General features: G+C 42.2%; 1 protein-coding gene and 1 long non-coding RNA gene across 2 annotated transcripts; one reads left to right on the forward strand and one right to left on the reverse strand.

Annotated features, from left to right (window-relative positions):
* Positions 1-1963: 1963 nt before the first annotated feature.
* LOC110529113 (E3 ubiquitin-protein ligase NEURL1) lies at positions 1964-65681 on the reverse strand. Its single transcript, XM_021611256.3, has 6 exons — positions 65094-65681; positions 49766-50013; positions 48729-49050; positions 13313-14008; positions 8648-8815; positions 1964-7736 (listed from the first exon to the last, which is right to left on the reverse strand). The coding sequence occupies exons 1-6, from the start codon at positions 65206-65208 to the stop codon at positions 7492-7494; spliced, it is 1794 nt and encodes a 597-aa protein (XP_021466931.2). The 5' UTR covers positions 65209-65681; the 3' UTR covers positions 1964-7491.
* Positions 51867-61406, forward strand: LOC149985647 (uncharacterized). Its single transcript, XR_016497145.1, has 2 exons — positions 51867-54173; positions 54627-61406. It is a non-coding gene; the product is annotated as an uncharacterized LOC149985647 (long non-coding RNA).
* Positions 65682-127838: the final 62157 nt, after the last annotated feature.

The following is a 127838-nucleotide window of genomic DNA, read 5'->3' on the forward strand; positions in this document are numbered from 1 at the left end:
ATTTAATATGTCCGTAAACACACCAACCAGCTGGTCTGTGCATGCTCTGAGGATGCGGCTGGGGATGCCGTCTGGGCCTGCAGCCTTGCGAGGGTTAACACGTTTAAATGTTTTACTCACATCGGCTGCAGTGAAGGAGAGTCCGCAGGTTTTGGTAGCGGACCGTGTCAGTGGCACTGTATTGTCCTCAAAGCGAGCAAAGAAGTTATTTAGTCTGTATGGGAGCAAGACGTCCTGGTCCGCGACGGGGCTGGTTTTCTTTTTGTAATCCGTGATTGACTGTAGACCCTGCCTCCTGTGTCTGAGCCGTTGAATTGCGACTCTATACTGACGCTTAGCTTGTTTGATTGCCTTGCGGAGGGAATAGCTACACTTTTTGTATTCGGTCATGTTTCCGGTCACCTTGCCCTGGTTAAAAGCAGTGGTTCGCGCTTTCAGTTCCGCGCTAATGCTGCCATCAATCCACGGTTTCTGGTTTGGGAATGTTTATTTATTTATTTTTTAAAATTTTACGCGCACTGCGCCCGGCCCGCCACAGGAGTCGCTGGTGCGCGATGAGACAAGGACTGCTTCAAAGCAGCCTTGAAGCAGTCTTGAAGCGTGGAATCAGATTGGTCGGACCAGCGTTGAACAGACCTGAGCGCGGGAGCTTCCTGTTTTAGTCTCTGTCTATAGGCTGGGAGGAACAAAATGGAGTCATGGTCATCTTTTCTGAAAGGAGGGCAGGGGAGGGCCTTATATGTGTCGTGGAAGTTAGAATAACAATGATCCAGGGTTTTACCAGCCCTGGTTGCACAATCGATATGCTGATAGAATTTAGGGAGTCTTTCAGATTAGCCCTGTTAAAATCCCCAGCTACAATGAATGCAGCCTCAGGATATGTAGTTTCCAGTTTACATAGAGTCAAATAAAGTTCTTTCAGGGCCATATATGTGTCTGCTTGGGGGGGAATATACGGCTGTGATTATAATCGAAGAGAATTCTCTTGGTAAATAATGCGGTCGACATTTGATTGTGAGGAATTCTAAGTAAGGTGAACAGAAGGACTTGAGTTCCTGTATGTTGTTATGATCACACCACGTCTCGTTAATCATAAGGCATATCCCCCCGCCCATCTTCTTACCAGAAAGATGCTTGTTTCTGTCGGCGCGATGCGTGAAGAAACCAGCTGGCTGTACCGACTCCAATAGCGTGTCTCGAGTGAGCCATGTTTCCGTGAAGCAAAGAACGTTACAGTCTCTGATGTCTCTCTGGAATGCTACCTTTGTTCAGGTTTCTTCAACCATGTTGTCAAGAGACTAGACATTGGCGAGTAGTATGCTAGGGAGTGGTGCGCGATGTGCCCGTCTCCGAAGCCTGACCAGAAGACCACTTTGTTTGCCCCTTTTATGGCGACGTTGTTTAGGTTCGCCGGCTGGGATCCAATCCATTGTCCTGGGTGGAAGGCAAAACACAGGATCCGCTTCGGGAAAGTCGTATTCCTGGTCGTAATGATGGTGAGTTGACATTACTCTTATATTCAGTAGTTCCTCCCGACTGTATGTAATGTAACCTAAGATTACCTGGGGTACCAATGTAAGAAATAACATGTAAAAAAACTAAATACTGCATAGTTTCCTAGGAACGCGAAGCGAGGCGGCCATCTCTGTCGGCGCACAGACTGTATTCCCAGTCATGTGAAATACATAGATTAGGGCCTAGTTAATTTATTTCAATTGAGTAATTTCTTTACATGAACTGTAGCTCAGTAAAATCTTTGAAATTGTTGCATGTTGCATTTATATTTTTGTTCAGTGCAACTTGTCCACTAATGGACTTGCCAACCTCAGCAGGTAATAACCCTGACCAGTAAGTTGACAAACTGACATCGCTAGTTATAACAGGTTATGATGCATATTATTCCATGCATATCTGTGTACAGTGTAGGCAAATTAGAGTTCAGTAAGTTAAGTAGTTCCAGGCATTTAGCTTTTTAACACCATTTAAACTTTATTGAAAGTCATGTCCATCTGACTCACACAGTGAACATGATGTTGCAAGATCATTTGCAAGAAAATGATCTTGATCATTATTGTACACACAGAGGGATGTTTTGACAAAATGATCAATTGAAAGTAGAAAGAACAAACAATGACTTGATTTCTGCTTCAAAAATCAATACTTCTACCCTACGTCTCATATGGCTGTGCCTGGACTGTAAATATTTGGTCCCATTTTACGGTTATAGATATTGAATATAAAATAAAGGGACGAAGAGATTGTGTGAGAGAGTGCATTTTGTCCATGTTTCAGCACAACACATGTTGCAATATAAGATTGAACATTTGGAATATTGGAGAGGACTAAAACTAAACTTTTTTGGCTAAAAAGTCATATTTTGCTAAGGAAAATCATATTTCAACCCACACTGTACAGTAGGTTAACTTTTTTATTTTTTTATTTTTACCTCAGTAGAAATTAAACAATTGACAAGACCTCTACATTTATTTGTTATTTTGACATCCTGTACAATATATAAAACAAACATAATAATTAATGATATGATTGACAAAATAAATAATGATCGTACTGTACAACACAATATCATTATCATACTTTTTCTCTGTTAAAATGTCTCCATGGTTGATCTCTGTATGTACTAACGTGTTCAGAAAACCTGAACCACTAGAAAAATCAAAGCGGACCACTTCTCGAGCCAATATAATTCCAGTATTATGCAATACAATGACAGCGGGGGTCTTGTGTTATTTAGACAGTGTCTATTAACAGCACTGAATAACTTCATACACACATTACTCACACTCAAATGTTGGCTTTTAAACACCAAATTTTGACATAAATAGATGGGATGTGTAATTTACGTAAGTCTTCATTCCCACAAGAATATACTCTTCTATCATATTCAATCTTGATCAGTTTCCGTAACAGAGGGATGAGATGGAACATGTTGACACCATGAACCAACACATTCTTTAAGAAAATGTACATATAATTCAATCTTTTTTTTATGAACCTGAAAAATGGCTTGTTTTTCCTCTATACATGACCATTGTTGTCTTTTAAACATTTTTGATTAAAAACACTGTATTATGAAAACTTAAAGATTAGTTTGTTAAAAGGATTTGCCTAAAATACAGAAAGAACTTCAAGTCTAAAGCTCACACACTGTGCAACAATAATCAGCTAGCTAGATCCATGACTTCCACACATGTGATGACACAGATGTTTACAGTTTCCTGTGTAAACAACAAAAACACAAAGCATGAAAGCATTATATATATCACACAGGGAATTTCTCACTGAAAGAGTGAAAGGGGGATACCTAGTCAGTTGTACAACTGAATGCATTTAACTGAATTATGTCTTCCGCATTTAACCCAACCCCTCTGAATCAGAGGTGTGGGGGGGCTGCCTTAATCGACATCTTTGTCTTCGGTTTCCCGGGGAACAGTGGAGAAATATCCTTTTTCCTTTACTATAATATTGTCCACCAGCCGGCTCTTTTGCAATTATTCTGGGGACGAGGTTACCTTTACCATAACAATATTGATGGACGCATGCAACCTTACAGTAACAGAGAAAGAAGCTCAAGCATGGTTTTGTATTTAAAACAATCATTAGAACAGTAAAGTACAGTACCTTGGATAACAGGGGTGCCAAGGAGTAACTTTGGATAACATAAAACTATTGACAAAGATCAACGGGAAAAAGTTGTGATGGAGTACTTTCCGGAGAACAATCATGCCATGTTGATCAGACAATGAGGAAATCCTTGATTTCGGTAAAAATATGATGACAGTGATGGGGAAAAAAATGGAGCTCAACAGTGTTGTTGTCACGGAAGTTGACCGAGTTTTGAAATCAGTGGAATGCCCGGTGGAAGCAGAGTATGATTGCAAATGCGGAGGGAGTTGAAAAGAGAACACAGAAGGCTGTTGTATAAAACCCCTGTCTCTGGATTACATCTTCAAACTAAGGGAAACCATGAAATCCATGACAGTGAGGGAGAAGCGTTCATCCATGTATAAGGGTAAGAGTCTAGCTACATTTTCAGATATTATACGTTTCTAATTTAGTTAGAAAGTCATTTTAATATTCCTATTTTTGCTCCCGAGTGGCACAGCGGTCTAAGGCACTGCATCTCAGTGCAAGAGGCGTCACTACAGTCCCTGGTTTGTTTCCAAGCTGTATCACATCAGGCCGTGATTGGGAGTCCCATAGGGTGGCGCACAATTGGCCCAGCATCATCCAGGTTTGGCTGGTGTAAGCCTTAATTGTAAATAAGAATTTGTTCTCAACTGACTTTCCTAGTTAAATAAAGGTGGGGAGTATCTCAGAAAGACATTTGCATTGCTAGTTATATTTATTAACTTAGTTGTTTAGCCTTTTAAGATTATAAACTTGGATTAGCTATCACAACGTGCCATTGGAACACAGGAGTGATGGTTGCTGATAATAGGCCTCTGTACGCCTATGTAGATATTCAATTTTTAAAAAATCAGCTGCTTCCAGCTACAATAGTCATTTACAACATTAACAAAGTGTTCGCTGTATTTCTGATCAATTTGATGTTATATTAATGGACAAAAAAATGTGATTTTCTTTCAAATACGAGGACATTTCTAAGTAACCACAAACTTTTGAACGGTTGTGTATATATTCAGAATTCATTACTTTACTTAGATTTGTGTGAATTGAGTATATGTTGTGAAATTGTTAGATATTACTTGTTAGATATTACTGCACTGTCGGAGCTAGAAACACAAGCATTTCGCTACACCCGCAATAACATCTGCTAAACACGTGTATGTGACCAATAACATTTTATTTGATTACTACTTTCTATACTTTTAGTCTTAATCTTTGGTTGTTTACTACACAACCTTACTCACTCTGTTTAGGACAGCCTCACACGTGAATCTTTAAAGAGATGGGTGGGGCTAAGGATTAGGAGTGTGTGAACGATGCTGAATGGGTGTAGACATAGAAGAGCTCTCCAGTAGGTGTACCAAAACATTCTAAGGCTATTTTCTCAAAAGTGGGGTTACAAGTTCATCGACTTTCAAAGCACAATTACTTTCCCATTGTTCCTCAACTGCAGTGTATGATATAAAACATTTTTAGCTCTGAGTCTCTACCAATGTAAAAAAAAAACACAATTTTAAATTTTGCTAGATAGGACCAAATCAAGGTGGTGGGTCACGGTTTTGTGTTCATGAATTTTTACAGTATAGCCCATTTTGACTTTGGAGTTTTCCCATCTAGTGGAAATCGCTCAGTTCTGCCTGAAGAACAAGACTCATCCCAATAAACTTCAACCTGCGATTACTTCCAATACACCCAGGAAATGGCACAATAATTAACCAGAGTTAGTTAGAAGATAGTCAGGAAGATGGCTGTATACAATAGAGTCAGCATTTTACGACCCTTCAGACAGTTAGAGCTTTGATATATGTTGCGTATATATGTTGCGTCTTTGCTAAGGGTTTCTGTGCACTGAACATTGTGCAGACACACACACAGGACCAACGTGCCCCTACACTGTGTAACGAAGTCTATGGTCACGTCTCCCTCACTATACACAGAACATCCTCTATCCCAGGGATGTCAAACATACAGCCCATGGGGGATCCAATCCAGCCCGCAGGTGGTTTAAGTAACAAAACATGTTGGGGGGGGGGGACAGACGGACAGGACAAACTCAATTTAACAAATCAAAACTGTGTATAAATGATAATGAATCTACATTCATACAGTTTTTTGTTTTACTGTGTCCAGTTCGCTAATAATCATCTAAAATTAAAGCTAGACAGTCAAGGAGCATTGAAAATTCCAAAAGACAATTTGTCCATTTTGATGGTAAGGAAATAACACATTTTCAGTGGAGCCATCCGGACCTTGTTGAAAACCGAATGCGGCCCGCGGGGCAAAATGAGTTTGACACCCCTGCTCTATCCACATAGATTTATATCCATCTTGAATCTATAACATTCTATGGTGACCAGCTGACTGTATTCTCACGTTTTTGCCTGCATGTGATCTTCCCTACAGTGTCTTTGAGATTGGGTAGAGAATGCATGTAAGGGATTATTCATGCAACATAGGCACACAGCTAATTACTATATTCCTTACTTTTCACGGGTAAAATACTTCCTCTGATTACACCATCCCTTTTTCATGGCAATATCTTTCACTTTCTTCTCCAATCAAACAAACTAAAAACTGCATGTCCTCTTCATTCATGAGTCACTTGTCCAAAGGGTAACGTTATTATTCAACCAGGCGGAACATTCAGAGCGTCACAGATGGAAATGAATTGTACAGACACTAGGGCTGCCACAATTACTGTATGACTGACAGTTATGTATGAAGACCGTTATGAAAATAAAATAACTGTCATAACGAACTGCAGACTGAAAATGGGACGGAAGGGCATTCATGCGGTTGAGTCCGTTTCGGATGTAACGTGGACTCTTAACAACTTGCTGAAACAAGCAAATTAGTCTTTGGTTGCCTAGGCAACACCCCCCACAATGCAGCAGCAGGACACATAGACATAGAAGGAATATTATGGGCTTGTAACCTTAAACCCTGGCAATTTGACTGGTGAACTCATGGGTACACTACTCGCAATGACTGCCTGGTATTGGGATGCAATAATTTTCATGGTAATGCAGAATGTTCATTTAAATTATGTTAACTGGTGTGGCTCATGTAATGTCAGTTCAGTTGAATCAACAAATCACAGCACATATTTTACTTCCTGCTTTGCTCCTATTGGTACACTCACAATGGCTGCCCGTCCACCTATTATGTCATCACTGACATGAATGGCGAAGCCCGTTCAATTCATTCAATTATGTGAGAGCACATGCAATCATGGGCGGTGGATAAAATGTCAGTCTAAATTTGTCATTATGGTGACCGCGGTCATTTGGCTGGCCAAATACCGTTATCCAAAATTCAATGACTGTCACAGCCCTAACAGACACAATTCTCCATCTTTCATGATATTGAATGTCTGTGCTGTACAATACATTTATAACTGCAACCTTCTGAATGATAGGTCCAGGGTGCTGATAAAACCATAGATAGATAATTCCCCTTGCTGCCTTCAAGGCTCTGGAGAAATTAATGTCTCTGAAACATCCTAGTAGCAATGATATCATCAGTGGAATGAATGATGATTGTTCTGCAGAGAGTGAGCCAGATCCCTCCTGGTTAAGTCCAGCTCCATGGTGGCTGAACCCAATCCAGTATCTGGGCCACAGTGACACACTGGAGGCCAGCATTACCTCTTCCTGTTAATCTTTACAATGTATTCATATCCCAACATGTTTTTCTAATATCTTTGATGGTCCAACTGCATGATGCTGAATCTCATAATGTTGCTGAGCAATATTGAGACAGTCAGGCCAAACGTACATGCTCCAATACGTCTCCATGGTTTCTTTGATGAATGAGCCTTGATGTTACACAGCCAGGCAGATCCTACGTGCTCCGGTAGGTCTTTATAATGTCTTTGATTGTCCTCCTGCAGATTGGGCAGCTGGCATTGGCCATCTTCTTCAGTTTGAGGCCACAGGCGTAGCAGAGACACATGTGACCACAGGCGTACAGCACCGTGTCCACCACGTTCTCATAGCAGATGGTGCACTCGTCACTCCACGAGCCAGAGCATGATGGGAAGGTGGGGGATTCCGAGTGGCTGGAGAATGGCGAGCTGGGGCTCGTACCTGGGAGACAATGGAACAGGTTTTAGAGGTTGGTGGATCATTTGCATACAGTATAACTTGGAAACTGTACTTAGGAATAGTTTTTCAATTTCTGACTATCTATACTGTATCTGCTCTGGAATGTTCTCTTCTATGTTTACACATTACAGGATATTGCGTCAAATAACTTGTTTTCATCCTTTTGAGAGGGGCTTAACCATCATAACAGGTGTGATATTGTGCAATATAAACATCACATTTCATCACATCACATTCCCTATTAAAGTCAAAAGAAACTCTCAACAAATGCTGGTTACGTTTACTGCAACTGACGTTGCCTTTCTTGGTCATGGTATGTTGACTGTTTTGTCACATTCCTGCCATAAACAGAGGTGGAAAATCAGGGAGAGAGAAAGAGAAAGAGAGGGGGGGTGGGGAAGGGGTATATGAGAGAGAGAGAGAGAGAGAGAGAGAGAGAGAGAGAGAGAGAGAGAGAGAGAGAGAGAGAGAGAGAGAGAGAGAGAGAGAGAGAGAGAGAGAGAGAGAGAGAGAGAGAGAGAGAGAGAGAGAGAGAGAGAGAGAGAGAGAGAGAGAGAGAGAGAGAGAGAGAGAGAGAGAGAGAGAGAGAGAGAGATGTAGGATCTTAATTTGAGCCAGTTTGCTACAGCAGGAAAATGATCCTGCATCAACAGGAAATGTAAATTATTATGTTGATTATAATACATTTTTGTAGGCGTTTTCTTTTTAAACCTCGAATACACTACACATTTTACATTTACTGCATTAAAGGAAAGTTCTCCAGCAACACAGTGATCAAATTAAGATCCTACATCCTACAGAGAGAAGAGAGAAAAGAGAGAGAAAAGAGAGTGAAAGACAACACAGGGATAACCTGGTGAGCGAGACAAGGTAGTAATGGAAAGGCGGTTTACCTGTGGAGCTGCTGAAGGCTGGTGGGTTGCTGGCGTTGAGGCTGGTGTTGAGGTTGATGTTCAGGTTGGAGTTGAAGTTGGGCTCGGAGCTGACGCTGCAACGCAGAGTGGGGGTGTTGGGGGAGCTGGGAATTGACAGTCCCCGAGGGTCTGCATTCAGAGACGAGCCTGAGGGCACAGAGAAGCACTGTGTCACATGCAAACTACTCGGAACTCATGTATGTACAAATTCCTCAGAAAGGAAAACGCTGGGTCTAGTTATTTGCAGATCTCCATAGATATGGTGTAATAACACTGTATGTCAGAATAAGACGAAGTTCAACTTTGAGAGTCTGGCTAAAGCTGACTAAAGCACACACAAACACCCATTTGCGTGTGTCTATGAGCGAGTCAGGAGCCCTTGAGGTATTGTAGTCTCGCCCCCCTCCCCATCCCCCACATATACAATCCCTCTGGCCATGGAAGAGAGAGTCTACTGTGTCTGTCCTGTGCCATCTCCATCTATTCTGAACAGCAGCACCGGCAGCCCTATTTGACATCAGCCCTCACATTGACATCTCTCTCCGCAGAGGAGAAACCTCTGACAGTTCCAAATCCACAGACCTAGTAAGCTATGTCGGAATGGCATAAAACATTTTTGTTTACACAACTTGATGTCTGCCATAAAACTGCTCTTGCACTGGTATAGGCATGGCATAATATATATCTTATGTGCCAAACAACACAGTCAGTTTGCAAGCAACAGCAAGCATACGCAACTAACCTACACATCACCCAATTTTTTTCAGGATCCCGTACCCCAAGTCTCCCTGAAATGGCAGAGATCTGTGACTTTACTCCCTAAGATTAAAAACAACTGCAAACAGCTGTGCTTTAGTCGATGTGACCTGAAAAAAACTGAGCAGGGTCTAATGCTATAGAGCCTTGACAATGGGGTGCCCCTATCCGTTCCCCTGAGTTCCCATCTCTCTTGGACCACCCTTACTGCTGTGGTTTCAGTTTCAATCTAAATAAATAAGCCTTGTTAGCTTCTGCAAACAGTGGTTCATATGGTGGCCAGGTTGCTTTTCAAAATGTTGAAACATTAACAGACACACTGTACTGTGGGCTGAGGGAAATGGCAAAGGAGAAGAGAGAGTAAATTCAAAGGCTTGGAGCCTTTAAAAGCCACCCTAGCTTTGTCTTACTAGTGTTTATTGTTGTATTGAACAAGGTTACACTCAACCATGTTTGGTTTCTTGCATGGTTATTACCAGGGGCGCAACATTCACTGGGGACATGTCCCCCCCACATTCTGAAATCGCATTTTTGTCCCGCCCAGTTTTATCATTGGAATGTGATACAAAACAGGACAATGGTGTGCTTTAGGACCATGCAGGTGCCTCCGAGCCGTAGGGAGGCTGTTTGGAGTGTAAAGAAATAACTTCTAAAACCAAAGTTGGTTATTACACTAGTGACAAATGGATCAATGTACCACTTGCAGATACACAGTATCATCTTTAAAACGTGTCAACCAAATACATCCCCAGCATTACTAGCAACAAGGACAGGGACATCGTGGTAGACTACTATAGTTACATAGGTTTGCTTGCAAACTTTCTCATGATCGTTAACCTGACCTGTTTGACTGACCGGCTGCACAGCTGTCTGGTAACATCCTGGTCACATCTAATAGGAGACCAGACAGAAAGACAGACAGATACCCTTCATGTCTATTCATAAACCCTTTCATCCAGGATTAGGTTCAGATCCTGCCATCGTATGAATGCACTCCTGGCCCCTCTATCTGGAATGGACGACATCTGAGGGCATTTGAGTATGTAGGGAAGCCTGGGAGGTCTGCATGGTTCCCCAGATAAATCCACTGTGGTTATTTAGTGCATTATATCACCTTCTTATCGTTGGCAGTGATCTTTGCCACACCGCCATGGTTGCTTTTTTTTTATGTGACAGATTTACTGCATCAAAACACATAAACTTTCTCATTAAGACATACTTTTAAATGCCTGACCTTACAATAAATACTAGGATTACATTTGAGGTCTCATTTGCTGTCCTCTATAGCTCAGTTGGAAGAGCATGGGTCTTGCAACACCAGGCTAGTGGGTTAGATTCCCGGGACCACTCATACAGTGAATATAAAATGTATAAGTCCTTTTGGATAATAGCGTGTACTAAATGGCATATATTATCATATACGGCCTTGTTCAGTTTGCTACTCCATTGGTGCTGTAGGGACATCAGCCACTGTACTTACATAATATGAACATATGTTTCAAACCATGTTTATATTATCACGCTTAAGCCCCATCTAGAATGTATGTGTGGAGTTGCAATGGGAATTCAGACAAACAAGTATGTTTATGAAGCTTATACAACCAAACTAAGATATTCACACAGACTCCATGACCATGTAAAAGTGATGAACTCCCATCTGCTTCATTTCACAGCTCTAACGACACCCGACCACAGACAAGTGCCACTTTCAGAGGTGGCGGTACGTTTCCATGGCAATGCGTGGCATGTGGCGCCAGTGTGTGGGCGGAGAGAAACGTCAGAGCTGCCCTCCCCACAGCTGGAGGGGGTAATGGGAAGCGCTGTCAGAGTCATAAGAGGGGAGAGAGACAGAGAGGGGGGTGGAGGTAGAGTGAGAGAGAGGAGGTAGAGAAAGAGAGAGAGAGAGGAGGCCACTGCTAGGATAGTAAGGTATGAGGGAAAACGCTGGCGCCTGAATGCGAGACGCAATTACATTTTAATAATGCATATGGAAGGCATCATAAACAGTTAGTACAGCAGCTAGCAGAGCCCCTCCCCTAATGGACAGGGGGCTCTGCTAGCTGTCTGATGCTGCTGGGCCCACATAGGACAGAAATAACCTCCTCAACCCAGGAGAGGAGAGGAGAAGAGGAGAGGGGGTATGACAGTGGAAAAGATAGGACACACAAACTACCTTGTAATATCAAAGTAGCTCATGATCAGTTCCATCACATTTTTTTAAAAGTCGTCTTTAAAGACATTGCAATATTGCTCTCAAACTAGCAGTCAGTTTGGAGAATAATCAAACGAATTGAGACACGATCACTCTTATTAACAAGTTGGCCAGAAAACAAAGCCTAGCAGGGGGAACGGGGTGTTCAGGGCCTGATGACAAATATCCTTGTCTCAGCGGAGCTTGTTAACAACCTAGAGAGCACACACATCTGTGCTTACAAGCTGCATTCTGCCTTACAGCCAGAATCAAAGTTATGAACATCTAGTAATGAACTTGCTTGCAAACCAGAAAAATATATGATCCTGTATTATTATAATGTATGCCTACATCTTCAGTGAGTTATGATTTGTTTCAACCTGTAAACACAGTCTTTCTTCAAATCAGTATTTCCTCATCTCTCTGTGTACCACATTGTAGGTCTGCTAAAGGGACACTGCGAGATTTTGTCAATTCAGTTTTTCTACTTACCCAGAGTCAAATTAACTTGTGGATAGTTTTTTTGTTGTTGATGTCTCTGCGTACAGTATGAAGGAAGTTAGAGATAGTTTCCCGAGCCAATGCTGGCTAGCGTTAATGCAATGACTGTAAGTCTAAAGGTACGCTAGCATTATGCTAGGGGCTTAATTGCCAAAATCTTGCAGGATCCCTTTAAATTCCAGCCCTAGAATCCACTTACAAACAGGAGAATCACTGCAAAGCCAAGTGAAATTAAATACGACCACAAACCTCCACATGCATTTCGCCATTAATTCCCCATTTCCAACAGCACCCTTTCCTGTCAGCCATTATTTATAACATGTTATTCTACTGTTCATTTATCATGGGCTGGTCCTAAAACCAGCCTTTTACTGAATTCAATCAAGACAGGGTTTCCCCCCTTAGGCCTCCTCATCCGGACAAGCTTGTCATGGTATGTACTGATTGGGCATGATGTGTTAGTCTGCACCTGAGATGACTTACAGCTAGGGAATTAGAGTGTTCTTATGGTCATACAGTAAGTGTGTGTGTGTGTCTGTGAGCGTGCGTGTGGAGAGTAACAGCTTTTTAATGTGACCAACTACTATGCAAATACATTATTGCACCATGTTCTAATTGGCCTTTACAGTTGCCTAGAGTCAAAACTGAATGGATTCAGTCGACTAGGCTAGGCTAGGATTAATTTCCCAATCAGCAAGTGAGCTGCGGTAAACTTCCATCTGTTGGAGCCACTTCCGATAACAAGTGAGTTCATAGAAATGGAGTAGAACTGAAGATGAAACGCTCGCCTAAATTTACAAACTGTGGGAGGAGAAGCTAAATGCCAAGTGAGATATACGAGTTGATAAAAAGTCAGAGTGCAACAAGGAACAGAGGAAGAGGAAAACTAGTTCATGACTTGGCTATGTAAGAATCCATCCTCCACAGGTCATTCAAGGATCAGACACTGAAATAGTTTCTTAATGGGAAAAAAAGACTGAAAAGTCTCACGATTTTCAGATAAACTTGAACAAAGATGAATATGATGTCTTTGAGTCAATGAGAATGACTATATAGCAACATATTAGCATGTATTAACCCAGTTTATACTGTAATCTCACTTTAAGCACGTAATGACAATGACATGAATGTCAAACAGAATTATGTATCGTATTATTACATTATAACTGTTTTACAAAACTGTTCAGTGAACTCACCTAGGATCTTGAGTTGTGTGACGGCTCCATGCAGACCGAAGAACATCCACAGAGGTCTGGAGTTGTCCACACACACCTGCATCCCTGCGTTGATTCCATTGTGGCTCAGAAACACCTCCCCCTCCACGTTCACCACGAAACCCAGGATGTCACCACTCTGCAGGGGTGCCCCCACCCGACACACCGCCCAGAATTCCTTGCGGTCGACCAGGGACTCCGGGCTGTATGGTAGGTCGCTTGGACGAAGCCAAGCCGGGTCGCACGACGTCACGCCATAGGAGAGTGAACCGAGACGTGTGGCACCCGTCTTAGTCACTTTCACGAACACGCTCTCTCCGCAACGCAGGGGCCGGCTGGTGAACACCAAGGTCCTCTCATCACCGCTGCGATGCTCCACGCCCCGGGACACCGTGTGCTCATCGAGGGCCTTGATGTGGGCACCTCGGAGCGGGTGGAAGTGGAGATCGCTGTCGAGGAGCGAGGGGAGCAGGGAGCACTGCTGGGAGTTGAGGGAGTTCTGGGGGATAGAACAAGAGGTGGTGGGGTGAAGGCGCTCCTCTTCCTCCTGCTCCTGCTGCTGGAGGCTGAGGTCACACAGGCTAATAGAAAGGTCGCCTGGGTCCCGCCGTAGCGATGCTCGGTGGGCGGTGGTGAAGGAGCGAGGACGTAGGCATTCTAGAGGCACCATCTCACTGTCTGTAGGAGAGAAACAAACACAGAGTGATCAATCATCACTTTTCTTATAATGTGCCGCAAAGGGTCAAAGCTTTGTAAAGAACTTGCTATGTTAGTACAATCCTCCCATTTGTACACTGAAGTGCAGTTTTTTGGAATACTGGTATTATGAGCTGTTTACTAAACGCTTTTTGGTTTTCTTTCTTTCACATTCAAGATCCACTCAATGTTATGAAACATACTATCACATAAATGCACAAATAAAACAATTTTGTATTTTTTTTTTATGTCACACACAGCGGAAAGGTGCAGTGAAAAGTGCTGTTTTGCAAGGTCAGATATAGTAGTACGTCACCCCTGGAGCAAATTAGGGTTAAGTGCCTTGCTCAAGGGCGCAGACAGATTTTTCACCTTGTCGGCTCGGGTATTTGAACCAACTACCTTTTAGTTACTGGCCCAACACTCTAACTGCTAGGCTACTTGCCTCCTGCAAATACCTAAATGTGCATTTTTCTGTGTTTAGAAATAAAAGTGTTAAAGTATTTATCCTTTCATCAGCCTCAAACAATCCTCATGGAATGTGAGTGTACACACAATGTATTGGAACTTAATGCTTTAATGTGGAAGTATTCGGGTTGGTGAAGTATCTTCTACGAGTAAAACACATGTATGCATAAACATGTTTCAAAAAGCTATATGACAACTTTACATAACACACAATCACAGTGACTCTATGTACAGTATGTCCACTGTATGTGTTTGGGTGTTAAAGAGATGGCCAATACTGCAACTGAGAGGGACAGACATTGAAGAGCCAACAGTATCACCTTTCCTTTGGCTGTGCTCAACACTAATAAATAGCCTCCCTTGAACTAAATTGGCAAACCGTTGAGTGAGAGTCACATGGCCGTTCATAGACCGCCTTAGCAGAGAAAATAAACCTCTGGTTGGTACAAACGGATCTGCATCATAGCACGCTTAGGGACAGGGGACAGGCAGCAGCCAAAATTAACCTGCCCCTCTAAACCTGGGCTAAAATTAGCCAGATTGGACATGTGAGAAGAGTGGAAAGGGGTTGACTGACCTAAGAGGCAGGGTCCACTCACTGTACAAAAGAGAGAGCGCAAAGGATAGCGTGCGAAGGGAAGTGTGAGAGAGACAGTGAGAGGGTGTGTGTGACGGAGAGAAATATAGAGAAAGGAAGACAGGGAGTAAAAAAACGAGGGAGAAATAGAGAAGAAGAGCCAGAGGAGACTTGCTACCTCACACTCCCTCTTTCTCACACGGAGGCAGCAAATCTCCGGTAGGTTGGACCCAGATGATAAACTCCTTTGTCGTAATTACTTCCTGTGTGAACGGTGTCCACTAACAACAGCCACAGTCTTAAACTTAGCACCACTATTTCTGTCCATGTCGTGATGGGGCCCCAAAATAATTGTGCCACTGTACTACAGTTCACATACACATTCAGTCTCCCCAACAGTGAATACGGTTCAAATACACTACATATTAGTATCATTTACACCTATAAATCATCTGAATCCTCTCAATTTAGATTACAAAGGAGATTGGGCTAGAATGACATGAGTAGGGGTGCAAAATTCCGGTAACTTTTAAAATTCCCAGGTTTTCCAGAAATCCCGGTTGGAACATTCCTGGAATAAGGCAAAAATAAGCAGAAAATCCAGGAATCCTAGAACTGGAATTTCTGGAAAACCTGGGGATTTTGTGAAAGTTAGCGTATTTTTGCAACTATAGACATGAGACACGAGGGGAAGACCAAGGCCTGAAGTCACACAATGAGATCTTCACCAAACTAACTTAATGGTCAATTTGGGCTCACACCAGGTATAGGACATGATTGTACACAAGAGAGAAACATATACAGTATTTTCACAACAAAGTTCCCTAGCAACAGCACCCAGACCCAGGGTACAGCCTCTCTCATCTCCCTCTTCGATTTTGCAACTCTTCACGAAAAGCATTCATACTATTTGATGTATGACTTTACATTATTTCAATGGCACATACACCATATCACTGGCCAATGTTTTTCTTTTAATAGAGCTGATCCTAAGCCAAGTGTGATTACCCTCATAGTTGGGGGTTTAGAGCTTGGTTCCTCTCAGACTCAGTGCCTTGGTGTTTCACAACCTCACTCATTAAAACATCAATCACACACAGACAGGTGCAGACTTGCATCTTTTGTCCTCTGGATCCCGTTTGAAGCCATTGTGCCAGAAAATTAGGCAAAGGCATTCAGACATTCACTGTCGCCTAACGAGTGCCACTTTGGCGTTCCCATTTTTACTGGTTCATTTGGATACGCTCCGATGGTTTTATAATAGGGCGTATGAGGTCTAATGGTGATTATCCATCCACTATTTAAAAACGTTTCACAAAAAAACAGCAAAGTTCAAGTCTTTGAAGTTTCTGAATAGCAAAAGAAAATTGTGATCACATTTTGAGTAAATTAGAAAATAGACGTGATTAAGTGACTACAACTCCACTCAAATCAGGTGAACAACACATTATACACTAATGTTATTAACAGTGGTCGGTGCAGTGGTTGACCTCATGAATGTGGCCATTTAAAACCATAGATTTTAATCCTTGGGGCAAACTTCAAAAAGTAAACGTTTGTAGTTCTCATATTTGTGGCCATTGAAAACCACAGCCTGTCAATCATCGAACCGCAAACATGAAACAAAAAGGTAAAGGAGTAATTTCTTGTTTTATTGTGTTACTTTTTTACTTTCGTTTATTTTGTAAATATGATTTTAACTCTATGTTCTTAAAACAGCATTGTTGGTTTAGGGCTTGTAAAGAAAGCATTTCTGTTGGATTTGGCGCATGTGTCAAATACAATTTGATTTGATTTGAGAGGTGACTTTGGAAAGCAGCTTAGTTATAATCCACGTAAGACCCTTCCCAAAACTGACTCCAAATATAAAAAGAGGAACAAACAGAAACTGAGGGACTAACTGACTGAGCGCAACCTAGTAAAACCAGTTGGTAAGGATTAGAATGTGACATTTTGGGGAGGTAGAAACTCCAGGATACGGCAGGGAAAAAAATGAAATCAGCCAATAAACACATTACCATTATATTGTACCCAATAAGGGTTATTTAACCTCATGGAAGAAGATACATAAACGGCCCATCAAGCATTGGTCTCTGGTGCTGTTAGTCCAGTCTGGTCTGGGCTGTGTGCTGGGCTGGAGGGTGAAAGGGAGGAGGATGATAGTTTAGCCTATACTAATGCAGGAATGTAGGTCTGGACCACTGATTACTATTTCCCACTCATTAAACACAGAGAGCACCTGCTAACATAGAAACACATGATTAGTCTGATGCTGCCCAGATTCTAAATGTTCTCCTATATTCCCCAGCCAATTTAAACAACCTTTCCAACTTGGAAAGCGGAAAACGTCCTATAACTAAATTACATTTCATTCACACTGGCATATTTTCAGAAGGACCCAAATGCAATAGCAGGAAAGATAGAGCACAGTCCAGTCTAAAGGCAATTAAAGCTAAATCATTCACAGTAATTCAGGAATCCTATACCTTTTATAGACTTTTAAAACATCAGTTGAGACAGTGGTGTGCAGCTGTGAGTTGCCTGAGAGCGTTTGATTCATTCCTTGGCGTAGTGGAACTGGATTAGGGGGCTCACTGGGCTTTACTGAGAGCACGGCTGTAACCTCTACAAGGTCAGTGCTCCCAAGTGGCCTGTGTGTGTGTCTTTGTGTGTGTGTGTGGTGGGGGGATTTGCAGTAAGTATGCATGACTCAAGGGCCTATGATCTGTCCAGATTGAGTAAGTGAGGTCATATATCATGAAACAGAGGGGCTGCCTGGGGGAGAGAGAGAGGGGGAGAGGGGCAGCTTTGTCTGTCCCAAAAAGGAGAGAGAGGGGCTTTCGTTTATCAGGGGAAGAAAGGGTGAGGGCTCTGGGGAGAATACACATCAATGAGCTTTTAAGGAGTGTTATCCCAGCTGAGATAGTGGCGCATAGGTGTATGTGTGTACAGTATGTGTATAGTGGGATGGGGGGTTGGGCACTGTATTGGTGTGTAGCAGAGGAGGTTGGTGGGAGGAGCTATCGGAGGACGGTTTCATTGTATTGGCTGTAATGGAATAAATGGAACAGAGTCAAACATGTGGTTTCCATTTGTTTGATACCGTTCCATTTATTCCATTCCAGCCATTATAACGAGCCCGTCGTCCTATAGCTCCTCTGGTGTGTAGTGGGAGGCTATATGTTTCAATGAACTCTCAGCCTCGGAGATGGCAAATGTAAGATGAGCTGTGCACGTAGCATTTTGGAACACCAAGTTGGATTCTCTGGCCCAAAGCCAGATGTTTCTGATTCTTTGACCTCCTTCCATTGTGGAAAGAAGATGGAACTCCCTGAGGTGACAAATATCTACAAAGGCAGGCAGGGTCAGCACTTTGTGCCACTGTACTACAGTTCACATACACAGTTCACATACACATTGTGCCCTAAGAAGCACTTTGTGCTGCTAAGGGCACAATGTACCCTGGGTCAGCGGAGAAGCTTGCCTGCCTACCCAAACTGCTTGCTCCAGCCAAACGCTACGCCACGCCCACGGACATTTGAACAACTTTAATGATAGCAGTCTCAGACTGAAGTATGTAGCGAACATCGAGCAGCGGAAGAATTCAGTCTGTCGTCAGGCATTTGAGAACCCCTTCTGTAGACATTATGCTTCAGGTGACTGCTAAACTATTGACACACACCTTCTGCGAATCATGTCATTACCAAGGAGGACAAAAAAACAACAACTATGTTTTAGACACTTGAAATATCTTAAGGTTCTTTGATGACTCCAACATTAATCATACCTCAAAGTTGTATTGTGTCAGCAAAAAGTTAAGTATTTATGTCACTGCACTTCTACGGCTGAAATGTAAACATTTTCATCTGTGTGATGGTTCTGGTGAATCAACAATATTTTGCTTTGGGGCTATGATGGGGGGGCTATAGAGTCAATGGTGATTCTCTCTAATCACAAACAGATTTCCTCAATTAGTCTCATCTCCTTGTTTTGGTCAAGAAAACCCAGGGTAACCCCCAGTGAAACATCCACACACAATGAGCTCATTATTGATAATGGACTCTCTGGCCATCTGAAAGTGATTAGCTTCTCCCCCTGTACTGTATAGCTGAGTTCCCCAGATTCTGAGCTGACATGTTCTATTACCATTTCCATTATGATTTCCCTGCAAATTTCTTCGATTCCATCCGGACTGATTAAGTCATGGTTAAGACAACTGGCCCTGTCTAGAGACATTTATATTTCTTAACAAATCATATCAATATAAAGAGCTGAGGTCATCTGAAATAAAGCTAGATTTAAATATGCTAAAACCTTGCATGTGTATAGCATGATGTTGATGAAAGAGGGTCATCCCACATTCTAGTTTCTACTTATCCTCATTGTCCAGTGGGCATCCAGTGTGAAATGTTGGATGTTTGGAGTTGTATCTTGGGCAACATACCTGAGAATAGGGTTGCCATGGGGACTAGATATTTTCTAAGGGAGGGCACTTATACTGTACTCTATGGTTGATCCATAAAGTGTTATTTGAATAATGGTTTATTTGGCCTTGGCCTGGATTCTGGGGTCTAAGAACATATGTATATAATTCACTGTAGTGCACACATACACTCCATTTGATCAAAAACCTCAGGACAAAGGTGATGATACACATCTTAACCTCATGAGGTCTAAGAATAAATGGCAATTTTCCAAAATGTGGAAACCTGGAGCAGGATCCATACTCTTGCAAAGTTCAAATGTAACTTTAACCACCTTTAAAACACACAACCAACAAAACAGCAGGGAATTTGCAGATTATGTGTTAGTGTGATCAGCAGTCCCAGACATAGAAAGGTACGAAATAGAGAAAAAGAAAGAAAGAAAAGAAAGAAAGAAAAGAGAAAGAAAGAAAGAAAGAAAGAAAGAAAGAAAGAAAGAAAGAAAAGAAAGAAAGAAAGAAAGAAAGAAAAGAAAGAAAATAGAAAGAAAGAAAGAAAGAAAGAAAAGAAAGAGAAAGAAAGAAAGAAAGAAAGAAAGAAAAGAAAGAAAGAAAGAAAAGAGAAAGAAAGAAAGAAAGAAAGAAAAGAGAAAGAAAGAAAGAAAGAAAGAAAGAAAGAAAGAAAGAAAGAAAGAGAAAGAAAGAAAGAAAGAAAGAAAGAAAGAAAGAAAGAAAGAAAATAGAAAGAAAGAAAGAAAGAAAGAAAGAGAGAAAGAAAGAAAGAAAGAAAGAAAGAAAGAAAGAAAGAAAAGAAAAGAAAGGAGGGATAGAGAGGAAGGGCTGTACAATGTTTCACGATTTTAACATGCCAAGCATTTCAGCTCAGTGAATTAACTAAATGTTAATAATGTGGAGGCACTTAGCATCCCCCCGCCTTTCCCTCCATTCTCCTTTGGGTCAGAGCAGACCTTTAACAGATGAATCTGCACATTATTATTACCACTGTGAACTCCAAGCTTCACTGTTTTTGGATGATCCATTCGTAAGCAGCAGACCCATAAATAGAGGTATTAGTACAGCCTTTGCTTACTTGGGTATAGACCCTGCCTCCAGGCCTATCAAATGCATCCACCAATCACAACTAAGAAAGGAGCTTAGTTCTGCCCTCCTTTACTAAGGTGAACATCTAAAATAAATGAAACGCTTGAGTAAATGGGGCAAACACAGTAAGCAGGTGCTTCCACATAGGTGTGGTTCCTGAGTTAATTAAGCAATTAACATGCCATTATGCTTGGGGTCATGTATGCAAATGCCTAGTTGCCCATTATTTTGGCAACCATGGCTAGAAGAAGAGATCTCAGTGACTTTGAAAGAGGGGTGATTGTTGGGGCACGCTTGGTATGATCTTCAGTGACGAAGACTGCTCAACTTTCTGATGTTTCACAAAGAACAGTGGGATTAATTGAAAACATATGTAGGATTCTGGCACAGCGCCCGAGAGAGCCTTTTCCAGCACCATGAACAAAACACCAAATTATGGAATTTCTCGTGGAAAAATGGTGTCGCATCCCTCCAATAGTGTTTCAGACACTTATAGAATCAATGCCGAGGGGCATTGAAGCAGTTCTGGTGGCTCGTTGTGGCCCAACGCCCTATTAAGACACTATGTTGGTGTTTCCTTTATTTTGGCAGTTATCTGTATCTCGCCTCATGGAGATGGTAAACATAACCTATTGTTCTATCTATGAAAATGTAAGATTTAATGGGTCCACAAACTCAACAATTCTTAACACATGCATCTGGATATACTGTACAGACCCCCTTACACTTTTCTTAAATAATTCTCTATTTCTTCGTCTAAAAACTGCTGAAATTCACACCCTGTTATGGATTTTCAACATTGCAGAACCAATTCAATTATTGTAAACGTAAGTTTGACACATACAAAATTATAGACACTCCGGAGCTAGTACAGCCTTTGGCCAAGTTAAACTGCCAAGAAATGTTTCTTGTAGCCATCAGTGAGCTTGCTGCACCTTTCTACCGGTTCACTCTTCAGTAGCAAACTGCTCTAATTCTTCAATGTTTGCGGGGTGCCCTCAATCAACTGCTGTTTTCAGATCTTGCCATAGGTTTAGGATGTGATTCAGACCTGGACACTTCACTGGCCACTCCAGAACAGTCCAGCATCTCTTTTGAACCATTCCTGGGTGGGTTTTTTAATGTGCGTTTGGGGTTGTTGTCCTGCTGGAAGACCCACAACCTTCAACAGAGACACATGTTTTGGACACCGGGTTGAATTAGAGCAATTTCCAGCCCGAAAAGTGGGCCAAATTGCCAGTAGAAAGGTGCAGCAAGCTGGTGGCTACATGTAGCGTTTGTCTTCAATTGTCTCGGCCAAAGGCTGTACAACCAAGTACTAGCTCCGGGGGTGTGTACAACTTTGTTCTCGTCATTAATATTTATTCTCTGAATTAAAATGGTAAAATTAAATTTTACAAAATAAAAATAGGTTCTGCAACGTTGAAACTCCAATAACAAGGTGTGGTCACAAAGTTGCTTTATTTTATTTTAGAAGAAATCTGGAATTACTTAAGAAAAGGGTTTCTATATATTTGGCCGCAACTGTAGTATGTAACACACAAGTGGAATTCAGTGAATATACATAAGCTGTAAGCAGTGCCACTCAAAGACATACAGATAGACATTACTATTTTGTTTAGTGTAAATGTTGTTTCAATGCTGTCGCCAGTGCTGCTTTAGAATGACCAGATGTTAAACAAACCTACATTCACCTGCGTCGCCCTTGAACAAACCCTGGCCTGTTTGGCTGGCTGCTTCAATGGCCAGATTGTACAAATCTGATCTAGCCTGATTGAAAACTATTCCTATCCACAGATGGAGACCATGTGCAGCCCCAGATAACATCTACAGTGACAAGTAAAACAAAAAAAGTAAGCTCTATGTGCGTGTGATTGTTGACAAATACAAACAGGTTAGGAAAGCCGTGTACAATAGGGTCAAGACAGCCCTAGAAGAATCAAATTGCTAAAAAAAAATATTCAAAGAGTTTCAGTTCACATTGACTAGTATAACATGGCATGCATGAGTGATTTAAGAGTAAAAAGGTGTCTTTTCCACAATTCATGTTATGTTTTAATCAAATGTTACAATGAGTTTTTTCATCCAGTACATGTTGACCAATTGTCCATTTTTACTAGAGAGCAATATTCTATTCTCATGCGAGTTTGTATGAGACGACCAGTATTCTATTTCTCACACCATGACATATAATGTAAGGCAACACACACCATGACATTAAGCTAGTCCTTAGCTTCCACAAGATTATATTTTACCCTGAATCTGGACATCATTTTATATCTTCCTTAATATGACTTCAGGGACACTACCTCTAGCTTCACGGACCACTAGCACTTTGTCAGTGATAAAGTGATTAATCTAACTCCAGTAAACTAACTTCTAGCTCCAAATACCATAACCATCCAAAATCCATAAAAGGCTTACTTATATTCACTGATGAACAAACTGCTTATTTACCCTGTAAGACAACCTGGTCTCAGAGAATTTCGTATTCGTCTGTACTTAAATCAGAACCACTACATTTTGTATGGTATGTATTAATTTGTGGATGTCCATCATCCATATGATATTTTATACAAATTACAATTCATATTATATGTTACAAATTTGCAAAACCTACAATATTTTACAAATTTGCTAAACTTGTATGTTACAAATTCTGGCTAGGTGGCTAATGTTAGCTAACGTTAGCTAGGCTAGGGGTTAGGGTAAATGTTAAGTTTAGGAGTTAGGTTAAGGGTTACGGTAAGGGGAATGGTTAGCTAAAAGGGTTAAGGTTAGGGTTAGGTGAATGGTTAAGGTTAGGGGAAGGGTTAGCTTACATGTTAAGTAATTGAAAAGTTGCTAATTAGCTAAAATGATAAAGTTGCCCATGATGATATTCAAACTCACAACCTTTGGGTTGCTAGACATTCATGTTATATACCCTCCATCCCTCCCTCCTATCCACCCACACTAACCACTCTACTTTCGTTTTTGCCTTAAGTAACCATCATTCTTATGTAACACTACCAAACGTGACATACAGTGTATTCGGAAAGTAGTCAGAACCCTTCCCATTTTTTCCCATTTTGTTACTTTACAGCCTTGTTCTAAATTGGATGAAATAAAACATGTTCCTCACAAATCTACACACAATACCCCATAATGACAAAGCGAAAACGGGTTTGGAAATTTTAGTAAATGTATAAAAAAAATATGAAACCGAAATACCTTATTTACATTATTGAAGTCAGAAGTTTACATACACCTTAGCCAAATACATTTAAACTCAGTTTATCACAATTCCTGACATTTAATCAGAGTAAAAATTCCCTGTTTTAGGTCAGTTAGGATCACCACTTTATTTTAAGAATGTGAAATGTCAGAATAATAGTAGAGAGAATGATTTATTTCAGCTTTTATTTCTTTCATCACATTCCCAGTGGGTCAGAAGTTTACATACACTCACAATTACAATTAGTATTTGGTAACATTGCCTTTAAATTGTTTAACTTGGGTCAAACGTTTCAGGTAGCCTTCCACAAACTTCCCACAATATGTTGGGTGAATTTTGGCCCATTCCTCCTGACAGAGCTGGTGTAACTGTGTCAGGTTTGTAGGCCTCCTTGCTCGCACACACCTTTTCAGTTCTGCCCACACATTTTCTATAGGATTGAGGTCAGAGCTTTGTGATGGCCACTCCAATACCTTGAATTTGTTGTCCTTAAGCCATTTTGCCACAACTTTGGAAGCATGCTTGGGGTCATTGTCCATTTGGAAGACCCATTTGTGACCAAGCTTTAACTTCCTGACTGATGTCTTGAGATGTTGCTTCAATATATCCACATACATTTCTTACCTCATGATGCCATCTATTTTGTGAAGTGCACCAGTCCCTCCTGCAGCAAAGCACCCCCACAACATGATGCTGCCACCCCCGTGCTTCACGGTTGGGATGGTGTAGTTCGGCTTGCAAGCCTCCCCCCTTTTCTTCCAAACATAACAACGGTCATTATGGCCAAACAGTTTTAGTTTTGTTTCGTCAGACCAGAGGACATTTTTCTAAAAAGTATGATCTTTGTCCCCATGTGCAGTTACAAACCGTAGTCTGGCTTTTTTATGACGGTTTTGTAGCAGTGGCTACCTTCTTGCTGAGCGGCCTTTCAGGTTATGTCAATATAGGACATGTTTTACTGTGGATATATATACATTTGTACCGGTTTCCTCCAGAATTTTCACAAGGTCCTTTGCTGTTGTTCTGCGATTGATTTTCACTTTTTGCACCAAATTACGTTCATCTCTAGGAGACAGAATGCATCTCCTTCTTGAGCGGTATGACAGCTGCGTGGTCCCATGGTGTTTATACTTGCGTACAATTGTTTGTACAGATGAATGTGGAATTTGCTCCCAATGATTAACCAGACTTCTGGAGGTCTACAATATTTTTTGGCTGATTTCTTTTGATTTTCCCATGATATCAAGCAAAGAGGCACTGAGTTTGAAGGAAGGTCCTGAAATACATCCACAGGTACACCTCCAATTGACTCAAATTATGTAAATTAGCCTATCAGAAGCTTCTAAAGCCATGACATACTTTTCTGGAATTTCCCAAGCTGTTTAAAGGCACAGTCAACTTAGTGTATGTAACCTTCTGACCCACTGTAATTTTAATACAGTGAATTATAAGTGAAATAATCTGTCTGTAAACAATTGTTGAAAAAATTACTTCTGTCATGCACAATGAAGATGTCCTAACCAACTTGCCAAAACTACAGTTCGTTGACAAGGAATTTGTGGAGTGGTTGAAAAACGAACTTGAATGACTCCATCCTAAGTGTATGTAAACTTCCCGACTTCAACTGTAAGTATTCAGACCCTTTGCTATGACTCTCAAAATTGAGCTCCGGTGCATCCTGTTTCCATTGATCATCCTTGAGATGTTTCTACAACTTGATTGGAGTCCACCTGTTGTGAATTCAATTATTTGGACATGATTTGGAAAGGCACACAACCATCTATATAAGGTCCCACAGGTGACAGTGCATGTCAGAGCAAAAACCAAGCCATGAGGTTGAAGGAATTGTCCGTATAGCTCCGAGACAGGATTGTGTCGAGGCACAGATCTGGTGAAGGGTAGCAACAAATGTATGCAGCATTGAAGTTATAAGACGTTTGGAACCACAAACACCCGATTTGTGGTCTTGGTCAGGGAGGTGACCAAGAACTCGATGGTCACTCTGACAGAGCTCAAGAGTTCCTCTGTGGAGATGGGAGAACCTTCCAGAAGGACAACCATATCTGCAGCACTCCACCAAATCAGGCCTTTATGGTAGAGTGGCCAGACGGAAGCCACTTCTCAGTAAAAGGCAGATGACAGCCTGCTTGGAGTTTGCCAAAAGGCACGTAAAGGACTCTCAGAACATTTATTTTATTTTTTTTATTTTACCTTTATTTAACTAGGCAAGTCAGTTAAGAACACATTCTTATTTTCAATGACGGCCTAGGAACAGTGGGTTAACTGCCTGTTCAGGGGCAGAACGACAGATTTGTACCTTGTCAGCTCAGGGGTTTGAACTTGCAACCTTCCGGTTACTAGTCCAACACTCTAACCACTAGGCTACCCTGAGAAACAAGGTTGTCTGGTGAGAGGAAACGAAGATTGAACTCTTTGGACTGAATGCCAAGCGTCACATCTAGAGAAACCTGTCACCATCCCAACGGTGAAGCATGGTGAAGCATGCACAGCTCCCAGCTGTGCCCTGGACACCATATTTTAATTGATTGCCCCCCATCTATCTTCAGAGTTCGTTCTGTTAGTTGACCTAAATTTGGATATGCTTAACACCCCGGCTGTCCTACAATCTAAGCTCGATAATCTCAATCTCACACAAATCATCAAGGAACCCACCAGGTACTACCCTAAATCAGTAAACATGGGCACCCTCATAGATATTATCCTGACCAACTTGCCCTCTAAATACACCTCTGTTGTTTTCAATCAGGATCTCAGCGATCACTGCCTCATTGCCTGCATCCGTTATGGGTCCGCAGTCAAACGACCGCCCTTCATCACTGTCAAACGCTCCCTAAGACACTTCTGCGAGCAGGCCTTTCTACTGACAACCCGTCATCCCTCACCATCTTAAAACCTGTTTACGATATTGGTTCCCAATTGGGAATCAACCCTCCCACGTGCAGCTGAAACGGTGGCGCATGGAACGCAAAAATATTCTTAAAAATATTTAACCTCCACACATTAACAAGTCCAATAGCTCAAATGAAAGATAAACATCTTGTTCATTTAGCCAGCAAGTCAGATTTCTAAAATGTTTTACGGCGAAAACATAGCACATATATATGTAAAACCACCACCAGACACAGCTCATTTCAATAGCCAAAACATGCAATCAACAAACGCAGGATTAAAAAATAAATCGCTCACTAACCTTTTGAAAATCTTCATCAGATGACAGTAATATGACATATTACACAGTACATATTTTTTTTTTTCAATAATATGCCATTTATATCCATAAATGTCCATTTACAGTGAGTTCACCTTCAGAAATTACTCAAAAATGCCCGCAGGAAATCTATGTAGCGCGGCAAGATAACGTAAATAGACATCATAAACTTTGACTAAATATACATGTTCTACATATAGTTAGAAAGATACACTGCTTCTTTATGCAACCGCTGTGTTAGATTTATTTTTAACGTTACAGAAATCGCACACTATTCCATATTGTGAGACAGCGCTCAGTTCCAAGCTACATTTCCACGTAATGTTGGAGTCAACAGAAACACAGATTTAAGCATAAATATTCCCTTACCTTCGATGGTCTTCGTTCAGAATGTTCTGGAAGGCTTCATACTTACCCAATACATCGTTTGGTTTCAAGTCTTGCGTCTTTGTATTAGCTACTGCTAATAACATCAGCTGAAATGCACCCAAAACGTCCTCTGGTCCGGATAAGTTGCGCATCAAAACTTCAAAATTACACATTATATGTCGACTAAACAGGTCAAACTAAGTGCAGAAGCAAGCTTTATGATGTTTTAGACGTGCAAAACAAACTTCAATTCAATCGGCCATCGTCTGCCCTTCTCTTCAGTGCTGGAAACAAAGGAATGGCTGTGACCAATTCGCGCCCATACGCACAGCCTATTCTCTCGTGGCACGCACTAATTTCACTCCCATAGGGTCAATTCTCGCGCGATTTGAACGGTTTGAAGCTCTAATGAAAGAGGACATCTAGCGGAAGAGATAGAAAGTGTCCGCAGAATCATAGCTGGTTGGGAAGGGTGGGGGCCATGACGTCAAAGTTGCTCCAACTTTCATGGCCACAAAAACTAGTTTGGAAGAATGCCTGCCCTGTGAGTTCTGCTATACTTACAGACATAATTCCAACGGTTTTAGAATCTTTAGAGTGTTTTCTATCCAATAATAATTTTTATTTGCATATATTAACAATTTTTGAAAGATTTTTTTTCCAGTTTACTAGGGGTACCCAATCTCTCCAAAGGGGGCGTATGTCTGCCATATCCTCAACAGGTTTTAAGTAAGCATGCTCCTTTCAAAAAATGTATAACTAAGAACATATACAGTGCCTTGCGAAAGTATTCGGTCCCCTTGAACTTTGCGACCTTTTGCCACATTTCAGGCTTCAAACATAAAGATTTAAAACTGTATTTTTTTGTGAAGAATCAACAACAAGTGGGACACAATCATGAAGTGGAATGACATTTATTGGATATTTCAAACTTTTTTAACAAATCAAAAACTGAAAAATTGGGCGTGCAAAATTATTCAGCCCCCTTAAGTGAATACTTTGTAGCGCCGCCTTTTGCTGCGATTACAGCTGTAAGTCGCTTGGGGTATGTCTCTATCAGTTTTGCACATCGAGAGACTGAAATTTTTTCCCATTCCTCCTTGCAAAACAGCTCGAGCTCAGTGAGGTTGGATGGAGAACATTTGTGAACAGCAGTTTTCAGTTCTTTCCACAGATTCTCGATTGGATTCAGGTCTGGACTTTGACTTGGCCATTCTAACACCTGGATATGTTTATTTTTGAACCATTCCATTGTAGATTTTGCTTTATGTTTTGGATCATTGTCTTGTTGGAAGACAAATCTCCGTCCCAGTCTCAGGTCTTTTGCAGACTCCATCAGGTTTTCTTCCAGAATGGTCCTGTATTTGGCTCCATCCACCTTCCCATCAATTTTAACCATCTTCCCTGTCCCTGCTGAAGAAAAGCAGGCCCAAACCATGATGCTGCCACCACCATGTTTGACAGTGGGGATGGTGTGTTCAGGGTAATGAGCTGTGTTGCTTTTACGCCAAACATAACGTTTTGCATTGTTGCCAAAAAGTTCAATTTTGGTTTCATCTGACCAGAGCACCTTCTTCCACATGTTTGGTGTGTCTCCCAGGTGGCTTGTGGCAAACTTTAAACAACACTTTTTATGGATATCTTTAAGAAATGGCTTTCTTCTTGCCACTCTTCCATAAAGGCCAGATTTGTGCAATATACAACTGATTGTTGTCCTATGGACAGAGTCTCCCACCTCAGCTGTAGATCTCTGCAGTTCATCCAGAGTGATCATGGGCTTCTTGGCTGCATCTCTGATCAGTCTTCTCCTTGTATGAGCTGAAAGTTTAGAGGGACGGCCAGGTCTTGGTAGATTTGCAGTGGTCTGATACTCCTTCCATTTCAATATTATCGCTTGCATAGTGCTCCTTGGGATGTTTAAAGCTTGGGAAATCTTTTTGTATCCAAATCCGGCTTTAAACTTCTTCACAACAGTATCTCGGACCTGCCTGGTGTGTTCCTTGTTCTTCATGATGCTCTCTGCGCTTTTAACGGACCTCACAGACTATCACAGTGCAGGTGCATTTATACGGAGACTTGATTACACACAGGTGGATTGTATTTATCATCATTAGTCATTTAGGTCAACATTGGATCATTCAGAGATCATCACTGAACTTCTGGAGAGAGTTTGCTGCACTGAAAGTAAAGGGGCTGAATAATTTTGCACGCCAATTTTTCAGTTTTTGATTTGTTAAAAAAGTTTTGAAATATCCAATAAATGTCGTTCCACTTCATGATTGTGTCCCACTTGTTGTTGATTCTTCACAAAAAAATACAGTTTTATATCTTTATGTTTGAAGCAGGAAATGTGGCAAAAGGTCGCAAAGTTCAAGGGGGCCGAATACTTTCGCAAGGCACTGTATAGCCCTTGGTTCTCTCCAGACCTGACTGCCCTCAACCAGCACAAAAACATCCTATACTGCACTAGCATCGAATAGTCCCCGCAATATGCAACTTTCAGGGAAGTCAGGAACCAATACACACAGTCAATTAGGAAAGCAAAGGCTAGCTTTTTCAAACAGAAATTTGCATCCTGTAGCTCTAACTCCAAAAAGTTCTGGGACACTGTAAAGTCCATGAGAATAAGAGCACCTCCTCCCAGCTGCCCACTGCTCTGAGGCTAGGAAACACTGTCACAACCGATAAATCCACGAAAATCGAGAATTTCAATAAGCATTTCTCTACGGCTGGCCATGCTTTCCTCCTGGCCAACCCAACCCCGGCAAACAGCTCCGCAGTTACTTGCCTAAGCCTCCCAGCTTCTCCTTCACCCAAATCCAGATAGCTGATGTTCTGAAAGAGCTGCAAAACTTGGACCCGTTGAAATCAGCTGGGATAGACAATCTGGACGCTCTCCTTCTAAAATTATCCGCCGCCATTGTTGTAACCCCTAATACTAGTCTCGTCAACCTCTCTTTCATGTCGTCTGAGATTCCCAAAGATTGGAATGCTGCCGCTGTCATCCCCCTCTTCAAAGGGGGTGACACTCTAGACCCAAACTGTTACAGATTTATATCCATCCTGCCCTGCCTTTCTAAAGTCTTCAAGAGCCAAGTTAACAAACAGAATACTGACCATTCTGAATCCCACCGTACCTTCTCCGCAGTGCAATCCGGTTTCCGAGGTGGTCAAGGGTGTACCTCAGCCACGCTCAAGGTACTAAACGATATCATAACCGCCATCGATAAAAGACAATACGGTGCAGCCGCCTTCATCGACCTGGCAAACAGCCTTGGTTTCTCAAATCACTGCCTCACCTGATTCACCAACTACTTCTCTGATAGAGTTCAGTGTGTTAAATCGGAGGGCCTGTTGTCCGGACCTCTGGCAGTCTCTATGGGGGTACCACAGGGTTCAATTCTTGGGCCGACTATTTTCTCTGTATACATCAAGTGATGTTGCTCTTGCTGCTGGTCATTCTCTGGTACACCTCTACGCAGAAGACACCATTCTGTATACTTCTGGCCCCTCTTTGGACACTGTGTTAACTAACCTCCAGACGAGCTCCAATTGCTCTTAAAAAAAACTAAATGTACACTCTTCAACCGATCACTGCCCGCACCCGCCAGGCCGACTAGCATCACTACTCTGAAGGGTTCTGACTTAGAATATGTGGACAACTACAAATACCAAGGTGTTTGTAGGTGGCTAGATTGTAAACTCTCCTTCCAGACTCATATTAAGCATCTACAATCCAAAATTAAATCTAGAATGTGCTTCCTATTTCGCAACAAAGCCTCCTTCACTCATGGTGCCAAACATACCCTCGTAAAACTGACTGTCCTACCGATCCTCAACTTTGGCGATGTCATTTACAAAATAGCCTCCAATACTCTACTCAGCAAACTGGATGCAGTCTATCACAGTGCCATCCGTTTTATCACCAAAGCCCCATATACCACCCACCACTGCGACCTATATGCTCGCGTCGGCCGGCCCTCGCTACATATTCGTCGCCAGACCCACTGGCTCCAGGTCATCTATAAGTCTTTGCTAGGTAAAGCTCCACCTTATCTCAGCTCACTGGTCACCATAGCAACACCCACCCATAGCACACACTCCAGCAGGTATATCTCACTGGTCATCCCCAAAGCCAACACCTCCTTTGGGCGCCTTCCAGTTCTCTGCTGCCAATGACTGGAACGAATTGCAAAAATAGCTAAAGTTGGAGACGGATAAATAAGTGTTTTAGGGAGTGTTTGACAGTGATGAGGGGTGGTCGTTTGGTCGCAGACCCATTACGGATGCTGGCAATGAGGCAGTGATCGCTGAGATCTTGATTGAAAACAGCAGAGGTGTATTTGGAGGGCGGGTTAGTTAGGATGACATCTATGAGGGTGCCCGTGTTTACGGATTTGGAGTTGTACCTGGTAGGTTCATTGATCATTTGTGTGAGATTGAAGGCATCAAGCTTGGATTGTAGGATGGCCGGGGTGTTAAGCATGTCCCAGTTTAGGTCACCTAGTAGCACGAGCTCAGACGATAGATGGGGGGCAATCAATTCACATATGGTATCGAGGGCACAGCTGGGGGCAGAAGGAGGTCTATAGCAAGCGGCAACAGTGAGAGATTTGTTTCTGGAAAGGTGAATTTAGTAGAAGTAGAAGCTCGAATTCTTTGGATACAGACTTGGATAGTAATACAGAACTCTGCAGGCTATCTTTGCAGTAGATTGCAACACCGCCCCCTTTGGCAGTTCTATCTTGGCGGAAAATGTTATAGTTAGCAATGGAGATTTCAGGAGTTTTGGTGGTTTTCCTAAGCCAGGATTCAGACACGGCTAAGACATCCGGGTTGGCAGAGTGTGCTAAAGCAGTGAGTAAAACAAACTTAGGGAGTAGGTTTCTAATGTTAACATGCATGAACCCAAGGCTTTTACGGTTACAGAAGTCAACAAATGAGAGCACCTGGGGAGTGGGAGTGGAGCTAGGCACTGCAGGACCTGGATTACCAGAGGACCTCTACATCACCAGAGGAACAGAGGAGAATTAGGATAAGGGTACTGCTAAATGCTATGCGAACTGGCCCGTTCGGAACACAGAGTAAAAGGATCAGGTTTTCCGGGCACATAGCATAAATTCAAGGTATAGTGTACACACAAAGGTATGGTAGGATGTGAGTACATTGGAGGTAAAACTAGGCATTGAGTAATGATGAAAGAGATATAGTCTCTAGAGACGTTTAAACCAGGTGATGTCATTGCATATGTAGGAGGTGGGACAACATGGTTGGTTAAGGCATATTGAGCAGGGCTAGAGGCTCTACAGTGAAATAAGACACTAACCACTAACCAGGACAGTAATAGACGAGGCATATTGACATTAGAGAGAGACATGCGTAGCCAAGTGAACATATGGGTCCAGTGAGTGATTCAGACAGTTAGTAGGCCGATGCTAACACGCTAACAGTTAGTAGGCCGGGGCTAAAAAAGCTAGCAGTTAGTAGGGGTTAGCAGTTAGCAAACCAGGGCAGGCAAGCTAACAGTTAGCAGACCGGGGATAGCAAGTTAGCCTATGGGGGACGTCGCGATGGGGGTAAGTCTGTTTTTGCCTCTTCGTGCGATGACGTCGATAGACCAGTCGTGGAATTAATAGGGTTCCAAGTAACTCTAGGTAGCTAGCAGGCCTAGCAGGTTAGCAGAATGGGCCTTCAGTGGACGTCGTGCCTGAGGGGCCTGTTGGAATCCTCAGGCAGATTACGTTGGTATTCCAGTCGTAGAGGACCGGCGGGGTTCCGTGCCCCGTACCGGAAGTAGAAGGGGTCCGGATATTGTAGCCCAGGAGTGAGCCGGGAGATGGGGTTAGCATGGGCTAGCTTCAGGCTAGTTGGTGCTAGCTCTGGGACGGAAACGTTAGCCAGGAGTAGTCAACCCGGGTTGCGGTTAGCTAGCTGTGATGATCCAGGTGAAAAGGTTCAGAGTTTGTGGTAGGAATTTGGGGATATGGAGAGAAAAATAGGTCCGGTATGCTCAGGTTTGAAACGCATTGTACGAACTGGCGAGAGCTTTCCGAGCTAAAGGTTAGCTGATGACCTCTAGCAGTGGTTAGCTGACTGATAGCTGGTAGCTAGTTAGCTAGCTACCTTCAGTTGAGGTATTCCAGTTCGGCGGTAAATAGAAATACTTTAGGAAAAAACAAACAGATCCCCACCACATTGGGTGAGGCGAGTTGCAGGAGAGTATTTTGAAGTTGATGTTTAGGAAAAATATTAAAAAGAATGCGAAGAAAAAGATATATACACATGGGACGAGACAAGACAAAGACGTCTGACTGCTACAACATCTTGGGTAGATGGCACGATCGAACATCTCTGGAGACACCTGAAAATAGCTGTGCTGTGACGCTCCCTATCCAACCTGACAGAGCTTGAGAGGATCTGCAGAGAAGAATGGGAGAAATTCCCCAAGTACAGGTGTGCCAAGCTTGTAGCGTTATACCCAAGAAGACTCGAGAGTGTAATCGATGCCAAAGGTGCTTCAACAAATTACTGAGGAAAGGGTCTGAATATTGATATATCAGTTCTTTATTATACTTTTGCAAAAATTCATAAAAAACAGTTTTTACTTTATAATTATGGGGTAGTGTGTAGATTGATGAGAGAAAATTTATTTAAATAATTTTAAAATAGGGCTGTAACGTAACAAAATGTGGAAAAAGTCAAGGGGTCTGAATACTTTCCGAATGCACTGTATCATACTAAATGGAGTGTCTTGGATTTACTTACAGAATAATACGAAATGCTCTGAGACCAGGTTGTGTAAGAACACAGCAACACCTGTGAGCAGTGTTGTCATGTTCACAGTTTTCTCGCTAAATTGGGCTAATTTGAAAAAGATGTTGCGGCCACCATTGCATTTGTCTTAAAATATATATACAGTGGCGATTTTGGTGAGGAAACAAAAAAATGTAGATGCATACCAGCAAAGACACTACACAACACAACACTAAACAATGCATTAATTGGACTATAACGGTGACAAACGGTGCCCACAAACTGTTAGGGCCTACATAAAGCTGTCACAACAACAGAGTCCCAACAGCAGTCCCATCACCTTACAACTGTTACACATGGCTATCAGCAGAGCCTTGTCTGGCAGCGAAACAGTTCATTCAGCCCTGTTTTCTGCCTTTAAAAAAAACATAGCTGATATGGCTGACTTGCTAAAACAAATGTGGTCTCTACTGACAATTGAGATGTACAAACTACGGCATAAGGGGACGACGAGCGGATAAGAGGCAATCCGTAATTTTGATTAAGACAGCCCCACACACCTCTCTGATTCAGTGGGGTTGGGTTAAAAGCAGAAGATACATTTCAGTTGAATGCAGTTAGTTGTACAACTGACTAGATACCCCCACCCTCCCATTTCTGTATTCTCTGTAAATGTTTTATAGGTATTGTCTAAGTGAGGGTCAGAGATAGTCAGAATATTGTTATCTGTTATTAATTTAATGAACATTGTTTCTTAAGCTACAGTCGTGGCCAAAAGTTGAGAATGACACAAATATTAATTTTCACAGTCTGCTGCTTCAGTTTGTATGATACTCCAGAATGTTATGAAGAGTGATCAGATTAATTGCAATTATTTGCAAAGTAATGAACTGAATCGCCCCAAAAAATTCCACTGCATTTCAGCCCTGCCACAAAAGGACCAGCTGACTTCATGTCAGCGATTCTCTCGTTAACACAGGTGTGAGTGTTGACGAGGACAAGGCTGGAGATCACTCTGTCATGCTGATTGAGTTCGAATAACAGACTGAAAGCTTCAAAAGGAGGGTGGTGCTTGGAATCATTGTTCTTCTTCTGTCAACCATGGTTACCTGCAAGAAAACACGTGCCGTCATCCTTGCTTTGAACAAAATGGGCTTCACAGGCAAGGATATTGCTGCCAGTCAGATTGCACCTAAATCAACCATTTATCGGATCATCAAGAACTTCAAGGAGAGCGGTTCAATTGTTGTGAAGAAAGCTTCAGGGCGCCTAAGAAAGTCCAGCGAGCGCCAGGACCGTCTCCTAAAGTTGATTCAGCTGCGGGATCGGGGCACCACCAGTACAGTGCTTGTTCAGGAATGCCAGCAGGCAGAGGTGAGTGCATCTACACACACATTGAGGCGAAGACTTTTGGAGGATGGCCTGGTGTCAAGAAGGGCAGCAAAGAAGCCACTTCTCTCCAGGAAAAACATCAGGGACAGACTGATATTCTGCAACAGGTACAGGGATTGGACTGCTGAGGACTGGGGTAAAGTCATTTTCTCTGATGAATCCCCTTTCTGATTTTTTGGGGCATCCAGAAAAAAGCTTGTCTGGAGAAGACAAGGTGAGCGCTACCATCAGTCCTGTATGATGCCATCAGTAAAGCATCCTGAGACCATTCATGTGTGGGGTTGCTTCTCAGCCAAGGAAGTGGGTTCACTCACAATTTTGCCTAAGAACACAGCCATGAATAAAGAATGGTACCAACACATCCTCCGAGAGCAACTTCTCCCAACCATCCAGGAAGATGTGTATATATATAACTGTGACCTACTGCTTATGACTATCAGGCATGAGCATGTTGTTCATTATTGAGTGAGTGAGTGAGTGAATGGTGGAGAGGGGGAGGGCCTGGAGGGGTGTGTGTGCATTGGGAGCACTGGTTGAGAGGTTCTGCAGCAGAAGCAGCCGAGTCACGGAGACAGAGCCATCACACGTGCCAGTCGTGACACATTTTTTACCAGTTGTAGGTAGGCTATTTAGATTTATGGAGACACACTTTTTCCATAAAACATTAACTCACTAGAAATTATAGAATGGCGACAAAGCATTGGAAAACAACTTTAGGTGCACTAGAGCTCTTTATATAAATTTGCTCAGAGGTGGTTTAAAGTAAACTGCATTCTAATGTTGACTTTTCTTATACATAACAGTATCAAGGGAAGGGTTTTGCTCAGTTCTAGGGTCTGGAGCGCTGAGCGAGTGGAAATTTGAAATGGAAGTTATGGAACTCCTTCTCGTGCTTGTGTTACGGGGGAAAAGTCCACAATGAAAATTACATTAAATGTGGAGAGTGATAGGCTACAACTGCATCTGTTGACCATCAAGTTGGCTATTCATTTCTATGCCATTGCAGGCTACTGTAGCCTACTATTTTATACAATAAATATATATTGAAATGACAATATCACTGGAGTCAATGCAAATCCATTTGTGCCACTTGTGTAGCCTACCTGGAGCTGGCAAACAGATGTAATAATTGTGACGTCCTGACCTTAGAGATCCTTATTATTCTCTATGTTTGGTTAGGTCAGGGTGTGTCTCGGGTGGGAAATTCTATGTTTTCTGTTTCTTTGTTTTTGGCCGAGTGTGGTTCCCAATCAGAGGCAGCCTAGCTGTCTATCGTTGTCTCTGATTGGGGATCATACTTAGGCAGCCCTTTCCCACCAATAGGTTGTGGGATCTTGTTTTCTGTTTAGTTATTGTGGCCTGACAGAACTGTGCGTTTTCTATTTTGTTTGAGTGTTTTTTGAATTACTACAGAAGGTCCCACCAAAAACGGACCAAGCAGCGTGGCCAGGAGGAGTAGACATGGGAGAACATCCTGGATGGAGAAGGTCCCTGGGCGCAGGCCGGAGAGTATCGCTGTCCAAGGGAGCAGATGGAGGCAGCGAGAGAGGAATGGCGACGATACGAGGAGTTACGTCAATGACGGAAGCCTGAAAGGCAGCTCCAAAAAATATTTTGGGGAGGCACACGGGGAGATAGGAGTCAGGGTTTAGACCTGAGCCAACTCCCCATGCTTACCGTGGGGAGCGTGTGACCGACCGGTCAGGGACCGTGTTATGCGGTGATGCACACTGTGTCTCCAGTGCGCATTCACAGCCCGGTGCGCTCTGTGCCAGCTACCCGCATTTGCCGTGCTAGAGTGGCATTCAGCCAGGACGGATTGTGCCGGCTCAGTGCTCATGGTCTCCGGTGCGTCTCTTTGGCCCAGGATATCCTGCACCGGCTCTGCGCACTGTGTCTCCGGTGCGCCTTCACAGCCCAGTACGTCCTGTGCCAGCACCCCACAGTTGCCTGGCTAGGGTGAGCATCCAGCCAGGACGCATTGTGCCAGCTCTACGCTCTAGACCTCCAGTCCGCCTCCACGGCCCAGTATATCCTGCACCGGCTTTACGCACTATGCCTCCAGTGCGCCTGCACAGCCCAGTGCGTCCTGTGTCAGTGCCCCGCACTTGCCGGGCTAAAGTGAGCATTCAGCCTAGTATGTCCTGTGCCTGCTCCACGCACGAAGCCTCCAGTGATGATCCATGGCACGGAGCCTCCAGTGATGATCCATGGCACGGAGCCTCCAGTGATGATCCATGGCACGGAGCCTCCAGTGATGACCAATGGCACAGAGCCTCCAGTGAAAGTCTGCAGTCCGGAGTCTCCAGCGACGGTCCCCAGTCCGGAGTCTCCAGCGACGGTCCCCAGTCCGGAGACTCCAGCGACGGTCCGTAGTCCAGAGCCTCCAGCGACGGTCCGTAGACCAGAGCCTCCAGCGACAGTCCGTAGTCCAGAGCCTCCAGCGACGGTCCGTAGTCCAGAGCCTCCAGCGACGGTCCGTAGTCCAGAGCCTCCAGCGACGGTCCGTAGTCCAGAGCCTCCAGCGACGGTCCCCAGTCCGGAGCTTACAGGGTGGGTTCCTAGCCTGGAGTCCCCAACAACGATCTACGGACCAGAGGCCCAGGCGACGATCCCTGCACTAGATGCGCAACCGAAGTGGGGGGAGCATCAAGCAGAGCGGGGTCTGCATCCCGCACCGGAGCCCCACCGAGAGTAGATGCCCACCCGGACCCTCCCCTATAGGTTCAGGTTTGAGTCCGGAGTCCGTTGTTGTAGCCTTGTAGTATTATGCCATTTTTAAATGGCCATGTTTAGTTAATTAAATCGGAAGTGATTCATTATTATCGTTGTCACAGCTCAATCGCAAATGGATCATTCTCCACATTTAATGTCAGTTTGTGGACTTTCCCTTGAAATTAGATGTTGGCCTATCAGGGGCTATAGGCTACCCGCATCTAGCTCAGCAAACCATGGCAAAGTTGAGTTACAATTATAAAACGCAGATTTTTTGTATCCTATGCCTGTTGAAATTACAATTCAATCTCGCAAATACGCCATTTATAACAGTTTGTAATCTTAACATCTGGCACATAATAATGCCACAATTGCCAGAAAATAGCCTAACATTTGTTTTTTGAAGTTTGTCCAAAAGTTTCTTGCACAGAGATTGAGATCCTTTGTCCAACTTTCATCATTCAAACTCTGTCGGGTTTATCTATAGTTATGCACATGCACAAATGGGATTCATTTACAATTACAACCTGGGTGGTTTGAGCCCTGAATGCTGATTGGTTGAAAGTCATGGTATGTCAGACATGTACAAGGGGAATGATAAAAACATACTTTTTTACTGCTCTAATTATGTTGGTTACCAGTTTATAATAGCAATAAGACACCTCAGAGGTTTGTGATATATGGCTAGTATATCATGGCAGCTGAGGGCTGTTCTTTGTGGTATATGGCCAATATACCACGGCCAAGGGCTATGTCCTAAGAACAGCCCTTAGCAGTGGTATACTGGCCATATACCACACCTTCTTGGGCCATGTTGCTTAATCATAGCAGTCAAAACATGTTAAATCGACATACATTCATTAAAATGATCTGGAGAGTTAATAAGGGCGATTTATCTTCTCTCGCAACATTCTTAAACTTGCAATAATTAATTTGATGGAAATCCACATTTTGCTTCTTTGCCTATGTTGTTAAAAATGACGTTGATATTCCTTCTTAATTCGCTCAATAAAAAGGGTTTATTGGATAAATGTGGAAACTCTTTGGGATAGTTTTCAGGCTTTGTGGCAGGTTTTCAGAGGTGAATGTTAACTAAACCTGGCAACCCTGCCTGTGAGACACTGTCTGAATGCCACAGTCTCATGAGCATTATTCCCATAGATATGGTAAAGAGGTCAATTGAAATCGACCAAAACAATGGAATTGCCATGGAAACACATGGGGGAAAGGACCGTGGGGGAAAGATTCAGAGTCTCCTCATTGTCCCCCAGCAAAATGTGCCTACATTTAGGCTATTGTTTATACAGTATGTGTATTTCACACTATGGTGAGGTAAAAATCTGACATTAACGCTTGTATGGATGTCAACGCCATCACAGGTTCATGTCATAATTTCCAACTGTATTACAGTTAAAAACGACTGACTACCACCACCGATTTCTGTATGCTAGCTATGCTAACCAGCTCATACGAACGGGAGTTAGCATTTAGCAGTCACTTCTTCTAAACCTGAAAAGGGATTACTTCTACATGCAGAGAAAACAGACAAATATATCCAAATCGGACTTAAGTAACCACATTGTGGGCCTGTTACAATACAGAAATAATGACAATAAATAATGACAGATTTGATGAATATCCACTTTGTTAGATCAGATTTGTTGAATGTGTGCCAATCTGGTCAATGGAACATCTGTGCTCCTTCAACAAACAGTTGTGTCATAGAACAGAACTTTGGTTTCAGTCAGATTAGCACATAATCCGTTCATGTTGTTAAAAAGCTGTGTGATTTCTCACCATTTTCAGCCACGAAAGGGAGGTACACTACATGACCAAAAGTATATGGACACCTCATTCCAAAATCATGGGCATTAATATGGAGTTGGTCCTGCCTTTGCTGTAATAACAGCCTCCACTCTTCTGGGAAGGCTTTCCACTAGATGTGGAACATTGCTGCGGGGACTTGCTTCCACTCAGCAACAAGAGCATAAGGGAGGTCGGGCACTGATGTTGGGCTATTAAGCGTGGCTCGCAGTCTGCGTTACAATTCATCCCAAAGGTGCTTGATGGGGTTGAGGTCAGGGCTCTGTGCAGGCTAGTCAAGTTCTTCCACACCGATCTCGACAAACCATTTCTGTATGTACCTCGTTTTGTGCACAGGGGCATTGTTTGTCTGTGGAGATTGCATGGCATAGTGCTTGATTTTATACACCTGTTAGCAACGGGTGTGACTGAAATAGCTGAATCCTCTAATTTGAAGGGGTGTCCACATACTTTTGTATATATAGTGTATTATGACCTGAATCATTATATTTAGGGGTGCCGTTACCTTTTTCTGACATGAACTTTCTGATTCATCTAATCAGGGTGAGACTTAGGGTTTTGTTCCCGTAACAGACTTTTCATACAGGAACTTCAGATAAAAAGGTTAGCTTGACCTTGTGAAATAAAAGAAGTGGACCTTTTTAAACATGCTTTGATCATTACTCTAGAAAACTGAACTATTTTAAAGTCAAAACAAACTTGAAATACAGCTAAATTAATTTCTCTCCAAAAGGCGAAAGTTATTCACTGCAACGGGACTCATTGCAACATACAGTAGCTGATAACTAGTAAAAACAACTCCTATTACCCTCTACTTCTGCTCTAAAAACACTGTGGTTATGTATACGATTGCATGTAGGAGCATACTGAATAGAGATGGCACTCAACCATGATAATATTCTGTATATACTGAACAATTCAAAAACGCCCATGCTGGTGTGCTCTACTGTATTAGAGAAAACCTTTTCTCAGGGCTTTGGATGAGCCTTAGCTAAGTGAGTCATTAACATCAGCAGTTCATGACTACAATAACCAAGCCTTTCTGTATTGATATCTGTGTAGGAAGAGAGCCTAGTGATGTAACAAATCTTACTTAAATGGCAGGGGCAGCAATGTTGGTCTAGAAGAGCCCTCAGGCTCAGTTTGATTCCGGCAGATTAATTTAGCTTCACTGGTTATGCAACACCATCTCGGCTTTCAAGTAGTCTCACCAGTCTCTGGATCACCTTTGAATTCTCACATGGGTGGCTAGCTACTGAGCTACACTGCCCTGTTACTGTAGCAGCCTTAGAGGAAACAGAACTAGAGATCCTTAGATCCTGTGTCGTAACACCCCATGAAGGCAGACAACATGAACACCACTACTGGTACTAAAAACCAAGATAACAGCCCGACATCACTGAACTGTTCTGTATATTCAGGCTGATACAGAGAGACTCATCCATGCTTATTTTACAAGCAGGTTTGACTACTGTAATGCTCTCCTGTCTGGTCTACCCACAAAAGTCATTGGTCAATTGCAAAAACATACAGAATGCTGTAGAGTGAGTACTGACCAAGACCAGACGGAGATCACACATTACACCGGTCTCTGTGAGTTTTAGAATTTTTTATGATTCTTCTATTGGTTTTTAAATCAATTTCCGATTGTGCACCCCAATACATGTCAGACATGCTTTTGGAGTTATGTACCCAGTAGGTCCCTCAGGTCCTCTGGCACTGGCCTTTTAACTAACCCAAAGCCTAGTGGAGATGCAGCCTGTAGTTACTATGCCCCCAGACTCTGTTATAGCCTAACAGAGAACCTGAGGGCGGCCGAAACTGTGGCCACATTTTAAAGAGATCTTAAAACACACACATTTTTAGCTTTGCTTTTCCTTAGCATTTCAGTTTTTATTGTTATTCTTTATTTGTTTTCATCCTCTTATGTTTGTTGAGTAGTAAATATGTTTAAATATGTTTTTATTTTCCTGTGAAGCACATTTTTCATAAAGCACATTTCAGACATGGAATGCAACGCGCATTCCATGTCTGAAATGTGCTTTATGAAAAAAGCTTGATTTGATTTAATGCAGAAATTTGTTTACTTTATCTCTTTGTGACATGTTAAAACAAAGTCCCAGATCACTACATGACCCTAGGGGCAATGGTGTCTGCATATGATGTGGAATTGAACTGGATTGAACAGGCAGTGACTTATTAAACTCTAGTACGTTCCACTCCTTCTCTACTGTACTGCTTTTATTTACACACACGATCTACGGTATCTTAGACTATAGCGTTGTGCCACTACCCACATCACTCAAGTCTCGCCTCACAACAAATATGATGGGAAATGCATTTATAGCACAGAGCAGTCTCCTTGGGGCTGGTACTGAGGAACTGCTACAGTTACACTGATCTGGCCAGACATGTGATCAGGGACACTTTTAAAATCAATCCATCAAACGTGAAAGGCAAGGCACCAGAGAGGAAATGGGTAGCTACATTTATGCATTGAGACTGAGTATGCATCTCTGACTGGAACACAGAGTGAAAATTGGTTTGAAGTTCATTTGAAGACAAGATATTGTCACGCAGATGGAAGAGAGTCAGGGCTCGGTGGTGGAGCTGCTCAAGATTTAGGAGATGGAATTGGTCACATTAGATCAAATTTTAAGCTACTCATATTTTATACATTTCCTGATATATATATATATATATCACGTAATGTAGGTCACCAGAGACTATAAAGTGTGGAATCAATGTTAAAATGGTCCTCATTCATTTCCCACATTTTCCATTTGTTTAACGTGTTTACTTGAACAACCAAAATCACTTATTCCAAAGCATTGTTTGTTCGCTAAACTCGCCCCATTTCGTCCCTGCAGAAAACAGCTGGAGCTAGTCTATAGGACCAACCTCCCGACAGATTGTATGATAAATAGCTTCACGCACAACAGGTGAAATGTGTCTGCCTTTATCAGCTGGCTTAGCGTTAATGTCAGCTCCTAGTGTAAGCATCATTAAGAATCAAAATGTCCCCCGTTAGGAAACTGAGCACATGTGCCAGTTCACCGGGGCAGTCTTTGATGTGGCCGCCCCATATTTCAGGCACTAAGTGCTGCTTGAACTGCGGCCAACGGGGCAATACTAGGGCTTTGAGATATACCATGCTCTTGACTGGTGACGTTCTTAGGCTATAGAAGAAGCCTGATAGTGAAGTACCCTTCAGCTGACTGAGTGCTAAGGCTGCTCTGCTGTTTCTGTAGGTCAGTGTAGGCACGTATAGTCAGTGTAGACATGTAGGGGGCAACAAGGCTTGAGTCTCTCGTAGGTAACAGTAATATGGAGAGCTGCTGTTCTGACAACCTACAATAAAGGCAGAATCTACTTGGACATTCAATTTTTTTTAAATCTAGGATATATTTGAAATGGAATGTTTGTAGATCACTGTTAAAATGGGGATTGCATATGATTATGTTTAGGTAAAGACACAAAGCCGACTGGAGATCCAATGCTGAAGATGTGATTTCCACAGTGCTAACACAACATTCTCTTTCTTAGCTGAGTGAGAACACTGTATTTGTTCTCCTGTCTGGGAAAATGGCTTCAGTCACGCCATTTTCCTGACATCATCTTTCCTTAATGTCTGTCGAGGAACAAGAGCTATGCACAGTGTGTCATCACAGCTCGTCGCTAGCCCACTGAACTCCAGATAGTCTCACTCTAGCGCTGGATACCAAACAGCCCAACAGCAGATAGCACACTGCTTGCTGTCAACTAGCACTGCCAGAAATGAGTTTAAATGGTATTATCTATAATATATGGGAGCCTTTTCTATTTATATTAATGGTGATGACAGCCTCCATTCCTTATAGAGAGGGAGGATCATTATTGGAAATTAGTCCATGTTGATTGAATTATTGGGATGTTTGCAAGTTAATTCCATGAGGGGTGATGATTATGTTTAGTAAACAAAATTGTACTCTGACAAAAGCAATTTAGGATTAAGCAAAATCTAGGAAGAGATACTACCACTATTTTACAGTAATATACAGTGCTGTGAAAAAGTATTTCCCCCTTTATGATTTTCTCCTTTTTGCATATTTTCGATACTGACTGTTATCAAATCTTCAACAAAACCCTAATATTGGATAAATGGAAGCTGAGCTTACATATAACAAAAAAATATATACTTATTTTATTTAAATTAACAAAGATCTGCAACACCCAATTACCCTGTTTGAAAAAGTAATTAGCCCCTTACACTCAATAACTGGTTGTGCCACCTTTAGGTGCAATGACTGCAACCCTTACTGCAACTCTTACTGTAGTTGTTGATCAGTCTCTCACATCGCTGTGAAGGAATTTTGGCCCACTCCTGCATGCAGAACTTTTTTTAACTTGGCGACATTTGTGGGTTTTCAAGCATGAACTGCTCGTTTCAAGTCCTACCACAACATTTCAATTGGGATTAAGTCTGGACTTGGACTAGGCCATTCCAAAACTTCAAATTTGTTGCTTTTTAACAATTTTCATGTACACTTGATTGGGTGCTTTGGATCATTGTATTGCTGCATTACCCAGCTGTGCTTCAGCTTCAGCTCAAAGATGGATGGCATGAAATTATCCTGTAGAATTCTCTTTCACCTAAAATGACATAACCAAATCTAACTGCCTGTAGCTCAGGACCTGAAGCAAGGATATGTAGATTCTTGATACCATTTGAAAATAAACACTGAAGTTTGTGGAAATGTTAAATTAATGTAGGAGAATATAACAATTAGATCTGGTAAAAGAACAGAGTATTTTTTGTACCATCATCTTTGAAATGCAAGAGAAAGGCCATAATGTATTATGCCAGCCCAGGCGCAATTTAGATTTTGGCCACTATATGTTTTAGAGTGATTCAATGAACCATTGCATTTCTGTTCAAAATGTTGTATCAAGACTACCCAAATGTGCCTAATTGGTTTATTAATACATTTTCAAGGTCATGACTGTGCACTCTCCTCAAACAATAGCATGGTATTCTTTCACTGTAATAGCTGCTGTACATTGGACAGTGCAGTTAGATTAACAATAATTTAAGCTTTCTGACAATATCAGATATGTCTATGTCCTGGGAAATGTTATTGTTACTTACAACCTCATGCTAATCACATTAGCCTACGTTAGCTCAACCGTCCCACTAGGGACCCACCAATCCTGTAGAGGTTTTAAGGCAAGTCATCCAGGTCCTGAAGCAGCAAAGCATCCCAAACCATCACACTACCACCACCATGCTTGACTGTTGGTATGAGGTTCTTTCTGTGGAATGCAGTGTTTGGTTTTCGCCAGGCATAATGTCGTCCAAAATGTTGACTGAAGTTTGCCAAAAAGCATCGGGAAGCACCAATACTCTTGGAAGAACGTTCTATGGACAGATGAGTCAAAATTATAACTTTTTGGGCGAAAGTATAACTTTTCATGCTTGAAAACCCACAAAGCAGTTCTGCATGCAAGAGTGGGCCAAATTTCCTCCACAGTGATGTTAGCGACTGATCAACAACTACAGGAAGTATTTTGTTGCAGTCATTGCAGCTAAAGGTGGCACAACCAGTTAGAGTGTAAGGGGCCAATTACCTTTTCACAAAGGGGAATTGGGTGTTTCATAAATTTGTTAACTAAATAAATAAAATAATTGTATTTGTTATTTGTAAACTCAGGTTCCCTTTATCTAATATTAGGTTTTGGTTGATGATCTGATAACATTCAGTATAAAAAAAATATTAAAAAACAGAAAATCAGAAAGGGGGCAAATACACTACATGATCAAATGTATGTGGACACCTGCTCGTCGAACATCTCATTCCAACATCATGGGCTTGACCTTTTTTTTTTACATCAGCAGATGTCACAAAGTGCTATACAGAAACCTAGCCTAAAACTCCAAACAGCAAGTAATGCAGATGTAGAAGCACGGTGGCTAGGAGAAACTCCCTAGAAAGGCAGAAACCTAGGAAGGAACCTAGTGAGGAACCAGGCTCTGAGAGGTGGCCAGTCCTTTTCTGGCTGTACCGGTGGAGATAAGAGTACATGGACATTTAAGGCCAGAATGTTGTTCAAGATCTTGAATCTTGAATCGGAATGGCCGATTAATTAGGGCCGATTTCAAGTTTTCACAACAATCGGAAATCGATATTTTTGGACACCGATTTGGCCAATCGTCTTCTTTTTTTTCACCTTTATTTAATCTTTATTTAACTAGGCAAGTCAGTTAAGAACACATTTTTATTTTCAAAGACGGCCTAGGAACGGTTGGTTAACTGCCTTGTTCAGGGGCAGAACGACAGATTTGTACCTTGTCAGCTCGGGGATTCAATCTTGCAACCTTACAGTTAACTAGTCCAGCGCTCTAACCACCTGCCTCACGAGGAGCCTGCCTGTTAAGCGAATGCAGTAAGCCAAGGTAAGTTGCTAGCTAGCATTAAACTTATCTTATAAAAAACAATCAATCAATCATAATCACTAGTTAACTACACATGGTTGATGATATTACTAGTTTATCTAGCATGTCCTGCGTTGCATTTAATCGATGCGGTACGTATTCGCGAAAAAGGACTGTCGTTGCTCCAATGTGTACCTAACTATAAACATCAATGCTTTTCTTAAAATCAATACACAGAAGTATACATTTTTAAACCTGCATATTTAGCTAAAAGAAATCCAGGTTCGCAGGCAATATTAACCCGGTGAAATTGTCTCACTTCTCTTGCGTTCATTGCACGCAAAGTCAGGGTGTATGCAACAGTTTGGGCCGCCTGGTTCGTTGAAAACTAATTTGCCTGAATTTTACGTAATTATGACATAACATTGAAGGTTGTGCAATGTAACAGGAATATTTGACTTATGGATGCCACCCGTTAGATAAAATACGTAACTGATTGAAAGACAAACTGTTTTGCCGGTGGTTGTGGTAATACAATGAAAGTTTGGATGGATCACCATATAATTTCAAAGATGAAAACGCCTGGAAGGAGGAGAGATGACTAGAAACGAGTCGGTTGGCCATTTTATGTGTGGATTAATTGTCGGAGTAGAGGACCTTGTGCTTTTCAGGTAAAATAACAACTCAATGTCTATATCCCAAGACAAATTAGCTAGCAACAGCAAGCTAGCTAAATAGGACAAATTAGCTAGCAAGTGCAAGCTAACTAGCTAAATTGCCATACATGTTTAATGCTCTTCGACCTGTCCCCAAATTAATGTCATTGGTTCAGAGTTTGTTTTGATATTTTAACCTGCGTGTCATGATCTCTTTTGGTGTAGGGGGACAAAATAAATGTATGCACGATGGCGCACGCGCGCAGCCGGTTTGGGTTCCGTGTTAGGGTTTTAGTTCCCTTAACAGGCTTTTCATTCAGGAACTTCAGATAAAAAGGTTAGCTTGACCTTGTGAAATAAAAGGAGTGAACCTTTTTAAACATGCTTTGATCATTACTCTAGAAAATGTAATTTGAAAATGTAAAACATACTTGAAATACAGCTAAATTAATTTATTTCCAAAAGGGGAAAGTTAGACAGCATATTCACTACAACGGGACTCATTGCAACATAACTGATTACTTGTAAAAACAACTCCACCAACCAACTTATTTGCCAGAATATACTCCTAATACCCTCTATTTCTGCTCTAAAAGCACTGTGATTATGTATACGATTGCATGAAGGAGCATACTGAATAGAGATGGCACTCAACCATGATAATATTCTGTATATACTGAACAATTCAAAAACGCCCATGCTGGTGTGCTCTACTGTATTAGAGAAAACCTTTTCTCAGGGCTTAAGATGAGCCTTAGCTAAGTGAGTCATTAACATCAGCAGTTCATGACTACAATAACCAAGCCTTCCTGTATTGATATCTGTGTAAGGAAGAGATTCTAGTGATGTAACAGATCTTAATTAAATGGCAGGGGCAGCAATGTTGGTCTAGAAGACCCCTCAGGCTCATCTCATTTTACTGCCAATGTTTGGCTATGGAGATTGCATGTCAGCAACGGGTGTGGCTCAAATAGCCTAATCCACTATTTTGTGTAGTGTACTTTCTCACAGCACTGTAGTTATTTTCAGTTTAAAAAATATATCAATTTTAATCAGTTGACCAGCTCTCAAACTGGGTAAATCTTTAGATACTGGTAAAAAAAAAACTTTACCTATACATTACAAAAATGTTCTTAAACTTTTCAAAATCTGTTGGATGGGAAACTTTTCCTGAATTAGTTTCAAGTGTTTGGGGTAAACCCATCAAACAGGGCATTTCAGAATAGAAGTTTTGTTTTCCAGTGGTTCTCAAATTCCACTGTGGTGGCATTTCCTTTATGCTAACAGTGTAACTACGCAACCTTTCTAATCTCTCTCCATCTTTTTTCCATTGGAGTATTTTGGAATGATGGTGTGTGGGAAAGGTAGAGCAGTAGTACAAAAGTAACATCACCAAACAACCAACCTCACGCAAACACACCCACCAGCACATACAATTTTAAACATTTAACCACCACTTGCTGTCATTAGTCAATTTGGGAAATTCATCAAAATGAATTGGAATAATATTTGGCAAGGAACGTCATTAACGCCCATAACACTTTCCCTTCTCCCTGTGAAACTTACCCAGTAGCTGGACCCCTCGTGTCAGGCCGTAGACATCTATGAGAGCCCAGAGTGTCTCAGAGGCATGGACCCCGCTGAAGAACAGCATGGGGCTGGAGCCATTGATGCGGTAAAATACACGACCCTTCTTGTCCACCCAGAAGGAGATGACATTACCCTCATTGGACAGCTCCTCGGGCAGGGCCTTGGCCCAGAAGCCATTCTGGGAGACCAGATCTGGGCAGGCATACTTGGGCAGGTTGTCTGGGTTGATGCGGGACGGGTCCTTGGAGGTGAAGCCCAGACGCAGGGCTCCGCTCCAGCAGCACTGCTTCTTAGTGATCTGGAGGGGAACAGGTAATGGGTTTGTACCATTTTTTATTTCTCCTTTATTTAACTAGGCAAGTCAGTTAAGAACAAATTATTATTTACAACGGCAGCCTAGGAACAGTGGGTTAACTGCCTTGTTCAGGGGCAGAACAACAGATTTTTACCTTGTCAGCTTGGGGATTCGATCTAGTAACCTTTCAGTTACTGGCCCAACACACTAACCACTAGGCTACCTGCCACCCCAATTTAATTTTGATGAAGGGAGTTAAGCTGGTGAATAACCTAAAGTCCATTCCATTAGTTGTGTTAACCTAAGATTTACCAAAATACATTATGGTTGGCCATATGTTAAAACTTTTACAAACCAAATGGTAAACAACAACACAAATAAACACATATTGTATGTCTGTTTATCATCAGACTGGATATTCTTGTCTTGTCTCATTTAAAACCTCTATTTACACTTCTTTCACCATGCAAGATAACAGTGGCTCACATGGCAATGCTTCCCCTGCTCTTTCACTTGAGACATAGATGGACTGATAGGTGAAGTGGAAACTTTGGCTAAGCTGTTTTGGCCCACACAGAATCAGGGGAATAATGAAGGCAAAACACACAGTGAGTGAGAGAGACAGACAAACAAATAAATGGAAAACAGTTAGGCTAAAAGAAAGGAAGGAAAAGACAGTGTGCTGATAACCATGGTCCACTGCCCAGTCTGTCCATACCTTGAGGCGGACCTGCTCGTACAGGGCAATGGACCGGTTGCTGAAGGTAATGGCATTGCAGAAGCTGGCCTGCCTCTTAACGGTCCTCTGGGCCACGTCCATGATGATCTGGGAGCCCTTGGCACTGGGGTGGAAGAGCAGGGGAAAAGAGGACAGGCTGCTCCCACACTGCAGGACGGGCAGACTTTGCTTGGTGGGCTTATGGTGATAGCGGTGGGATGTGGTGGGGAAGGGGCCACCCAGAGAATCTGAAAAGGAGGAAGCATAGGGGGAGTTACTGTAGATATACGGATCTACAAAGAACATTACTATGGCATCCACTGTTTAAATATGCACAAAGCCAATATAACAATGCATTAGAATCATTCACACAATCAATAAAAACTGCCTTTCCTCAATGTCGTGGCGATGACTGGGTGTACAGGTAACTGCCAAAATAAAGGAAACACCAACATAAAGTGTCTTAACACGGTGTTGGGCCACCACGAGCCAGAACAGCTTCAATGCACCTTGGCATAGATTCTACAAGTGTCTGGAACTCTATTGGAGGGATGCGACACCATTCGCACATGAGAAATTCCATAATTTGGTGTTTTGTTGATGATGGTTGAAAAACGGCCATAGCATATGGTTTACATCATTTTCATGCTCATTCTACCATTCAGTGACAACTCATGCCCTGTGGATGGGGGCATCGTCATCCTATGGGGGCATAGCAATAGTAGCCAAAATGCCCTGTCCGGCATTTTTATACATTACCCTAAGCATGATGAGACGTTAATTGCTTAATTAACTCAGAAACCACACCTGTGTGGAAGCACCTGCTTTAAATATACAGTTTAAGTCAGAAGTTTACATACACTTAGGTTGGAGTCATTATAACTCGCTTTTCAAGCACCTCACAAATTTCTTGTTAACAAACTATAGTTTCGGCAAGTCGGTTAGGACATCTACTTTGTGCACGACACAAGTATTTGTTCTGACAATTGTTAACAGACAGATTATTTCACTTATAATTCACTGTATCACAATTCCAGTTGGTCAGAAGTTTACATACACTAAGTTGACTGTGCCTTTAAACAGCTTGGAAAAGGTGTACCTGAGGTGTACCTGTGGATGTATTTCAAGGCCTACCTTCAAACTCAGTGCCTCTTTGCTTGACATCATGGGAAAATCAAAAGAAATCAGCAAAAACCTCAGAAAAAAAAGTGTAGACCTTCACAAGTCTGGTTCATCCTTGGGAGCAATTTCCAAACGCCTGAAGGTACCACGTACAAACAATTGTACGCAAGTACAAACACCATGGGACCACGCAGCCATCATACCGCTCAGGAAGGAGACGCGTTCTGTCTCCTAGAGATGAACGTACTTTGGTGAGAAAAGTGCAAATCAATCCCAGAACAACAGCAAAGGACCTTGTGAAGATGCTGGAGGAAACAGGTACAAATGTATCTATATCCACAATAAAACGAGTCCAATATTGACATAACCTGAAAGGCTGCTCAGCAAGGAAGAAGCCACTGCTCCAAAACAGCCATTAAAAAGCCAGACTACGGATTGCAACTGCACATGGGGATAAAGATCATACTTTTTGGAGAAATGGCCTCTGGTCTGAAGAAACAAAAATAAAACTTATTAAAACTTATTTTAATTTCTCTTTTATTTAACCAGGTAGGTAAGTTGAGAACAAGTTCTCATTTACAATTGTGACCATTCCAAAATAAAGCAAAGCAGTTCGACACATACAACAACACAAAAATAGAACTCTTTGGCCATAATGACTATTGTTATGTTTAAAGGAAATAGGGAGAGACTTGCAAGCCGATTAACACCATCCCAACCGTGAAGCACAGGGGTGGCAGCATCATGTTGTGGGGGTGCTTTGCTGCAGGAGGGACTGGTGCACTTCACAAAATAGATGGCATCATGAGGAAATAAAATTATGTGGATATATTGAAGCAACATTCAGGAAGTTAAAGCTTGGTCACAAATGGGTCTTCCAAATGGAGAATGACCACAAGCATACTTCCAAAGTTGTGGCAAAATTGCTTAAGGACAACAAAGACAAGGTATTGGAGTGGCCATCACAAAGCCCTGACCTCAATCCTATAGAACATTTGGGGGCAGATCTGAAAAAGTGTGTGTGAGCAAGGAGGCCTACAAAAAGGAGGCCTAGAAACCTGACTCAGTTATACCAGCTCTGTCAGGAATGGGCCAAAATTGTGGAAGGCTACCCGAAACGTTGGACCCAAGTTAAACAACTTAAAGGCAATGCTACCAGATACTAATTTAATGTATGTACACTTCTGACCCACTGGGAATGTGATGAAATAAAATCTCTACTACTATTCTGACATTTAATATTCTTAAAATAAAGGGGTGATCCTAACTGACCTAAGACAGGGAATTTTTACTAGGATTAAATGTCAGGAATTGTGAAAAACTGAGTTTAAATGTATTTGGCTAAGGTGTATGTAAACTTCCGACTTGAACTGTACTTCATATCCCTCATTTCCATTATTACCTGTATGTTTCTTTAAGAACCATTTAACTCACTCTATTTTCAGAAATCCAACAACGAGTGCAAACAAAAAGATAGGTCTGTTAGTCATCTTGATTTTCTCCTTGGATGAAAATACATATTTTTTTTAACTAGGCAAGTCAGTTAAGAACAAATTCTTATTTACAGCGATGTCCTAGCAACAGTGGTTGCTATACATCAGAACGACAGATTTTTACCTTGTCAGCTCTGGGATTTGATCTAGCAACCATTTTGGTTACTGGCCCAATGCTCTAACCACTAGGCTACCTGCCAACCTGAGATAAGAGCTGCTTGGTAACCAGAGAGAAATTGTACAGCTGTGAAAAACTCACAAAATGAGGTAATATCAGTAATTGGTAAACTCCTGTCACACCATTCATTTTTTTGTTGTTCTACATTTTGCCAATTTGGCACTGGTTTATTCAGATCCCCATTAGCTTTTGCCGAAGCAGCACCTATTCTTCCTGGGGACCACACAAAAACAAAAAGGACAAGTAACAAAGCAAAACACTGATAGACAAGAACAGTTACACAAATTTAGCAAAAATACAATGATATTCAAACAATACAACTAAAGAATAAGGTGTATCATTTCAGTCTCTATTGTGCCACGAGATGTTTTATTGATTGTTTTAAGGTAATTTTGCTGTTTGCTTCAGTCATTGGAGATGGAAGGGAGTTCCGTGCAATTATGGCTCTGTATAATACTGTGCGTTGCCGTGAATTCCTTTTGGACTTGGGACTGTGAAAAGACCCCTGGTGACATGTCTTATTGGGTAAGTATGGGTGTCTGAGCTGTATGTTATATGATTATGCAGACAATCTGGAATTTAACACAGTAATATTTCTAATGAAAACTAGAAGAGAAGCAGTTAATCTCTCATCAACACTCAACTAGGAAAGACTGGCATGTTGTTGATGTTACTTTTGTATGTGCAGTTAAGGGCAAGGCGTGCTGCTCTGTTTTGAGCCAGCTGCAGCTTTGCTAGGTCTTTCTTTGCTGCTCTTGACATTATTACCAGACAGTAATCAAGATGGGACAAGACCAGAGCCTTAACAACTAGTACAGTTGATTTGTGTCAAAAATGCAGAATATATTTTTAGAACAGATATACCTCTCCCCAGCAACTTTATCAATAGGACTTGACCGTGATAATTGACCATACAATGTTATATCTAGGAGTTTAGCTTCCTCAGTTGGCTCAATGGTCACACCCTTTATGTACAACTGAAATAAACCTGTATTAGTCACATGCTTCATAAACAACAATGAATTGTTTACACACAGGCCCTTCCCAACAATGCAGATAAAAATAAATAATAGAAAAGTAAAACACGTAATAAAATAAATAATAAATACACAATGAGTAATGATAACTTAGTTATACACAGCGTACAAGTACCGAGTCGATGTTCAAGGTAAGAGGTAGTGTTAGTGTTTAAATACTGGAGAGTTGAGACCAAATCACGGACGCTGGACAGAGTGGATTTCAGTTGTAACAAAAGACAGTTTTAATGAGTCAAAGATATCTTGTCCCGCAGTTTTACGTGCACGGATCTAGTTCATATAACTCGGCAAGGAGTCAGGTGAAAAAGAGACCTTATACAACGGTTACATTCATTTTTATACATAGAATAAAGTAGGTGGAGTCTTGTCGTTTTGGTCTTCTGATTGGTCACAAAGGGTTGGAGGCGGGCCTTGCTCTAGCCAGAGCGGGCCCCATTGGTGCACAGCAAAAGTCCTTTGCTCTTGGGACCCGACCAGTAGAGGGGGATGAGATGTGTGTTTATACAAGGAGATATTTGTGTGTCTGGAAATCTGATACAGGAGAGCAGAGGGGGTCGTGAAAGAAGAGAACAGAGGGGGTCAGTCTTATGGCTGGGTGTATGTGTTCTTGCGATGGCATGTCTTTGTTTATATGAGCTATGTGTATGAATATTTATATAACAGTAGATATGATACATATAAGTAGGAATAAAGTGGATAAAAAACAGTAGCAGCGGTGCATGTGATGAGTCAAAAAAGTTAGTTGAATAGTTTACCAAATAGCTACCTGGACTAACTATTTCTAAACAAATTATAAATACTCTCCTGACTCACCCAATGTGGCATGGATCTGTTTTTTTCTAAAGTATTTCTATTTACTTCGGATCTGGAATCCCTCAACTGAAGCTAGCCAGCTAACTACCTAACAGCTATCAGTTAGCAAAACATTGCTAGCGGTCATCAGCTAACCTTTAGCTCGGAAAGCTCTCGTCAGTTCGAACAATGTGACTCAAACAAAAGCATAACAAACCTTTTTCTCTCCATATCCCCAGATTCATACCACAAACTCCGAACATTTTCATCTGGATCTTCAAAACTAGCTAACCGCAATCCCGGGTGACACCTCCTGGCTAGCGTTTCCATCCCAGAGCAAGCACCAATTAGCCTGAAGCTAGCCCGGACAGGGCTCCTGTGCTACCACCGAAGCCCACTCCTGGGCTACAATATCCGGACCCCTTCTACTGCCGGCACGGGGCACGGAACCCCGCCAATTCTCTACGACTGGAATACCGACATAATGTGCCCGAGGATTCCAACAGGCCCCTCAGGCGCAATGTCCTCTGAAGGCCCATTCTGCTAACCTGCTAGGCCTTCTAGCTACCTAGAGCTACTTGGAACCCTACTAACTCCACTGCTGGTCTATCAACGTCACCGCACGAAGAGGCAAAAACAGACTTACCCCCATCACGACGTCCCCCAAAGGCTAACTTGCTTAGCCCGGTCTACTAACTGCTAGCTTGCCTGCCCCGGTCTGCTAACTGCTAGCCCCTGCTAACTGCTTGCTTGCTAACCCGGTCTGCTAACTGCTAGCTTGTTTAGCCCCGGTCTGCTAACTGCTAGCTTGTTTAGCCCCGGTCTACTAACTGTTAGCATCAGCCTGCTAACTATCTGAATCGCCATGTTCCCAGTCAGCCCAACCACTCACTGGACCCATATGTTCACTTGGCTACGCATGCCTCTCTCTAATATCAATAAGCCTCGTCCATTCCTATCCTGGTTAGTGATTAGTGTCTTATTTCACTGTAGAGCCTCTAGCCCTGCTCAATATGCCTTAACCAACCATGTTGTTCCGCCTCCTACATAAGCGATGACAACACCTGGTTTAAACGTCTCTAGAGACTATATCTCTCTCATCATTACTCAATGCCTAGGTTTACCTCCAATGTACTCAAATCCTACCTTACCTTTGTCTGTACACTATGCCTTGAATCTATGCTATCGTGCCCAGAAACCTGATCCTTTTACTCTCTGTTCCGAACGTGCTAGACGGCCAGTTTGTATAGCATTTAGCCGTACCCATATCCTACTTCTCCTCTGTTCCTCTGGACATGTAGAGGTTAATCCTGGTCCTGCAGTGCTTAGCTCCACTCCCACTCCGCAGGTGCTCTCATTTGTTGACTTCTGTAACCGTAAAAGCCTTGGTTTCATGCATGTTAACATTAGAAGCCTACTCCCTAAGTTTGTTTTACTCACTGCTTTAGCACACTCTGCCAACCCGGATGTCTTAGCCGTGTCTGAATCCTGGCTTAGGAAAACCACCAAAAACCCTGAAATCTCCATCGCTAACTATAACATTTTCCGTCAAGATAGAACTGCCAAAGAGGGCAGTGTTGCAATCTACTGCAAAGATAGCCTGCAGAGTTCTGTATTACTATCCAAGTGTGTACCCAAACAATTCGAGCTTCTACTTCTAAAAATTCACAAATTCCAGAAACAAGTCTCTCACTGTTGCCGCTTGCTATAGACCTCCCTCTGCCCCCAGCTGTGCCCTCGATACCATATGTGAATTTATTGACCCCCATCTATCTTCTGAGCTCGTGCTACTAGGTGTCCTAAACTGGGACATGCTTAACACCCTGGCCATCCTACAATCCAAGCTTGATGCCCTCAATCTCACACAAATGATCAATGAACCTACCAGGTACAACTCCAAATCTGTAAACACGGGCACCCTCATAGATGTCATCCGAACTAACTCGCCCTCCAAATACACCTCTGCTGTTTTCAGTCAAGATCTCAACGATCACTGCCTCATTGCCTGCATCCGTAATGGGTCTGCGACCAAACGACCAACCCTCATCACTGTCAAACTAAAACACTTCTGCGAGCAAGCCTTTCTAATTGACCTGGCCGGGGTATCCTGGAATGACATTGATCTCGTCCCGTCAGTAGATGCCTGGCTATTCTTTAAAAGTGCCTTCCTCACCATCTTAAATAAGCATGCCCCTTCAAAAAATGTAGAACTAGGAATAGATATAGTCCTTGGTTCACTCCAGACCTGTCTGACATTCACCAGCACAAAAACATCCTGTGGCGTTCTGTATTAGTATCGAATAGCCCCCGTGATATGCAACTTTTCAGGGAAGTTAGGGACAAATATACACAGGCAGTTAGGAAAGCTAAGGCTAGCTTTTTCAAACAGAAATTTGCATCCTTTAGTACTAACTCAAAAAAGTTCTGGGACACTGTAAAGTCCATGGAGAATAAGAGCACCTCCTCACAGCTGCCCACTGCTCTGAGGCTAGGAAACACTGTCACCACCGATAAATCCACTATAATTGAGAATTTCAATAAGCATTTCTCTGCGGCTGGCCATACTTTCCTCCTGGCTACCCCTAACCCGGTCAACTGACCGGCACCCTCCACAGCAAACCGCCAAAGCCCGCACAATTTCTCCTTTACCCAAATCCAGATAGCTGGTGTTCTGAAAGAGCTGCAAAATCTGGACCCCTACAAATCAGCCGGGCTAGACAATCTGGACCCTCTCTTTCTAAAATTATCTGCCGAAATTGTTGCAACCCCTATTACTAGCCTGTTCAACCTCTCTTTCGTATCGTCTGAGATTCCCAAAGATTGGAAAGCTGCCGCGGTCATCCCCCTCTTCAATGGGGGTGACAAACAGCTTCAGGCCTATATCTATCCTACCTTGTCTTTCTAAGGTCTTCGAAAGCCAAGTTAACAAACAGATTACCAACCATTTCGAACCCCCCGTACCTTCTCCGCTATGCAATCTGGTTTCAGAGCTGGTCATGGGTGCACCTGAGCCACGCTCAAGGTCCTAAACGACATCATAACCGCCATCGCTAAGAGACATTACTGTGCAGCCGTATTCATCGTCCTGGCCAAGGTTTTCGACTCTGTCAATTACCACATTCTAATTGGCAAATTCAACAGCCTTTGTTTCTCAAATGATTTCCTTGCCTGGTTTATCACCTACTTCTCTGATAGAGTTCAGTGTGTCAAATTGTTGTCCGGACCTCTGGCAGTCTCTATGGGGGTGCCACAGTGTTCAATTCTTGGGCCGACTCTCTTCTCTGTATACATCAATGATGTTGCTCTTGCTGCTGGTGATTCTCTGGTACACCTCTACGCAGACGACACCATTCTGTATACTTCTGGCCCCTCTTTGGACACTGTGTTAACTAACCTCCAGACGAGCTTCAATGCCATACAACTCTCCTTCCGTGGCCTCCAACTGCTCTTAAATGCATGTAAAACTAAATGCATGCTATTCAACCGATCACTGCCCGCACCTGCTCACCCGTCCAGCATCACTACTCTGACTTAGAATACGTGGACAACTACAAATATCTAGGTGTCTGGTTAGACTGTAAACTATCTTTCCAGACTCACATTAAGCATCTCCAATCCAAAATTAAATCTAGAATTGGCTTCCTATATCGCAACAAAGCATCCTTCACTCATGCTGCCAAACATACCCTCGTAAAACTGACCATCCTAAAGATCCTCGACTTCGGTGATGTCATCTATAAAATAGCCTCCAACACTCTACTCAACAAACTGGATGCAGTCTATCACAGTGCCATCCATTTGTCACCAAAGCCCCATACACTACCCACCATTGCGACCTGTACGCTCTCATTGGTTGGCCCTCGCTTCATACTCATCGCTAAACCCACTGGCTACAGGTTATCTACAAGTCTCTGCTAGGTAAAGCCCCACCTTATCTCAGCTCAACGGTCACCATAGCAGCACCCACTCGTAGCATGCGCTCCAGCAGGTATATCTCACTGGTCACCCACAAAGCCAATTCCTCCTTTGGTCGTCTTTCCTTCCAGTTCTCTGCTGCCAATGACTGGAAAGAACTGCAAAAATCTCTGAAGCTGGAGACTCATATCTCCCGCACTAGCTTTAAGCACCAGCTGTCAGAGCAGGTCACAGATCATTGCACCTGTACACAGCCCATCTATAAACAGCCCATCTATCTACCTACCTCATCTCCATACAGTATTTATTTATTTATCTTGCTCCTTTGCACCCCAGTATCTCTACTTGCACATTCATCTTCTGCACATCTACCATTCCAGTGTGTAATTGCTATATTGTAATAACTTCGCCACCATGGCCTATTTATTGCCTTAACTCCCTTATCTTACCTCATTTGCACTCACTGTATATATACTTTTTGTTTTCTTTTGTTCTACTGTATTATTGACTATGTTTTATTTATTCCATGTGTAACTCTGTGTTGCTGTATGTGTCGAATTGCTATGCTTTATCTTGGCCAGGTCACAGTTGCAAATGAGAACTTGTTCTCAACTAGCCTTCCTGGTTAAATAAAGGCGAAATAAAAAATATAATATTTTTTAACGGTCTTATTGTTTGGGGGTAGAAACTGTTCAGGGTCCTGTTGGTTATAGCCTTGGTGCCTCGGTACCGTTTGCAGTGTAGTAGCAGAGAGACCAGTGCTGCATGGAGATTGACGCTGCAATTGATAGCTGTTTTACGGGCTCCTGACCAATTCTGCTATTTTGTTAATTTATTTTTTGTACACAATGTTTCTGTCATTGTTTCCTATGTTTCCCATTGTTTCCTAAAAATAGCTTATGGACGATAACCATTGAGGTTCAGATTTTAGCTACATTTTGAACCAAATACAATGCTTTTAGTATTACATTTTAGTCATTGAGCAAATGCTCTTATCCAGAGCAACTTACAGCAGTGAGTGCATACATTTTCATACAGGTCCCCTGTGGGAAGTGAACCAACAACCCTGGCATTGCAAACACCATGCTCTACCAACTGAGCTCCATGGGACCAGTGACAAAATATCTCAATTTAATCCATTTTTTATCCAGGCTGAAACACAACAAAATGTGGAAAAAGTCGAGGGGTGTGAATACTTTATGAAGGCACCCTATTTAAGTCCAGTTTATTATTAATCACAGATTCTGATACTGATAACTCCTTATTTAGAATTTCAGTGAGCTCATTGGCTTTTGGTGCTGACATGTAGAGTGTGGAATCATCCACATACAGTGATTCTTGCTTTGTGTAAGACAAGTGGCAAATCATTTGTCAAAATTGAGAAGAGGAACAGCCCAAGCCAACTGCCTTGAGTGACACCGCACTGTACATATCTGATGTTAGAGAAGCTTCCATTGAATAACCCTCTCTGGGATCTATTGGATAAATAACTCTCCAACCATGTGATGGCGGGTTATTTAAATCCAAAGCAAGTGAGTTTTTTCAATAACAGTTTATGATCAATAATATCAAAAGCTGCACTGAAATCTAACAGTACAGCTAAAACGATCACCTTATTATGCATTTATTTTAAGCAATCATCAGTCATCTAAGTCAGTGACCTTCTCTGTATGCATGCTGAAAGTCAGTAGTTAACTTGTTCTGTGAAAATAGCATTGTATTTGGCCCAACACAATTCTCTCCATCAGTTTACTAAGAACAGGCAGCAAATTGATTGGATGACTGTTGGTGACAGTAAAGGGTGCTTTACTATTTTTCGGGAGTGGAATTACTTTAGCTTCCTTCCTTCCACAAACACACACACACACACACACACACACACACACACACACACACACACACACACACACACACACACACACACACACACACACACACACACACACACACACACACACACACACACACACACACACACACACACACACACACACACACACACACCTTTAGGCTTTGGTTAAAGATATAGCACTGGTTTGATCATGAGTCTTGAATATATGTATATGCATTTATATTGAATATAGCAACAATATATAAAGTGGGGTCCACAATTATTGACACCCTTGATAAAGATGAGCAATAATCGACTGTCTGAAATAAATAATTCAAATACTGAGCTATATTGTATGCTACATTTTTTGGGGGAAATTATATTTTATACTAATACAATTGCTCAGAGAAAGAGATTTTGTTTATCAAGTAACCATTTTTTTCTCAAAAAGGTAGGTGTCAAAGGTATTGACACCCTAAAGATTCTTATAAATCAAGTAGTCAAAAGTTCAGTATTTGATCCCATATTCCTAGCATGCAATGATTACAGCAGTGTCTCCCGACCCCTCCTGTCTCAGCCTCCACTAATAGTTTATGTGTCGGGGGCTAGGGTCAGTCTGCTATATCTGGAGTATTTCTCTTGTTTTATCCGGTGTTCTGTGTGAATTTAAGTATGCTCCTGCTAATTCTCTCTCTTTCTCTTTCTCTTGGAGGACCTTAGCTCTAGGACCATGCCTCAGGACTACCTGGCCTGATGACTCCTTGCTGTCCCCAGTCCACCTAGTCGTGCTGCTGCTCCAGTTTCAACTGTTCTGCCTGCAGCTATGGAACCCTGACCTGTTCACCGGACGTGCTACCTTGTCCCGGACCTGCTGTTTTCGAATCTCTCTTTCTACCGCACCTGCTGTCTCTAACTCTGAATGATCGGCTATGAAAAGCCAACTTTACTGCTAAGCTACTGACCTGTTGCACCCTCTACAACCACTGTGATTATTATTATTTGACCCTGCTAGTCATCTATGAACGTTTGAACATCTTGGCCATGTTTTGTTATCATCGCCACCCGGCAGAAGAGGTCAGAAGAGGAGTGGCCACCCCTCAGAGCCTGGTTCCTCTTGGTTTCTTCCTAGGTTCCTGACATTCTAGGGAGTTTTTCCTAGCCACCGTGCTTCTACATCTGCATTGCTTGCTGTTTGGGGTTTTAGGCTGGGTTTGTGACATCGGCTGATGTAAAAAGGGCTTTATAAATAAATTTGATTGATTGACTCTACAAACTTGTTGGATGCATTTGCAGTTAGTTTTGGTTGTGTGTTTTGGTTAGTTTAGTTTTGGTTGTGTGCCCAATAGAAATTAATGGTAAATAATGTATTGTGTCATTTTGGAGTAACTTTTATTGCAAATAAGAATATAATATGTTTCTAAACACTTCTACATGTGGATGTGGATGTGAATGCTACCATGATTACGGAAAATGCTGAATGAATGGTGAATAATAATGAGTGAGAAAGTTAAAGAGAGTCAAAGAATAGCATAACACGAAAAAAAACAACTACAAAGCTACTTTGGGATGTATCTGACTTGTAGTAAATACCAAAGAATGAATCATGGGTAATAGCCAGCTCCTACACATACATTCTTCAATGCAGCTCTAATTGACTCCAAATCTACTGTTCTCACATCTGCCTTTTTGTAGACTGAGAAGGCGTGGGTTGTGCCACTGTATGCGCAAAAAATCAACAGTTAGGCTATTCCCCTAATCTCCTTTTCCCCATTCACATTTTCACATCTCCCTTCAAAGCAATACAACAACGCCAAGGACATTGAGTTGTCAGGAAGATATTTCTGGTGAGATCATCTCAAATAATGACTTATTCAACAGACAATTGTGTGGGAATGAGGCATATGTACCAAATGTTGTTTTATGACTTGCACTTAGCCGATTGTCAAATTAACAGTCACAAATAATATTTTATAATATATAATAATATGAAGATAATATCACAAATACCTGTTCTTTACAAACCTACAGTATAAACCAGCAGAGGTTTGGGAGCAGGTCAACACTGGCCTGTCACCAGGTCACTGCACTAAAAATCAAAAGGTCTAAGGATCAACAACTAGAGGAGCACATTCGCCTAATTAAGAGGGGTGTGTGTGTGTGTGTGTGCGTGTGTGTGTGTGTGAGAGGGAGAGTATCCCTAGTCTAATTTCTTAGGGATAGAAAGTTATTATTGCTCCTGACCTATAGGGGTCAAGAGCTTTTCAGTGTACCCAGGAGACATTTCAATTAGGCAGCTTATATTGGCAACAGAGAATCATGGGCCTTCTGCGAGTGCAGTCACTTCAATTTCAAGACAGAAATATTCTGCAAGGTAAACAGTCTCATATCCATCCATGGATGTACATATAGCATCATTTGAATAACACATTTTGACCAGGAAATTAACCAAAGATAAAGCAGCACAGAATTTGAGTTATTTTCTCCATTGTTGAAACTCTTTTAGATTGTGGCTGCCAAGAGAACTCCAACGAATTGTTCAGGTTGAACTGGCATAGGAAAAGTACAGCCTATTTGTCAGAGTATACACTACTGACTTGAGGTATTCACGTCTGTCCCTGGGCTACATAAAAATGATGAATGGTTCTCTATGTACAACAATGGTCCTAAATTAAGTCATAATAAATCAAGTAACCATATTTTATTCATCATGTCAGATTGTTTGATGGCAACATAAAAGGGTGTATTGTATTCAACCACTGGCCAAGCAAATGATAATGCATGACATGCCAGAACATACAAAACAAACACTTTTGGTTGACTCAAGGTCCAAAATTAGTTTACAAAAGACCTATCAAATGCCAAATGCATTTTGCTTGTTGCTACTACTGCTGCCACATTGATAGAGTTGAATTCTTTATGCTTATTTACCTTCAGCATTACATTGGATTGTCTGAGAAGGTCAGTGCCTACCTCCTCAACTGCACAGAGGTTCTCTGGGCATGTCTTGAGAGCAATGCAACCAGACAGAGACGTCAAGCATAACATTGAGCAGAGACTGGGCATGATAAAGAGAAGTGCCACGACAAGCATCATGCACTCAGGTTAAGGAAGGGGAATATTGCTCAGAGCTCAATCGTCATTGATTGGTCAGGGCAACCAAACAGTGAAGACTGGATAGACAGAGCCAGAGACTGCCATAGGCAGTCACACCTGGCCCGCTGCCCCGCTCTGGAGTCTTTTTTCCAGACTTGACATTACGTAAACATCAGGGCTCAGTGACCTGCTAATGTGGGACAACAGCTCAGAGGCAGCAGCCCTGGAGAGCACAGGGCAAGTGTGTTACAGCAGCTTGGTTGTCACACTGTGTCATCTCTGAAAGGGACAGGTGGAGGTTGGCCCTAACCACTGATCTAATGTCAGTTTTACATTGGACCTGCTGATGGTCAAGGTTTAGCTGGGTTTAAGTAAGATGTTCCTAGATCTGACTCTAAAGGCATCTGGCTGCCTGACTGGGAAGCCTAGGGTGTGTACTACCCTGGTTGTCACAACTATAATTTCACATTTCTAATAGACCTCTCCTACCTGTGAGGTATAATGTAAACTATAAACTTAGTGGTTTGAGCCCTGAATGCTGATTGGCTGACAGTTGTGGTATACCACAGGTATGACAACACATTTATTTGTACTGCTCTAATTACGTTGGTAACCAGTTTATGATAGCAATAAGGCACCTTGGGGGTTTGTGATATGGCCAATATACCATGGCTTAGCGCTGTGTCCAGGCACTCCGCGTTGCGCCTAAGAACAGCCCTGAGCCGTGGTATATTGGCCATATACACCACACCCTCTCGGGCCTTATTGCTTAAGTATATCATATACTGTACATTGCACACAATCTCTGTATCATTGCATAGCCAGGAAAAATGGATTGCATAGCTAGGAAAGCGGTTTGTGACGTTCACCAAGATGGTGCCAATAGACACCTTGTTTCAGGCTCTTTTACAAGCATTTGGCTACACCCGCAATAACATCTGATAAATATGTGTATGTGACCAATACAATATGAATGTTTATACAAGTTTAGAACCTCTTATTATAGCCTCATCATAGAGATCTATCTGACAAGGGACAAAAAGGGACAAAAAAACAAATACAATGTATTACACTATGAGGCTGTCATTGTAAATAAGAATTTGTTCTTGACTGACTTGCCTAGTTAAAATAAAAAAATGTAATAATCAGAGTAGAAGTGCAGACTATATGCATTAATTTAGAGTAATTTAACATTACTAATTAGATTAGTTATGTCATTGCATATGGTCTTGTGGAGTGTCAGACAACTGATTGGACACTTGGGCAGTCAATGAGGCACACTGTTTACAAATACTAGGCAAGGTAAACGATTTAAATAATAATAATTAAGGAACACCATTTCTCCACATTGATAACTTCAAAATCCAGTTATATTCAAAGTCCAGTTATTTGGCTCAATCATCCCAGATATACTTAAAAATTAATTGTAAATATGTAAAAAAGAAAATATGTAGCAAATAAAAAAAATAAGAGATATAAATACCATCAGCCAATTTGCAACTATGCAAGTACGAAGTTAATTCTTGAACATTCACGTTGCTGCACATAACAGAATATTGCATTGCTATAATTGTGTTTGAACGTTAGCATGCATCTAACATAAAAAAAGCACAGAAGTCATAGCTAGAGCATTCATAATACTTTAACTAATTTTCTTGCTGACTCATTTCTTTCTGTGAGGGATAAACTGACACTTAATCAATTTAGAATCATCCTCAAATGATGCAATTTTTGACTCTAGGTTTACATTGTACATTTACATTGTACATCAGCAACGTTTTTATTATTGCTAAATATACGCAATCAATAATCGAATATAGGCTACCCCCCCCCCCCCCCCCCAAAAAAAAAAGTAAAATATCCTTACCGTACAAGGTATGTCTTGTTATCTGACCTCCCATGTTTAAATACAAGGTGAGTTCCTCTTCTCTGGTTTTGTTAGATAATATATTCACAGACATGCGCTCCTTGGCTGTCAACATAACATAATCAGATAATCACGATTTCGTTCTCTCCAAACACCGTTTACCCTCAGTGTAGTTAGTGGCTGTCCAAGGCTATTTACATTGGACCGCGGCAGATAGGCTACAAAGCAGTCCCACACGCAGCGCAGAATAACGTTGAAATTAACATAAAATGTGGAGGTGGAGCTTCAAGAATAACAATTAACACTGTCGATACTACCGAGGAAGGTGCCTTCCAACTTTTCTCCTTTTGAAGTCGACAATAGCCTACGTGACCGCATTTTTCGGTAAACAAGCCTAGCGCGCCCAAAACCAGTATGCACTGAGAGGAAACCAGCTATAGGAAATCTGAACGGTGTACATAGTTTTGCCAATGCAGGGAAATTCCACCAATTTACTTGTAGCTACTTTAGGATGCATTTACACAGGCAGCCAAATTATGCATTTAATTTTTCACTAATTGGACTTTGAAAAAATCTGATATGATTGGTCAAAAGACAAATTAGTGGAAACAATATCAGAATTGGGCTGCCTGTGTAAACACAGCTTAAGTTTAATAGCTAAAATCATCTGCAATCTACACTATATATACAAAATATGTGGACACCCCTTCAATTTAGTGGATTTGGCTTTTTTAGCCGCACCCATTGATGACAGGTGTATAAATTGAGCACACAGGTATACAATCTCCACGGAGAAACATTGGCAGTAGAATGGCCTTACTGAAGAGCTCAGTGACTTTCAGCGTGGCACCGTTATAGGATGCTACCTTTCCAACAAGTCAGTTCGTCAAATTTATGCCCTGCTACAGTAGATCTCCCCCAGTCAAATGTAAGTGCTGTTATTGTGAAGTGGAGATGTCTAGGAGCAACAACGGCTCAGTCTTGAAGTGGAAGGCCACACAAGCTCATAGAACAAGACCACTGAGTGCTGAAGCGCGTACCGCATAAAAATTGTCTGTCCTTGGTTGCAACACTCACTACCGAGTTTCAAACTGCCTCTGGAAGCAACGTCAGCACAATAACTGTTAGTTGGGAGTTTCATGAAATGGGTTTCCGCGGCCGAGTAGCCGCATACAAGCCTAAAATCACCATGTGCAATGCCAAGCGTCGACTGGAGTGGTGTAAAGCTGGCCTCCATTGGACTCTGGAGCATTGGAAACACGTTCTCTGGAGTGATGAATCACGCTTCACCGTCTGGCAGTCCAACGGACAAATCTGGGTTTGGCCGATGTCAGGAGAACACTACCTGCCCGAATGCATAATGCCAACTGTAAAGTTAGGTGGAGGAGGAATAATTGTCTGGGGCTGGTTTTCATGGTTTGGGCAATGCCCCTTAGATCCAGTGAAGGGAAACCTTAATGCTACAACATACAATGCCATTCTAGACAATTCTGAGCTTCCAACCTTGAGGCAACAGTTTGGGGAAGGCCCTTTCCTGTTCCAGCATGACAATGCCCCTGTGCACAAAGCAAAGTCCATATAGAAATGGTTTGTCAAGATCAGTGTGGAAGAAATTGACTGGCCTGCAAGGAGCCCTGACCTCCACCCCATCGAACACCTTTGGGTTGATTTGTAACGCCGACTGCGAGCCAGGCCTATCGCCCAACATCAGTGCCCGACCTCACCCTATGCTCTCATGGCTGAATGGAAGCAAGTCCCCGCAGCAGTGTTCCAACATGTAGTGGAAAGCATTCCCGGAAGAGTGGCTGTTATAGCAGCAAAGGGTGGACCAACTTCTAACTCCCCTATTAATGCCCATGATTTTAGAATGAGATGTTCAATGAGCAGGTGTCCACATACTTTTGGTTATGTAGTGTATGTCAATTGGTTTGAATGTTTATGGTCAATTGTCAATAGAGAGTTATATTAATGATCTATTTTTGTAGGCACTAATTTCGCCATGGTTCGTTGGACAAAGCCTATTGGGAAATTAATTGTATTTTTGTAGGGTTTTTTGATAAACGCCGAAAATAAGGTCTGTAGTAAACAGACTCAGGAGATCTTATACATTTTGTTCTATGAGATAATCATCAACTAACTTAACTTTTTGTGAATTTTGAAGCATTCAAGTAATAACAAAACACATAATGCACATAAAGGCTTCATAATCCATAAAGGTCATGTTAACTGACTGATATCTCATAGAACAAAATTTTTAAGATCTCCTAAACCTGTGTTAACCTCAGACCTTATTTTCAGCGTTTATCCCAAAACCTTATTCTCTCCCCATTAATTTTCCCCATAGGAAAGGCTGAACGAACCAGAGATTACTCATTTTAATTTTTTAGGACTACAAGATGGCGAGTTCTACTGTAGGCCTTGTGCAGCCCAAAGTTTAGGTAGATATTTATTAACAAGATATTAATTAATGATATCAGTGTAAATATAAACCTGCACCAGTAGCTAATTTTAGTTTACAGTAGGCCTACAGTACGCATAACTTCTGATTTTGGTTGCACTTTCACTGTCAGGCAGTGGTGGAAAAGTACCCAACTGTCATACTTGAGTAAAAGTAAAAATAGAAAATGACTCAAGTAAAAGTAGAAGTCACCCAGTAAAATTATTCTTGAGTAGAAGTCTAAAGTATTTGGTTTAAAATATACTTAAGTATTAATACTTTCAAATTCTTTATATTAAGCAAACCAGATGGCACCATTTTCTTGTTTTTTTAATTTAATGAAAGCCAGGGGCACACTCCAACACTCAGACATCATTTATAAACAAAGCATATCGGTTTAGTGAGTCCGCCACATCAGAGACAGTAGAGATGACCAGGGATGTTCTGTTGATAAGTGTGTGAATTGAACTATTCTACTGTTCTGCTAACCATTCAAAATGTAACAATTACTTTTGGGTGTCAAGGAAAATGTATGGCGTAACCAGTACAATATTTTCTTAAGGAATGTAAAGTAAATGTAAATGGAGTCAAATAGTAAAGTAAATTACAGGTACCCAAAATAACTACTTAAGTAGTACTTTAAAGTATTTTTACTTACCTATTTTACAGCACTGGTGTCAGGTAGGCCTAGTCTATATATAGCATGGTACAAATTATCCGTTGGTAGACTGAACAAACGCTGTCATTCAAAATTGTGCACATATGTGCAGAATTTTGAATGACAGCATTTGTTCAAAATTGGCTCTCATGAGCATAGCAAAAACCAATTGGGTCTTGCTATGCTCATAAGAGCCAATTTTGAACACTGATGCATTTTGAAAGGTTTTTGACTGTGGAGCAGCTAAGATGCCCATAGGCAGCTAGCTGTGGGCCGGAGCTGAATAAATTAATTCAGGATGCCAAGACAGCAGGGAGGTGCCCATTGGGAGCTTATTGAAGGATAAAAGTCTACGAAAGCATCATTCAATGTTACATTGCATCATCATAGCCTCGGCTCCCAATGGGCAACCTCTCAGAATTGCACTGGCTTCCATTTTCCCAAAGAAAATGGTAGTTCTTTGTTGGTTTTATTAGACATGGCAAACAAGCCACTTGTTACAGTGTAGGTCTGCTCAGCAGTGTCTGGGTCCAGCCATGCCAAGATGGCATCATCATAGCCTCGGCTCCCAATGGGCAACCTCTCAGAATTTTCCTTATCACCTTCCTTGTTACATAATGCATGTCGCAAGCCAGCCTTCAGATACGTAGCTTGGCTAAGAGCATTGGTGTTAATAATACACGTTTTGAAGCCATACTGGTTAACTAGACACGCGTTTGACTGACAGGCGAGTTTGTTTAAAACTGCCATTCTTTAGCCGTCTCTGCTTGTCCAGTTGTTGCAAGCTGTTTCTGTCACTATTGATCCCAACCACAATGACAGAATGGAAATCAGAGAAAAATGACAGCAGCCTTTACTTGACAAAATGTACAATTTATTAGATCTTTTAAACATAAAAACTACATTTCTGATGATGGATTGTACCGTTTATTGATAGGAAAATGGACAAAAACACATTTGGCTCAGGAAATAGGAATACAAAGAGAATAACAGCGCACTTGGAGGATGTTTTCATCTACGATGGAGACCCCCGGTGGCTATTACATTTATTATTAACATTGCTACAGGCCACCTGATCACTTGGCTTGGAAAATATGATTGGGCCTTTTCTGATAACAGGAGTAGTGTTGTAAACATGTAGAACAGCATGGCCTGGAGTGAAATAACTCTCTCTGTACAGCATGTGGTTTAGGCACGCTTTTGAAAGGGACTGCATCACTCAACAACAAGTATAAATTCAAAAAGGGGAGGGGTAAGAGGTTGGAGGGGGGGGGGGGGGGGGTGACTAGTGGTGGCTATTCAGCAGTCTGATGGTCTGGGGGTAGAACCTATTGACCGGTCTGTTAGTTTAAGCCATGATGCTCCTGTACTACCAGCGTCTAAGTGAGTGATGGAAGCGGGGATGTCCCTGGTGATCTTGACCTTCCTGCGACCCTTCATGTTGTAGGTGTTCTGGAGGGCAGGCAGTGTGCACCTAATTGTGCGTTCGGCTGAGCGTACCACCCTCTGTAGTGCCTTGCGGTCAGAGGCGGTGAAGTTGCCATACCAGGCTGTGATGCAGCCCGACTGTATGCTCTCAGTGGTGCTCCTGTAGAACACTGTGAGGGCCCTCTGGGACAGGCCGCAAATTTCTTCAGCCTCCTGAGGTTGAAGAGTCGCTGTCGTGCCTTCACCACAGTGTCCGCACAGTGTCCGTGTGGTTCGACCATTTCAGCTCCTCAGAATAGATACCCTTAAAACTAGCATAGAATAATACTTTATAATGTATGACATTACACAGATGTTATCCACAAGGAGACATGTATTGAATTATACATGATCTGTAAAAACAACGATTTTGCCTCGAGAGGAGAAACATTAGTGCCACTATGCCTCAGCCACAATCCAGTCCAAAGATGTCCCTAGATTTTAGGGTGCATCTCTTCCTTTTTCTTACGTGTAGGGCTGAAAATACAGCACTGACAGCACTGACTGACACCTACCTCTCCAGTAGATTATTTGTTGAATAGAGACTGGCAACAGCTGCCAAGTGGGGTGTGCTGGTGAGGGGCCTCCCGAGGACATCTTGACAGCATTGTCTGTGAGAGCCATGCGCCTGTTTTGCAGGGACCAGGGTGAACAAACACACCATTCAGCCAAGCGTTTGGACACTGGTCCTGTGGCCATGTGCAAAACATTACAAAGAAACAGAAGAGCATCATATGATCCTCAACAGGAGATAGTCAAATATCACTCCATCCCTCCAGCCAAATTATGGTGAGAAATAGGAGTTAATAACAGTCCCTGTTGAATGATATTGAGGCCCCACAGAACTTTAGTCCCCAAAACAGCCATACACTCACAAGGTTACAGGAAAACTGTTAGATATTTGTGGAATCATCCTAAGGCACATTCAAGTGAAACAGGGCTGTGTCAATGCTTTCCAAAGATTCTATTTTGCTCGTCATTGTTGCAGTAACTGACTTGTGAAATACAGTGGGACAAAACAAGTATTTAATCAGCCACCAATTGTGCAAGTTCTCCCACTTAAAAAGATGAGAGAGGCCTGTAATTTTCATCATAGGTACACTTCAACTATGACAGACAAAATTAGAAAAAAAATCCATAAAATCACATTGTAGGATTTTTAATGAATTTATTTGCAAATTATGGTGGAAAATAAGTATATGGTCAACAACAAAAGTTTATCTCAATACTTTGTTATATACCCTTTGTTGGCAATGACAGAGGTCAAACGTTTTCTGTAAGTCTTCACAAGGTTTTCACACACTGTTGCTGGTATTTTGGCCCATTCCTCCATGCAGATCTCCTCTAGAGCAGTGATGTTTTGGGGCTGTTGCTGGGCAACACAGACTTTCAACTCCCTCCAAAGATTTTCTATGGGGTTAAGATCTGGAGACTGGCTAGGCCACTCCAGGACCTTGAAATGCTTCTTACGAAGCCACTCCTTCATTGCCCGGGCAGTGTGTTTGGGATCATTGTCATGCTGAAAGACCCAGCCACGTTTCATCTTCAATGCCCTTGCTGATGGAAGGAGGTTTTCACTCAAAAATCTCACAATACATGGCCCCATTCATTCTTTCCTTTACACGGATCAGTCGTCCTGCTCCCTTTGCAGAAAAACAGCCCCAAAGCATGATGTTTCCACCCCCATGCTTCACAGTAGGTATGGTGTTCTTTGGATGCAACTCAGCATTCTTGGTCCTCCAAACACGACGAGTTTAGTTTTTACCAAAAAGTTATATTTTGGTTTCATCTGACCATATGGCATTCTCCCAATCTTCTTCTGGATCATCCAAATGCTCTCTAGCAAACTTCAGACGGGCCTGGACATGTACTGGCTTAAGCAGGGGGACACGTCTGGCACTGCAGGATTTGAGTCCCTGGCGGCGTAGTGTGTTACTGATGGTAGGCTTTGTTTCTTTGGTCCCAGCTCTCTGCAGGTCATTCACTATGTCCCCCTGTGTGGTTCTTGGATTTTTGCTCACCGTTCTTGTGATCATTTTGACCCCACGGGGTGAGATCTTGCGTGGACCCCCAGATCGAGGGAGATTATCAGTGGTCTTGTATGTCTTCCATTTCCTAATAATTGCTCCCACATTTCATTTCTTCAAACCAAGCTGCTTACCTATTGCAGATGCAGTCTTCCCAGCCTGGTGCAGGTCTACAATTTTGTTTCTGGTGTCCTTTCTGGTGTCCTAGCTCTTTGGTCTTGGCCATAGTGGAGTTTGGAATGTGACTGTTTGAGGTTGTGGACAGGTGTCTTTTATACTGATAACAAGTTCAAACAGGTGCCATTAATACAGGTAACGAGTGGAGGACAGAGGAGCCTCTTAAAGAAGAAGTTACAGGTCTGTGAGAGCCAAAAATCTTGCTTGTTTGTAGGTGACCAAATACTTATTTTCCACCGTAATTTGCAAATAAATTCATTAAAAATCCTACAATGTGATTTTCAGGATTTTTTTGTGTGATTTTGTCTGTCATAGTTGAAGTGTACATATGATGAAAATTACAGGCCTCTCTCATCTTTTTAAGTGGGAGAACTTGCACAATTGGTTGCTGACTAAATACTTTTTTGCCCCACTGTACGACTTACAGTATGTTCATATACTAATGTTGACTTTTTCACAAGTCAAGTGTTGATCTTTGTTATGTTGTGGCAAACACCACTTTACATCTGAACTCCCTCACATTGAACTCTCGCTCACTAAGCGCTCACCCATCTTGTTTTTTCTTCTTCACTTTAGTTCACAATTGTCATGCTTTGAATATTTTGGCACTATGGGCCGCCTCTCTAACTCAAGACTTTAATCGCTTTATTAATCCAGTTTAGTCTTCATCTAGTCTGGCCTTTGATGCTGTGCAGTGGGCTAGAGAATGTAGGAACGATGGATCATCAATGGAATGGAGATGTGGGTAATGAACTGAGGGACTGTGGCATGACTCATGCACTAGCGGAGGCCCATCTCTTTCCAGATATAAAAATATTAGAAGGCAGGCAAGACTGAATGTAAATACTTCCTAAATATATCCTAAGTGTCTTGCATTGTCTGAAAGACAAACTGGAAATGTAGGGCTGGAAAAGGATCTACAGTTAGGTTACATTCAAGAACAGTGGTGTGATTGGTGAGAAGGTTTGCTTTAATGTGCCTAATCAATAACATCACTGACAGATTTAACACCTCCTAGAGTCTCTCCTGTAGCCACTGTAAACAGCCCTGAGAATTATTACAGTCTATTTTTTTGCAATTCACATGTGACAAAGGTCAATAAATGTGGCTTATATGCGCTCACTTGCCCAGGATCGAGGCATTCCTTGTAAGGTAACTGGAACCCAGGACCAGAGAGTAGATCTAGGTTGCAACGTCACAATATTTAGACAGAAGACAAGCAACAGAGTATTTGATAGTCAACACTTCTCTCCATGTCAGCCACTAGGTTAAATACAACAGGCCAAATACACCACTTTTTGGAATTGAATGGAATGCAAGGCCCTAGACTACCTTTTTTAAATACATTTGACAGTTTGTCATTCAGCAACTACTTGTTACCAGGTCATTGTTGTCAGTATTGTGGCGAAAGGAGAAGGCTTTTCATTTGAAACTTATTTTTTCCCCCAATGTTATCCATCACACAAATTGTTAGAGCGTGTTGGATTGTCATATCAAAGTGTCCCATCCCTGAAGCTGGAGTATGATACTTATTAGACACACAACCCCTGGTGACTTTGCTGCTTGAAATTACAATATTTCATTTCTCACTTTGAGGCCTTTGCAGACTACCCTCCTGTTCTGCCATGTCTTCATGTTCATGTCCAGAAGACGTCCAGCATGGCTCTCATTATAAACTAGGAGGTACTGTACAGTACTCTCCACACAAGCAACACATGGTTTAGGTTTCACTGTGGCTCTGTTTTGCAGTGCAAGTAATAGGACTTTGAGGAGAGATTCTTAAGTGAGGACTTTGGTGTTCATTTGTTATGGCAGCTAAGTTCAGCTATGTGAAATGTTTTCAGTGGTTTCAAAAGTGGTTGTCAGCACCTAAAGGGCTATGCACTTGGAATGATTTCGGTACTCTTTTAACTTATTATTAAGCCAGCATCACATGCCATCTCGTCATGAGACAAACACAAGTTTGTATCTCGCTTAGATGGATGAGAATCACCTCAAATGAATATTCAGAAAGTCTTGAAATACTTGTAAAATGCCTGTCGTTTTGAAACGGATTCATTTTAGAATCTGCACAAATCCAGTCTTCTATAGTTTTCATTCTTGCTTGAACAGCATGACTGGAACAAGGACTAAAGTCTAGATGTAGCATCTTTGGGATAACACATTGTCAAAGTGATTACTAGGAAGCAGATGGTTAACGATATGTCCTGTGCAATGCAGGACTGGGCCTGTGATCTTATTTGTGTTCAGTTCATTAGTGTCAAAGCAGTTTTGCAATGGCTGCATATTCTTTCCCAACATTTATTTGCCTGCACTTAAATAGCTGTCTGTGTACCATATGTCTCCCCTGAAACACAGTCCTTGAACTTTTGTCCATGATTTAAATGGAACAAGGTGTCCTATTAAAAGCCACATCAATTAATAAGTCTCTCTAAAAGGAACCTGTAATACTTCTGCATTGAAAATGAATGTTTTGATTAATTATGCTTTAAAAGAGTCACTACAGTAGTGTTAGTCCAACATCCAAAGTCAAGTATAGTTCATTTCAGATCTGAGCGCTATTTGTATCTACAGGTAACTGCCACAATAAATGAAACACCAACAAAGAGTGTCTTAACACGGTGTTGGGGCACCACGAGCCAGAACAGCTTCAATGCACCTTGGCATAGATTCTACAAGTGTCTGGAACTCTATTAGAGCGATGAGACACCATTTTTTCATGACAAATTCCTTAATTCTGTGTTTTGTTGATGGTGGTGGAAAATGCTGTGTCAAGCGCCATTCCTGAATCTCCCATAAGTCTGCAATTAGGTTGAGATCTGGTGACTGAGCCATGGCATATGGTTAGCATTGCTGTCATGCTCATAAACGACTCAATTGACCACTTGTGCCATGTGAATGGGGGCATTGTCATCCTATGGGGGCATAGCCCTGGTAGACAAAACAATGACCAAAATAATGGCCTGCCCAGCATGTTTATACATGAGCCTAAGCATGATGGGATGTGTGAAAGCACCTGCTTTCAAAATACATTGTATCCTTCATTTACTCAAGTGTTTCCATTATTTTGACAGCATACTTTAAGGCAATTAAACATGATGTTTTCCACCCTATCAGTTAGTACATATTCATTGCTGTGATCACTTTTGAAATGGTAAAGTTTTCAACCAGTTCTGAATGACAAAAAGTAATGCACGATAGGGGACTGACTCCTGTATAGGTATGTCAAACATTTGTCAAATACTTTCATTATTAATATGCATTCCTATAAAGTGGTCCAAACTACAATGAAAAAAATATTTAGAAGAACAAAATACTCTCATACATTATTTTATTTAGGTCTCTTCTCTTTTGAGAATGTGTCTAAGTGTTGGGCTGTCATAGAGTGAACTCCTGAGCGATAGCATGGTTCAGTGCAGTTCAGCTAGAGTGCCGTTCCCTCTGCAGATGTTTCCATCCACTCAACGTACATGTAGTCCATGATGCAAGAAAACAAGCCAGATGGTACCAGCACAACCTCCGCCGCCCCATACAGTAGCTAGATCAATTCAGCCAATGAGGAAGTGAATGAGATGGAATAGGAATTGAAGTATACCGAGGAAGGTCTCCAGCCAACGAAAAGCACATGCCAGACAATACTCATTTTCATTATTGTATCCGTAAATTGACAGGCAAATGTAAGTGTTTCTTATGCCTAAGTAGATGTTGGCAAAATACCTATCTCCCTGCAACAAAAAGTTAAAGATTAGGAGCAGCAGGCAGAGGTGGGTGTGTGTGACTGTGTCTGTGTATCCTGTTCTCAACTTGCAGCAGGCGAGCAGGCGATTTCTTCTTCTTTCCCTACACTCGCTTCCCTTGTTTGATATTTTTCACATTGATAGATTGCTAGCAAATGTTCTCACCTATTGATTTATCATACCATAGTGGCAGACTATCAGGAGGAAGAGCAATCTAAATGACCAGACCGAAACATGCGATGAGAAGTGATCTGGTGAAATATGAAATGCTCTATCCAATCCAAGCAGCAAGATCAATGTACAGCCCGCCCTTCTCTTTACAGACAGGCAAACTAGCCAGTTAAGTTATTTACCATACTGTGCACAATGCTGAGAAGGAGGACGCTGTGCTGTTGCCTTGGCTGCCTCCTTGGCAGCCTCCTTGGCAGCAGTATCTGCTTTCTTGGTGTTCACAATTCTTCATCATCATTACAATATTGTTCTAAATTCCATCACCCTCTTCACCATCCCCAGAAATGTTGCCTGCGCTGCCCCATGCGCTCCTTTGGGTGTGTGAGTATCCATAGCAACTGCTCTATTTGGGCTGCTCAATTACAAGACATGAAACAGCTGTTAGCTGACGTTAGCTAGCTACTTTTTGTCACTCTAAACTCAGCCAAACAGCTGTAAATTTTGATTTGTAGCAGATAATTCTGTTCCAGATTTGAATAATAGATAAGTAGACCAAGATGTCATACCCTCTAAGATTTTGTCTAAAGTGCTGCAAAAGTTGTAAAAATGTCAGTTGTTTGGAAAAAGTTAGGAATGTTTTGACAGCTGTATCGTTAGATTGAGGAGCAGGTATATTTAAACTGATTTCAGATGTGAATAGCAGAGAACTAGAGGAAGATTTGTAACTTTTTGTCTTGCTTGCTGGGAAAGTGGTCAAAGTAGCTGATTTGTGTCAAAGTAGAATTTTACTAGAATGGCGCTGCAATGGTTATCTGCCTTTTTACAGGCTACTTACCAATTATGCTATTTTGTGTGTTTCATTGCACTGATCTTAGTTTGTACATACTGTCCTGAGGCATGGTCCTAGGGCTCAGGTTCGCCGAGAGAAGAATTAGATGGAGCATACTAAATTCACACAGGACACCAGATGAGACAGGAGAAATACTCCAGATATAACAGACTGACCCTAGCCCCCCGACACAAAAACTATTGCAGCACAATACTGGAGACTGAGACAGGAGCGGTCGGAAGGCACTGTGGCCCCGTCCGACTATACTGTCCGGGGGGACAGGGCCAAACAGGCAGGATATAACCCCACACACTTTGCCAAAGCACAGCCCCAACGCACAGCCCCCACGCAATTCAAAGGCTCATACACGAGAGGTATGTGGCTGGGTCTACAGTCAATCACGGACTACAAAAGAAAAACCAGCCCTGTCGCGGACCACGATGTCTTGCTCCCAGACAGACTAAACAACTTCTTTGCTCGCTTTGAGGACAATACAATGCCACTCACACGGCCCGCTACCAGAACCTGCGGGCTCTCTTTCACTGCAGCCAACGTGAGTAAAACATTTAAACGTGTTAACCCTCGCAAGGCTGCAGGCCCAGACGGTATCCCCGGCCGCGTCCTCAGAGAATGCGCAGACCAGCTGGCTGGTGTGTTTACGGACATATTCAATCAATCCTTATCCCAGTCTGCTGTTCCCACAGGCTTCAAGAGGGCCACCATTGTTCCTGTTCCCAAGAAAGCTAAGGTAACTGAGCTAAATGTCTACCGCGCCGTAGCACTCACTTACATCATCATGAAGTGCTTTGAGAGACTAGTCAAGGACCATATCACCTCCACCCTACCTGACACCCTAGACCCACTCCAATTTTCTTACTGCCCCAATAGGAATAGGTCCACAGACGACACAGTCGCAATCACACTCCACATTGCCCTAACCCGTCTGGAGAAGAGGAATACCTATGTAAGAATGCTGTTCATCAATTACAGTTCAGCATGTAACACCATAGTACCCTCCAAACTCGTCATGAAGCTCGAGACCCTTGGTTCTCAGCCCTCTCCTGTACTCCCTGTTCACCCACGACTGCGTGGTCATGCACGCCTCCAACTCAATCATCAAGTTTGCAGACGACACTACAGTGGTAGGCTTGATTACCAAAAACGACGAGACGGCCTACAAGGAGGAGGTGAGGGCCGTCGGAGTGTGGTGTCAGGAAAATAACCTCACACTCAATGTCAACAAAACAAAGGAGATGATCGTGGACTTCAGGAAACAGCAGAGGGAGCAGCCCCATATCCACATTGACGGGACAGTAGTGGAGAGGGTGGAAAGTTTTAAGTTCCTCGGCGTACACATCACGGACAAACTGAAATGGTCCACCCACACAGACAGGGTGGTGAAAAAGGCGCAGCAGCGCCTCTTCAACCTCAGGAAGCTGAAGAAATGTGTCTTGTCACCAAAAACACGCACAAACCTATACAGATGCACAATCGAGAGCATCCTGTCGGGCTGTATCACCGCCCGGTATGGCAACTGCTCCCCCTATAACCGTAAGGCTCTCCAGAGGGTGGTGAGGTCTGCACAATGCATCACCGGGGGCAAACTACCTGCCCTCCAGGACACCTACACCACCCGATGTCACGGGAAGGCCATAAAGATCATCAAGGATCTGCCTGTTCACCTCGCTATCATCCAGAAGGTCAGTACAGGTGCATCAAAGTGAAGACCGAGAGACTGAAAAACAACTTCTATCTCAAGGCCATCAGACTGTTAAACAGCCATCACTAACATTGAGTGGCTGCTGCCAACATACTGACTCAACTCTAGCCACTTTAATAATGGAAAAATGTATGTAATAAATGTATCACAAGCCACTTTAAATCATGTTTACATACCCTACCCTTACTCATCTCATATTGTAACGGTCGTCGTTGTCTGATGAGGAAGAATCGGACCAAAGCGCAGCGTGGTAAGTGTTCATGACTTTTATTAAACTGAACACTGAAACAAAAATAACAAAGTGCAAAACGAAACCGAAACAGTCCTGTCAGGTGCAGAACACTAAACAGAAAACATCTACTCACAAAACATAGGTGGGAAAAAGCTACCTAAGTATGGTTCCCAATCAGAGACAACGATAGACAGCTGTCCCTGATTGAGAACCATACCCGGCCAAAACAAAGAAATACAAAACATAGAAAAATGAACATAGAATGCCCACCCAAATCACACCCTGACCAAACCAAAATAGAGACATAAAAAACTCTCTAAGGTCAGGGCGTAACACATATGTATACATACTGTACTGTATAGTATCTACTGCATCTTGATGTAATAAATGTATCACTAGCCACTTTAAACTATGCCACTTTATATCATGTTTACATACCCTACATTACTCATCTCATATGTATATACTGTACTCTATACCATCTACTGCATCTTGCCTATGCCGTTCGGCCATCACTCATTCATATGTTATTATATACATATTATTTTTCATTCCTTTACACTTGTGTGTATAAGGTTAGATTACTTGTTAGATATTACTGCATGGTCGGAACTAGAAGCACAAGCATTTCGCTACACTCACATTAACATCTGCTAACCATGTGTATGTGACAAATAAATTTGATTTAGAGGGATATATATCTTCAACCAGCAACCTAATACCATGAGAGAAGGCCGAGTATAGCCCACGAAGATCTCCAACAAGTCACGAAACTGAGGGGGGCGCCAACCCAGATGGAAAGATCACGTCAGTGACTCAGTCCATTCAAGTGACGCACCCCTCCTAGGGACGGCATGGAAGAGCACCAGTTAGCCAGTGACTCAGCCCCTGTAATATGGTTAGAGGCAGAGAATCCCAGTGGAGAGAGGGGAAACGGCCAGGCAGAGAGCAAGGGCGGTTCCCGCTCCAGTGCCTTTCCCCTGGGCTAGACTACACTCAATCATAGGACCTACTGAAGAGATGAGTCTTTAATAAAGACTTGAAGGTTGAGACCGAGTCTACGTCTTTCACATGGATAGGCAGACCATTCCATAAAAATGGAGCTCTATAGGTGAAAGCCGTGCCTACAGCTGTTTGCTTAGAAATTCTAGGGGCAGTAAGGAGGCCTGCATCTTGTGACCGTAGCGTACATGTAGGTATGTATGGCAGGACCAAAAATCGGAAAGATAGGTAGGAGCAAGCCCATGTAATGTTTTGTAGGTTAGCAGTAAAACCTTGAAATAAGCCCTAGCCTTAACAGGAAGCCAGTGTATAGAGGCTAGCACTGGAGTAATATGATCAAATGTTTTGGTTCTAGTCAAGATTCTAGCAGCCGTGTTTAGCACTAACTGAAGTTTATTTAAGGCTTTATACGGCTAGCCAGAAAGCAGAGCACTGCAGTAGTTTAATCTAGAAGTGACAAAAGCATAATACATTTTTTTGCATCATTTTTGGACAGAAAGTTTCAGATTTTTGCAATGTTACGAAGATGGAAAAAAGCTGTCCTTTAAATATTCAAAAGAGAGATCAGGGTCCAGAGTTACGCAGAGGTCCTTCACAGTTTTGTTTGAGATGACTGTACAACCATCAATATTAATTGTCAGATCCAACAGAATATCTCTTTGTTTCTTGGGACCTGGAACTAGCATTTCTGTTTTGTCCGAGTTTAAAAGTAAAACATTTTCCGCCATCCACTTCCTTATGTCTGAAACACAAGTTTCCAGGGAGGGCAATTTTGGGGCTTCACCATGTTTCATCGAAATGTACAGCTACAGTGGGGCAAAAAAGTATTTAGTCAGCCACCAATTCTGCAAGTTCTCACACTTAAAAAGATGAGAAAGGCCTGTAATTTTCATCATAGGTACACTTCAACTATGACAGACAAAATGAGAAGAAAAAAAATCCAGAAACTCACATTGTAGTATTTTTAATGAATTTATTTGCAAATTATGGTGGAAAATAAGTATTTGGTCAATAACAAAAGTTTCTCAATACTTTGTTATATACCCTTTGTTGGCAATGACAGAGGTCAAACGTTTCCTGTAAGTCTTCACAAGGTTTTCACACACTGTTGCTGGTATTTTGGCCCATTCCTCCATGCAGATCTCCTCTAGAGCAGTGATGTTTTGGGGCTGTTGCTGGGCAACACAGACTTTCAACTCCCTCCAAAGATTTTCTATGGGGTTGAGATCTGGAGACTGGCTAGGCCACTCCAGGACCTTGAAATGCCTCTTACGAAGCCACTCCTTCGACTATACTATCAACGGGACCTGAACAACTGTATTAAACTATGTTCTCTAAGTCGTGGCTGAACAAAAACATGGATAACATACAGTACATCTAGCTGGTCTTTCTATGCATCAGCAGGATCGAACGGTACCCTCAGGTAATCTCAAGGGGGAGATGTGTTTTTCTTTGTTAACAACAGCTGGTCAGCGATCTCTAATGTTAAAGACGGAGTTAGAATACCTCATGATAAGCTATAGACCATATTATTTACCAAGACAGTTTTCATCTATATTGTAGCTGTCTTATTTACAACCACAAGCCGATGCTGGTACTAAGACCACACTCAACAAGCTGTATAGGGCCATAAGCAAACAAGAAAATGCTCAGTTTGAGCTATGATCAAACAGGAAGAACCAGTGATGCACTCAATACAGAAGTGGTCCGATGAAATGGATGCTAAGCTACAAGACTGTTTCAGTAGCACAGACTGGAATATGTTCCGGGATTCATCCGATGGCATAGAGGAGATTATCACATCAGCCATCGGCTTCATTAATAATTGCATAGACGAAGTTGTTCTCTCAGTGACCATATGTACATTTCCCAACCAGAAGCCATGGATTAAAGGCAACGTCCACAGTAAGCTAAAGGCTAGAGCTGCAACGTCAAAAGAGCATTACACTAATCTGGACGCTTATAAGAAATCCCACTACGACCTCTGTGCCATCAAACAGGCAAAGCATCAATACAGGATTAAAATCAAATCCTTTAAATTGATGCTTGTCGGATGTGGAGGGCTTGCAAACTATCACGGATTACAAAGGTAAACCCAGCCATGAGCTTCGCAGTGACATGAGCCTACTGGAAGAGCTATATGCATTCTATTCTCACTTCGAGGCAAGCAACACTGAACCATGCATGAGAGCACCAGCCGTTCTGGACGACTGTGTGATCACTCTCTCTGTAGCCGATATGAGTAAGACCTTTAAACAGGTTAACATTCACAAGGCCGCAGGGCCAGATGGATTACCAGGATATGCATTCAAAGCATGCGCTGACCAGCTGGCAAGAGTCTTCACTGACATTTTCAACCTCTCCCTGACCAAGTCTGTAATACCTATATATTTCAAGCAGACCATAGTCCTTGTGCCCAAAAACACCAACACCTATTGCCCTGTAGCACTCACATGTGTAGCCATGAAATGCTTTGAATGGCTGGTCATGGCTCACATCAACACCATCATCCCAGATACCCTAAACTCACCCCAATCACATACCATCCCAACAGATCCACAGATGACACAACCTCTATTGCACTCCACACTGCTCTCTCCGACCTGGACAAGAGGAACACCTATGTGAAATGCTGTTCAGAGACTACAGCTCAGCATTCAACACTATAGTGCTCTCCAAGCTCATCACTAAGCTAAGGGCCCTGAGACTGAACACCTCCCTCTGGAACTGGATCCTGGACCACCCCAGGTGGTGAGGGTAGGATCAACACATCTGCCTCACTGACTCTCAACACAGGACCCCTCAGGGGTGTGTGCTTAGTCCCCTCCCATACTCCCTGTTCACCCACGACTGTGTGGCTGGGCACGACTCCTACACGATCATTAAGTTTGCAAACAACATGACGGTGGTAGGCCTGATCGCTGACAACGATGATGCAGCCTATAGGGAGGAGGCCTGTTATTGTGGTGCCAGGGAAACAACCTCTCTCTCAACGTCAGCAAAACAAAGGAGCTGATTGTGAACTACAGGTAAAGCAGGGCCGAGCACGTCCCCATTCACATCGACGGGGCTGTAGTAGAGCGGGTCGAAAGCCCCACACACCAACATAGTCATGAAAAGGGCACGATAACGCGTCTTCCCCCTCAGGAAGCTGAAAAGATTTGTCATGGGCCCTCAGATCCTCAAAAAGTTATACAGCTGTACCATTGAGAGAATCTTCACTGGCAACTGCTTGGCATCCAACCGCAAGGCTCTACAGAGGGTAGTGCATATGGTTCAGTACATCATTGGAGCTGAACTACCTGCCATCCAGGACCTCTATACCAGGCGGTGTCAGAGGAAGGCCCTAAAATTGTCAAAGACTCCAGCCACCCAAGTCATATACTGTTCTCTGTGCTACCACACGGCAAGCGGTACCTATGCAACAAGTCTGTAACCAACAGGACCCTGAACAGCTTCTACCTCCAAGTCGTAAGACTGCAAAATAGTTAGTTAAATAGTTAACCAAACAGCTACCTGGACTATCTGTAATGCTATCCCTTTTTGCACACACTTTTTTGACTCATCACATATGCTGCTGCTCTGTTTATTATCTATCCTGTTGCCTTGTCACTTTATTCCTAGTTATATGTACATGTCTACTTCGTACCCCTGCACATCGACTCGGTATTGGTATATAGCCAAGATGTAATTTCTTATTGTGTATTTGTTATTACTTCTCTTATTTTTCTCTGGATTGTTGCAAAGGGCTCATACGTAAGCATTTCACTGTTAGTCTACACCTGTTGTTTACCAAGCATGTGACAAATAAAATTGAATTTTATTAGAATGGAATGTTGGAAGTCTGGGAGTTGATGATGTCACAATGGGACGTTTAGACTGTTGAAAAAATCATATGAGAATGAATGAAGATGGACAAAAAGTTTAATCATTTAAAAAGTATAATATATAATAAATAACAAGTTGTATGCAAGCCCACTGTTCCTGACCGCTCTGCTCGTCTTAAAGTTTGAATGATGTTTCTAGCAAGCCGCACTAATGAACTCAATGTATTAAATAGTAAGTACTGTCACTGACTGCCTGGGGGCCATTGAGGAACAGGACCGGAGTAACTAGTCCTGAATGTGTTACTTAATGCTTCACAGAGCTTGGTTTATACGTCACTAGCAGTGACAGTTGAGGGAATGTGATATTTTGACATTCTCTCCAATTCAGTACCCAAATACTTAACTGAGGAATCCTAACAAAATATAGGCTTGTATTTGTGTGTGGTGTCTGTTGTGATAACAATATCTGCCTGTCGTCCAGTCAGGTGCAATACCTTACATATTCCACATACCACTCCTACATGGGTACACATAGACTTCAGTGTAATTGTGTGTAAAGTCAGGAGGCAGACAGCCTATAGTACTTATCATACAGTACAGGCTAATATTAAACACATACTTAATTGTATAATCGGGGCACAGAAACAAAGCTTGAAAACATTTAATCTAGAAAAACAACCAGATACTGTGTATATATAATGTCAAATAATATCTGTGTGTCTTCTGTAGTTTATAATATACATCTGGGTGAACCAGTAGTGTATTTTCAAAGTCAGTGTATAACAAGATAAGGGACAATTTACTCCAAACTATTGATTTTCCCGACAGTAACGGATGTTCTGTCATTGGCTCTGACCCACAGTCAAATAAAGCAGACGACGACGTGAAGGCCATGTTAAATCTGGTTGGCAGCTGTGCACTGCTAAATACAAACACGTTTACACACACACACACACACACACACACACACACACACACACACACACACACACACACACACACACACATACACACACACACACACACACACACACACACACACACACGCACGCACGCGCACACACACACACACACACTCAGCAGTGAGGCTGGTGGTGTTACATTAGATAAGGCAACATGTCACCAAGTCACCATGGTGATGAGGTGTCCTCCTACTGTAGACTGCTATTTGTTCCATGTGTCAGAGCTAGAAGTCTTTCGTGGTAGAATGGATACTTCAGAGTACCATTCAGAAATGTTCTTATAGTATAGATGTTTCGGGGGTTGTCGGTCTTCGCATCCCAGGTTCACATAATTTATAGCTGCACACTGGTAATTAGTATTGAAAATGTGCTCTTATTCTGTCTCGATCGATAGTTTCAGAGTTTAACCATTTCCACCGTGTAGCCAATGCTCCATGTGGTATGGTTAGGAGTTCATCAACCATTACAACCTTAGCTTAAACTGAGATTTTTGTGGTCTCTACTCAAACCTTTGCCCCCTCAGCTGACTGAGGTATGCATGGTCTGAAGAGGATTTCTTCAGGTGGGGGTTTTATTCGGAACAGTAGAAAAGGGCTGTCCCATGACGCCAGATCAATAAACTTTAAAGGAAATACATTTCTCTCATATTAACATCATTACATAATTTCACAAATAGTTTAATCTTTACTCATTCATTTTATGCAATAATTAGGAGTAGCACTGGGGTCAGGGTGTGGGGTTTGGTTCGGAAGTGGAACTCTAGATGTAAGGTTTACGGTGTCTCTGACTGGGTTTCAGCCCTGATACCAGCACTGGCCCGTATATTTTTTGCTGAGTGAAAGCAGTATATTTTAAGACCGCACATGAGGTCATTGTTAGCAAGAGACATACATTGGTTGATTGATTGATACTAGTGGCAATGCTAGTATTGTCCCAATGAGCAAAGACGTCAGCTCAATGTCTCGTTGGTTGATTTGTCAACTAATCTGAATTCAACGGGAAAATCAGCAAAAAATATTTTAGGTTAAAAGTTGGGTGAACAAAAATAAGAAATAATCTTATGTTGAGTTTTCAGTTTTCCATGTTGATTCAACGTCATCACATATCTTTTTTTTTTTTTTTGAAATTACGTTGAAACAACGTTGATTGATCCAGTTTTTGCCATAAGGTGACCAGATTTTGGAAATTAAAATCTAGGTGTAGCTAAGCGAAAATATTTTTTAAATGACATTGAACTATATTCTTCTATAGTCCTTTCGCTATAGTCCTTTCAAATACTTGTATTAATTATAACACAGAAATGCATTACCTCCCGGCCGCGACTGGCAGGTCCATGGGGCGACGCACACTTGGCCTAGCGTTGTCCGGGTTGGGGAGGGTTTGGTCGGTAGGGATATCCTTGTCTCATCGCGCCCTATCGACTCCTGTGGCGGGCCGGGCGCAGTGCACACTAACTAGGTCGCCAGGTGCACTCTCCCGAGCCCGTACGGGAATTGTAGCGATGAGACAAGATAGTAACTACAATTGGATACCACGTAATTGGGGAGAAAAAGGGGGTAAAATAAATGTAATTTAAAAAAAAATGCATTACCCCTCCACAGTTTCCCTAATCTTAGCCAATCTAATCATTTTAGAATCGCCTATGTACTTTCTGGCCATGGGAATGGTTGTTCATACAATGTTTACAATGCATACTGATCAAACGTTCTCATTTAAGGTCTGCAAACAAGTTTTTGTACAGGAATAGCCATCAAATCTGATTGCATACAGTGTTTGATTATTAATATCAGCCTCAATTTAACTTCAGATACAGAGTTGCTTTTTTCTTTCGGAAGGCTAAGCTAATTGGAGACATTTTCGGGGGCAGCTCTAGCTGGGGGACAGGACATCAAAATCAGGGACTGTCCCTGGAAATTCTGGGATGTCTGGTCATCCTAGCATTGTGACCTCATTATGTAGCTATTATAAATAATTGGATTGTTGAATGGATTAATAAATTGAATGGACTAATACATTTAATGGACTAATAAAGTTAATTGTATGTGTGTGTAAACAGACGCACCAACTCCCTATGGGTCTACACAACAATAAAACCACACAACATGATGGGTATCCTGCAAAGCATGCTAGATCTACATAGGGTTTTCTAAAGCTTGCCAGCTTCAGTTAGTTTACATTCCAGCTCACGCTTCATACGTAATATGACGGTGGATATTGCTGATGCTAACGCTAGTGGGCTTATAACTGCGCGTGCATGTTGCAAATGGCTAGACGAACACCGAACTCTTCATTGAGACAATACTAAAACGTCAATCCATGGGCGAGTCGGTGCCACATTTGAATTTGAGCAGAAATCAACATGAAAGAAAAGTTATCTAGCAAATTCAGCAGGCTATGGTGTGAAATAGGCTTTTAGAAAGGCCGTCTTTAGTGTATTACTTATCGTTAATGTCGTTGTTTGTGTGCTTATCAATGCACAAGCACCTTTTTTTCCCCCACTCCATCAATATTTTTTAAGTCATACAAATGTGTTACAATACCTGCATTTTAAAATGCATTCTGTCATCACTAATATTATATTTTAACATAACTTTCTTTTTACACCATTTTTGGGGGGATTAATACAACATTTAATCAGTCTACTTACTCAAATGAAGGGGATGGTGAAGTAATCTTTGCAAGAAGGAGGGAACCTGATTTAATTGGTCCTTAACTTGCTGCTCAGTCATTTAATTCAGGATAAGTGGAGTTAGCCTGCACCGGACCAGGTTAGTTCTGATCGATTCGTTGCCATTGAAATTTACCTGGCTTAAAGGTGAGACACTTTTATATGAACTCAGAGCTGGCCAAAGTTACCTCGCTAACTCCTCAAACCTGTGATGCAGGAAAACCCTCTGGATACTCCAATTTGTTATGTCCATCATCAATTTTGTATGATATGTTACTATTTACAATTTGAATGATATGTTACGAATTGCAAATTCGTACAATATATTGAGAATTGAAAACGTATGTGGACACCTGCTCATCAAACATCTCATTCCAAAATCATGGGCATTATTATGGTTGGTCCCCCCATTGCTGCTATAACAGCCTCCAATCTTCTGGGAAGGCTTTCCACTAGATGTTGGAACATTGCTGTGGGGACTTGCTTCCAGTCAGCCACTATGCATTGGGGCAGGTAGCGTCCTCCTGGCAGCCGCCAAACCTCAATTCGAACTACCAGATGGTGAAGTGTGATTCATCAATCCAGAGAACTGATTTCCACCACTGCAGAGTCCAATGGTGGCGAGCTTTACACCACTCCAGCCGATGCTTGGCAATACACATGGTGATATTAGGCTTGTGTGTGGCTGCTCGGCCATGGAAACCCATTTCATGAAGCTCCCTACGAACAGTTCTTGTGCTGATGTTGCTTCCGCAGTCAGTTTGGAATACAGTGGGGAGAACAAGTATTTGATACACTGCCGATTTTGCAGGGTTTCCTACTTACAAAGCATGTAGAGGTCTGTAATTTTAATCATAGCTACACGAGACGGAATCTAAAACAAAAATCCTGAAAATCACATTGTATGATTTTTAAGTAATTCATTTGCATTTTATTGCATGACATAAGTATTTGATCATCTACCAACCAGTAAGAATTCTGGCCCTCACAGACCTGTTAGTTTTTCTTTAAGAAGCCCTCCTGTTCTCCACTCATTACCTGTATTAACTGCACCTGTTTGAACTCGTTACCTGTATAAAAGACACCTGTCCACACACTCAATCAAACAGACTCCAACCTATCCACAATGGCCAAGACCAGAGAGCTGTGTAAGGACATCAGGGATAAAATTGTAGACCTCACCAAGCTGCTTGCCTATTGTCCTGTAGCCCATCCCAGCAACAAATGAGGAGGGCATTAATCTGGAAGAGATTCGAGAGTTTGCCAAGAACTTCAAGATCTTGAAGTTCTTGGCAAACTCTCGAATCTCTTCCAGATTAATGCCCTCCTCATCTGTTGCTGGGATGGGCTACAGGACAATAGGCAAGCAGCTTGGTGAGAAGGCAACAACTGTTGGCGCAATTATTAGAAAATGGAAGAAGTTCAAGATGACGGTCAATCACCCTCGGTCTGGGGCTCCATGCAAGATCTCACTTCGTGGGGCATCAATGATCATGAGGAAGGTGAGGGATCAGCCCAGAACTACATGGCAGGACCTGGTCAATGACCTGAAGAGAACTGAGACCACAGTCTCAAAGAAAACCATTAGTAACCCACTACGCCGTCATGGATTAAAATCCTGCAGCGCACGCAAGGTCCCCCTGCTCAAGCCAGCGCATGTCCAGGCCCTTCTGAAGTTTGCCAATGACCATCTGGATGATCCAGAGGAGGAATGGGAGAAGGTCATGTGGTCTGATGAGACAAAAATATAGCTTTTTGGTCTTAACTTCGCCGTGTTTGGAGGAAGAAGAAGGATGAGTACAACCCCAAGAACACCATCCCAACCGTGAAGTATGGAGGTGGAAACATCATTCTTTGGGGATGCTTTTCTGCAAAGGGGACAGAACGACTGCACTGTATTGAGGGGAGGATGGATGGGGCCATGTATCGCGAGATCTTGGCCAACAACCTCCTTCCCTCAGTAAGAGCATTGAAGATGGGTCGTGGTTGGGTCTTCCAGCATGACAACGACCCGAAACACACAGCCAGGGCAACTAAGGAGTGGCTCCGTAAGAAGCATCTCAAGGTCCTGGAGTGGCCTAGCCAGTCTCCCGACCTGAACCCAATAGAAAATCTTTGGGGGGAGCTGAAATTCCGTATTGCTCAGCGACAGCCCCGAAACCTGAAGGATCTGGAGAAGGTCTGTATGGAGGAGTGGGCCAAAATCCCTGCTGCAGTGTGTGCAAACCTGGTCAAGAACTATAGGAAACGTATGACCTCTGTAATTGCAAACAAAGGTTTCTGTACCAAATATTAGGTTCTGCTTTTCTGATGTATCAAATACTTATGTCATGCAATAAAATGCAAATGAATTACTTAAAAATCATACAATGTGATTTTCTGGATTTTTGTTTTAGATTCCGTCTCTTACAGTTGAAGTGTACCTATGATAAAAATTACAGACCTCTACATGCTTTGTAAGTAGGAAAACCTGCACAATCGGCAGAGTATCAAATACTTGTTCTCCCCACTGTATTTAATGTCGTTGCAAAGTTGCTAAAATGCAGAAGTTGTCCCTGATGAGATTCTAACACGCAGCCTTTGGGTTGATAGACGTTTGCGGTATATGCCTAATTATCCACCCCAACCAACCACTTTCGTTTTTGCCTTAATTAGCCTTCTGTCTTATGCAACCATACCAAATGTAGCATATCATACTAATTTGAGTGTCTCTGATTTACATTTACTATGTTAAGTTTACGCTGAACAACATCATAACACAATTACGGTAATATAACACACCACCCTACAACACCCTCAGACATCATGCTCTTTGTATATACATACACTTTGAGATGTGAAAGCGACCGTGTATGAGCGGACTGAGGAGGCTTTCAGTGCTGCAGTACAGTACAGTCTTTTTCTCTGACCGTGTCCACGTTCATGACAGACTCTGTCTTCAACACATCTGTCTCTACTCACACTGTAACTGTGACATCATCCTCACAGCAGAGCTATGGACCCTCCAGGCTGCACTTTTGCAGGGGGACTTGAATAAATAAATAAAAATCAACAACGGGCAACTGTTTGAAAAGCCTGACAGAAGCCAGGAAGCTGTCCTAAAGTGCTCATTCAAGGAAGGTCAAGATAGAAAATGGAAAATGTATCTTTTGCTTTTTGGATACGAGCATATAACTCAAATTGTCATTGTTGTGCTTTGGACATTTCCATGTAAAAGGACCCATGAGCACCAACATGTGAAGTTCATAGGAGCATGTATGTCAAACAGTGTGTCAAATATAAACTAAGAGTCTATATATATATATATATATATATAAACTAAGAGTATATATATATATGGAATCATGCATCATTTTGTTTCCGGATGTACGTAAATCCACTTCACTTACTGTAGTTCAATAACCAAACTTAATTTTTTTCAAAGTCAAGGTGTCATTGTCATAGCTGACACCTGATTCTTTCTGTAGAGATTTTTGAATATTTTTGGAAAGCATGGTCACATAAAAAACTGAAAATTCTGTTACCAAGCTTTGCATATGCACAGTTCCTCCAGTAAATGTGTTTTTGTAAAATGTTCAGTTAAATTGTTAAAATTAGTCCTTGTGCAAAAATCTATGGTTTTTGTTTGGCAACATTTTGTGAACAATACAAATCTCAGCATAATTCCAACTCCATGCAATTGCCCCTTTCCGTTATTATGCTTAAATGTAGGCCACTAATAGCAGAGAGCGGTAATCACCAGGGAGACAGGAACGGTTGAGGAGACCATTGACGTGTCATCCTTGGTTGTCAAGGAAACTTAGCTGAATGGGGTCTGGTGGCCTTGGATATAATGTGCACTGTGTACCTCTGGCCATCTGTTGCATTCAATTATATTTTTTTCCCAAACATCTGCTGCCTGCAAATTAAAATGCTGCAAATTAAAATGTCGCTAATTTCAATGGTGCATGGAGCATATGGTATATTTGTAAATGCAGCAAAATATTTAGAGTTGCTATAATACAGTATTCAGTTCGGAATGTGTGGGTATTGGTTTACATTGGTTGGCCTCTTGAATTGTGTCCTTGATGAGTTCTGTGTGTGACCTCTGTACCAGGAGCTGTCCTTCAGCACCACCAACCACAACAGAACCCAATGGTGGCTCACACTCACTGCTTATTATTGTTGGACCATAGCTGAAAACTGAGTCCTGCTTAAAACTGTTTGTTTGTTTAATTTACTGCAGTGGGCTAAATCATGGTCACACCGACTGGTTCTTGGTAGTCTTAAACAAATTTACTTTGAAACAAAAGTATATACTTCACACACATGGTTATGGGCTTAAGAAAAATAAGACACCTGTACCATGTCACATATAGAGTTGAAATGTATTCAATTTTGAGTTTGCATCCCAATATTACACTTTATATACATCACAAAAGACTGAACTATAACAAAACCATTGAACATAGAAACACAGGACCCACCCCCAAAAAAATGATTATGACATTTTGAAAAATATGAATAACATTCCACCTATGAGGCCACTAGAGGGCAGTTTGGTCATTTGACTGCAGGAAAGGGCTACTGGAATTAGATGCATACAGTGCATTTGGAAAATATTCAGACCTTGAATACTTATGTAAATATGATATTTCAACTTTTTATTTTTAATAACTTTGACATTTCTAAAAACCTGTTTTTGCTATGTCATTATGAAGTATTGTGTGTAGATTGATGAGGGAAAAAACAATTTCACTCATTTTAGAATAAGGCTGTAACGTAACAAAATGTGGAAAAAGTCAATGCGTCTGAATACTTTCCGAGTACACTGTATAATGGTTTGTGTAACGTTTTCCCCTATCAACACAGGTCAATGCGTCTGAATACTTTCCGAGTACACTGTATAATGGTTTGTGTAACGTTTTCCCCTATCAACACAGGTCAATGCATATGAATACTTTCCGAGTACACTGTATAATGGTTTGTGTAACGTTTTCCCCTATCAACACAGGTCAATGCATATGAACACTTTCCGAGTACACTGTATAATGGTTTGTGTAACGTTTTCCCCTATCAACACAGGTCAATGCATATGAACACTTTCCGAGTACACTGTATAATGGTTTGTGTAACGTTTTCCCCTATCAACACAGTCATCTAACGGCAAATATGTTCTGCCTTTTGAGAAATTCATGCAAATGAAATTGTCGGAGAATGAACTTGCAGCCAAGCTAATCCTCATCCCTGCCTGCTGAAGTTGTTCTCTTTCTGTTTCAACGTCCACCATATGTCTGTCAGCTTTGCAGGGAAAACCATGGATAAAATAATCTCCAATCATTTCATTTTATTTATTTATTTCACCTTTATTTAACCAGGTAGGCAAGTTGAGAACAAGTCATGTCTTAGCTATTTTCTCATGTCTTAGCTATTTTTCTGTCACGTTCACATTCCAGATATTTAGAAAGGGCAGGTCTGCATCTGCCAAATGTTTACCTCATAATGCACTACATAAACCTAGGTATCAATTAGGTCATTTGATATAACCACAGTAAAACATAAACAATCTTCTAATTTCTTTATTTTATCCATAACATGTTTTACCAATGTCACATCCAATGTCATGCCAATAACTGAAACTGTGGAACCCTTGATTATTCACAACCCATTTACATGCAATATATTAGTCTTATAGTCTCAAGTTATTTATTCTTTAATTTATTAAAATAACTATTACTGCTACACCCATTCTGCTCATGGCTTAGTGATGAAGTAAACAACATCTCAACAAGGCACAGCTGGTTGCCAATGATCTAACCCCACCTTGTGTTTCATATACATATCACAGCCTTGTAGTCTAAAACCCCACGAGACTAACTGGGATTGCCAGGGTCTGAGTTTTAGTGAGGTCCACTAAAACAGCAAATTTGGAGGAAAGCAAAAACAAGCAAAAATTGTCCCACTATTATCACATTGGTTGCTGTATCTTCATTCACCTCAGTTGATCTTCAAAAATATAGCCTATTAGCTTTACAATTAGCCTCCATACATTAACTACCATTAACTCAGCAACAGAATTAAAAACTTGAATGTAATATGCACAGAGTTAGCTAACAGAGTCTGTTAGCATTGTTAGTATTGGAAAATGACTTATCTTTGGATCCTTCTAAAAACCAGTTATTTGACAGGATTATATGGTGGGGACACTATATTGATGATGTTTGCCTGCTCTGGACTGGCCCAGAAGATTAATGTATTTCCTTCCGCCAATAACTTAACAGCATTAACCCTAATATCAAACAAACTATGGAGTACAACAAGGATAACATACATTTTTTGGACCTTGACATCAGTAAAATTAACAAAAGTTGTTTGCACACATCGATCTTTAGAAAGCTTACAAATGGGAATACCATTCTGAGGGACAGACAGCTTCCAGGCCACAAGACTAAAAGAGAACATTCCATATGGCCAAATCCAAAGAGTCCGCAGAATTTGTTATCAGGAAACAGATTACAGTGTGAAATTTGCTGAATTGGAGAATCGCTTCTAGAATCGGGGATACAGCGCTCAGGTCCTGAAAGATCAAGGTAAAAGGGCCGGACGACTTGACCAATGGTTTTGAGCCCCACATTTGAGTCCCACATGGGCTTACTTGTTTTTCATGTTATTTCGGCATTAACATGTGTCACATATCAGTTTGCAAACAATGTAAAAAATAAAAAATAAATAATTGAGTTAATAAAGCTGCATACAAACATGGTCTCTTTTTTGCTTTCTTGAGTATGGCAGCTCTAAAATGCAGGTGTTTCAGCCTAGCTCAGTGCTTTCTGTGGCGGTGGGGCATCCAGTGGAAAATACAGAGCGTAGGTGTTGGTAATCTTCTCTAGTTGTGCCATGATTAGCTCAGTGTTCTGTCACTCATGGGAACAGTACGTCACCTCCAAGTCTAAGGGTAGACCTCGAAAATTCAAGCCCCTTGGCTTGAGTTATTCAATTCAAGCCCCTTAGAGTTACAGCAGAAGTGCCCATCCGAGAAGTCCAAGGTCAAATCAATGGCGTCAAGTCACATTATGTAGCTTTGAATGGACTGATCATATCAACATAATACTTTTCAAATCTTAGCTAGCAGTCATTATAATGAATCAAGTCGACAATCTACTGGCAAATCATTTTTAGTCCTTGTCATATGAAGATAAATAATGAAGAGAAATTATGGATAAAACGTATTGGTGCCATTGGACATAAACATTATGCAACTTGGAAATCGCAAATTCAACAATGAGTGGTTTGGAATGAATCAGTGGCTAACTGCAAGCATTGCAAAACAATGCTTTAACAAATGCACATTATACCAGGGGCATTGGTAGACACAATGTAAGTAACCTATTTTATGTCCCTCTAACTTCCCTTAATGCCTCTGCTGATCCTACAGATATTGTATGCACAATCATCTGCCTATGAACCAGATTTATGCTGTTAGCACTGAGGCGGTGTGCCCTAGTAAGCTTCAGCAATGAAACAAGCAATCATGCCAGAAAAGTACTCAAAATTGTCCAATTTATATCTGTAGCTTAAGAAACAAGGTTAATGAAATTAATAACAGATTACATTAATATTCTGACTATCTCGGACACTCACTCAGACAATACCTATATAACATTTACAGAGAATACAGAAATGGGAGGGAGGGGATACCTAGTCAGTTGTACAAATAAATGCATTCAACTGAAATGTGTCTTCTGCATTTAACCCAACCCCTCCGAATCAGAGAGGTGTGGGGGGCTGTCTTAATCTAAATTACGGATTGCCTCTTATCTGCTCGCTGCCAGACAATGAGTGGGTTTGGAAGAAATCAGTGACTGTGGCTAACTGCAAGCATTGCAAAGCAATCACTTGCCTGCTATACAGTGGAGTGGCTGTGTGGTCCGGAATCTGGGAATACGTGTCTCTTTTCCAAGTTTAAAATGATAAACATTCAACATTGGCCATGCTGTCAATGAAGCATGATTTGTGCCGCACGAAAAACAACTGTTAACTTGGAATTGTGTTGGGGAATAATCAGAATTAGTTGGTAACATAGGTAAGATGTTTTATATTCATCATATGTTTGTAAGTTACTTCTCATCAGAATGTGTTTGTATAATACTGTGGCGGGGTTGCAGTATCTGTTCACTGTCAAGACTAAGTTACTTGGGCCGGAGAGAGGGGAGAGGTCAAGCGTGGATCTCTTGGCTCCACAATGTCTGTGTGCCAGTCAATGTGTCTCTGTGATCTTGTCAAGATAGGATGGATTTGATATATGCCTGTTGATATGGAGGATTGGTTTATGGTTCTGAGTTTGAGAAAAGAACATAGTTTAGGAGACAAAGCTGAACGATAAATTATGCCTGTTGCTGTCTGGCTATGTGTGTCTTTGCTATAAAGGATCTCAGTTGCAATGTGTAAGGGACTCTCAGAGAATTCATTTATAGACACTGAATTGATCTGAGAGTCACAGGGTTGTGATAGAGCTCATATAATTAAAGATGGACTTTGTGATAACTAACTCTGACTTGTGTGTGGTTTGCTCTCATGATTTGGTAAATACAGAAAATTTTCACGACAATTGCGAAAACTTGACTTCAGTGAGTTCAAGACAACAGGGGATAGTGGAAAAAACATACTACGATTGGGAAATACGTTTTGAACGGTCATCCTACTCTGAAATGTAAGTCAGGAACTCTTTCTACCGGAAGATCAATGACGTCATCATGATTCAGTTCTCAGTTCTCAGTTGCCTTGAAAGCACCATAAATCCAGAAAATTCCGGACTTTGATGACACGATTTGCCCACGAAGGACCGCCGTGCCACCTTCTTGTTCAAGTGAGCACAACACAACAAGGTGTCCAAAAATATATTGTATGCTGCTGAATAAATTCTTTAATATGCCAGGGAAATATGTAAACTGTAGTTAATAAAGTTGTACTAAGTGTATGTTGTGTAGTAAGCTGATAGTTGCCCATATGCCTCACCCTAATCATTTGGTCTATTTTCCCCTCTTAATTTTGCCTACTGTTCTGACTTGGTGGTGCACATGTAGCCTATAACTTGTTTTAGAAATGTAATCATATAATTTTGTAAGGGCTTTCACTGTCTGCTTTTATGCCCCCCTTTATTTATCCTACGGTTCTGACTTGGTGTACAGGGAAAACACTGTAAGAACAGCCTGTGTTCTGAATTCTGTCGCTGTATATTTCAAAAGTGCTAAACAAATAGTTCTATTGACTACCTCCATCCTAGCTCGCTCATTAATGTCTTAATCGAAATTACGGATTGCCTCTTATCCACTTGTCGTCCCCCTATACCATAGTTTGTACATCTCAATTGTCATTAGAAACCATGTTCGTTTAAGCAAGTCAGCCATATCAGCTATATTTTTTAAAAGGCAGTAAATGAGGCTGAATTGACTGTTTTGCTGCCAGACAAGGCTCCGCCGATAGCCAGATGTAACAGTGGCAAGGTGTTGGGACTGCTGTTGGTAAAGCTTTATGTAGACCCTAACAGTTTGTGGGCACCGTTTGCTACCGTTATAGTGCAATTCATGTATTGTTTAGTGTTGTGTTGTGTAGTGGCTTTACTGTCATGCATCCCACTTTTATTTAAAAAAAAATCCCCACCAAGAAGTACAAGCTGAAATCGCCACTGCACTTGACAGAGAGGACTTGTTGAAAAGGGGAGCACTTCGTGATGCACCAGAGAGAGTGTACTTTGTTACAAAATAAAGCACTGAAGCAGAGCATTAAAATAATCCTTAAAAATAATTGAGGAATCATCCAAAGTGATACGCTACTACACTAAGTCTATCCTGAGCCATAAGCTTTACCCTAAATGACAAACTAGTCCACAGTTATCTTCCGGGTGACTCTCAAAAAACTTGGCTAGACCACAAACCCAGTGCAACCACTGCAGAAATAAACATATTTTGTAGACAGCTTCTAAAATGTAGTTTCAAGTCAAGCATTTCAGTAACTGCAAATCCACTCATGTCATCTACACATTGGAATGTCCACAGTGCAAGGTGTTCTATATTGGATGAACAAAGAGACGCCTCCAAGACTGCTTAGCGGAACACAAGTATACCATATGGGTAGGCAATGAAGACAACACTATGGCAAAGCAGTCCTTAAACGATGGCATCCCAGCCTCCCTACAAGCTATGGGTTTTGATCATGTTTAGGCCTCAATTAGATCAGGGGACCATCTTAAACAGCTAAACCAAAGGGAACGTTTTGGGACTTACAAACTACAGAACACTAAGTATCCTGTATCCTGGTTTAAATGAAGATCAAATCAAATGTATTTATATAGCCCTTCTTAGATCAGCTGATATCTCAAAGTGCTGTACAGAAACCCAGCCTAAAACCTCAAACAGCATGCAATGCAGGTGAAGAAGCACGGTGGCTAGGAAAAACTCCCTAGAAAGACCAAAACCTAGGAAGAAACCTAGAGAGGAACCAGGCTATGAGGGGTGGCCAGTCCTCTTCTGGCTGTGCCGGGTGGAGATTATAACAGAACATGGACAAGATGTTAAAATGTTCATAAATGACCAGCATGGTCAAATAATAATAATCACAGTAGTTGTCGAGGGTGCAGCAAGTCAGCACCTCAAGAGTAAATGTCAGTTGGCTTTTCATAGCCGATCATTAAGAGTATCTCTACCACTCCTGCTGTCTCTAGAGAGTTGAAAACAGCAGGTCTGGGACAGGTAGCACATCCGGTGAACAGGTCAGGATTCCATAGCCGCAGGCAGAACAGTTGATAAGATATGGATTTCTCACCTTTCCTGTAGGGTCGTGAGAAGTCCCTTTGCTGTCATCTAGTGGACATATTGCTCTATTGCCCTCAGCCTTGTTTAGACTCTTGTGGTCCATGTAAAAACATTTTTTTATTTAATTTGACCTTTATTTAACTAGGAAAATTAAGAACAAATTCTTATTTACAATGACGGCCTACACAGGCCAAACCTGGACATCTCTGGGCCATTTATGTGTCCCCAAAAAATGTAATTACAAATCAACCCTTGTTACAGTTCCCGAGTCAATCAAGGCCCTGATTGGAGAACCATTGATCAATTCAGAACTCTTTGTTTGTCGGCAAGGTTAGGGATACTCACACAGTGCTTCTAAAATGTAATATTTGACAAACTTGAGTGTTCATTTACAGTGCATTCTGAAAGTTTTTAGACCCCTTCTCTTTTCCACATAAAAACAATCTACATACCATACCCCATAATGACAAAGCAAAAACAGGTTATTAGAAATGTTTGCAAATGTATTAAATATAGAAACAGAAATACCTTATTTACATAAGTATTCAGACCCTTTGCTATGAGACTCGGAATTGAGCTCAGGTGCATCCTGTTTCCATTGATCATCCTTGAGATGTTTCTACAACTAGATTGGAGTCCACCTGTGGTCAATTGATTTAGAAAGGAATGATTTAGAAAGGAACACACCTGTCTATATAAGGTTCCACAGTTGACAGTGCATGTCAGGGCAAAACACAAGCTATGAGGTCAAAGGAATTGTCCTTAGAGATCTGAGACAGAATTGTGTCGTTGCACAGATCTGGGGAAGGGTACCAAAACATTTTTGCAGCATTGTAGGTCCCCAAGAACACAGTGGCCTCCATCAGTCTTAAATAGAAAAAGTTTGGAACCAACAACACTATTCCTAGAGCTGGCTGCCTGGCCAAACTGAGCAATTGGGGGGGAAGGAGCTTGGTCAGGGAGGTGACAAAGAACCCGATGGTCACTCTGACAGAGCTCCAGAGGTCCTCTGTGGCGATGGGAGAACCATCCAGAAGGACAACCATCTCTGCAGCACTCCACCAATCAGGCATTTATGGTAGAGTGGCCAGACGGAAGCCACTCCTCAGTAGAAGGCACATGGCAGCCCACTTGGAGTTTGCCAAAAGTCACATAAAGGACTCTCAGACCATGGGAGACAAGATTCTCTGGTCTGATGAAACCAAGACTGAGATCTTTGGCCTGAATGACAAGCGTCACGTCTGGTGGAAACCTGGCGCAAGCCCTATGGTGAAGCATGTGGTGGCTGCATCATGCTGTGGGGATGTTTTTCAGCAGTAGGGACTGTGAGACAAGTCAGAATCAAGGGAAAAATTAATGGAGCAAAGTAGAGAGAGATCTTTGATGAAAACCTGCTCCAGAGCACTCAGGATCTCAGACTGGGGCAAAGGTTCACCTTCCAACAGGTCAACAACCCTAAGATTTAGGTATCGTTAGAACAATAAAGAAGTAATAAAACTGGCCTTCTTTAGACTAGTTGAGTGTCTGGAGCATCAGCATTTGTGGGTGCGATTACAGGCTCAAAATGGCTAGAAACAAAGTATTTTCTTCTGAAACTCATCATTTTATACTTGTTCTGCGAAATGAAGGCTATTCCATGCGAGAAATTGCCAAGAAACTGAAGATCTCGTACAATGCTGTCTACTACTCTCTTCACAGAACAGCGCAAACTGTCTCTAACTAGAATAGAAAGAGGAGTGGGAGGCCTCGTGTACAACTGAGCAAGAGGACAAGTACATTAGAGAGTCTAGTATGAGATACAGACGCCTCACAAGTCCTCAACTGGAAGCTTCATTAAATAGTACCCGCAAAACACCAGTCTCAATGTCAACAGTGAACAGGTTACTCCGGGATGCTGACCTTCTAGGCAGAGTTCCTCTGTCCAGTGTCTGTGTTCTTTTGCTCATCTTAATCTTTTATTTTTATTGGCCAATTCTGAGATATGGCTTTTTCTTTGCAACTCTTTTTCTTTGCAACTACGCCACTTAGTAGGACTATCATTTGTTTTTCAACAGGACAATGACCTAACACACCTCCAGGCTGTGTATGGGCAATTTGACCAAGAATGAGAGTGATTAAGTGCTGCACCAGATGACCTGGCCTCCACAATCACCCAACCTCAACCCAACTGAGATGGTTTTAGTTGAGTTGGACCGCAGAGTAAAGGAAAAGCAGCCAACAAGTGCTCAGTCTATGTGGGAACTGGTTGAATGCCAAGAGTGTGCAAGCTGTCATCAAGGCAAATGGTGGCTACTTTGAAGAATCTCAAATATTAAATATATTTTGATTTGTTTAACATTTGTTTGGTTACTATTTGATTCCATATGTGTTATTTCGTAGTGTTGATGTCTTCACTATTATTCTACAATGTAGAAAATAGTAAAAAATAAAGAAAAACCATTGAATGAGTAGGTGTGTCCAAACATTTGACTGGTACTGTATATTTAAGCAAAAAGGCATGAGTGGGTGTGGTATATGGCCAGTATACCACAGCTAAGGGCTGTTCTTACGCACGACACATCGTGGAGTGCCTGGACACTGCCCTTAGCTGTAGTATATTGGCCATATACCACAAACCCCCGAGGTGCCTTATTGCTATTAAAAACTGGTTACCAACGTAATTAGAGTAGTAAAAATACATATTTTGTCATACCAGTGCTATACGGTCTGATATACCACGGCTGTCAGCCAATCAGCTTTCAGGACTCGAACCACCCAGTTTATAAATATATATGACATGCTGGTAGAGATATGCTTCTGAAATTAATATAAAGGATTACTTGAAAAAGTAACTTTAATAATATTACAGTATTTGAAGACAGTAACTCTTTATATTACTCTGTTACTGTAAGTAATATATTACCCTCAACACTGGTCCCAAGTCATTCTGTTGCAATTTGTCTAATTTTCACATTAAAACTTGGAGATTGAACTCTGTGTTGTGTGTTGTTTTGGTATCGCTGGTATCATTATTGCTTAAATGGTAAATGTGAGAAAGGACATACGGGCTATTGTAAATATACACATTTCAGATATTCTGAGAATATGGCAACCATGTTCTTGGTATGTTTCTATCAGAGGCAACACTACCACCTGGGCCATTTTACACATAGAAATGCAATGATGAGAGCTAATGTGATTCCTTATCTGAGACACATTTGTTTTACATGCTATTCTGTGGTGTGGATTTCAAAAAGACGAGAGATGCTCACCTATCTAGAATTCTACTGATTCCCATCTTTCAAAGATAAACTCATTTTAATTAGATAAGATAGGTGTTCTGTAACTGTTGCCAAGTAATTACATTAACATACAGTTGAAGACGGAAGTTTACATACACCTTAGCCAAATACATTTAAACTCAGTTTATCACAATTCCTGACATTTAATCAGAGTAAAAATACCCTGTCTTAGGTCAGTTAGGATCACCACTTTATTTTAAGAATGTGAAATGTCAGAATAATAGTAGAGAGAATGATTTATTTCAGCTTTTATTTCTTTCATCACATTCCCAATGGGTCAGAAGTATACATACACTAAATTCGTATTTGGTAGCATTGCCTATAAATTGTTTAACTTGGGTCAAACATTTCGGGTAGCCTTCCACAAGCTTCCCACAATAAGTTGGGTGAATTTTGGCCCATTCCTCCTGACAAAGCTTGTGTAACTGAGTCAGGTTTGTAGGCCTCCTTGCTCGCACACGCTTTTTCAGTTCTGCCCACACATTTTCTATAGGATTGAGGTCAGGGCTTTGTGATGGCCACTCCAATACCTTGACTTTGTTGTCCTTAAGCAATTTTGCCACAACTTGGAAGTATGCTTGGGGTCATTGTCGATATGGAAGACCCGTTTGCGACCAAGCTTTAACTTCCTGAATGATGTCCTGAGATGTTGCTTCAAGGTTGGGATGGTGTTCTTCGGCTTGCAAGCATCCCCCTTTTCCCTCCAAACATAATGATGGTCATTATGGCCAAACGGTTCTATTTTTGTTTTGTCAGACCAGTGGACATTTCTCCAAAAAGTACAATCTTTGTCCCCATGTGCAGTTGCAAACCTTAGTCTGGCTTTTTTTTATGGCGGTTTTGGAGCAGTGAGTGGCCTTCGTTGCTGAGCGGCCTTTCAGGTTGTGTCGATATAGGACTCGTTTTACTGTGGATGTAGATACTTTTGTACCTGTTCCCTCCAGCATCTTCACAAGGTCCTTTGCTGTTGTTCTGGGATTGATTTGCACTTTTCGCACCAAAGTATGTTCATCTCTAGGAGACATATCGCGTCTCCTTCCTGAGCGGTAGACGGCTGCGTGGTCCCATGATGTTTATACTTGCAAACTATTGTTTGTACAGATGAATGTGGTACCTTCAGGCATTTAGAAATTGCTCCCAAGGATGAACTAGACTTGTGAAGGTCTACATTTTCTTTCTGAGGTCTTGGCTGATTTCTTTAGATTGTCCCATGATGTCAAGCAAAGAGACACTGAGTTTGAAGGTAGGCCTTGAAATACATACACAGGTACACCTACAATTTACTCAAATTATGTCACTTTAACTATCAGAATTTTCTAAAACCATGACATCATTTTCTGGAGTTTTCCAAGCTGTTTAAAGGCACAGTCAACTTAGTGTAAGTAAACTTCTGACCCACTGGAATTGTGATACAGTGAATTATAAGAGAAATATTCTGTCTGTGAACAATTGTTGGAAAAATTACTTGTGTCATGAACAAACTATAGCTTGATAACACAAAATTGGTGGTGTTGTTGAAAAATGAGTTTTAATGACTCAAACATAAGTGTATGTAAACTTCCGACTTCAACTGGATATTGCTAAGAATATGAGAGTAGAGAGAGTCCTCTAGCGGCTCTCGGATTCTGGCCACCAGCAGCAATAACAAACACCCTAACCACTGTCCCAATAGGGAATATTTCTAGGGCATGTGCTTATTGGGCCAGTATAGTTAAGTGTGAGCAATAGGGTGAATGTCAGCTCTGTTAAATCAAATCAAATTTTCTTCATCAGATGAATCAAATTCAATCAAATGTATTTATAAAGCCCTTCTTTATTCAGCTGATGTCGCAAAGTGCTGTACAGAAACCCAGCCTAAAACCCCAAACAGCAAGCAATGCAGGTGTAGAAACAACAGTTGTAGCCTTCCCGTGAAAGGCTTGTTTACGTGCCCTTCCCAACGATGCGTATGAGCCCTTCCCAACGACGCAGATTAAAATACAATTTTTTTTAATAATGTACACTCAAGAAAAACTTCATGTGCCCCACAAACATTAGACAACTATACAGAAAGCCCTTAAATTGTTGAAATATGTGAGAGAGTAGTAAAATGAACTGATAATGGACACAGACATGGTGACGTAGCAGGAATATCTAAATGACGTGAACCAAGAGGTTGTGAAGATAAATCCCAGCTGAAGATATGTTGAATAATAATTACTGTATAAATGAACATGCATGACATTTTTTGGGTTGGTGAAAACGTTTCTTTGGGACCATCAGGCGACATCTTGACAATTCTTGCAATGTTCCCATGAAACATGTCTAGTTCATTAATATATTTCTTACATTCTGCGAACATGGTAACCAGTCCCTGAATTTCTACCCTCAAGTTTTCAGAGCAAGAGAAAACAATCTGACAATTAAGACTTGAAGAAGTCACAGTAATACCATCAGGGGGCACTGTAAAGCCACAGAGTTGCAGGTATTAGGCATTGTAGGTCTATGTAATTTTAACAGCTGTCATTTTCACAACAATCTTTGTATCTGATATCCATCTTCTTCTTTTCAGAAAATAAAAATAATCCAAATGAAATTAATGATAAAAAGGTCTGGTTGATAGGTTGGAATCAAAGGTTATGGTGTCTGGAATATGCAAATCTGTCATGCACTGGCAACTCCCTGGGTGTGGATCACTTATTAAAAGAATAGTTGGGAGGGTTTATGCAAATGAAGCCAAATCAAAGCAAGCATTCCCTTGGCTGGTTCCATTGCACAAGAGAGGAATTTGTGACTGAAACTGTGCCTGATATTGCTGTGTGGTGTAGCTACTACACTACTACTGTAGATAATCAGAGATCACCTGTGCTAGTATTAAATTAGGAATTCATGTTTTTTTGTGCCAGGGTGTTCCAGACAAAAGCTTCTCGGCAAGTTTCATTTCCCGTTGGGTGGATTGACAGATTTGTTGGAGAGAAAGATGGATAATATCCGTTGTGGCCAAAGGCTGCTGTGAAGTAGTCTAACACAGACCCTGATTAAGCCTCTTGAGATCTAAAGAGATTGTGGGTCTTAGCAGAGAGAAAAAAACAAAGAGAATTGAACAGGCAGCAAGAATGGGGCTAGGCTACAAATTGGATTGCATGAGATGCCTGTGGCTTCTGGGTGTACTATATTGTATGCCGAGGTTCCAAAGTGCTGATCTGGAGTCTGTTTTGCTTTCCTAACCTTCTATCATTTACAATTAGTATTTGGGAAGGGGATAGTGATCTTAAATCAGTTTTAGGATCAACCTCTGCCTTGAGTTATTGTCCGCTGTGTATTATAATTCTAGGTGATTTATCCTAAATAGGGAGTGTCCATGAGTTACAGTATGGCTTTGTGTATAAAGTATGACATTGAGGTCTATATTGGACCTCTTGACTTGGGTTTGTGTTTACTCAAGAGTCTTGATGCTAATGTGAACACGACTGACATATGAAATCAACCCTGCCATCCACATCACATATTCCAATGCCAATTTGGAGAGCAAAGGTGAGGCCTTGGTGTTCAATATTTATATTTTGACAGCAAATGAAGTGAAAAGAGCAGAGGTCAATGTATTTCTCACAGACAAATATGCTAAATATGCAGTTTTGTAGGCTAAATGTCACTAGCCAGTCAAGGCCCCCACCATACATGTCCTCAGTTTGGAAACTTTTAGGTTTTTGAACAGCAGTGAAAATAGTAACAACATTTTACCAGTATCAGTTGTTGCTGATTAAATATTGTTGGTATTTAAATAGGAAATGTAGGGTCTTATTCTAGAGAGTGTGTCTGTGACGTGGGCAGTTTACATTAAGTGCAATTGCCGTCATTAACAGATCATGCAATAAATGAAATGAGCATAGATTGTATTTCCGTCATTGCCTCTCAAAGCATTTTCAATCAAGAAATATGTAGACATTGTAGAAACGCAATCTCCATGCCTCTTTCTGTCTGTATTATGGCAGCAAGGTTCAAGCTTTAACGAAATCACTCAAACTCATTTCAGCATTTAACCCAATCAGAAACCACATTAGAACAATAGATCCAAATGGACACTTAGACTGTCATGAAGACAGACTAACTTCACTTCCTACTTCAATACTTTCTAATGTGAAAGCAGAGGCACTAATACTGCCTAATGTGAATCTAAGGGGCTTCCAAATTACAAAGTCTGATTGAATTGTTAATCAATTACAGGAATGACAAGTCCATTTTTATGAATGCACAAAATAAAATGTCTAGGGGCTGCAAGTTTCCTGATTCAATAGTATGCAGTTAGCAAGTTCATTGTTTAGCTATTACGTAACAATATAATGCCTATTCCCTGACATCCCTTGTTACTCTGCGAAGTAGGCTACTTTATGCATTATTGTTTATTGAGGTAGCATATTGTATAAATCTACAAAACAGTTGATTTAAGATTCATTACGTAAGTATAATGTCCTTTTTAAAAAGAGAAGATTCCAAATTGGAGAAAAAAAACAATGTCCTGGTATGCTCAAATGGGCAAAAACTGTAAGACCATAGAGACTTGGTATAAGGTTCTCCTTTTCTTCAAGAATTCCCTGAGTTCCCTGATTCTTCAAGAGTTCCCTGATTTTTCATTTAGTAAGTGGTGGCCATTATCCCCTTAGTTTTTCTGCCAGATTATTAAATCATTTAGAATAATGTATGTTTTGATGTCTTTTGCGATAGTAAATTGCATTTATAAACGTTGGCTTTTAGATAGTTCTCAGACCATGCATGGCCCATAATACCATCATCAATGAAGTTTAAGTTATTGAGTACAGATCAATAATGGACTGGTCTTGATGAAAGCAGGACCTCATAAAAACCTTCAGAGGAGGGCAATCAATGTGCTTTCATCCCAAGGCCGGATATTGCACTCACACTGCTCAGACGATATGAAGGTACCCCCCTAGAAAGCCAAATCATTAACATCAAACTTGTACAAAGAAATCTAAATGTCAGTCTGCCATGGACAGACTAGTACTGGAGCCTTGCACCTTGTAATTCTATAAACATCTACTCAATGTACTGTAGGCCTATTTTCAATACCTGATTGAACTGCATTGACATTTTACCATAAATCGAAACAGGATCATTGAACGTTTTGGATTATGGCATTTGAAGTGTATTTAAATGGCATTTGGATCATTCTTGAATTGTGGAGGCACGTGCATCCCTTTGCTTTGCAACCATTAAAAAACACTTTATAATGACAGTTACACATCATACACACAGCAAATTCTAGATTGTAGAGTTACTATCCATGACTGTGTTCATAAGTGACAGAGACATGGATGTTGCATTCATCCACTTTTGGTCCAATGGACTTCAGCAAGTCAGATCCTAAGCGAATATGTTTAATATATCTATTTAACATAATACCATACATATTTCATAAGGCCTTATTTTGAGGGCCTAGTTTTACCTTAATACATGAGCCTCAAACTCTTACACATCACTTTGAACCAAAACCACCCATCATTGTCATATTTCCCAGCATACTCTATTGCATGTAGATTTTTTTCTATTGTCTGTTTCAATATCTATGTTTGTGCATGTACATTGATTAATTAATCTTATTTTAAACAAAGGTATATAACATATTATAACATATATTTTAACAAGGCTTTACACTAAGCAGTGTGTTAATTTAGCACTGATTCCATGAGTATATGGGTCCACAAACTCCACACTTTCAGTGTTGATTGAACACTCTCAGTGTTATTTTTATGTTATTTTTTAACACTGGAGAATTTGCTGTACATAGTTTATATTGAACTGTTTATGATTAATAAAATATAATGCAAGTCCTTCATATGGCAAAACCTATAAAGTACTAATGACAAGCCATTTGTCTTGTTGCAGTAGTGCTGAGTAGAGTTGTAGTGACGTGTTGTGGGGATTTAGAGATAGAAAGTAAACCAAATCAGTAAATATATTGTATAGATCCACAAAAACAAAGAATGCTATTAAAATCATTTTTTTTGGTTATTTAATACTGTATGTGTCCCTTATTATTATGTCATTGGTGGTACCGCCATGAGAATCACTAATTACAAAGATATACACAGACCTTGAACATTCCCTCCAGTGGCAAACTGTAATCAGGGAGGGTCTATATTAAAGAAATGTATTAGCTAATCACACCCTTTTAGTGTGTTATAAATTTGAGGATTCCATGATAATTTGGTGTCTAAATTCAAAACTGTCCTTGGTGTTACTCAGGAAAATTACACTGTGAGCAAAACGATGAGCCATATCACACCAGCCCAGGACGTCCACATCTGGCTTCTTCACATGCGGGATCGTCTGAGACCAGTCACCTGGACAGCTGATGAAACTGAGGAGTATTTCTCTGTAATAAATCCCTTTTGTGGGGATTTTTTTTAAATTATTGGCTGGGCCTGGCTCCCCAGTGGATAGGCCTGGCTGCCCACTCATGTGAAATCCATAGATTAGGGCCTGATGAATTTATTTCAATTGATTGATTTACTGTAACTCAGTAAAATCTTTGAAATTGTTGCATGTTGTGTTTATATTTTTGTTCAGTATACATTAATTCAGAATGAGATGATGTACCCAAACTACAGCCACGGTAGTTAATAATAAACCAAGTCACATTTTTTTATCCAATCTGAAATACATATTCCATTAAGCATAATCTACATTTAAATCATATTGACGAGATGTTGATCAATGAATTAGTCTGTTCTCCTTGATATTATACCTTTGACCGAGGATTTAAAACAAAAAAGGCCAAGACATGTTTCTGATTGTTTAATTTTCATGATTGAAGAGAGATCTACATTGATCTAATCATCTGACTGTGATATTTTATATTACACTTTCAAACACTCAGTTGTCTACTTACAATAAGCTTACAATAAGCTTCATTCAACCAGCTTGCTGTGGCATCAAATCCTTAGATTTGCAGCATTGACTGCCACCTATTGAATTTTCTCAGTGAGTTTGTTCCCATTCTATTGATGTGACAGATGTGAACGTTTTGTTATTTTCAGAGTACAGTTCCCGGAAAAGTATGAATCTCTATTTAACAACTGTGTCATGCACATTGTCAAAGGTTTACATAGATGTGATGTTATTTGTGAAGAGCAAGTCACTCGGTTTCTTTGAGATGATCCAAAAAGTGTTAAAATAAGATGACAGATGTGGACTCACTGTACTGAAGATGGAAGTCTAAAGGCAGAATGCTCTGGTTGTGAACTGCATTAAAGCTTGCTTGAAGTTGATGAAAGCTGTAATGAGGGAAGTGCTAGCCCCACTACTACTAAATAGTGTAAACAAATTCAGCAAAAAAATAAAATGCTGGAGGGTCATGTCAGGATGAGCCTGCAGGAAGGGTACCACATGAGGGAGAAGGATGTCTTCCCTGATATGCACAGCGTTGAGATTGCCTGCAATGACACCAAGCTCAGTCCTATGGTGCTGTGACACACCGCTCCAGACCATGACGGACCCTCCCCCTCCAAATCAATCTCCAGAGAACAGGCCTCGGTGTAACGCGTATTTCTTTGACGATAAATGCGAATCCGACCATCACGCCTGGCGAGACAAAACCATGACTCGTCAGTGAAGAGCACTTTTTGCCAGTCCTGTCTGGTCCAGAGACGGTGGGTTTGTGCCCATAGGCGACGTTGTTGCCGGTGATGTCTGATGAGGACCTGCCTTACAACAGGCCTACAAGCCCTCATTCCAGCCTCTCGCAGCCTGAGCACTGATGGAGGGATTGTGCGTTCCTGGTGTAACTCGGGCAGTTGTTGTTTCCATCCTGTACCTGTCCCTCAGGTGTGATGTTCAGATGTACCGATCCTGTGCAGGTGTTGTTACACATGGTCTGCCACTGCGAGGATGATCAGCTGTCCGTCCTGTCTCCCTGTAGCACTGTCTTAGGCGTCTCATAGTAATTTATTGCCCTGGCCACATCTGCAGTCCTCATGCCTCCTTGCAGCATGCCTTAGGCACGTTCACGCAGATTAGCAGGGACCCTGGGCATCTTTCTTTTGGTGTTTTTCAGAGTCAGTAGAAAGTCCTCTTTCATGTCCTAGGTTTTCATAACTGTGACCTTAATTGCCTACCATCTGTAAGCTGTTAGTGTCTTAACGACCGTTCCACAGGTGCATGTTCATTAATTGGTTATGGTTCAATAAACAAGCATGGGTGTCACGCCCTGACCATAGTTTACTTTGTATTTTCTATGTTTTGATTGGTCAGGGTGTGATCTGAGTGGGCATTCTATGTTACATGTCTAGTTTGTCTAGTTCTATGTTCGGCCTGATATGGTTCTCAATCAGAGGCAGGTGTTCGTCATTGTCTCTGATTGGGAACCATATTTAGGTAGCCTGGGTTTCACTGTGTGTTTGTGGGTGATTGTTCCTGTCTATGTGTTTTTCACCAGATAGGCTGTTTTAGGTTTTCGTTACGTTCATCACGTTCTTTATTTTGTAGTGTTTGCATTGATTCGTGTTTTACGTTTGTTCATTAAAACATGGATCGCAATCTACACGCTGCATTTTGGTCCGACTCTCCTTCTCATACGGAAAACCGTTACAGAATCACCCACCACCAACGGACCAAGCAGCGTGTCAACAGGCAGCAACAGCAGCGTAAAGAGGAATGGACATGGGAGGACGTTTTAGATGGCAAGGGCTGTTACACTTGGGAGGAGATACTGGCTGGAAGAGATCGCCTCCCATGGGAACAGGTGGAGGCACTTAGGAGAGCAGAGGCAGCCGGAGAGAGGAGCCGGCGATATGAGGGAACACGGCTGGCAAGGAAGCCCGAGAGGCAGCCCCAAAAATTTCTTGGGGGGGGGCTAACAGGGAGTATGGCTACGCCAGGTAGGAGACCTGGGCAGACTCCCTGTGCTTACCGGGGGGCTAGAGAGACCGGACAGACACCGTGTTATGCAGTGGTGCGCACGGTGTCTCCAGTGCGGGTGCATAGCCCGGTGCGGTATATTCCAGCTCCGCGTGTCTGCCGGGCTAGATTGAGCGTCGAGCCTAATGCCATGAAGCCGGCTCTACGCAGCTGGTCCCCAGTGCGTCTCCTTGGGCCGGCTTACATGGCACCAGCCTTGCGCTCGGTGTCTCCGGTTCGCCTGCATAGCCCAGTGCGGGCTATTCCACCTTGCCGCACTGGCAGGGCGACCGTGAGCATTCAACCAGGTAAGGTTGGGCAGGCTCGGTGCTCAAGAGCTCCAGTGCGCCTGCACGGTCCGGTTTTTCCAGTACCACCTCCACACCCCAGCCCTCCGGTAGCAGCTCCCCGCACCAGGCTTCCTGTGCGTGTCCTCGGCCCAGTACCACCAGTGCCAGCACCACGCATCAGGCCTACAGTGCGCCTCGCCTGTCCAGCGCTGTCGGAGCCCTCCTCCTCTCCAGCGTTGTCGGAGTCTCCCGCCTGTTTAGCGCTGTTAGAGCCTTCCTTCTCTACAGCGCTGCCGGAGTCTCCCGCCTGTTCAGAACTGCCAGTTTGCAAAGAGCTGCCAGTTAGCATAGAGCTGCCAGTTAGCATAGAGCTGCCAGTTAGCATAGAGCTGCCAGTTAGCATAGAGCTGCCAGTTAGCATAGAGCTGCCAGTTAGCAAGGAGCTGCCAGTTAGCAAGGAGCTGCCAGTCTGCAAGGAGCTGCCAGTCTGCAAGGAGCTGCCAGTCTGCATAGAGCTGCCTGTCTGCAGGATGCCGCCAAAGCTGCCTGTCTGCAGGATGCCGCCAAAGCTGCCAGTCTGCAAGGAGCTGCCAGAGCTGCCAGTCTGCAAGGAGCCGCCAGAGCCGCCAGTCAGTATGGAGCAGCCAGGGCCGCCAGTCAGTATGGAGCAGCCAGGGCCGCCAGTCAGCATGGAGCAGCCAGGGCCGCCAGTCAGCATGGAGCAGCCAGGGCCGCCAGTCAGCATGGAGCAGCCAGTCAGCATGGAGCAGCCAGTCAGCATGGAGCAGCCAGAGCTGCCAGTCAGCATGGAGCAGCCAGTCAGCATGGAGCAGCCAGGGCCGCCAGTCAGCATGGAGCAGCCAGGGCCGCCAGTCAGCATGGAGCAGCCAGGGCCGCCAGTCAGCATGGAGCAGCCAGGGCCGCCAGTCAGCATGGAGCAGCCAGTCAGCATGGAGCAGCCAGTCAGCATGGAGCAGCCAGAGCAGCCAGTCAGCATGGAGCAGCCAGAGCTGCCAGTCAGCATGGAGCAGCCAGTCAGCATGGAGCAGCCAGAGCTGCCAGTCAGCATGGAGCAGCCAGTCAGCATGGAGCAGCCAGAGCTGCCAGTCATCATGGAGCAGCCAGTCAGCATGGAGCAGCCAGAGCTGCCAGTCGACCAGACTCTCCCAGATCTGCCAGTCGACCAGACTCTTCCAGATCTGCCAGTTGACCAGACTCTTCCAGATCTGCCAGTCGTCCAGATCTGCCAGTCGTCCAGACTCTTCCAGATCTGCCAGTCGTCCAGACTCTTCCAGATCTGCCAGTCGTCCAGACTCTTCCAGATCTGCCAGTCGTCCAGACTCTTCCAGATCTGCCAGTCGTCCAGACTCTTCCAGATCTGCCAGTCGACCAGACTCTTCCAGATCTGCCAGTCGACCAGACTCTTCCAGATCTGCCAGTCGACCAGACTCTTCCAGATCTGCCAGTCGACCAGACTCTTCCAGATCTGCCAGTCGTCCAGATTCTCCCAGATCTGCCAGTCGTCCAGATTCTCCCAGATCCGCCAGTCGACCAGATTCTCCCAGATCCGCCAGTCGACCAGATTCTCCCAGATCCGCCAGTCGACCAGATTCTCCCAGATCCGCCAGTCGACCAGATTCTCCCAGATCCGCCAGTCGACCAGATTCTTCCAGATCTGCTAGTCGACCAGGATCTGCTGAAACCGCCAGCCAGCCAGGTTCTGGTAGTTTCTACTACCTGCCTGGGCTTCCTCTCAGTGCTGAGCTTCTTCTCAGTGCTGAGCTTCCTCTCAGTGCTGAGCTACCCATCTGTCCCGAGTTACCTCTGTCCCGAGCTGTCCCTCTGTCCCATGTTATCATTGTGGTGGGTAACCTATTTAGGGACGTTTAGGAGGGGGATTAAAACTGTCATGGAGTGGGGTCCACGTCCAGCGCCAGAGCCGCCACCGCGGACAGATGCCCACCCAGACCCTCCCCTATAGGTTCAGGTTTTGCGGCCGGAGTCCGCACCTTGGGGGGGGGGGTACTGTCACGCCCTGACCATAGTTTACTTTGTATTTTCTATGTTTTGATTGGTCAGGGTGTGATCTGAGTGGGCATTCTATGTTACATGTCTAGTTTGTCTAGTTCTATGTTCGGCCTGATATGGTTCTCAATCAGAGGCAGGTGTTCGTCATTGTCTCTGATTGGGAACCATATTTAGGTAGCCTGGGTTTCACTGTGTGTTTGTGGGTGATTGTTCCTGTCTATGTGTTTTTCACCAGATAGGCTGTTTTAGGTTTTCGTTACGTTCATCACGTTCTTTATTTTGTAGTGTTTGCATTGATTCGTGTTTTACGTTTGTTCATTAAAACATGGATCGCAATCTACACGCTGCATTTTGGTCCGACTCTCCTTCTCATACGGAAATCCGTTACAATGGGAACCAGTGTTCAAACCCTTTACAATGAAGATCTGTGAAGTTATTTGGATTTTTACAAATTATCTTTGAAAGACAGTGTCCTGAAAAAGGGATGTTTCTTTTTTTGCTGAGTTTAGTATTTTTTGTTGTAAAAGGTAAAGACCGAGCCAGTTTCACAACTGAATGCCTTCAACTGAAATGTGTCTTCTGCAATAAACCCAACCTCTGAATCAGAGAGGTGCGGGGGGCTGCCTTAATCAACATGCACGACTTTTCTGCCCGGTGAACAGTGGGTTAACTACCTTGCTCAGGAGCAGAACAACATAATTTTACCTTGTCAGCTCAGGGATTCAACCTTTCGGTTACTGGCCCAACGCTCTAACCACTATGCTACTTGTCGCCCCTAAAAACTATTTTTGTTGTCTCTTGGTGTCTTTCCAATATACATATGTATACACTACCGGTCAAAAGTTTTAGAACGCATATTCATTCAACGGTTTCTTTATTTTAACTAGTTTCTACATTGTAGAATAATAGTGAAGATGTCAAAACTATGAAATAACACATATGGAATTATGTAGTAACCAAAAAATGTTAAACAAATCAAAATATATTTTATATTTGAGATTCATCAAATAGCCACCTTTGACCTTGATGACAGCTTTGAACACTCTTGGCATTCTCTCAACCAGCTTCACCTGGAATGCTCCAGAGTCCAATGGCGGTGAACTTTACACCCCTCCAGCAGGCACTTGGCACTGCGCATGGTGATCTTAGTCTGCTCGGCCATGGATGTTGCTGACGTTGCTTCCACAGGCAATTTGGAACCAAGGACTGATGTTTTTTATGCACATCAGTACACGGCAGTCGTGCTTTGTGAGCTTGTGTGGCCTACCACATCGCGGCTGAGCCGTTGTTGCTCCTAGAGGTTTCCACTTCACAATAACAGGGGCAACCGGGGCAGCTCTAGCAGGTCAGAAATTTGACAAACTGACTTGTTGGAAAAGTGGCATCCTATGACGTTGCCACGTTGAAAGTCACTGAGCTCTTCAGTAAAGCCATTCTACTGTTTTCTATGGAGGTTGCATGGCTGTGTTGTAATGACGTTCGTCTGTACGAGAGGCGGACCAAAGCGCAGCGTGGTTGTTTTGATTCATGTTTTTAATAAATAACTTCACATGAACAAACTAACAAAAACAAGAAATGTGAAAACGCAAAACAGTCCTATCCTGTGACAACAAACACAGTGACAGGAACAATCACCCACAAACACACAGTGACACCCAGGCTACCTAAGTATGATTCTCAATCAGAGACAACTAATGACACCTGCCTTTGATTGAGAACCATACTAGGCCGAAACATAGAAATACCCAAATCATAGAAAAACAAACATAGACTGCCCACCCAACTCACGCCCTGACCATACTAACTACATACAAAACAAAGGAAATAGAGGTCAGAACGTGACAGTACCCCCCCCCCAAAGGTGCGGACTCCGGCCGCAAAACCTTGACCTATAGGGGAGGGTCTGGGTGGGCGTCTGTCCGCGGTGGCGGCTCTGGCGCGGGACGCGGACCCCACTTCACCATTGTCTTAGTCCGCCTTATTGTCCGCCTCCGTGGCTTTCTCACCATGGCCACCCCTCTCAATGACCCCACTGGACAGAGGGGCTGCTTGGGACAGAGGGGCAGCTCGGGACAGAGGTGAAGCAGCTGCTCGGGACAGAGGGACAACTGCTCGGGACAGAGGGGCAGCTGCTCGGGACAGAGGGGCGGCAGCAGCTTGGGACAGAGGGGCGATAGCAGCTCGGGACAGTGGGGCGGCAGCTGCTCTGGACAGAGGGGCAGCTGCTCGGGCGGCCCCTGGCTGACTGGCGGCACTGGCGGCCCCTGGCTGACTGGCGGCCCCTGGTTGACTGGCTGCACTGGCGGCCCCTGGCTGACTGGCGGCACTGGCGGCCCCTGGCTGACTGGCGGCCCCTGGCTGACTGGCGGCACTGGCGGCCCCTTGCAGACGGGCGGCACTGGCGGCTCCTGGCAGACGGGCGGCACTGGCGGCTCCTGGCAGACGGGCGGCACTGGCGGCTCCTGGCAGACGGGCGGCACTGGCGGCGCTGGGCAGACGGGCGGCACTGGCGGCGCTGGGCAGACGGGCGGCACTGGCGGCGCTGAGCAGACGGGCGGCACTCGCGGCGCTGGGCAGACGGGCGGCACTGGGCAGACGGGCGGCACTGGGCAGACGGGCGGCACTGGTGGCGCTGGGCAGACGGGCGGCACTGGCGGCGCTGGAGAGGAGGAAGGCTCTGGTAGCACCGGAGAGGCGGGAGACTCCGGCAGCGCTGGAGAAGAGGGAGCCCCTGTAAGGATGGGCCGGAGAGACAGCCTGGTACGGGGGGCTGCCACCGGAGGGCTGGTGCGTGGAGGTGGTGACGGATAGACCGGGCCGTGCAGGCGCACTGGAGCTCTTGAGCACCGAGCCTGCCCAACCTTACCCGGTTGAATGGTCCCGGTCGCCCTGCCAGTGCGGCGAGGTGGAATAGCCCGCACTGGGCTATGCAGGCGAACCGGGGACACCGTGCGCAAGGCTGGTGCCATGTAAGCCGGCCCAAGGAGACGCACTGGAGACCAGATGCGTAGAGCCGGCTTCATGGCACTTGGCTCGATGCCCACTCTAGCCCGGCCGATACGCGGAGCTGGAATGTACCGCACCGGGCTGTGCACCCGCACTGGGGACACCGTGCGCTCCACAGCATAACGCGGTGCCTGCCCGATCTCTCTAGCCCCCCGGTAACCACAGGAAGTTGGCTCAGGTCTCCTACCTGGCGTAGCCATACTCCCTGTTAGCCCCCCCCCAAGAAATTTTTGGGGCTGACTCTCAGGCTTCCATCCACGACGCCGCGCTGCCTCCTCATACCGGCGCCTCTCCGCTTTCGCCGCCTCCCGTTCTTCCTTGGGGCGGCGATATTCTCCTGGCTGAGCCCAGGGTCCTTTACCATCCAAATCTTCCTCCCATGTCCATTTCTCCAAATAGTGCAGCCTCTCCCACTGCTGCTGCTGCTCCTGTTGCTGCTGCCTCTGTTGCTTCTCCTGCTGCTCCTCTTGCCGTTGCCCGTTACCACGCCGCTTGGTCCCGTTGGGGTGGGTGATTCTGTAATGACGTTCGTCTGTACGAGAGGCGGACCAAAGCGCAGCGTGGTTGTTTTGATTCATGTTTTTAATAAATAACTTCACATGAACAAACTAACAAAAAAAAGAAATGTGAAAACGCAAAACAGTCCTATCCTGTGACAACAAACACAGTGACAGGAACAATCACCCACAAACACACAGTGACACCCAGGCTACCTAAGTATGATTCTCAATCAGAGACAACTAATGACACCTGCCTCTGATTGAGAACCATACTAGGCCGAAACATAGAAATACCCAAATCATAGAAAAACAAACATAGACTGCCCACCCAACTCACGCCCTGACCATACTAACTACATACAAAACAAAGGAAATAGAGGTCAGAACGTGACATGTGTGCTCAGTTTTATTCACATGTGAGCAACTGGTGTGGCTGAAATAGCCAAATCCACTCATTTGAATGAGTGTCCACATACTTTTCAATATATAGTGTAAGTTCAGGTGTAAAAATGTGCTGAACAAGTCACATAATATGTTAAATGGACCGCAATAATAGTGTTCAACATGATTTTTGAATGACTTCCTCATCTCTGTACCCCACACATACAATTTTCTGTAAGGTCCATCAGTCGAGTAGAGAATTTCAAACACAGTTTCAACCACAAAGACCAGGGAGGTTTTCCAATGCCTCGCAAAAAAGAGCACTTACTGGCAGACATTGAATATCCCTTTGAGCATAGTCAAGTTATTAATGACACTTTAATTGGTGTATCAATGCACCCAGTCACTACAAAGACACAGGCATCGTTTCTAACTCAATTGCCAGAGAGGAAGGAAACCGCTCAGGGATTCACCATGAAGCCAACGGTGACTTTAAAACAGTTACAGAGTTTAGTGGCTGTCATATGACAAAACTGAAGATGGATCAACAACACTGTAGTTACTCCACAGTACTCCACAATACTAACCTAATTGACAGAGTGAAAAGAAGGAAGCCTGTACAGAATAAACATATTCTAAAACAAGTTACAGTTCTGATTTAAATCTACATGACAATCTATGGCAAGACCTGAAAAAGGCTGTCTAGCAATGATCAACAACCGATTTGACAGAGCTTGAATAATTCTTAAAAAATAATGGGCAAATGTTGCACAATCTAGGTGTGGAAAGCTCTTAGACACTTACCCAGATAGACTCACAGCTGTAATCGCTGCAAAAGGTGCTTCTTCAAAGTATTGACTCATGGATGTGAATTAGATATTTCTGTATTTCATTTTCAATACATTTGCAAACATATCTAAAAACATGTTTTCACTTTGTTGTTATGGGATATTGTGTGTAGATGGGTGAGATTTGTTATTTATTTAATCCATTTGGAATTCAGGCTGTAACAAAACGACATGTGTAATATGTCAACGGGTACGAATACTTTCGGCACTGTATCTCTTATATTATTTTTTGTTTTCAATTTAATGTAATAACTTATGTTGTTCTTGTCTATAACTGTTCTGTACTTTGTCATGTATTTTTGTATGTTTTATGTGGACCCCAGGAAGAGTAGCTTCTGCATGTGCAGTGGCTAATTGGCATCCTAATAAAAATAAACTGAACTACTGATAGCTCTCAATGCACTGGATCTATCAGCTCCTAATGTTTGATGTTTAGAGAGACGATTAGCTCCAGGTTCTCTGTGTTTATTGACTCTGGTGGCAGAGAGTCTGTGATTCAATACACCAGAGGTGCTGAACTGGAGAGGAGTGCAAGAGTGCCCTGTCACCAATCAAGCTGGGCTCTATTCACTTACAGCCATTTTGCAATCCATCCACTACACTGCTATACAGGGAGCTAGCTCTAGGTACCAAAGTGAATTAATGTTGTCATTGTCTTACTTCCCATGCATTTGCTTCAACCATCTCAGGAATGGAAGCGAATGGAAATAGTAAATGAGCTCTAAGGCCAGACTGATGCTAGCCTGAATCAGTTGACTGAGTCAATAGAACTGAGCTGCCTGAGACAGGAGAGTAACAGGAGAGAAACAGAGAGGAGCTGGAAGGGGGGGCAGACATCTCCAGATCAAACGGCTTGATGTGTAAAAGGACCTGACATCAGATACAGATTGACTCAGGTACAGAGATGAGGGCGCCAGTCAGATAACTCACAGCTCATAGTGGGTGAGAGGGACAGATATTGGGCCGATGCCAAGGCCATTAAATCCAGGTACTTTTGTATTCTGCAGGCAGTCTGGTAGAGATTATGGGCGCCATACTGATAACATAGGAGGACTCACCTTTGCCCTGTTGAACTCCTATCTTGTGGATGGGGAGAATGATGCTATTATGGACCCCAAGATAGTTGTCCGTTCTCATTATCGTCCCGGCCAATGATTAAATACCTCACACTATCTATTTCAGAATGTGCCACTGCTAAATCTACTGTTCATGCAGTGGATTATTTGCTTTCCATTTAGAAGGCTGTACTTTACATTAAATGACTGTAAAAAGCAGTGTGGGAACTGTCTCATGAACAATTCTTCTCCCCTTTGAAAACTGGGAGAGGTTTCACGCCTGATTAAATTCCCAACGCAACAATTTCATAATCAGTGATCTTTATTGAGGGGTTGAACACCTATGACGTGAAATATTTGAAAATGTGTTACCGAAGATTATAATCAATTTGTTTACACGTGTAGCTCCAAATTGGCAATCTCGTCGTTTGAAATGAAAAGTGAACCTAGCCACAGCCCAGAATCTTAAACACACATCAAAGTAAGATAGATCTGTGCTCTGGCCACAAAGTGAATCTAATGCTGTGATAGATGCTGAATAAAGGCCCTAATGTGTTGTGGTACACACTGTCTGAATAGGACTCGTCAAAGGGAACATAATTTCCTTTCCCCATGACAGCCAATATATGGTAATGTCTTGGCTTGTTTGTGTTGTGTTTGGGGAGACTGCTTTGAAAGGGAAATGATAGGGATGTTTCCCTGTCAGGCGTGGTGACTTCCCATTAAGCCATCTCCAAAGTATATAATAGAGAGCCCCTGTGCATGTAGATTAGCATCCGAGCCGGACAAAACATACCCATTAATTTAACTGAACTTCAAAAGCAGAAGGACTTAGAAATTACGCCTGGCCAGCTTTATGTACATTTTTTTGTTTAAGCTTGTATCAATGTTTATACTGTAAAATATTAACACACATGCTTCAAACTTATGAGCCCACACAGACTGTGATTTCAATTTAAAAAAATACTGAACCAAAATTCAACCATAGATTTCACTAACCACAAGTAGCTTTGGAAGCAGTTTAACATGAACTAAGAGATGCCAATTATGACACACAGCCTTTTGTCATTTCCTATATCCCATTGTGTAAACTTGTTTCTTTTGATCATTTCCTGAACACAAAAGATACATTCCACGGATACATTTCACTACTTACTTTCTATAACATTGTAACAAGTCAACAATTTGTCTCCCACAATGTTGAGACAATGAATTAAGTCTTTGTTCTCTCCATTACTTGTTTTTACTGTGAGTGGGACATCAGTGAAAAATCACTAAGCACCTCACTGTTACACTAAGCACCTCACATATTTGGATTCATGAAACATATACATTTCTCCTTGTTTGCATAGCCACATTGTACTGTAGATGGGAATGCGATGATAGCGTGTAATCAATTGACTTTGGGTTAAAGCAATGAAATAATTGCAGGTTGACGTTTATTGAGATGGGTCTTGTCCTGGAGGCAGAATTGAGTGATTTCTACTAGAAGGGCCAGCTGCAAAGTCAAAATTTGCTATATTGTTAAAATTCATGAAAAAATACAAATACATTTTTGATCTTAATTTAAGGTTAGGGTTAGGCATTATGGTTAGCAGTGTGGTTAAGGTCAGGGTTCGGTTTAAAATCCGATTGAGATTCATGATGAAAAATGCTAACCTGCGAAATAATTGTGAAAAGCCATTATAAAATGGATATGTAGTTCAACTGACAAAGTGATGAACATCTACTATTCGTCTGACTACTGGTTTCAGCTGTGACATTTTTGCCTAATTTTTGAATCTCCTCTCTTATTCTAAAAAAAACAAAAGTACTGGCAGCAAAGAGGGTTTCCCACACCCACACACACACACACACACACAAACACACACACACACTCTCTCTCTCTCTCTCTCTCTCTCTCTCTCTCTCTCTCTCTCTCTCTCTCTCTCTCACACACACACACTGTGCAGAGTAATTGAAATTGAATAGTCTGACAGAGCTGGCCTTGTGTAGTGACTCAGTGACAAAGTTAAATCAACTTTTAAGGCAGAGATATAACACCATTTCACCAATGACTCTGTGCTTCTGTTTCATCTTTGCTAGTGAATTGAAATACTTTGCTGCGTGACAGGATAGAAGGACTATAGGAAAGGAATGATAATGAAATATGCACACATGATAACTTGCCTTGACTTCATATTTATTTGTTTAAAACTTTAGAGAGTTGACAATTTGAGTGATATTTTTCATGAGATCAAAAAGTAGTGCAGTGGTTGTAACTTTCCACTCAGCCAGAAAATGGAAGATGACAATTTGAACCTGAGTTACAAAAATAAAGCACATAGACACTGTTGAATGTGTGCTGACCAAACAGAATACTAAGCAAAGCATTGTGAGTGGTTCAGCAAAAGCAACAAAAGTACCAATTTGCCTGTTCTTTGTCTGTGGGCTTTATACTCACTCTAAGGTTTGTACTTCGATGACTTTGCCATCAGAAAGGCCCTGTGCCTTACAAGATGCCATAATGCACTATAAAACAGCTTGGTTTGTCTGGTATGTCTCTCTGTGGCATATAGATACAGCGATTACCCCACACGTAAGAGTCCCATAGACAATGTGGATTGCCATGCTGGTCAGACACAGCAGTGTAGTGAATCTCTGATTGCTGTTGTTTTTAAAGGTCTTTTGGATCATTGCATTCAAACCCCATTAGGTAAATAAAGTCTGCTGCTGACTTGCATTCAAAGATGTTCATATCAATAATGTATAGAGACTATAGTTGAGATGTACCTGGACAATTGTGAAATTGCAACCTAACATGCTGATATATTCATAGCTTTATTTCCACATAGGTTACAGAGATACCACTTTCATTTTCACCATGATATTTCTGTTTAGTGACATGCAATTTTCTCCATAGGACTTGAATTTCCTTTCGATCATGTCATACTCAGGTCATTCAGCAGTATGAACATTGAGCCAAGTAGGAAGGATCTACTGTCACTTACATCTTAATTCTACAGAGTTCTGAAAGACATAGAGTGGCAAGAAAAAGTATGTGAACCGTTTGGAATTAACTGGATTTCTGCATAAATTGGTCATCAAATTTGATCTGATCTTCATCTAAGTCACATCAATAGACAAATGCAGTCTGCTTAAACTAATAACACACAAACAATTATACGTTTTCTTGTCTTTATTGAACACACCGTGTAAACATTCACAGTGCAGGGTCGGAAAAGTATGTGAACCCTTGGATTTAATAACTGATTGACCCTCCTTTGGCAGCAATAACCCCAACCAAACATTTTCTGTAGTTGCAGATCAGACCTGCACAACGGTCAGGAGGAATTTTGGACCGTTCCTCTTTACAAAACTGTTTCAGATCAGCAATATTTTTAGGATGTCCAGTGTAAACTGCTATCTTGAGTTCATGCCACAGCATCTCAATTGGGGTGAGGTCAGGACTCTGACTGGGCCACTCCAGAAGGTGTATTTTCTTCCGTTGAAGCCATTCTGTGTTTTGGGTCATTGTCCTGTTGCATCACCCAACTTCTGTTGAGCTTCAACTGGCGGACAGATAGTCTAACATTCACCTGCAAAATGTTAGCTTGCTATCCGTCGATTATAGCAGGTTGTCCAGGCCCTGAGGAAGTAAAGCAGCCCCAAACCATGATTCTCCCTCCACCATATTTTACAGATTAAGTTTTGATGTTGGTGTGCTGTGCCTTTTTTTCACCTCACATAGTGTTGTGTTCCTCCCAAACAACTCAACTGTAGTTTCATCTGTCCACAGAATATTTTGCCAGTAGCGCTGTGGAACATCCAGGTGCACTTTATCAAACTTCAGATGTACAGCAGTGGTTTCTTCCATGGTGTCCTCCCATGAACACCATTCATGTTTTACGTGTTTCGTGTTTTACATATCGTAGACTTGGCAACAGAGATGTTAGCATGTTATTTATTCTGCGCTGTGCTCTTGCAGTCATCTTTGCAGGACGGCCACTCCTAGGGAGAGTAGCGACAGTGCTGAACTTTCTCCATTTGTAGACTATTTTTTCTTACCGTGGACTGATGAACATCAAGGCTTTTAGAGATACTTTTGTAACCCTTTCCAGCTTTATGCAAGTCAACAATTCTTAATCTTAGGTCTTCTGAGATCTCTTTTGTTCGAGGCATTGTTCATATCAGGAAATGCTTCTTGTGAATAGCAAACTCAAATTTTATGAGTGTTTTTTATAGGGCAAGGCAGTTATAACCAACATCTCAAATTTCGTCTCATTGATTGGACTCCAGGTTATCTAACTCCTGACTCCAATTAGCTTTTAGAGAAGTCATTACTCTAGGGGTTCACATACTTTTTTCCAACCTACAATGTGAATGTTTAAATGATGTGTTCAATATAGACAAGAAAAATACAATAATTTGTGCGTTGTTAGTTTAAGCAGACTATGTTTGTCTATTGTTGTGACTTAGATGAAGATCAGATCAAATTTGATGACCAATGTATACAGATATCCAGGTAATTCCAAAAGGTTCACATACTTTAACTTGCCACTCTATGATCAAACCTCCATTAAGCAGATGAAATGGGCTTCCCAGGGTTTATTTCAGTCTTTGATAGTATAAGTCACATGTTCACTCAATTTGGAGGCAATTTCAAGTACACTCTTAGAAAAAAAGGTGCTATCTAGAATCTAAAAGGGTTATTTGTCTCCATAACCCTTCGAAGAACCCTTTTTGGTTACAGGTAAAAACCCTTTTGGGTTGCATTTAGAACCTTTTGGACCCAAAGGGAACCCAAAATGGTTCTACCTGGAACTAAAAAGGGTTCTCCTATGGGGACAGCCAAAGATCCCTTTTTGGAACCCTTTTTTCTATTAGTGTAGCATATGGCATTTTCACATGTACTATTAATATAAGGTTTGGCGGATCAATAAGTTGTGATTACTTTGCGTTATTTCGGGCGTACTGGTTTTATATGTTGTTGCTATAAGATGAAAAGTTAGATGCATCATGCATGAAATAATAACGCTTGTCCCGCTTGCAATCAGCATCAAACTCTACATGAAGGCCACAAACAAACTGACTTCTAGTGTTCATGCTAGTTCAAGCTTATTCACTGCTTGTCATGTGCATACCCCAGGGATAGCTAGACCAGGTTTACCTTCAAAAACTCCCAAATGAGACAAAGAAGAACATTAAATACGCATCGTTAGTACGCTCATAGTTTCTGTGACTAACTAAAATGCAGAGTAGGTTGAGAAAAAGAGTAGGTTGAAAATTTGTACAAGAGAAAATACATTATTAATTTGTCTTATAATTTTACATTCTATGTATCTGGACTTATCCTGTTGCAGTATACAGTGTATACAGGAACAAAAGGGTTCCAAAAGTGTTCTTTGGCTGTCTCCATAGGAAAATCATTTTGTGGAAAAGGTTTTACTTGGGACACAAAAGGGTTCTACCTGGAACCAAAAGGGTTATACCTGGAACTAAAAAGGTTTCTTCATGGGGACAGCCGAAGAACCCTTTTAGGTTATAGATAGCACTTTGTATGACAATTACCACCCTCAATGCCCCGTGGGTTTCTGTAGGCTATGTATGACAATTACCACCCTCAATGCCCCGTGGATTTCTGTAGGTTATGTATGACAATTACCACCCTCAATGCCCAGTGGGTTTCTGTAGGCTATGTATGACAATTACCACCCTCAATGCCCTGTGGATTTCTGTAGGCTATGTATGACAATTACCACCCTCAATGCCCTGTGGATTTCTGTAGGCTATGTATGACAATTACCACCCTCAATGCCCCATGGATTTCTGTAGGCTATGTATGACAATTACCACCCTCAATGCCCCGTGCATTTCTGTAGGCTATGTATGACAATTACCACCCTCAATGCCCCGTGCATTTCTGTAGGCTATGTATGACAATTACCACCCTCAATGCCCCGTGGGTTTCTTTAGGCTTTGTATGACAATTACCACACTGAATGCCTTGTGGGTTTCTGACATCAATAAAACCAGATTTAAATAGTTAGAAAACATTTAATAAAAAAGTTAACAGTTTGCCCCTTTGTAACCTTGGTGTAATTATTCATACAAGAATAAAACTGCAGTCCATAACAACTCTGCATGCACAGTTAGTTTAATTTAGTGTTGCGAAGGGAGGTTCTCCTCAGCATGCCTCTGTTTGATTAAGGCGCTATCACCCTGAATGAGAGGAATGATTATCACAACAACACATTCATAAGCCTTCTATTAGATTAAGGCCCATTTTAATAGACTCCCAGCAAGTGGGGGAGTGGTAGCTTTATGTAATTGGTTACAGGGCAACACGTAGGGAGGCGTCAAGAAAAATGAACCAAATTTATAGTGCTTTGTTTTGCTTGCTTTATTTTCCAATGCAGCAAGAAGCTTTATTTGACCATTTTAATCTCTCTGTCTTGTGATCCTGTAGTGTTTCATATAAATGGTTTGTGCATTTCGTTTATTTTTCCCATCCATAATACATGGGGTATCTAAATCCTGCTGGTGCGTGCAGGGGAGAGAGAGGCTGGCTCGCTAGTGCTGTGAGGCATGGAGGCACAAAACAAAGTGGTGGAAATATAGACGCGACTAAAGGCAGAGAAAAAGCCACTCAGGACTGACTGTTATTTTGATAGTTGACTGTTTTGTTTTTTAGTTTCTCATTCATCTGCACTCATATATATATGCAACAGCATATGAATATTTCAACTGTGTTACCCAGAGCTAGACAGTATCAGCGCAACATGAAAGTCGTCTGTTTCAAAGAGATAAAAAAAAAAAAAAACTATGCCGCTTGTCTTTAATATGTCTAACAGGAAACACAGAGGGGATCCTTTGCAATTGTTTTTCAATTTGTGGGAACAAAAAAAAAAACTCTGTTTCTTGCCGAATTTGTTAAATGCTGTTATATGAAGATTGTCTCTGAATATAGCCCACCTTGGGGGCTGGAGAACAGCTGTCCATTTAAAGAATGAGTTAACCATGACACTCCGAGTGGAAATTACCCTGATTCTTCCAGAGTTCAGGTAAAGTACTAAAGCTATTCCTCCCCCTTGCCTTTTAAATTAACTAGAGTACTCCGACTAAAGAAAATAGGAAATCACAAGGCAATTACACTGTCTGCTGCAGTCCTTTCGCTTTAATATATCTCTATCTGATCCCAGCTGTGTCCAAAGGCACTACCTTGAATAGAAAGTGCTGTCAAAGTTACATGAAAAGACGGATAGGGATTATGACAGATCAAAGAGCATTTCTCACATATCTAGGCGAAGCTAGTAAGAACATTCAGGGGCCATGCTTCCTGATACTAGTTCTTGGAAAATATCAATTATTTTTGGCATATGCTGTTAAAAAAAAACATGCTCAATCCTTCACAGCATCACAAATGTGATCTAGACTGCCAACTGACAACCGAGTGAAAAGCTTTAAAAAAAGAAGAAGAAGAATGTTGACATAAAATGAGATGGAAGTTGCTGTGGTAGGAAGATTCCTCGCCCTCTCTGTGGAGAGCTGTCACGACAGTCCTCATCATCTGCTCTGGGAACAGCTAGGAGTCGCTGTGAAATGTGTCACACCTCCTTCACTCTGTTTAGGGCACAGTCAGGAGTCTGTGCAAGTCTGTTACACTGCCGTGGCGCTGTTGTAAGCCACCCTGCATCGAGGAAGAGGAGCCGAGTATATCCGGGCGCAGAGAGGAGCAGCCTTTAATTTAGTCTCCCAGGAATTGTCTCAGCCTCCATCTTAGCAGGGAAGAATAGCATCATGAACCACCCCGTTGCCTGAAAGTGTTTACTCAAATCACATCCATGTTATCCTATGATGGGGACTGACTGTTCATGAGTGTGAATAAATCATTTTTTGCTGTTGATGTTGTTACACTAGCTGTATTGTGCCACGGGTTTGTTTCCCCCCCTATCGGACACAGAGGAGTATCCTCACTGCATGAGAGTAATGGTGAGTAGTTCAGGGATTCAGGGAGTATACTGCAACTCATGTCATTCTGGATTAGACTCAGCCTCACATTCTACATGAGTCAGTTTAAGTTTTAGTAATTATAAATGGCCAGACTCTTAAGGCCATGTTTGATTCCACTTCAAAAAAGCACTTCGCTATATATTATTCCATGATCTGATATCTACTACAGTTGCTTGTACTTTGTACTTTGGGTGTACTGTTTGTTGTTGAATACAGACATAAAATTGTTTGTTCCTAATTTATTTATAGCATTTGCTGGCAAAGGTTGTTGAGATGCTATTAATACTATGTGGTGATGGTATAGACGTGGCTTTTCAATCAGCTGCCTTTTCAGTCACTGTTGTTACCATCCATAACTTTACCACACCAGGTGTTAATGTGAAATTACAAATAGGCTGAGCTGTTGAAAACACTATCTGCCATAGAATGAAACATTATAAACACCTGGTCTTTTCATGACATAGACTGACCAGCTGAATCCAGGCGAAAGCTATGATCCCTTATTGATGTCACCTGTTCAATCCACTTTGGTCAGTGTAGATGAAGGGGAGGAGACAGGTTAAAGAAGGATGTTTAAGCCTTGAGACAATTGAGACATGGATTTTGTATGTGTGCCATTCAACGGGTGAATAGGCATGACAAAATATTTAAGAGCCTTTGAAAGGGTTATGTAGTAGGTGCCAGACGCACCAGTTTGAGTGTGTCAAGAACTGCAATGCTGCTGGGTTTTTCACACTCAACAGTTTCCCGTGTGTATCAAGACTGGTCCACCAGTCACCATGGGCCAGCATCCCTGTGGAACACTTTCGACACCTTGTAGTCTATGCCCTGATGAATTGAGGCTGTTCTGAGGGCAAAAGGAAGGTGTTATTGATGTTTTGTACACTCAGAGTAGTAGGCCTACATACATCTGCCACACAATTATCCTTTGTTTCCATTTTAATAATCAATTACCCTCACCAACCGGGAATATATGACTCTGAAACCACATTTACATTTCTAATCTAAGTATGGAAACCCAACATAAAAGGGAACCTTCCAGCCTCGTGCTGGTACTCGGCGTGTTTTTGCATATCCAATTTTGATGTGTCTATCTCCTTCACTCTATCTCAAATGTATTCATCCAGTCTCTCATACCCTCCTCCACATTCTCTTGCCACTACCAGGCCCTGCGTTGACCCCAGTTACAGAGCTAGCTGTCTGGAGCAAGGTCCATTGGTGGGAAATGCTGTGTCCGTTTCGGGAGACCTGCATTCCAGTCATCATGGTACCACAGGGCACTATAGGATGGATGATGAGAGACATGGCCAGCCCCTATTTCTGAGACTGTCTGTAGCAAGGCATTAAACTTCCACGCATGCTTTTCCCCTCAGAGAATTACAGGACAGTGCCCTTTCTTACCCTGAACAAGGTGCGAACAAGACCTTTGAACAATCTTTATCTCAAAGGAATTGGGTCCGTTGCTACAAATAAATTATTCTTCCCATCTGCCCATACAAGTGTCTCTGATTCCATGATCAAGGAGTTCTGAATCTATGCCCAACAGTTGATTCGTATAAACAGACAATTTTGCCTAAATGCATCAGTCCTGCTACTGTTTTAGGTAACATAATTTACAGTAATATGACTAGATATTTTCCCAGAAGAAGTCATCCATTTCTATTGTGGCTTCGGTTTTAGGTCAACTAATGCAAATCTAGTGTTTCCATGAGCTGGAGTTACATTATGGTTTGTTATTCATTCTGCATGTCCTTTGGTGTTTGTTTCC

The sequence above is a fragment of the Oncorhynchus mykiss genome, chromosome 1 (genome assembly GCF_057628025.1).
Source record: "Oncorhynchus mykiss isolate SJ-2025 chromosome 1, ASM5762802v1, whole genome shotgun sequence".
Taxonomy (NCBI): domain Eukaryota; kingdom Metazoa; phylum Chordata; class Actinopteri; order Salmoniformes; family Salmonidae; genus Oncorhynchus; species Oncorhynchus mykiss.

What these genes read in the sequence shown, in the direction of transcription:
- LOC110529113 (XM_021611256.3), bottom strand. Translation starts at nt 65,208, where the DNA reads ATGTTGACAGCCAAGGAGCGCATGTCTGTGAATATATTATCTAACAAA. An exon ending in AACAAGACATACCTTGTACG is followed by an intron (nt 50,014 to 65,093) that starts GTAAGGATATTT and finishes CCTCCTTTTCAG; the next exon opens with ATTCTCTGGGTGGCCCCTTC. An exon ending in ACGAGCAGGTCCGCCTCAAG is followed by an intron (nt 49,051 to 49,765) that starts GTATGGACAGAC and finishes GTTCCCCTCCAG; the next exon opens with ATCACTAAGAAGCAGTGCTG.